General features: G+C 36.7%; 2 protein-coding genes across 4 annotated transcripts in view; both read left to right on the forward strand.

Moving 5' to 3' along the window:
- Positions 1–7788, forward strand: part of HAUS3 (HAUS augmin like complex subunit 3) — an 8738-nt gene extending 950 nt beyond the window's left edge. Inside the window, exons 2-6 of one of the 3 annotated variants that reach the window (XM_058838766.1) lie at positions 318–368; positions 796–1830; positions 2875–3311; positions 4939–5167; positions 6457–7788. In XM_058838766.1, coding sequence (XP_058694749.1) covers positions 916–1830; positions 2875–3311; positions 4939–5167; positions 6457–6723 — 1848 coding nt within the window. In that variant the 5' untranslated portion in view covers positions 318–368; positions 796–915 and the 3' untranslated portion in view covers positions 6724–7788. Of the gene's footprint in view, positions 1–317; positions 1831–2874; positions 3312–4938; positions 5168–6456 lie in introns of all 3 variants that reach the window. The other 2 variants (XM_058838764.1, XM_058838765.1) reach the window with 2 other exon arrangements.
- Positions 7789–8818: 1030 nt separating this feature from the next.
- POLN (DNA polymerase nu) lies at positions 8819–97866 on the forward strand. Its single transcript, XM_058838850.1, has 25 exons — positions 8819–8834; positions 9301–9435; positions 12413–12474; positions 15607–16098; positions 16458–16645; positions 18449–18561; positions 20290–20447; positions 22979–23047; positions 24447–24507; positions 24717–24781; positions 25559–25642; positions 26045–26134; positions 28119–28175; positions 29010–29063; positions 29286–29351; positions 44120–44177; positions 45644–45721; positions 46146–46260; positions 63653–63735; positions 67900–68031; positions 70902–71012; positions 74704–74782; positions 85438–85505; positions 94264–94325; positions 97220–97866. The coding sequence occupies exons 1-25, from the start codon at positions 8819–8821 to the stop codon at positions 97286–97288; spliced, it is 2565 nt and encodes an 854-aa protein (XP_058694833.1). The 3' UTR covers positions 97289–97866.
- Positions 97867–115935: the final 18069 nt, after the last annotated feature.

Here is a 115935-nt window from a genome sequence, read left to right on the forward strand (position 1 = left end):
CATGTTTTAGAAACAAAGTATTAAGTAATATCAAACTAAAAAAAGTCCCTATTATCAGAGTATTGCAGACAAGGCCTCCTGACTGTTGATTAGTTATCCTATATCCTTCGCTGTCTGTTACATGTGCCTTAGGATCCCAAAGCTGATTATTTGTCTGCTAGGAAACAAAAAAGCCTCAAACTGCCTCTTCTAAGTTGTGACCATTTTCACAAGAGTATTTTTACACTGATCTTAATTTTAATTTTTTTTCGATCAAAAAACCTGCAGTTTTCTGTTGAGGTAGTCATATGTTAAAGTATTTATTGTTCCATTTTCAGAGGAAACTTTAAAACAGAGGTTTAGAAGACAAGATTCTGCTTGCTGTTGAGGTAAAAAAAACTCTTGTAGCCAAGATCTTGAAGTGCAGTGTAACATCACTATAGTTTTGTTTTTAGAACAGACTGAAATCCCTGATCATTTCCGAAGAGTTAAAATAATTATGGGTGTTTTTTTAAAAGAATGTGCAGAAAACTGTGTAAGTAAAATCACTTTTGGAGGACAATGAATTGCTCAATATTAACACCTGTTGCTTTTAAATTAATGATACTGTTTTCATAATAAGTTAATGTGGATTAAGGCAAAACAAGTGCTTGCAATGATATGGGATATAATTGATATGTCCTGATTTGATCAACAAAATATATTAAGATATCTGAAATTAAAATTGGTTTCTAGTCTTGAATAGCCACTTTAATCCAAAACAGCATTCCAGGTTTCTTTTTTTTTGTGATCTGACACTTCCTTTTTCCTGTACAGACTCTTTTTATTAAAATACTGAATATTCATTATAAATGGCAAAAAAAATAAAGCTGGAATAATACCCCAGATTTTTTCCATGTATTTGGATTTTTTTCTGCTTACAAAAATATTTTCGTCATGAGCTGTGGAAAGGATTTTGTGGAAACTCTTAAAAAAATTGGATATCCAAAGGCTGATGAGCTTAATGGAGAAGATTTTGACTGGATGTTTGAGTCTTCAGAAGACAAATCATTTTTGGAGTGGTTTTGTGGAAACATAAATGAGCAGCATGTGCTATCTGAAGAAGAACAGCAAGATTATCAAAATCTTCTTGAGTGTGGTAAGCCTGTTTTGGAAGGAAATGCACTGGATGAAGTCCTTAAAACCTTGGAGCCCATGGGTTCAATGAACAGTAGCCAAGAGGAGGACAGGGAAGAAGTGAAGAAATTAGAGGATGAACTTCAAACTCTTGAGAAGCTAAAAAACCTTCAAATTCATCGGCATAATAAGCTTCAACTGTTGGTTACTAGAAACAGCCACGTGTTGCAAACATTCCAAAGCAAAGAGGAAGAAGCACGTAAGAGTTGGAAAGAAGGTCTGGAAATATTTACTGCAGCAAATAATAAGCTTGACAATGAACTGCAGTCTCTTATAGCTGCAGTGAAGAAATTTGCCTCTTTCTTCACTGCTTCAGATTCAGAACAAGGGTCGGATACACATCCAGTGTTTTTTTCCCAACTTCCTTTGGATAAATATTTGTCTGTGGAAGAACAAAGCACTGCAGCAGTTGCATCACACATAAAAAAGCATTTTTGTAAAGGTATGTCTGAATGTGCTGAAAATTCACGTGAAGGCAGCTTTCAGCTTGAAGATTTAATCAAGCAAGTCCCTTTAGATGAGGCTGATGAAGTTTGTGAAGAGAGGCAAGAGATAGCCAGACTCCAGGCAGCGTATATTTGTGGTCAGAACCAGCTAATTCAGCTGCGAGCTGAAGAGGAGGGCATGAATTCAGCTATCAAGTGTGCGGAGAGCCTGCTGCAATCCTCGGACAAGGTAAGGTACAAAAGGTGATGGAAGGTACTGGAGTTTTAAACAGACAAGTTCCATTTGATCTAGTAAAAGGAGTTGCTGAGTTATTGTTATTTCAAATATTTTTATGTAGTGCAGTTGCACTTTGAAGAAGTTTTAGTCTTACTTACAAAACTACTTTTGTGAAATATCTTCAGTCTCCATGGTTAGGAATTCTTCAGTGTGCTACAGTTCCTTTAATTCTGCATTTCCAGTATTACTACCTTTAAAATCTTAGAATTTATGGTACCTTTCTAGTTTAGTTTAACTTTGAATTTTCAAATTAGAACTGGTTCTTTGTAGAATAAACATAATCTTAGCTTTGGTTGCAATTCTGTGGTATCAAGGAGCCAAAATGATAAATGTATTTCTGTTTATATTGCGTAGCATAAGCTTAAAAAGTTTCTGTTCACTGATTCTGGAAACTCAAGTATTTGTACCAAATAAATGAATCTGATAGTTGAAGCCCCAGAAGTCTCTCAACAAGTGAGTGACAGGCAAATGTGGCTAGTGGAATTTGTGAGGAAATCATAATGAAAGGAAAGGTATTTGCTTATGCCAGTCATGGAATAACTTGAGGCATCATGTCAGTTTGTATATTTTCATTTTTGGATGATTAGTATATAGGACTTGATTGATTAAGGTAATTTGAAAAAGATTGATTCTGCCAGCAGTGTTGATCATCCAACTGAATATAAAAAATTATGTTTGCTTGTGAGATTTCAGTTAGACATACTTGAAATAGGTGCTTGGTAACATGTAGCTCTTTTATTTTGAACACAATAAACTGTTTCCTGACCCTGTGATAGAATGAAATTATTTTTTTACTGAAATATATCTGCTATCTACTTTGTTCATCTCTATTTGCATTATTTTGTAAAATTCTGTAAAACTACTTGTAGGGTTTTTAATTTAATTTTGGAGCTAAATGTAACACAAATACATGAATGTTATATGAACTGAAGAAATGTTTGGGTGGTGGCTTGGTGGGAGCCATGAAGAAATTCACAAGTATTTTGTTTTATGCAGGATTTTGGACAACAGGAAAATATTGATGCTAAAATATCTAGTTTAAATGCTGAAATTTCAGCAATTAAGCAAGATATAGCTCAGATAAATAATGAAGAGCTGCTTCCCCTTCTTAAGAAGAATGCACAACTTTTGACTGCACCAGTGGTGAAAGAATATTTAGATCACCAAATTGCTCGGCAGGACTATTATGCTGCAATTCAAGAAAAAATAGGCAGGCATTTGATAAGACAGAAAACCTCATTTGAACTTATTCAGCTGGCCTGTGAAATGGAGATGAGGAAACACCAGGAGATCAGCTGCCAACTTGAGAATTTGGTAGACTCTCTGAAACAAAGCACTGATGAGTTGCAGCAGAGACTACAGGTGATAGCTGAACGAACTGAACAGGCAAAGCCAAGGAGCACTATTACTTCAGAGGATGGTTTCTCTTGCAGGTAAGTATTATATTCAGTGTTGAACTTGTATTTCCTTTGGAATAATATTGGGGACATGAAGGCTCAGGCAAGATAAGCCTTGCCTGCTTCCAAGTTCTTGTTTACTTGCTGTAGCTAGTTAGAATTTTGAATTTTCAAGAGCTGAAGCATTCAAGATATGAAACTTGTTTCTTCCTTGTCCTTTGAAATTCTCTTTAGGTTTGCCTGAGGAAAAACTGTTCAATTATCAGTCTTAGTAATATTGCTGAAGCATTCCTAATTAGTATCTGTAACATGAAGAATGTTTGAACCCAAGCTTGTTTTATCTAGCACCTCCTGGTACTCTAGAGGCATAGATGTTAATAGCACTGATTTCCCAGGTTGTATGCACGGCCTCATCGGCTGAGCCGGCAAAAACCCCCCGTGTGGTAGGAGAGAGGAATGATTCCTTCGGGCTGTGGAATATGTTTAGTTCATTTTTGCTGCTTGATTTGCCATCTGGTTTGAGTGTCCTGGCACCCATGTAGGAGTCTGGTTTTTCACCATCTAAATAATTAAGTCTCCTTAAAGTTCGGGTGATAAAGTTAAGGATGTGTGCTGTGCTGCTCTTCCATCAAGACTAGATCTTTTAATGAGATATTGTGAGAATTGTATAATTATAGGTGTGTTACTGTCAGACTTTTCCTCCTTCTTTAGAATGGTGCTTTAAGTGTTTGGTTTTTTAATAATTGATAAGTGATAACTGAGTATGGTTTGTCACAGTGAATGACTGGAAGAATTAGAATTAATTTTACTCTATTGTGTGTTTGTGTCAGCTTGTTACATTTTTGTTCAGGCTTATTATGTAGTCTGCAAATCACTGAATGTTTCTGGCTTTTTTTTTTTTTTTTAGAAGAAGGGAAGGGAAGTTGAAAGAATTAAAAATCTTACAGGGTTTGTAAACAGAAGACACTTGAAGGACCTTCAGTTATTTCTGAAATACAGCTCTTGCTCTTAATAAAGCCAGTCTGATTTTGTATTAGGGAGAAGCTCCTGAAGATTTTGTTATGCAGAGGTGGAAGTAACATTTGGACTATGTAATGTTGTCTGTAATTGTATTAGGCCCATTCCTGATACAGTGTAAGGGTACAGTTTGCTATAGTGTGTAATGCTGTCTTTTACATGACTTGTAACTAACTGGAGAATTTCTTACCAGAGTCTTCATAGATAGAAAACAGGAAATACTTCAGTGAGCTTGAAAATGTTACAACGATTGTTCTTATTTCTCATCGACTGTTGAAGTCTGCTTTCATTCAGCACATAAAAAAAAATTCTTATTTTGCAGTCCTTGAAGTATTAGGAAATAGTTGGCAAAAGCAGACTGTCAACTTCTATTTGCATTCATGATCTACTTACTGTTACTTTAGTATTTCATTGCTGCTAATTTGATACTGAAATATTTCAGATTCCTATTAATCACTACTATGTATAGATATATAGATGGAATCCTGAAATCAGTGGGAGATACAGCAGTGTTGTAAAAGTGCCTTTAGCAGCACTTACCTTACTTGTCCTCTGACTTTTCAACACAGACATGTTGTCTTAACTGATGATGATAGAGTGCTTAGGAAAGTTAAAATATTTGTGTGTCTAACTTCACTTGTTACAGGCTGTATCAACTCCTGGAAGGAGGAAGTAAAAAGCAACAGTTGTTTAAAACATACAAAAGCCTGGAGCAGATGGCTCAAAAGTTAAAGCAGGACTGTGCTACAGTACAAGATCAGCTGGCAGCATCTGCTCAAGAGCAGTCTCTCCTTTTGTCCAACCTAGAAAGGGATGTGGATGCCCTTCATGGTGCTCTCTATTGTGGAACAAATCAGATACAGCTCCGGAGTCCGGTAGGCCCTGAATGATTTTTTTCAAATTGCTACATTTTGTGTCATGTTCTTTTACTGATAAAAGTATAGTGTGAAGGCTCTAGACATGCAAACTGTCCCCACTTATCAGCAACAAATTTATTAATGATAATGGATGCTGAACATTTACATTGTTCTTGGCAAATGTTGGATTTTTCTAAATGCTGGCAGGTAATTTTTTTTGTTTCTGAACAAAGTGTTGCATCTAACTGAATTTCTTTCAAGGGCATGTGCAGTCCTTTATTCTGGTAAGCTTGTGATGCGGGAGATCCTTTGTCTGGATAGGGTGTCACTGGAAAACTCCTTTAAGTTGCTCTTCATTTCATACGGACTTTCTCCTTTGTTACCTCTAAGACCCCAGTAGTAGAGTTTCACCCCTTAAAAGCCTGGCCATGGGTGGGTCATTCAGACAAACTAACAGAGTTTTGAAGGACAGTTGTAGTAGGACAATCCTGCTACACCAGGTCTCAGGTGTTATGTTTAAAACATCTTTTAAATGGGAACAGGATTTGTTAAATGCACCTTGTTATGGTTTATAAATCATTGTAGATACCTCAAAAATGCATCAAGGGGAATCTTCTGTTATATAATACTTTCTTGGTTAATTACATAAAAATATATTTAACATTTGTCAAATGAGTTTGCAACATATAGAACAGTTTTAATTTAAAAATGAGACTGTAATTGGAACAGTATGTGTTCAGGGATTGCACATATTTAAATCAAATACCTTACTATTGATTTAAGTTACTTCTTAAAATACGACATCTTGTTCTACTGTTACTGTTTCTCAAAAAAAGAGAAGTAATTCCTTTAATAAGGGAACAATGTGCAAGTAGATGATTAATCTGCTTATACTGAGCTATCATAAGAATGCCAGTTGTGAAACTTGTAGCTGGTATTTAATGATTTAATTGTAAGATTGATTTAACTTTTTTGCTGTGCTTTTTTTTGTTTGTTCCCTTTTAAGATTTGAGAAAATGTCATTCACTCATTTCTCTAGGTCAGGTGCAGATTTGTATGGTCTTAACTGATCTGGTCAACAAGTAAATTACACTTGCATACTACGATATGAGTTCTGTTACATGGAGCTCAAAAGTTGCATCAATTGAATGGAATCCCTTATTATTCTTGTTTCTGGTTTTTTTTGTGATTACTTTTTTGGTTACAAACAAGTGACTTCCTAAAGCAAAAAACCTTTTCTATTTCTAGTTCAACTAGGGTATTAACAATAGAAAAGTAATAATTTTTTGTCTTTTATTTTTTGTTAGGAACTTACGGAGCAGTTTCACCAGCTGAAAGTGGATTTAGGTGAACTAAATCATCTCCTTAAGGATCTGGTTGCTGATCTGAAGTCAAAGAGAAGCTTTTTAGAGTCCAATAGGCTGCAGCAGATGGAAAGAGACTTGTATGTGTATTTTTTCAAAGATGAAGAGCACTTGAAAGAGATGGTGGAGAAGCTTGAGCAGCAGTCTCAGGCTAAAGCCAGTGGTCTGGAAGACAAGAATTTCACAACCAGTGGAGTTCTTAATGGCTAAAAACAGCAGTGTACTCTTAAGAAAGGAAATATTAATGTAAACTGTGTATAACTTTAAGGAGTAATAAGCATTAGCTTAACAAGGCTGACACTTACCTGTCACTGCAGTGAATCTTAACTGCCACTGTTACCAGCTGGGATTGTGTGCTGCTTTATGGCTTCTGCCTGCTGAATTCAATCTTAGTTTTATCAGAACTCTTGGATATGAAGTAATTGTTGGTTATTTGAAAGAAGTATGTTCAGGCTGCTCTTCTGCTGGCCTGTGTGTTTACTTCTGCTGCACACAGCATAGTAGCATCAATAGGAATGTGTCATACCCTTGAGTTAAGTCTTATTGCATGCTAAGAACTTTTGATTGAACTGCAAAATAAATGTGGAGAAGGCATTCCAGATTTTGGAACAAGGCTTCAATGTGCTCATAGTGAAGAGGAGAGTTCTCAAAGGCAGCAGATATTACATGATTGTTTCTCTTACAGTTCTTCTAGGAAGACTTGGTTTTGTTAGAAATGTGTTGGAATATGTACCAGAATGTTTTAACTACCAAGACCATCTGTTTTAAGACCATTCTAATATCTCTTAATTTAACTTATAATCTACCTTCTCCATTGAAACCAGGCTATGCTTATACTGGGCTTGTCAATGAATGAGAATTTTAAATTTCTCTTTTGTACTTCTGAGTTTGCCTTATAATTTATAATGATAGGCATTTCAACTCAGAGCACTGATGCTTTCATGCTTGTGCTTTCATGTGCACTGTTAGCCTGTTTATCAAATTTTTATATAGCTTCCTAATTTACCAATGGAACTAAATAGGCTTTTATAGTACGATAACTTCCAGTCTTTTATATTTTGATGGGATCAGGTGTGCTTGCTTTCAAGCACTGTACATATTGATGAAGGTTAATATATTAGTTGAAATTCAGTAACAGTAGTCTTAAAACTATTTTGATGGCAGACTTTTAACTTCTATGTACTTATAACTTATTTTTTTTTACCTTACTGGTCAGGTGTCTTTATGTCTGGATTTAATGCTGCTTTACTCTTTGTGTTTATTATTAAATGCCAAACTCTATCAATTCAGTTCAGTGTGGTTAATATTTATGGTGAATCTGTGTGGGTTTTTCTAGGCCTGTTCTCAGGCATGGTGTCTTGTTTATTTTTAAGTCTGATGGGTTCTCATTTTGTTCTGCTTCTGGGGCTGCTGCTTCCCAGCCTGAGAAGTCAGGGAGCACTTTAACCCTGTGTAGGAAAGAAGTGTTGCTCTCACTCACAGAAGTTAGGAAGAGTTGAGTGTGGGGAAGGATTGTACTTCTGACTCATGGAATGTTGGGGAAAAGAAAGCCATTCCACCTCTCACCCTTTCCTTCACATGCTTACTAATTAGAGCTAGATAGATACAATGAGTGCTAATGCAGTGTGATGGATGTTCCTCTTTGAATTGTATGCAAATATTTGCAAGTATTAAAAGTTGCAATGTACCTGTGGTCTTCAGCCAAGAAAAATATTTCTGTGTAGGCAGAGGAACTGTTTGCTGATGGTTAAGTTTGACAGTCTGCTCATGCACCAATGGGATCTAGTGGGAGAAGACCAGAGTAAAAGGACTCCAGTTACCCACTTGTATAGGAATAATTGAGTCAACAGCAGGTTTTGGTAGAGTGATTGGTTTGTACAGCTTGGATCCTTTAAACGTTTTTTAAAATGTATATTTCTCTTGTGTTTGTGAAGAACACAAGTTTTACATGTTCTTCTGGCATAACTGTAAAGCAACAAGTCATCAGTGTGGGCACTGTTTCTTGTGATTCTCCAGTGTGTGTTGTACCTAGGGATTCTCCAAGTATTTTGCAGGTATTACAGAATATGGGCACTTCAGCTGGAAAACCAGCTCCTATTCAGAAAAGGATAAATTTACAGCAACAGTAGCTGGGGTCAAAGCTTGTAGAGACTATTGATGTTGCCGACCAGTTTCTTAAATTGACAAGCTATAGTAGTTATTTTAAAGTTCCAATACATAGTAATATTTGAATGCATCAATTATACAAAATTTAAGAAAGCAGAGGTCTTTTATGGTAAGTATTTTCTGAGACAGCACATAACTAATGGCCGGACATTGTGGTAGTAATGCTTGTTTCTTTAATCTTGTGTTGGCTTAATTTTGGCAACTTGCTTGAAAGTTAATTGTGCTTTTCCTGATAAAATCCAAGCACTAGTAACAGTAAATGTAGGTATGTGCTAAGATACAGACTGGTTTAAAGATGCTGGGAGGTGGAAAGTATCTCCGACTTGCATACTTCTTGTTTTGTTTGTCAGATTTTTTTTTTTAGTAGTAAAGTTAGCTGTACTTAGGACTGCTGATTTTTTAATCAGTGTATTAAAAAACAATTTCAAAGTTTGTTTTTATAAATTATTATATTTGTTATTTCCAATACAGTACTGGTAGGCATGTCTGGAGCAAATGCAATTTTCCATTGAGAATGAATGGCTAAACGTGTTCACTATATTTTTGTCTTTAATTTCAACAGAATATAAATGAGGATTACTAATGGCCTTGATTAATTCATAATTTGTGTTCTGTGTTTAGGTTTAATCTTAAAAATGGAGCGTTACATAGGATGTGAGATTTCTAAAGTACCTTTATCTGATATTGCTCAGAGGATTATGACAGCTCTGCAGTCTGTTCCTGTAGAAGCTCAGACTAACAGAGAAAATAACCAGAGTGAGTAAATCTTAGCCTATTTGTGCTTTTCTGCTGAAAAACTGAAACACAGCAATATCAAACCTCTAGTCCCTGTTTTTAAATGGAGGAAAAGAAAAGGTGAGACTTTAGGTTTACAGCTTTAGAAAAGGAATTAAGCTGTAACTGTGACATTTTTTGGGACTTTTCCGATTCAATAATGTTATGTGAGTGCAAGGAATGGTACCACAAATTTAATTTTTCCTTTTTCTGTTCCTGCTATGTGGTACAAAATTATATGGGAATTTCAAACTGTTATCTAAGTACTACAATGTCATAACTTAGATGCATACATTAACTTGACTCTGGACTAGATATTTAAAGATCACTGGAGGTACAAGGAGCTTAACAGGAAATCTGTGAGCTCTCCAGACTCGTGTCTGTCCTTACAACACGTATTCATTAGCAGTGTTCTCCTTGTGAAATTCTAGGGGGAAGAGTGAACAAAAGTCCTGGTGAAAGAACGAATTAGGTAATGTTAAAAGCGCCTCAGCAGATATAGAACATTGTGGATACTGGGGAGATTGTGCAGGGTTTATTCTCAGTTCTGGGTGAGTCACAGCCAAATTGTGGCTCTGGAAAGAAGTAGAAAGTTAGGAGTTTGGCTTAGTTTCAGTTGTCTGTTTTCTCCTGGGAGCTAGGTCCTGGAATATTATCTGATCAGTGGGCTTAAAATGTAACATTTAATCCTGTGTACGTGGTGGTTTTTGCAGCCACTGTTCCGTATTAATTATGGTTCAGGCTCCTCTTTCAGTGAAGTATTGGATCACTGGAGCCTGCTGGTGTAGCAGTGACGAAGATAGTAGTTCATCACTGTGTTTATCAGTGATACACTGATTTAAAGAAATGTGGGATGAGTTAATTTTAAAATATTACATTGGTACATGTGGTACATCTGGGACTAAAATGCAGATGATTTTAAAGAAAATTTGATCTCTCTTTAGCTTAGTTTGATGTTTTACTTCTCTTGCTACCTTGTCATTTCCTGTACATATATATACACACATATAGCTTTAGTGAGGGTCTGTAAAAAAGAAGTTTGCCTCTCTTAAAAAAACAACTGCAAACCTTTGATGTTAGTTGGTCTGTTTCAGACTGCATTGAACTGTATTTTATAGATAGATTTTTAAATTTTTGATTCTACTTAATGGAAAAAATGTTTGTCTTTAGAAGGTAAATATTGTGCTCAAATAGAACAAATATCTGCAATGTTGACCTAGTTGGTGAAATTCTGTGGTTGTCCTGGCAGTGGAGCTCTAATCTTTCCATCAAGCCTTGAGGAGTTGGAAGGCAAGGATGGGTTTCTGCTGCCATCTGGTGATACTTTGTCATAATTCACAAACCGGAAGTTGCAGATCTCTTCAATACTTATCATCCTGTGCTGGAGGAGAGAAATGTAATCCTCATCTTCTCTGGGGGTTGGATTTGTCAAGGAAGTGTCTAGCTGTGAAACAAAAGCACTGAACATAAACGGAGATACTATAATTCTTAATTTATCTCGTTGTAGAAGGTGTTGAGAAAACCAAAGGTAAAATGTTTGAAGCTACAAACACAGCTGTGCAATATTGGCTGTTCTAGCAGCTTAGGTTAGAAGTTTGAGCTGGAGCTAAATGTCTGATTGTACACTTAGAACAATATGCAGAAATAAGCTTATTTTCTTCTGTAGACAAAGGTCTTGATTTGCCCAGACATGTTTTTTTTAAAACAGTGCTAGTAAATTGAAATAGATCACCTTATGCTTTGTTTGACGTTGGTCAACACCATTGTTGTTTCGGAAAGGATCTTGCGGCTGGTAGTGCAGCTTCATAGCTGACAGTGGCAGTTTAGTATGGGTATTTATTTAGTATGAGTAGTACTCAGTATGGGGGGTCAAAATACTTCACCTGTGAGAGGTGTCTTTTGGCTCGGCAGTAAGATAATTGAAGCATAAACAAAGCCAAACTAGTTGTGAACTCTGGGGAAATCTGAAATTCAGGGCAGTTCCTCTTTTTCCCTGTTCCTCTTTCTGTACCCATTGAGATATTTACTGCTAGCCTGTTACCCCTGGCTCCTTCATTCCAGGCTTCACTTGATTCTTCTCTTCTTGGGACTTGTGGACAGCAGAAAAGAACCCGTGTCCTAATGGTTTCACTTGCCACGGTGTGAGTCTGAGGTGCATTTGCAAAGCCCTCTTGGAACAGCAGCAACTGTGCTTTTGGAGCCATGGGCTAAGGGTCACTGGCAGTTCAGTGGGGGCCCAGACTCCCAGCTCTGCTGTGCTCTGTGTCACACCCAGCACTGGTGGCTGGCTAGCTTCTTGTGGAACTGGTGTCACCTTATCTTCCTGTCAGTTTGTCAGGTCTGAAGTATCTTTGATCTCTCTTACCTGGTCTTAAAATGCCTGTTCAAGATGAACAATGTGGAAAAAGTATCCCCTGCAGGTGAAACATGGTCAGTTTGTAAAACATGATATGCTAAATTCAAATACAAATAATGCTTTATAGAACAAAGGTTTTGTGGAATACTGCTGCTGAATTCCAAGAAAACAGTTAAGCTGCATAAAGTTTCTAGAGTTTGGATTTTTCTTTCTTTTTCCTTCATGCTTATACACCCAGCTTTACTATGATCAAAATGAGTTGTGTTTCCTTGAAAGAGGGAAATTCACATAATTATGGAATTATAGTAATTCTTCCTCTGAAAACCTTGGAAAATGTTTTTCTGCTTTGTAGTGAATTTTAAGTTATTTTTTCTTAATGGTGACAGAGCAGTCTTTTGCATATGCATATGCATATTTTGGAACCTCCAGGGCCCTTTTAAGCTTGAATATTAACTTGATACTAACTTGATAAATGAGGGAAATTTTTTTACAATTCTTTCAGGTTTGGTAAAAATATTAGTAATATAACCCTGTATGAAGCCTAAGTTATATGGGCTACTTGCAGATTCATTTGTATTGTAAATTGTTTCTTCTTTTTTAAAGGTGTAGAGAAGACGGAGGAAAATAAACTAGGTGATAAGGATGCACATCTGAGAAATGAAAAGGCAAGCATTTTATAAGATTGAAAACCACTAAAAGCAGTATTTCTGTAGCAGGTTTGAAGTTATAGACTGGTTCTTTTATAACAAGCTTAATCATGCTTTATTTTATACAGTCATAGCTCAGGTAACTTCCTCTGTCTTTTTTTGCACTTGGCCTATGTTTACCTATGAGAGTCTGGTCCCAACTTCTGTTCCCTTTTCACAGGAAGTTGGTCTTCTACGACAGACTGATTAGAAAAGAGATTGCCACATTCAGACAGTCACAAGAGTTTAGAAATGTTCTCAGACTCCTGTCACTGAACAATCATAAAGTGAGCCGATTCATATGAAAAACTGCTTCGTATTAGGAAGCTGAATTTTGGGTTTAATAATTTCTCTGAATTTTATTTGATGTGCATGTGAGTGAGTGCCAGTGTAAGTGTGGGAACAGGTAACTGGCCAGCCCCAGATCAGTGTTTGATTGTAAAATCCATTGAATTGATTGATGAGTTGCAGATGCTGCAGCTAATCCCAGCAGCAAATTTCACAGCCTTCCTTACTCTGACACTGGTGTATGTTGCACAGTTCAATTCCATTCAGGTTGCTCAAGATGCAGAAAACTGATGCCTTGCATGGAAAGACATTGTTTCCTACAAGTTACCCTGGCTCACAGGTGTTCATGCAGCTGTGGGTTCACATGGATAAGAGTGGAATCCCTTTTTCTAATGATGACACTCAAATTTTGACTGTCTGCATCTATTGAGATCTTCCTACATTGACATAAATTATGAAACTACATCCTGGGAATCATTTTCTCTACTTCCAGCCATATCATTATTCCTAAGAGAAGATCAGTTCTTAATGGAAGTTGCTGCTTCTCTGTGTGGTTAATTGTTCCAGCTGTATTATTCTGACTTGATAATTAAGTTGCTTTGTTCATATTTTTTTGAATCTTTGAAAGAATTACTTATTCCTGGTTCTGTAATTACTAGAGTGTCCTAATTTAAATTCTGCTGTGTTAAATGAAAAAACTATTTGCCGTTTGACTGGAGAATACACTTGAGTGAATTAGTTGTCTTCCTATGGCTCTTAAACATTTGGGCCTTCTCTGATACAATTTTTCTCCTTCTGGTAACATTATAGTGCCCACCTTTTAGCATTGCATAGGTCCACTTAATTTGTCTTCATTCAGAACAGCCACTAGTCATTTTGGTAGTAGCAGAAGCTGAATTAGCTTCCTTTTCCTGCTTACTTAGAACCTTGTAATTGTGCTTTTGTGTGGAGTTGATCCTGTGAAGTATGATTTAAAGCAGTCTTAAGCCTTTTTCATCACTTTCTAAGGTTTGGGAATATGGGAACTGGGTTGAGGAATATTGTGAGACCATTAAAAAGTACCAAATTTACTGGCTCTGTCATTCTGGCTTTCTCAATCAATACAGATGTGATGGAGGTAGACAGTAGCCTTTGATCAGTGAAAACTGTCATCCTGGGGACTGGAGGGAGCTCTGCACAGCAGGACCTTGTTCTTTTGAAGTGAGGAGGTCTCGGTTTTTGCAGTGACGATGACAGCAGTTGTACTGAATGAGACTGGGCTAGAAGAGACCAAAATACAATAATTATGAGAGACTTCAGTTACTTTCCGATGGAGTCAATGAATATTAAGCTTATGCATGGTGCTCCAGCTGAAAATTAGGAGACACCTGCTTTGTGGAATAGTTGGAGAACTCACAAGAAAAATTTGTATTTATTTGATTCTGTGTAAGATCAAGTCCAAAATCTTCCCTGCTGACAGGTGCTCTTACAGGGACTATAATGTTTTGGAAGTGTTGAAAGATAGGTAAGACAGTAATGCTTAATTTTCAAAAAGAAAACTATATAAAAATTGAAGAAGCTTTTAAAAGAAATTATATGGAGTTTCCCTCCAAACCCAGAACGTTTTTAGGTAGTATAGGGATTTGTTCAAAGCAGAATATTGAAGATTTGAAATGAATACTAAATTGAGTCTGGAAAAAGTAGTAGGGATGAGAGACAGTATGAAGGAGACTTAAAAAACATTGTCATGCAAAAATGTGAACTTAGCAGAATTTGTATTATTTTATACTTGTCTCATTTGACTAAGTTGAATAAAATGCACCATGGTATTGTTCAAAATAACTTTGAGGAAAAGCTTGCAAATGCATCACTAATACATAATTTTTTCAAATGCCTCAGGAGTAGAAAGCCTGCCAGCTCCTCTAAGGCCTACTGGTGGTTGAGGCATAAAAAGCATTGAGGGAAGTTGCAAATCTGTGTATCTGTAAATTGTTAAACACACATTTACCTTGGGGAATCTTGAAAAGGACAGTGATTGCCATTCCAGGGTCCTTGTTTGTGAAATCAAGGCAGAGGATCTATTTCAGCTGAGGAGTTTGAAGAAGAAACTAGCAAAATAAATAGTAAGAAAGTACTAGGGCTAGTAGCATACCAGGGAAATTTCTGAAGGAAATCAGGATGAAGAAGTAGAATTCAAGCACTACCATGCAGTATCTTGCTTAATGCCCCTTAGTAGCATGCTGCTGTAAAGGGATTCAGGGGATCTGGAGTAGGAAAACTGTTCTGGGTATAGTGGATTAAACGGAATAGAATATAATACTTATTCATACTTTTTCAATGCAACTTTCTTATGTATTTTTGTTATATATTGCAATACTCTAAGGTGCTTGAAGGGATCCAGTTGATTCATGTACTTGAAATTCCAAAGCAGTCATGCCAAAAATTCTGTAACAAATGAAACTGTCATGAAAAGAGCTCTGTAAGTTGAAGATGTAGGGTCTCCTCTCTTCAGACAATATTGACCTTGTCACTATGGAAGACAGGCTACTGGAAGAGATGCATCTTAGAGTTTTTAATTTGCCGTTTTTAGTGTTGAACTAATATTAGGTTAAAAAAAAGTAGTTGTGGGTGTAAACAGTATATGTCAACAAAATCTCTACTGATAAATGCTTGAATTTTGGTTTATGTAATGTGGTCCCCCTAAACTGGTTCTGTTTTTATAGTATCAACATTTTTTCATAGAATTTGAAAACTTGAAAACTTACCTAAATTAACTTTGTGCAATTTTTAGTTTCTCCTAATAAGTAAAATAATTCATTTGCTAAAAATTTCTGATTTTCCCAGGAGGGTTGTGATTCCAGAATTTCCATACTAAAAGCAACTGTCAGCCCTGAAAAAAGAACTGCTGGTCAGATAGTCAGGATAGTGCATATGGATGAAATACTTGGCTGTCAAGATACCAAAATATCTGGCAGCTGTTACCAGGATTCAGGCTTCCCAAAATGGGGATATCGAGAAAGGAATCTTTCAGTAGAAGAAAAAAACCTGAAGGATGGGGAAAAGAAAATAGTTATTCCTCTTAAAAGAAAGCAAAACGTGTCTACATCTCACTCAGAGAAAACAAGAAGGTTGCAGGTAAATACCTGCATGTTCTTACATGGAGGAAGATACAGCTGTACTCCTGGACAGACAAAGTCTTCTGGAAAGTATCCTTGTGATATCAGCAGTTTAGGATGTGAAGAGAAAAGTGAACTGCTTGCAGCTATAGAACAGGCAGCAGCTTTTGTAACTACTATGATATTTCAAGATGGTTCTTCACAGCTCAGCTCGGAGCAGGTTAGTGAAGGATGGGTTTTGTTTAGTCAGCTCTGTGGAACCATTTGATTGTGCATGTAACTGATAATCACAAACCTGTGTTCATTGGCAACACTTTTGTGTATGGCATACCAAAATGTACAGTTAGATTACATTTTATTTTAAACTGCCAAGTAAAACTTAGAGAAAATAAAACCACTCAGATTTTTGTGTCAAGACTGAAACGCATCCTCCTCTACTGTGTCAAAGGTGTTACTAATACATGCTATTATGTATTAGTGTACATAATATGTTTAATATTGTAAAACATTTTGGAATTTTTCTTTATAGGATTGCACAAAATCTGTTAGAGGAAACACTATTGTAATTATGCTTAACAGGCCTCTACCTCATCAGTAAAAGGAGTTGTTGTGCTGGTGAAGAATCAGACTGATCAGCCTTGTCCTCCCAGTCACACTTCAACTGGCTGTGCTTGGAATGCTGATAATGAAAATGATAAATTAATTTATTTGAAAACTGAACAGTCATCTCTTTGGGAACAAGAACAAGCTCACAATAAATTTTCTTGGTGAGAATATGTAGGAAAAAATACTGTTTTGCTTTACATATGCTTTCAGCAATAATAATGTTGGTTGCTTAGCACAGGCCTAATCTCCTTACGTGTCAGACTCGTTGAATTTCATTTTGGCTGTGTTAGTTCCATATCAAGTCTGGGCTTATAGAAACCAAATAAGAATAGACTATTCCTTTGGGCTCAGCATATCATTGACTTGCAGCCCTTTCAGAATTAGGCTGGGATTCTGGTAGGAGCTGTTTACATTCACCTGAAAATCCTTTATGAGCAGTTAAAGCTGGACAGCACCAAAGAATGTTTTGTCCAGGTTTGTCTTCCTTGTATTTTATTTACCATTTCCTGAACTGTATTTCTTAGCTAGTACATTTTTGATGGACATTGTGATAAACACCCTTTCTGAGCTTTGTTAATACTTTAAATCTTTTTAGCACAGATTTTTTTAATGGCTTTTGACATTCCAAATGAAGTTTTACTAACATTCAGTAATAATACAATATAATTGTGGAAGTAAAAGCTTTATGTTTATGTGTAATACATGGACTAAATTTTTATAAAAAGTTGGACTGTATTTTAAAGTTCCAGTTATTATAACCAAAGTCCATTTTTATTATATTTTATCATATTATTGAAAATCATAGCCCAAAAAGGGAGATATGAGAACTGAATCTGATTCCTAGATGTAGTACTCTAGCATTTTAAAACTCCACCAGAATATTTTATGACTTTCAGTAATAGCTGTCTTATTGTAAACTGCTGAATTTGGATTATTAAATTACAAAACATTAATTTCAAAATGTGGGACTTGGTTCTTAGTTGCATCTCTTCCACTGCTTGAAATAATGGCTTGAAACAAATCATGACTTTGCTTCTTCAATAGTAATGGGGTTACATGACAAGTAGATTAATAACATGTCAGCTTGAGTATAGGTTGTTATGAACTGAGAAGAACATATCAGTAAAGCATGTATGCAAGAACAGTAAAAATTTGATAAGTTGATTATGAGTATTAGCAATTATATGAAACCTATGGGTAATTACTTACTGTAAGAGTAGTGCAATTGTTTAAGAATGAATCTATAATGCATACAGCAACAACTTATGATCTGTGTGATGTCTAGTATGTCTGAACCCTTGGAGCTGTAGTCTCATACCATCAAAAGTGCTTTATAAAAACTATTCCTTTTCTATCTTGCTCAAAATATAACTTATTTTAAAAAGACACATAGTTGGTAAATCTATATACTAATATATATATATAGTTGGTTATATCTATTTAAAATATCATGAATGAAGGAATTATAGATATTTTCAAGAGGTATGGAAATACATGACAAAGATGAAGCACTTTGGATTTAAACAGCATTTTAACACTGTTATGGTAGTTCAGGCTGTCTAGTAAGTTTTAAATTGGTGTTTTATAATGCTACATCAGTATAATCTCTGTGATCTTATTTAGATATACTGAAGTATTACAGGTATGCCAGTTTGGGTTTTGGATTAAGGTTGCACTTCAGGAGTTAAACAAGGATTTGTTTTCTTTATATGATACGTGATTTTTATGATATTTATATGTGATAAAGCATATCTGCCAGGATGTTTTAATTTGTTATACAATATCACTTTGAGTATTACTGAACTGAGAATTTAATATTCAAATGCAATAGTCTGTTCTTATAGGAATAAGGAAATGTCTTGGGTTAACTGTTTAGTATTAGGTGCTAATTAAAAGAACAAAGTAAATAGATTGACTAAATAGAGGAGCAGTATAGTGTGTGTTAATGAGCTACTTCTGTGCAGGCAAGTGTTGTTTCAAATGCTACAGAGCAAAGTTCCAATAATTTGCTTCAATGCAAAAGATTTCCTGAGGACTCTACTTCAAGTTTATAGTAATGAAATCAGCTGGAAACAAGGCAAGTATTCAATGTATGATCTCATCCTGAAATCTCTGTGCTATTGGTGTTTCTGTTAAAATCGCTAAGTATAGAAATAACTAAATTGCTGGTTAAGTAATATATAGAAAAGTAGAGTTTAGTACCATGAAAAAGAACACCCTTCCTGGGGGAGGTTGTGACCAGAGGCTTGGCATGGCAAGATAATGTATTTCTTCTCAGAGTAGGAATCAAATCATTGAGTAACCTAAGGACACCTTCCAGCAGAAACGAAAGCTCTCAACACGGTCCTGACTGTAGCTAAAAAGGTCAAACTACTTCATGTTTCATATTCCCTAGGGAAAAAAAACTTCCTCTGCTCAAAGGAAGGGCTAAAATAAATCCCAGGGACGCTCATAATTGTCAGAATTAGGAATCACTTGAAAGGGCCCATGTTCTTTTGATAGAAACAAGACTCTTCTCTATAGGTTAAAAAGCAACTACAAACAATGGGAATAAGATGTAAATATAATGTCTTTTTTTTTTTTCATTTTTTGGGGGGATTCTTTTTGGTGCTATGTATCAAATTACTGCTCAGTGAGTTACAAAAGTGCACGTGACCTTTCAGGAGGGGCTCCTGCTATGGAGAATCATGTTGTGTTCAGCATCTGAAAAGTTCCAGTAAATCACAATAAACTGATGATAATTTAAAATCTGGTGTGAAGATCTGTACAAAACCAGCACTGGGAATTTCTTTTTTTTCCCACCAATGGGTGGGAAAAGAAATGCCATAATGGAACTGGCAATAACGACTTTTATAACTTCGAAGTACTTCATAGGTAATATCCCACCTGATCCACGGGATTTGAATCTGAAGATTCTAGTAAATGGAAGAATTCTTGTCTAGGCTTTTAGAGTAGCTGTAACTTGCATTATGGACATTAGAATTTGCTCCTGGATAGCTGAGTGTGCAAAGTTGTGTAGCATGGAGTACACTATAAATGTGACCTGTAGGTCATCGTTTGAACTTAGGGGTTACTGAAGAGGATACTTAGGTTTATCTTTGAATATATCACAAAGCAGTTTAATTATTAGTTTTTCCTGTTCTTTGTAGAACTGCAGGACACATGTAGAGATTGTAGTTCAAAGGAAAGTAAAAGAGCACTGGGTTTAGCCCACCCTATCCATCTAAGTGAACATGAGGCTGCAGTGTAAGCACATACGATGCTAAAGGACAAAAGGTTCTGAGTTTTGGAAACAATGCACTGTGTGCCCATGTGTAAATTCATATATACATTAATAATCTTGGTCTGATTGCTAGAAAGTAAATACCTTCCTAATCCCCAATAGCAATTTTGTGGCTATCAGTCAAGTTAACAACAAAAATAAGAAAACTGTACCAGAGGGAGACTCTCATAAAAAAAAAAAAAACACTTCAGCTTGAAGTTTTTCAGTTCTAGGAAAGGGAGGTTTTTACAGTAAATCTAAGGAGCCAGAAGTTTACTTATATTTAAAAATTTGGAAAGATCAACCAACCAAAAAAATCCACCCCAACCTCACAAAATAACACTCTTCAAAAATATGCAATACTGAACTTCCTCCTGTGTAGTCATGACCATGTGTTAGAGCTGTGAATTTGATGTTTAATATTTTTGTAGAGTAAATATTTGTCCTTTTATGATGTGTGCATGCAGGAAAGATGGACAAAACTTCAGAGCTGTTTTTCAGTATGGGAGTTAATTTAAGTATTTTGAATAACTTGTTTTGTAGTTGCCAATACTGTCGTGCTAGATCCAAGGATTGCAGCATGGCTGATAAACCCCAGCGACACAGTTCCTTCCTTTGAGTGTTTAATACAGAAGTATTTTGAAAAACCTTTTTTAAAGGGAGAAGAAAATACAGATATAGGCACTTTGATAAATGTATCTGTAAGTAGCTTGTTTTCAATTGTTTGTGGTTGGGTTAAAAAGGGAAGGAAATGATAACAAAATTGCTTTTGCTTAGAAAATATTACAAAAGAAGATAGATAAAGCTTTTATAATGGAATAAAATGATTCTGTAAATGCTACATGTTGGATATCTAAAGAAAGGGGAGAAGTGGAGGTTTTACTGCATCTACCGAGATGGGACCTCATTCTCTGGGAACAGCTGTAAAATTTTCTTTTGAAACTGTAGAGCTCAGTAACAATATTAATTACTATGCAATTTTCTCTTTTCTTCTCTTCACCTTCCTGCAAAATGATTTCCAGCTCTCCTTTCCAAAATGTCTGATGCTGTGTTCCCCAGTTCCTGTGCAATTGTAGCCTGTATTTAGTTGATTGTTATTAACCATTTTGCTAAATTTCACAGCTGGTAAAAATGCCACATCATAGGCTGAGAAACAGCAGGGAGTGAAATGTGAACCTTCAAGCATATGTATGAAAAAATCTGTGAATTTTAATTCTCAGTGTGAGAGAATGCATGATGAACTTTTTGAGATGTTATCCCCTGCACTATGGAAAGTTCTTCCTGTATCATATCAAATGTCTTCTGTATTTCTCTTGAAATTCATCTCCTGAACTTTATAAAATATTTGTATCTGTTTTGGGCTGTGGTGATCTACTGTGGGCACATTAGCTTTCAGAGGTTGTTTGATGGATAAGAAGATGTAGAGAAACCTACATAATGGGTTTTTTTGATGCCATTCACTTTTCAGAGGCCTTGCTCATTCAGGCCATCATGTATTGCACCATGATTATAGGACCTGTAGGATACAAATCCACAGATGTCAATGGTGCTTAGAGCATAGACAGAGATTGGTTGTATTGGCACCTACCCATCAGTGTCGACTCTTCTGAGAAAACCAGAGGCAGTTACTTGAAAACATTGGCTGTAAACTGCAGTTGTTCAGAAGCTACTTCATTAATTAAATTATTAGTGTAGGGAATAGACAAGCAGACAAAACTTACCTATCATTATTTCTATATGGGATGGCTTTGCTGTGAGTCAGCATCCTTAATCTTGTCTCTTCCCTTAGCTTGACTCAGTCTTTTGTTCTTCAGATAGCACATCTGTTCTTAGTCACTTTTCAACTTTGTCATCCTGATTCCCAGCTCTGAGTTAAATATTGAAATTTTATTTCCTTTCTGTCTTACTTCAGGTCTAGTTTGCTTCCTTGCCCCAGCCATCTCCAGTGTCTTTATGCTGACTTGTTCACTCAGTGCCCAGCTAATGCCTCCATGTAACATCCTGTGATTATTTCTCCCCCTTTCCTTATTTCTTAATTTGTCACCTGCACTCTCACACTTCCTTTTTGGCTTTTCTCTTTGCTCAGTGAATCCCAGTTCTTCCTGTGTCTCCTGGCTCTCTGCCAGGATTATCTCTTCAATTTTCTTGCTGTTTTTACTGGTAGCTTCCTAACAGTTGTCTATACTGCCAGAGGGATCTGTGGTAAGTGATAAATCATCTTGTGCCTCACTACTTAAGTGAAGCTCCCTGTCTTGTGCTAGTCTTGTCCACCCACCACAGTACTTGGGATGACTGCTGGTTTATTCTGTAGCCCACAACTCACCCACACACCTCTAGCACAAAGATGTGCTGCTTGCTGCTTGTCTGTATATTTGGTGCTGTGCCAAAGTGGTCATGGTCCATACTCCCAGCAACATTTGCTGGAACAGATGCTAAACATTATGCTGGTCATGTCATTGCTGCATTTACTGATGAGGAATTTTGGTATTAGTTAGAGCCTGTCACTGGGCTCTCTTTCACCTCCAGTAAGGGATCAAACAAACTGTCTGTATTTCACAGGCAGGTCATTTGTTTCAGAACAAGTTGGTATGGACAAGGTTTCTTGGAGACAGGTTGGTGACATTTCACTGCAGTATGGACTAGACTGTTTTAGAACAAGGATCATCAGCAGTGGATCTGCATATTTCAGTTTTGAAGAGAGCTCTCTGCACCCTACCTTCCAGGGCCTGCTGTTTCTCAGTCTTTATTTTTAATGGTCATGTTCTTGGAGCAAACAATCATTCTCAGTATTTGTATACATTTCAAAATGGTATTCTGGCCAATTGAAGGAGGTGACCTGATGCTGCGTGGAACACCTCTGGAACAAAAGGGAGGAAATTAACAGTTCTGACACTAAAGTGGCAGTACTTACACGAGAAAAAGAATGCAAGGAATTTTTCCTCATCTTACAAGTAGTAAGGGAACTCTGACTTCACTGTCAAAGGCGGTTTATCAATACTATGTTTCTCCATACTTGATACAAAATGTAAATATAACAACAGGCAAAATCTGGAATGTTCATAATCTAGTTCTGTGTTAATGATGTGGGTTGGACAGAGATCTAACAACGTTTCTAAAATATTAAGGTATACAGAAAAGCACATTTTTACAATTTATACCTTCCTAAAAAGGTAATTCTCTAAATATTTTTATGATAGCAATAAAGTTATTGATTTTTTTTTATTTATATCAGTATCAAAACTTAGGTGTGAACTTGGAGAAGCTTTATAATGTAATGATGGACCTTGCTCATGGCTTAAAGGTAAGACAAAAAGAATTTGCTCAGGAATAACTATGTAAGTATTGAATTAAAGAGAGTTAATGATTTATTTCTCATTTGAATTAGAATAAAAGAATGCTTCAGACCTTAGTGGTTTACCTTGGCAGTCAACACTTAAAATAAATTGCCCATCAAATTTTCCATTTTTTCTAGAAGGAAATGGTGTCAAGGCTAATCTTTAGGAGGAACTTTTCCTCTCTTCATTTAACTAAATGAAGATTCTGAGAACAGGAAAAGTTCAGGATATTGACTTTTCTTTTAGCGTTTAAATCTATGTATTACTGTCTAAAAAGTGTTAAAAGAATATAGTATAGCTATTTTTTTCTATGTATTCCTTGCTTATGAAAACTGTCAGCATGTCTTGTGTTCTAGGCTGTGTTAACCAAGCACTGATCACATGCTGGGACAGGCTGCCCAGAGAGGTGGTTGAAAGCCCAGGCCTGACAGTGTTTAAGGGGCAGCTGGACAGTGCCCTTAACCATATGCTTTGAATTTTAGTCAGCCCTGAATTGACCAGGCAGTGGGTCTAGTTAGTTCACTTGGAAGGGACCTACAATGACTATTTCATTCTATTTTACCCCTTATTTCAGTTCAGAATGCACCTCAAGAAATCTGTTGGGGTATGTGTGTTTGTTTTCTGCCTGTGATCATATAACTGGAAAAGTGCCAGAATTTAGGGATACACCCAGGTTGTGGTGCAAGAGGCATCATAGATTCCCAGGGACTGTCTTTGAAGTTTCTGGTAGCGGATGTAGGGCTTAGACCATGAGGTGGTGGAGCCATATTAATGTGGATATCCAAGTGGCCCAGCAGTATGATGAGCAATCCGTGAAGGGAGGCAGCAGGGAAACACCAAAGGCACAGAAACACAGAGATCCAGCCCACAAGAGATTTTAGACACATCAGATTGCTTCAGTGGTTAGAGAAAAAACAGACTTTCTGTTCTCTGTAAGTAATTTGGGGACATAAACATTTCAACTCTTATTTTCTCCCTAATGAAAACGAAGTTCTGGATTATGAATGGTTGGTGAATCGTTCAAGTGAACAAAGGAAAAGAGATAACTATGTGCCATATTATAATGAAGCTTGCTTTAAAAATAAACTGTTTAGAAAAAAAATATATATATTGTTAGCATTCTTGTACAAAGTGGTTACTGTTGCAAAATTCCTATTCACCACAAAAAGGAAGTGACAACATTGAGATACTATAATTTACACTAAGTAGTATTTCATGCCACTAACAGTGTTGTCATATAAAAAGGGAATATACATTAAGTGAAATACTGCTCACTGGAAAATATGTTCACCAAATGACACCACTATATGTTTTGAGATCAAAATTAGCTGGTACTGAAGAATGTATTTATATCTTACTTTACAGGCTCAAGGTTTGTGGAACTTATTTTGCGCATTAGAGCTTCCACTTATCAAAATTCTGGCAGGTATGAAAGTTCAGGTCAAAATACGAATCTTCACTATTTTCACATAACTGCTGACTATGCTCAAGTGGAATGTAATTCCTCAGAATATGAAATCTTATCATAGCCTCATAACAGCTGTGTGAGTTTGAGTTTCCATTTTACAGTCTAAGAAGAATGTAAAATTGGAATTGTAAATTATAAGTGTTCATAACCTAAAATTGTATTTACAGTGATGGAAACACACAAAATATATGTGAACAAACAAGAACTGAAAAAAACCTCAGAGATTCTAGGGGTAAATTTTGTATTAATTTTTTTTCTTGAAAATTGTATAATATCTTTGTGCTTTTACTGAGGATAACTGATTAGAAAGAGAAGAAACTTCTGTCACATTTAATGTAATAGTGTGGTGTTTTTATTATATGGTTATAAATATAACTAATTATATTTGTTATTTTAGGATACTTCCCTGTTTATTTACACAAGTTAAAAAAAGAGGTATTTGCTTCATCAGCCTTTCCCCAATACTGAAATTGTATTGCAAAATGTGCAGGTCTTTTGGGTTATGTGTTGCAGAGTAAAAATGGTAATTTTTACTTTCTGAACATACAGTTTTCAGTAACCATCTTCCTGAGAAGCGATAGACTTCTCTCCCTCTTTTGTGAACAATACACTCTTTAGATGACTGTTCTTTGATAAAAATAGCTACAAGAGAATCCCATTTTGTAACATAAAATTTGACTAGATAATCACTGGTCTGACAGATTACTAATTTATCTGAATAATTTGCATAGCTATGTTTCTCACAGATCTCTAAAGCTTCAGTAACCTAAATTCTTTAACCACAAATGTTGGTACTTCTTACTACAATAAATTCCCTTTCCAGATCATGAAGCAATATAAATTGAGTATATAAGCAATCTACTCAACCAAATGTTGATGGCCAGCAATTACATAATATCAAGTACTCCATTCTTAAATAAAGGTTCAATATTTGCATTAACCTTGGAAGTAGCAGATACTGAAGAAACTAATAATGTGAACAGAATAATTTTGATGTCCTGATACATAGTTGCGGCTCAAAGAGCTTGAACAGGAGGCTCATGAGGTTGCTGGAGAACGATTCCTTTTGACCAGCAGTTGTCAACTCCGAGAGGTATTACTTGTATTACTGTTTCTACTTAAGGTGTACATTCTGTGGATTTATTGATACAGAAGAACTGTAAAGCATATAAATCCTTACTGCTTCTTATTTTCTTCTATATTAATTTTCTTATTTTCTGATTTTAATGAAAGACATATCAGTTTTTCATAAATACAACAATGTTGAATAATCTGTATTTGATTGTATGTACATAAATTAAGCTTTTTTTTTAAGTAACTATGTTACTGCTTCAGTAGCTCAAAAATAAAGATTTTAGTTTTGTTAGTTCTTTGCTACAGTATGCTGTATTTACCTTGAAACCTCTTTTCTGTTTAAGTTCAAGCACCCAGTACTTTTCCTTTCTATTTCAACTCTTGAAACACTGAAAGATTTATTATCTTTTTCTTACATTAGGTACTATTTGATAAGTTAAAGCTGCATACGCTGTGTGAGAAACTTCACAGAACTGAAATACAACAGCTTGTATCCACCTCAGAAGTTGTGGTGAGACAAGGGAAGGGTTTTAAAACCAGCTGCATGATTTGACAAAACTTCTAAGTTATATTCCAGTGAAATTGTGGTTTGTCTAAAGTTTTTTTAATTATCTTGGTTTATTTTTGTATTGTACTATTTGTGCTGCAGTTACTTGTGCCAGAAAAGAAAGTTGCACTCCGTGGTGGGGGAAAACAAATCAGCTACTGAAGGTCTCCCCTGAGCCTCCTTTTCTCCAGGCTAAACATCCCCAGCTCCCACAGTTGTTCCTCATCAGACTTGTGCTCCAGACCCTTTTCCAGCTCTGTTGCCCTTCACTGGACTCTCTCCAGCACCTCAATGTTCTTTTTGAAATGAAGGGTCCAAAGCAGAACACAGTACTCAGTGCTGAGTGTAGGGTGACAGTCACTGCACTGCTCCTGCTGCCCACACTGACTGGTGTGCCCAGCTGACCCAGGCCAGGAGCCATTGGCCTTCTTGGCCACCTGGGCACACCTGGCTCGTGTTCAGCCACTCTCAATCAGCACCCCCAACTCCTTTTCCACCGGGCCCTTTCCAGCCACTCTGCCCCAGCCTGTAGCACTGCAGGGGTTGTTGTGACCCGGGGGCAGGACCTGGCACTTGGCCTTGCTGTACCTCAGACCCCTGGGCCCACTGATCCAGCCTGTCCAGATTCCTCAGTGGAACCTTCCTACCCTTCACCAGATCAGCTCTTCCATCCAATTTGGTGTCATCTGCAAACTGACTGAGGGTGCTCTTGATCCCCTTGTCAGATCATTAAAAAATCATTTTGTGAAGATAATAATAGTAATGGAGATTCTTTTTAGAAGAGAAGAAGCTTCTTTACAGCTGCACCTGTTTCAGATTTGGTGCTACAATTGAATTGCTCTAGTTTATATAGGAGTTAAAGTGCACAACTCACTGCTGAACATGAACATCTTTGGAGAAGTTAGAAGGGTAATATTTATTTCTTAAGGAGGAAATTCCACTTTTCAGTCAAGTGTCTAAACTACCAAGTATGATCTCCAGTAACCTCAACAGTATAACCATAAAACCCACACACTACTCAAGGAGAAGGAGATTTCATAGATCAAACATATAATATTGGAGAGTGACAGAGAGCCTTGGGAAATGGGAGGGATCAGTGAAATAGAATTCATGTCACCTTTTTGTGGGAATATAAGATTTGTTGCTATAATCAAAGCAATGCTTTTATGTAGTTCAGTATTCTCTTTCCAATAACTGCTGAGACTTGGTTTTTTAGAGAAAGGTAGGATGAAACCTTCCAGGAGATAAATAGTAGGCAATTAATCTTAAAATGTTTCTCCCTGGTAGCAAGAAAAAAACCTTATGTCTTAAAATATACATTCTAGTACAGTTGCATCTGTTTTTCATCCTGGACTATTGCAGTTCCAGATATTTTTTGTGGTACTTATAAATATCCAATATCTATTTTAATAATTTAATTCTTTAGCTCAACAGAATTTTTGGCAGTTTCCAATCAAAGTAATCAGAAATATACTTTATTTTATTGATTTTTAATTTGACAATTTCAGTTTCTCTTGAAGTTTTGCTGGAACTTTTATTAAGACATGAACAGGAGAAATTATTCTCTTGGATTGTGTGGGTACTTCCATCGTGTTCTCTCTTGCGTTTATGCTGTATAGCACAAAAAACAAAGGGCCATAAAAAACAGGCACATCACACCCCTGTGTTTTCAAAGTTGCTGTGGAAAAGTTTTGATGTCTATGTGTCTTTTTGTCCTGTCTGGGACAGTAGTGAAAATGAAATGGGAAGGAGTAATCTCCAGCCTTCCTAATGAAGGCTTCTTTGGGGCTGGAGAGGGACTGCTTGAAGGACATCATCCTTCAGCCAGTATTTTGTCCATTCAGCTTGTCAAGAAAATTTCTTCCTCCAAAATGTATTCTGTTCAGGTTTGTTTAATAATATAACTTCAAGAAAAGTGTGTCATTAATTCACATTCTTGATTTTGCAGCTAAATAAATTGCAAGATCTTCATCCTTTGCCTAAGATAATTTTAGAATACCGCCAGGTGAGCTGATATTTTTTCACAGAATGTAGTTGTATTGAAGAAAAATTTGGCAAGACAGATAACATATTCATAGTTAAATAAATAAATAAGTTGGCTCTAGTGAAAGTTCATTCAAATACTAATTTGAAGTCAGTGTTCTTAAGACTTTTTAAATTTTAATGCTTATAGTTGTTTTGCTCTATATTAGGTTATAGCCAGCAAACAACTTGTGCAACGTTGCAAAATCAATTGGAAAACTTCATTGCTAAATTTGTGTAGTGCTATAAAGCATACTTAGGGCAAAACCTCTATTTTTTTGAGTTATGAAGAAATGCTTTGTGTAAAGTGAAGGAGATAACTGCTTATGGGGAATTTTGGGGTGACAAGCCTCCTGAAAATCCAAAACTATCTAGTTAGTCTGCTCCCACACTTAATCATTAAGTTTTCAGTGAATAACCTTCCAAGAATTTAAAAAAATAAAGCAAAGTAAAAAATGTGGGGTTATGTTTGGTTTTGATTTTTTTTTTTTAAATTTGTGTGTGTTTTTTGCATGTGTGTGGGGGGTTCTCATGTAATTTATTGACCTGGGGATATAAGATGTAAAATAATAAATTCAAGTAGTTCATTTAATAGTATCTGCAAAGCCCTGTCTTTAGGTTATAACCAAGCACTTCCCTAACTTATGTGAATAGGTTAAACTATCAGCGAGTATAAATCCATTATTTACTTGGATAAAACTGTCTTTAAGAAATAAAAGTCTACAAACAGGATGCTTTTGGAAATTAGGATCTTTAATTTGAAAATAATCCTTTCTTTTTGTAAGTAAACATTTATCTTAAATTTTATGCATTCTAGGTTCATAAGATGAAATCAACTTATGTGGATGGACTGAAAACATACATGAAAAAGGTAGAAATTTATAAAGTAGCTTGTAAAATCCTAAAAATATGTGAAATGATTGCAGTGTTTACAGTTTAAGAACTTCTATACATGGAAAATTTAAAAGTATTTATTTTATATTTTCTTGTTTTGATTGCAGTGAATTTTTCTTACTGATACCTGTATTAAATAAAACATAGCTGTGTGTCCTTTTTTTGTTGTTTTTTTGTTTTTTGCTTTACTTGATTTCAGGGATTTATTTCCTCTACTTGGAATCAAACTGGAACTGTGACTGGCAGACTTTCAGCCAAACATCCTGTAAGTGAGCTTATTGGAAGATTTGCATTTTAATTGAAACAAAATATTAATATTGTACAAAATATGTAGTATTTTTAACACAGGAAATGTTAGTTTTCATGCTTGTCTAGTGGTTACTGTATTGTATCTCAATGATGGACAGAAAAAGCTTATTAAATGGGTATATTACTGTAGGTCATCTGTACTTAGGCATATTTTATGTTATCTGTGATCAGAATTAACATTATTACCTGAAGTAGAGGAGTACTGTTGTAAGCCATGCATGTACCTTTAATATTTCCTTATCATGAATTCCTGGTGTTCATGAAGCACTCCTTGTAAAGGATCAGTGAGCCCTGGAAGGTGGGCATTACAGAAAAAAAGGAAGCTCTCTTCTGGAATTTGGCTTCAGGCCTCATAGCAGTAAAGGGCTCAGCTTGGCAGTGCTGGTGCTCTGGAAGTCTTGCTTATATGCTTGTGACACTTGGGCTCTTTGTGCTTCCTCTCTTGTCTATAATGATCTCCATGTACATGCTGGTGCCTGAAACATGTTTTATTTGACTTTCTGGACTGCTAAAGGCTTGGGTTATCTTTTTTTTTTTTTTTTTTCCTATAAAGTGGCCTTTCAAGGGCTTACTTGAATGTATTCTATGATCCCATTTCTCTTGGTGTTTATGACACCCACTGACCTTTGGCTGTACAGACTGGTGAGGCCTTTATGCTCCCCTCTGTCACAGCCCATGGCTGCATGGACAAGAGTGCAGGACCTGTTTTGGGACGAGATGGGGCTGCAGAGCTCCAGGGCCTCAAGACATAAGTGAGAACAGCAGAAAAAAACTAGTGACTGTTGATCAGGGGAAAGTTTCTGTTTGGTTTAACCATGGCCTTTTCTAGCAAAGACCTGGCCTATAGCCCTGTGGATGACTGGGAACAGATGCAAAGATGGGACTTGTCTCATAAAGGCTCAAGGGGATCTGTGAGGCTGTTGTCCTTTTAACTTGTGCCCCAAAGTGTTGTCAGTTTCTATCCATGCAGATTTGGGTACTGCTTATCTCTGTGCAGGACCCAACCTTAAGCTTCATGGGTACAAATGGGAGCTTTCTACAGTCCTGGAGAAAGTCCATGGTCTTCCACAGCTCTGTGGGAACAGAGATATAAACCTTAACAGTCGTGACCACTTTGCATGGATGGGCTCGTGTGGTTCCTGGCAAGTCCTGCCTGGAATGGTGACTTTGGAGTTCTGACAGAAACCTGTCCTGGGAGGTTCTCACCCTCACCATACTGGTGACTTTCTTAGCTCTTCTTTCACATGTCTTCACAGTTCATGTTTCGTTTGCATCTTCCTACCCTTGTGATACATATTTCCATAAAATTTGTCATCAAACAATTTATAGGAAGTGTTTATGCTTTTTGCTGAGTAAAAATCAGTGTTTAGGATTCTGAATTAACAATGGAATGGGGAAGTGTTACTGCTGCTCTCGTTTCTCATGTATCCAGATAGGAGAAAGTGAGAAGAAAAGATGATCATGAAGGTCACAGTTTGCTGAATTTTCTGATGTGATGCACAGGCATTTCCAAGTCAGAGCTGAACAGTCAGCTGTCTTGAAAAACTGCATACAACACAAAGTGACCTTTGGCCCATCATAGTAAAAAGGACATGAAATCTAGTTTCCTTAAAAGTTGTTTTTCTTCAAAATAATGCTGCTAAAGCTAGCATCCAGGGTTGCCTGAGGCTGTCTTTTCCTTCTAAGGAGAAACATTGGCATGGCTTTTTTTGTTTGAAATGTTTATGGAACTTATACCATCTGTTTCTGAATCATTTATTGATATAGAAGATACACTGCAGTTCCCAGTCACTTTGCTAAGTGTTAAAGATTGGGAAGATTCTTGCCAAAAATCATAAATATTTGAGATATTTTTGCAGTTACTATGATATTATGTCAAATTTTAGCTGCATTTTTGCAGAGGTAGTTTATTTTTAACTGTTTTAAAATATTTTAACAAGTGATTAAAGCAAAAGATAAGTGTGAATCAGATTCTGTGAGAATTCAAATGGAAAAACATCCCATATTCTGCAGTGCTTCTGAGAGATGAGATTCCAAACAAAGGTTTCTTCATCTTTCTTTTGTTTTGTAAAGGTAATGGATATATCTGTCCTCTGTCCTTTAAGGCATTTAATGGAGTTCAGGAGGGATTTACTTAGAGGTTTGCGGGGAAATGACTCGACATTAGATATAGAGCAGAATTTCTTTTTCAGATAAACTGTCATCCTCTTTCCGACAGTTCCACATTTGATATATGGATGATATATATTTTTGGCTTTATGTGGGTTTTTCTCAATAGATAAGTTTATTCACATGAATTTTTATGACTTTTGTGTTGTAGCAACTTAGAGGGGGTTTCTTAGCAGCAATTTACTTCCGTGGTTCTCCACGTGTTCATCTATTTTAGTTTAACTGTGCACTTCATTTCTTCTCATTTGGTTTCCTCCTCTACAATACGTGTGCAGTATAAATCATGTGTTTTTCACAAATAACAGTGCTAATGTATTATTGCTAAACAGGGACACATTTGATCTTGCAGTCTCCTGTTATTGCATTTTAGGCATCTATTTGCTACTTTTGGAGAACCTGAGTATCTGACACCTAAAAGTAAATACAAACCCCAAAATTATTTTATAATGTATATATGCTAGTTTTGGGTTTTTTTCTCTCTGATGGATTGCTTATGACTATTAGGGGAATTTAATTAGTTGTATTATTTGAATATGTTATTTTCAAATAGTTTTTTGTATAAATGTATTAGTCTTGTCTAAATTAGGGTGCCCTTTGATTATATTGTTCATAGATAACTCTTCTATTAGATATATTTATGACATTCATGAAAGCTTGTTTATGTTCTCCAAACCTACCTGGAAATATCTCTTTTCAGGCTCTCATGTTTTAAAGCAGAAATAAGTCAAGACACAAGTAGAAAAGCATAAACCAAATTAAGCTCAAGCCCCTTTCAGAATGAAAAGAGAGAAATCCTAACTTGAGATATAAAGATTGCATAAAATTAGATGCTGTAATTTGGTTTAAGATGTAAATTTCAGTGCTAGAATCAGATACTCTGTATTAAGTTTTCTTTCCTCCAGGCTTCTGCAGCAGAGAGAACTAAAATGCTGCTAATGAGTTTATTATGCTTCTCTACTTCAGAAGATGTTTGTATCATTAAACTGAAAAGCATACTGTAGTGGGCTTCAGGGAGCATTTCCTTCCTTTTAGTAACAAAAAGTTATGGTGAAGATAAATAAAAAAATTTCACCTTCTTGGAGCAAGTGGAAAAAAATAAAAAAGCATTCCTGTTTTTCCTCAGGAAAAATGCTTTTACAACTCATCCAAAAAGGCAAAGAAATAAAATAATTTCATCTATCAGTCAAATAAATGTTTTCCTGTAATTTGGAAATCAGGAATGCCATTTGAAAGGGAAACTAATTAGGGCATATTGAATGTTAACATGCTTGAGGAAGGATCATCAAGGACTTGATAGATTGCATATATCTCAATCTCTTCAACAGACATAAGATTTTCTGGTTGTGAATGCACAATGGAGAATTGCATGCTTGTTTATTAGAAAATGAGTGCTGCAAGTAGTGTTTGGAATATGAATAATGAATTTACCCATCTGGTTTTCATTCTAAGGGGAGAGACAATCCCTTGAAGTAGAGGCCCCTCTGAGCAATTGCCATCCAAAATGAGTCTGTTCTCTCAATTAACTTAGCAAACCAGTATTTCTGATTATGCATACTGTATCCGTGTTATTTCCCCTCTGGGCTGTTTTTTTGGAGTGAAAAATTTTCTAATTTTCTCTGAGATAAAATGGAAGTGTGGTTTTGGCATAGTTTTGGGATTGTTTTTGGACAGTGTGGATGGGATGCTGCTTGTCTCCCTTTTCTAGCAGAATCCCAACAGGATTTGCATCTTGGCATCCCCACATGTGCACTCCTAGCAGGGTGGTCTGACAGAATCCAAATTGTGACAGCTCCAAATTTCAGGCATTTTGTCCAAGGCCTCGTTAGGGCTGCAGGCTGATTTGTGGTACTACAAATATTCCTTCTGAAAGTTTGAAGTCTATGGTTACAATTGGATCCCAGCAGAAACAGGATGTTCTGCAAGGTGCTCCAGTAGTGATGAGATTCTGCACTGTCTTGTTTTTGCCTTCCCCCTTTCTTTCACAGCTTCTAGAAGGTTTAGCAGAGGCAAATGTGAGGAGTCAGAAATCAAGTCTGGGAGCAGGGATACACTTGCATTTTGCATTTTTTTAATCCCCCTCCCCAGAAATAAGCCTAAGTCTTGGCTGCTTTTGAAACTGCACATCTGATAGGAGTAAGATTTTTGTAAACTTGTTTTCATACACTGCCCAGTTGAGAAGAGTATTTACTTAAAATGGACAAATGGTGTGGGCCTTACATTTTCATTTTTCTTGGAGTGTGTTTTCCATTTTTTTAAAAAAGTATGTTTATTGGAAAGCACTGGGGGTAGAGACATATCAGGCACATTACAGGTTCATGTAAAACATCTTTTCTAAAGTCTTCTATAGTATCATCTAGGCTAACAAAATCATTTTTAGGTAAGTATTCCCTAATGTAGGCTTTGCTTATAACAAGGGTGATAAGGATACGAGAGTGTGTCTATGCTTTCTTGGGCCTTTGAATTAAAGCAATTTAATGTTGTATTTTCTAATCATTGCAAGCCCCTATCACTCAGATGAGCTGATGTGCTGTTTGAGAAAGCCAGAGTGTGCTTACTGATTGTTGTGGTTGATTGGTGTTCTCTGGGCATCTTTTGCATTCAGAACATATTTTCGTGCTGTATTTCTTTTCAGTATGTTTATTATAATACTCTTGAGTCATATGGTGATTATAACTGCACTAATAGCACTAAAATATTATCTCATTTTATGAGTAGAGTTATGATGTTTTTATAGTCTCTTTTGTTGCTTAGTTTTTTTAAAAGTAATCTTAATGGAGGCTTCTAGAAACCATATTTATAGTGTTGGAGACAGAAGTTCTCTATTTCCTCTTCCTCACTCATCAGAGTTGAAGTTTTATGACAGGAAAATTGTACTTAAAAATGAGTGAATGGGTATGTTGACAAGACTTTGGTCTTACATTTTCAGGATGAAATTTTACACTACCGTAACATTCCAGTAGGAGGTTCTTAGGTATTAGTGTGACAACTGAAGTGTGGAAAATTACTGTTGGTCATAACATAACACTCATATCTGATGCTTCAGAACACTGTGTTGATTTATTACCCAAATGAAGAATCAAGGTTTCTTCATTATAGACCTTAGTTCTTTCAGCATCTGGACTACAATGTCCTTTTCTATGATATATGCACATTTGGGATTCTCTGTCGTAATGTTCTTCATTTGTATAGATTCATGTATCTCATGGTGAGTGGGTGTATCCAGTATGTGGACAACATTTTATAGCATAATTTGGCTCAGTAAAGCTTCTAGCATCATCTGGGCTGCAATTCTTTAAAATAAGCAGTTCAATCCTGCCCTCTTCTCTTCTTTTTGGTATTATCTTTATATGTATAATTGTTCTGTGTATTATTTAAAGAAAGGTAATGTGCAGCCAGTATAAATCTGCTTCCTTGCAGTAATAGCATAAAAAAATACTTGCATTTTATTTATGTAGGATAAGGTAGTCTGTCATTATTTCTTCTACAAGATAAACATATAGCACAGAAATAAACAGAGCAATTAAAATTGACAGCTCAAAAATGAAAGATTCTATACAACTTGGAAAAATATCAGCCAGCGTATTTTTAGCACATTATGAAATATTGACTATGGAGGCTGAAATCCTCCTTCACTGTCCTTTAGTTTCTGGCAAAATAAATTCTCAGAGAAGCTTAGATTTGTATAAATGGGGGAAAAAAAAAGTTCCTCTAAAATCTTCCTATTCTAGAGAGATGACAGTACTACATACTTCCACTTGTTTATTTTAAAATTAGAAAATAATTTATTTCAATCCAGTATGTATAAATTAAATTGTCTGTACTTGAGCATTTACTGCTATTTAAGTATTGTTAAGGCATTGTTAAGTATTGTTAAGGGCATTGTTAAAGTTGTTGATTATATGCTGATTCATTTTATCCTTTAAATAGCCTTTGCCAGCGATCTTTTGGGAATGCTCCAGGTAAAAGCCAAAGCTACAATCATGTTTTAGAAAATAATCTTGGACTAAAACTATTGTTACTGCCAGATTATTTTTCTCTATGATATGAATGTGATTGGAGCACAGAGCTAACAAGAATCAAAATTAGAATCATCCTTGCTAAAAAACTTGTTTTGATTAATGTAGCTTTCACTACATTACAAATTCAAAGGTGTTTTAAAATGAAGTAATTATAGTATTATCTATTACTTGAAGTATTCTGTTACATAAATTAATCTACACACTTTGTTAAGTTTCTTGATATTTTATTAAGTCTGATTCCATGTAATCTGAGAATAGTTTAAGAACAATATTAGCATGGAGTTTAACTTGGAAGAAACAATTAGTGGCATTCACTCATTGTCGTAGTCATTGTTCTGCTACTGTTTATCCATCTGCATTTCATCTCCTGGCTGGGCACATTTCTTATGCCTGAGGCTGGCATATGCAGCATCCCCTGATGTCTCTGCTGGTCACAGTCACTGTACCTCTGTCAGCTCTGAGGAGTTTCATGGACCCCATGTTCTGCTGAGGTAATTTTTACTGTCCTCATCCATAAGACAGTTGCTCAGACTGAATCTTCAGCAATGTGCACAAATACATATGTGATCCTTATATTAAATATATATGTCTATTTGTTATTAAGTTTTCTGTTGGAACTTCTTGTGAATTGATTAAGATTTTAGAAATTCTACCTGATGTTTTTTTTGGTTTTCATTTGAAGCACTTCATTAGAGGGAGTTTTAGATATACACTTTAGGAACTACTCAGAGCTTGGAGACTTACGTTCTGACATTACATTTAAAATAAAAATCTCAGACACACAAATTATATCTTGTCTTACAAACTCTCAAAAGGGGAAGTGTTACTATATTTATCTGATGGCTGAATTCCTGTTTGAAAGGACAAAATTTAGTCTTAATCTCAGCATAGATTTCATTATGTTTTAATATAGCAAAAGTATTTAAATAGTTTATTTTGCTATGTAGTGTTCTTCTACAGTACAACCTTCTTCCAATTTGTATCTAAGAAAAAATTAAAAGATCTGAGAGGTCTTGCAAGATCAGAAATGAAGAATGATAAAAATTGGTTTATAGGGGAAGATCAAAAGCTAGGTGGATTGAAAGAGACTTCTTGTCTATTGGATGTCTTGTCTCGTCTTGGATGGACCAGTTTTCACACAGTAATGATTTTCCAAAGCTTTGTTTTTGGAATTGGCATTCCAAAGAAATTCAGGAAAATTATCTCAGTAGCACTACATTCCTATTATATTCATCTTTCTCTGCTGACAATTATTTTTATTTCTGTGTCAGTAACTAGAAAATTTGCCAATTCTTTATTTCTTCAGCAACCTTCCATAAAGCGTCAGGAAACTTTGTGCAGTTGTGGAGATGGATGTGCTCTCTCAAGTTGGGAGCAACAGTGGAAAAAAAAATAGTGGTTTATATAAAGGTTGCTGAAGATGGATAGAATAGGACACAAGTCATCTTGCTGACACCTATGTGGCCTTGCTGTCCATAATTCTCCTGTCACAGCATGATCATCCACTGGCTCTGACTCTTGAGAACTTACAGTTAAGGACCACTTCTGTAAAGTCATGAACTGTCCTTTCCTCATTGGGAGCAAAGAGATGTTACTTATTTAGGTTTCCTTTAACTCCTTCAACCAGCCTCCTGTTCACAGCTTTTTAAGAGGAATTCCCTGCTAACATATGCTCAGTTAATTCCTCAATATGTGGAACAATCTTGTTTGAGATGCTAAATTTTGCCCTTTTCATAAAACAACTGTTACATCTTTTCTCTTAAAAGTAAATCTCTCCAGCCTGGAAATCTTGTAAATTTTTGTGTGGTTGGAGGTCTGGTACTTGTACCTTTGGACAATATTCCCTTGATACTGTTTACTTTGAACTTATAGTGTGCAGCTAATCTACAACTATACAATATTTACTATCTCAAGCTGCCATTCAAAGGGTTGTTATCTCTATGCCTTAGCAGTGGTTTTTTTTCACCAAAACTAAGTCATATCTCCTTGGAGTTCATCCCAGAGTTTAAACATCCCATATTAATGAATATTAGTGTAGCAGAGCTAGTATTTTGTGTATAATTTTCTTTCAGGAAAATGAAATTAAATAAATGATAAAATGGAGTCAATTTATATATGGGAAACAAAAGCAGTCTTTTTGTCTTGAAGGATGAAAGAGATGTGTATACAAACTTCCTTGCTTGCTGTGCAAAAGTGAGTAATCTGTCAGTATGTAGCCAAGAATCTGAGCTGAACCTTTGATTTGACAAAATAATTTGTCACAGAACACAGATTTTAATCAAATCTGTGAGTAAATTATTTTTTTTTATTTTAAAAATCCGTCATCAAAACTTTTTTCATGTGCCCCTAAACCTTTTTTATGGCACGTGACCATTGTGATCATTGCCAGGTCTAAATTTCAGAGAATGTGGCAGAAAGAGAATTAGTTGTAGAAAAGCAAACACACTGTTCTTAGGGCCTACTCTCTGAAGTAAGGAGTCACTAATTTTTTGTTGCCCTTTTTTCTTTCCTTGTGTTCACATCTTTCAAAGCTGATTAAGCTTGTGGGAATAGGATGAAAAACTTTTAAGTTTCCCACTTCTCTGATGTCTAAAACCTTGATAATTCTTTGCTGCTGGGTAAGGCAAGAGGGGAGTGCTTTACCTTTGATTAATTGTTCTCTGCTGAAAAGTGGAAACTAGTACCAAAAATGAAGGAATCCTTCTCCAGAAGTCTTATAATTCTGTGGTTTTTGACAAGGAAAATAGATATCCTTAATTTTCCACAAGCCACTAGATGGCAATTGCAGACAAGTCAAGATTTGCTAAGGAATGCATCTACACATCCATACCAGACTGGCATTGCTATGGTGACCTTGTTAGTTTTCCTATATGCTGTGTTTATTGAGATGCATGCCATATTTTAAAATTTAGATCTTCAGACTGTCTTGAAATTGAGTTTCATATAAAAGTCACAGAAAATAGCTGTTTATTCCTTTAGAACTATAAACTAATGCCGCTGTGGACAATAATTAAATGTGGCAAATTTCCAAAAAGTTTTTAAAACTTATTTTTGCTGTGTAATTTCTCATTACAGTTGCCTCCAACTTTGGAGGTGCCAGATGAATTGAGTGGGTTTGATGTTGTGAGTGCCCCCAGGACTCAGTCTTCTCATTTTGCATTGCAAAGATGCTCTTCTGGGCTGGGTATGGTTTTCCTTGCTAGTTCTCCAATAGCTTTGGCCTTTAACAACGGAGCAAGTGAAGTATTGATGGTTAAGGAAGCAGCTCACTGAACCTATGGTCACATTTCTTCTCAAACTGATTAAATTGGATGTGAGGGCACAGTTTATCACTAGGTGGGGTCCCATGTAGAGCAAGAAAAGACAAGTGAAAGAGGAGGAAAATGAGTGAGAAAATTTTGAAGAAGCAGATAAACCAGAGGGATCAGTAAAGAATAACAAGAATTAAAAGAAAAAAAAAAAAAAGAAGTAATTAGAAATTAAAAAAAAAATGCAATTAGAAATGCAATTAGAAATTTGGAATATAAAGCTTAAAGGAGTTGCCATCCACCTATCTTATTAGCATTGTAATGAAGTCTGGTCTTACAGACCAGTCTTACTTCTGCTGTAAAAGTATTACAGTGCAAGTCATCAAACAGATGCTGTGGATTTAAAAGCTTACTTTGTGTTTCTTTGTGTAGAGCTGAGTTCATGTTCAAAGAGAATAGTAGTGGCTTAATTATTCTAATAAACTTTCTGGAGAAGAAGTTGCTAAGAGAAACTGCAGAAACGTTAGACTTAAAATGTTTCAGTTTTGCTGGAGTGTTACATTTCATGAGCAAAACTGGAATTTTGCGGCTCTGAACTTTGATTCAAATGGAAAAGAAAATCTGTGTATTTCTCAAGTATGAGGAAATAATTGGTTTCCTGAAGTAACAACTCTTAGAGCAATTAAATCTAAGAAGATCACAGTCTCAGTAAATTTTATTGCTTACAAAAAATGCAACTAGCTTTTGCTGTTTGTTGGCACTGGTAGCCACTGTTAAACAATAATTAATGGCTTTATTTTGCCCTAGTGTTTGGAACTGTGCCTCATTAACAGCTGGTAGATTGGTTACCATATCAAAGGATATGTATATGATGACTTTACCTGGTCTCACTCCTCCCTTCTAGCTGTATGGTCTAACTCCCCCTGGTGACACATACATTTATGAATGGATACTGTTAACTTAGTAGTATTGTCTCTGTTCTTATTTTTAAGTAAGGTCTTAGAAGAGTGGGGGAATTAGTCAGAATCAAATGCCCACAGAATAGTCAGCAGCCACCTCTGTGCATTCGTGTTCATTTCAGTAACTATCTGTTACATTGCTTTGTTCCCCTCCCTGTAGTTTGTAGGTTTTCAGAATTACATATTTCATAGAGGTTTAAAAATGCAGATCTGGGTAGTTATAGATTAATGAGCCATTTTCTAGTAAAAACAGTGCTTATAACTATTGATGCCTTTGTATGCAGACGTGGATGTCTATTCTGAGATAACTGGGGTTGTCTGAGGTTACTTTTTCAAAATAACAATTTAGGCTACTGAAAATGTAAATGGAGAGAAAGAGAGATGTAGGGGTTAGCTGAATATATAAAAAACTGGAAAGGGAATCAGAATGTAGGAAATATGATCAACAACCCTACCTGATGTAGAGTAAGAAATAATTAAAATGAACCACCAGCCTCTGTGATAAGGTGAAATCTAACTACACTGACTTCAAATGTAGTTTATCCAATATATGTCTATATACTGTAGTCCTTGGAAATAACTGAAATAACATACTGGTTTTAATCTAGGAAGGAATAAAAAAAATCAGTGGCAAATGAAGATGTAGAATTTTGAATACCAAAAGTAGGAAGCTCAACAAAGTTTAACTGACTGAGAAGAAACTCATAGAACTGGGAAACTGTCTATTTGATTGATTTTGATTAGGTATTGTTTTATTATCACTGATAATTCTACTCTCCTTGCATATAGTGAGTTTTCTTATGGATTTGAGCATCGTTTTTTCAAGTCTTGAAGCTGTGTTTGTGAGGCTTTAAGAGAGACATCCAGAGTCCGTCAGTTCTGAGCCTCCTTGCCAGGACTGCTGGAGATTCTTTTGAGAGTTTGAGTATCTCCAAGGCTAGAGGTTTCAGAACTTCTCTGGGCAGCCTGTTCCAGTGTTTGACCACTGACACAGCAAAAATGTTTTTCTAAGATTCAAATGGAACATCCTGTAATGGTTTCTGATTGTCACCTGGGCATCAGTGAGAAGAACCTGGCTCCATCTTCTTTATGTGCTCCCGTCAGGCGTCCTGAGTAGAGGACAAGGATCAGCCTCTTGGCCTGCTGGTGCTGCTCTTCCTGATGCAGCCCAGGATGCTGTTGGTCTTCCTGAGTACAAAGGCACATTGCTGGCTCATGTTCAGCTTGTTCTTCACCACAATCCACATGTTGTTTTCTGCAGAGCTTCTTTCCAGACTGTGAACTCTGTGGGACCCTGACAGCCTGTCTCCAGCCTGAGGTCCCTCTGAATCACTCATCTGACATGTCAAGCACTCCTCAGGGTTTTAGGTTGCCTGCCATCTTGCTGAGCTTGCATCAGTCCTGTTATCCAGGTCATAGATGGAGCTGTTGGGCCTTATTTGCCCCTGGGCTGCTCCAGTAGTGACTGACCTCCAGCTGGTCTTTGTGCCACTCACCAAAGCCCTTTGGACCTGCAGTTCAGCTGGGTTTCAGTCCATCTCACTGTCCACTTATCTAAGTTGTACTTCATCAGCTTCTCTGAGGCTTTTATGAGTAAGTGTTTTGAAAGCCTTGCTGGAGTCAAGGTAAACAACATCTGCTGCTCTCCCTGGATCCACAGAGCTGGTTATTGCATTGCACAAGGCTGTCATTGGTTAAACATGATTTCCCCATTCTAAATCCATGGTGACTACCCCAGATCATCTTCTTGACTTTAATATGTTTGCAGATGTTTTCTAGGATTATTTGTGCCATCATCCTGGGAACTGGGGAGAAGCTCATCGGTCTGTAGTTTTCTGCATCTTCCTTCTTGTGCTTGTGGAAGATAGGAATGACAGTTGCTTTCTTCAGAAATCACCCCTGATCATCACAGCCTTTCAGACATATCGAAGCTGGGATTTTGGTTTCATCTATCCTATCAGTTGGAACCTCTGGAAGTTAATTTTGGATTATGATGTTGTTTTTATACGTTTTTAATTTTTTTTAATAATGCTAGGATTTTCTTGTTAATCATCTACTAGAATAGCTTAACCTTTTTTTTCACCCTCACTCAGAAACAATGAAGAGAAGTATTACAATAGTTAACTTCCACAACCAGCTTTTCTACCACTGTTTCAAATATTTTTTCTTGTCTGTTGGAACATGGTTTTTTCAGAGAGAGCAATTTTGTTTCTCTGTAACTTCTAACAAGATGTGGATACCCTTTTCTAACAATAAGGGCTAACATTCACATCTCAGATTGGATCTGTGAAGGTTTTGCAGGCATACTTGAAATGTACACATAAAAGCAAAAATACAGGCTGTATGATGTAGCCCAAAGTGGTGATAATTAATTAAATTTAAAAAAAAAATCTAAAATTAGATGAGAGGGATGTGCTAAACTATTCCAGTAGTTTAAAGATGAGCATTGCAGCTCTCCTGTTTCTTGAGTTACCTCTTTTCTGAAGATCTAGTCAAATTGAGTTAACTAATTTACAAGTGAAAAGACATTTTGCACTTGTAATTACTTACTGGTGTTTTCCAGAATTATTAGTAACACTTAAAATTGCGTTGACTTTGAACATACACTCTCAATGAAAACAAGATAGCAATGTATCTTGCTTTGTTTTTTTCTACAAACAAGATTTTTATATTGTTGATAGATTCTGAAATACTTTTATTTAAAATTCACTTTGTTCAGGATTTTGAAGCTAATGAGACAAGGAAAAATATCAGTCAGAGTAACTATAAGAAATTTTAACCTGCGCTGGAAATTACCTAAGTGCATGTCACAATACCATTGTAGAGCCAAACGAAAAGCTCCTCTACATCCTCTGTTAGAATGGTTCTAGAAGTCAGAATTTAAATGTTTCTTTAATGTGTGTAAAATTAGGCTCCACATTCATTCATGTCCAGGTACATAATAAGGGGCTAAATTTTCTGAATTTCTGAAGATCTACTAGATTCTGTGGCCGCTTAGACTGCATATTATTCCTATGAATGAGCACTAGTTCTTCCCAGCTTGTTATTGGTGGAAATCAATAGTTGTCAATAGGAGTCTTAGTTTTGTGGACAGATTAAATAACCACTTGCTTCAAAAAGTTATTTTAAAATATTCATTACCATAAGCATTGCCACAACTGTGTTTTTAAATGTTTCTAGATGCTAAAGAATAAAATATTCCAGTTGGTAAGTGTTTCTTCTGGATATTGAGAGCAGTGTTGCTAGTTCTTACCCATGCTGTGAAAATATTCTGTATGTTATGTGGTACTTTCCTATTTCTCCCTGTAGGGTACTGTGGCAGGTGCTCAACTTTAATACATTTAATTGTACATCTTTAAGGGTGGTACTAAGACTAGGAATGGTACTGTTGTGGTTTGGGGGTTTTGTTCATTTGCTTCTGCTTTAAATTTCAATAGCTTTTGCTGTCTGATTACATCCCTCTCAAGTTTAAAATAACAATTTTTGAGTTGAAAATTGCATAGAAAATGATCATTCTGATTTGGAAATTATATAGCAGTATTCCCACTCTCTGAACTTCCAGTATTACATAATATTAGTATGATCATCTAATTCCTGAACTTCTTGAGAATTAATTATATGGAATGACAAAATCAAAGCTTGATACACATTCTCTTGTCATATGTTACTTTTCTAGATAAAGAGGCATAATGACACAAAATAACAGAAAGGAATTGTCATGTGCATCTTTGACACTTTACTGGAGGTGTATGAACCCAGATATTGAAAAAAAATCTTCTGCTGATCCTAGTTCTATATATTGGTTGATAAAATTAGCTCTAGTTTTTAACTAGACCAATTTGCTGTAGACAGTAAAGAGTTCCTTATTTATTTTATCATGCATTTCAAAAACATAGGAATAGATCCTGGAAAAAAAATCCAAGAGGCTGAAGAATATTCAGTTCCTTTGCCCTGCAGGCAAGATTCATGTGTATTCTTTTCTCAGAAGTAATGCACAATATATAAAAGACACCAGTTAAAACAAGAAGAAAATTATTTTTCTTCGATTATAGATTATTTTCTATGGTGCATCCAGAGATTAGGTTTTGGAAAGGCTGCAAGTGAGTAATTGTTCTTAGAAGCTTCCAATTTTCATGGAAGAGCAAATATTCAAAAGTGACTGCAGATGCAGAGTGTGAAGATTCCTTTGGAAAGCAAAGTGGTTAATCTTTCTTAATATATGGGAAAAACTTCTTGTCACTTATATCGCTAATGCTCGTAATAAACTGTTCCTAAACATATTTTCATAAACTTGCACTTACTAAGTGTTTTTATTCTTCCTGTTTGTAGAATATTCAAGGTATCTCTAAACATCCAGTTACAATTGCAAAGAAACAGTACATAAAAGGTAAAATGTGTTTTTATTAAGATGAAAAGGCAGTTTCATCTAATTATTTTACTGAGTGGTATTATATTTTGAAACAGACTGATAGGTCCAGCGTTAAATATCAGATGACTGATGCTTTCTTATACATTAGCATTTAAATCAATTACTTTTTTGGTTGTTCCTGAAAAAATATTTGGTGTTTCAGCACTGATTTAAATAGTTAAAAGCTTTTAAGGTTTTTTTTTGTTTCCCTCACTTTTTCCAAATGAAATTATGAATCTTAAATACCTTAAATATCCTGGGGATGATTTTGTGGGTTATAAAACTGTCCTGAGTCAATGTTTAAGCTGGGTCATTTTAATCACACTCACAACTAAACACCAGTTAGTTTGTCAAATGTGTTGTTTTTGATAACAGAAGTGGATTTAAGGCAGGTGGTTCAGAGAGAATCAAAGTGAAGTATAAAATAGCATGAGCCAAATGATAAAGAGAGAAACAGTAACAGACTCAAATATAAGAGAGAGATTTTGGAACACACATCCTCCTCCTTAAATCCCTGTAGCCACAGCTGGGCAGTGGTGCTTGGTTCTCTGCTGAGGGCAAGCTTTCCCTTTTCACAGCTGTTCACTCCCTGTGTTGGAAATTATACAGGTCATTAAACAGGAGGCTATGGAAGATAATGTAAAATTTTGACAGTAGTTTTATTTTATCTATATGAGTCATTTTTATAAGTATATTTTTAAAGTTGCTATAAAAAACTGTGTCAGCAGGGGCAGCATAAACCTGAGGCGCTGGACATAACTGTAGCACATGAAACTTTCTAGGTATTTTTTAATGATCTTATGTGCTTCTCAAAAATATATTTCTAAGTTTTTCCTGTATCAAGACACATTTTTTTCTATTTTCTTCACTTTTATGCTGACCAGATTCTGTTGCATTTCAAACCACCATCCCTACCTACACTATGTCAAATGATATTCCCTGGATGCACTCAGTTTCTTGAACCTTGTGTTAGTGTTTTATGATATTATGAGGATTTCTGTCATTACAATTTGGATGCCTATGGCATCTGTATATTCTCAGTATTATGTTTCCCTGCTATCTGTAACTCAGAATTTGGTTATTAACACATTGCTGCAGCATGTTCAAAGATAAAAAAATAACGTAATTTTATAGACCTTTCTTTATGAATGTATCCTTTATTAAGTGATCTGTGAATAATGTTAGTTATTGTATATATTTGATAGCTTGTGGTTAGAGAAGGGTTTGAGAAAGGAAGTAAACAATACTGCAAGGATGGCGGAGGTAAAGTTGTACATGACTGATAGAGTGAAATTATTGTGATGCTGGCAGTTGATGCTCTGCTATTTTGCATACACTGCCATTTCTGTGGTGTTAGCCATGCATTTGGTATAAAACCTCCTATGGTTTGCAGCATAGTATTTTTTAATTGGTGTTTGGGATTTAAATGTGTATCTCCTCTCTAGGAAAAGAAGAGGACATAATAATTATTTCCCCACGAACATTGTTTGTTTCAAAAAAAGGATGTACATTTTTAGCGGCAGGTAAGAGACAGTGAATTATTATTCTCATACATATTAATATTCATAGTTCTGTCATGTCTTTTTCCCCCTCTCCTTTGGATGACATATTTTACAAGGCTGTCAAATCCCTTAGTAACAATTAATATTGTTATATGATGTGTATTCCTTATTAGGCTTTGGAAGTGGATGATGTTTAAGCCTTGTGAGTAGAGTTAATAAGATTTATTGACACCTGAAGATAATGAAGGATTGAGGCACTTTGTGATCCATAGCTGGAATATAACATCTTTAGCTTTATGCCAGCTTTTTACAGGCATCTGTCTTTTTTGAGCATGAAGAAGTGATTGAATACTCCAGGCTTACATTTTAATTTGTGATAGTCTGGTTAAAATGCAGGTATGTTTTTATTTTAGAGCAATAGATGCATTTTAACACTGTTTTCTAGACTTTTCCCATATTGAGTTAAGGATCCTTGCTGACTTATCATCTGAACCAGAACTTCTGAAACTGTTCCAAGAACCTGAAATCACTGATATCTTTGCTACACTGGCTTCTCAGTGGTAAGATTAAATGTTGCATATTTTAGTAGTAATTAGATAAAATATTAAGAATAACCTAAGCTATTGCATTACTGCATAATGATAACAAAATAGAGTATTTTGTTACAATATATGTTATTCATACTATTTTAACAGCCTGAATTCCCTTCTGTCTTTCTGAGCCTTTTCTTCTCTGCTGTGGTTAATTACCACATATCAAAGTGCTGCTATCCAACTGGGCTGCATGACCCTTGTGGCTAAAGTTGATGCCATGATGTACTGTGAACTGTGGTTGCTGGTAACTTTCTCCTTGTATTATTTTTAACCAATTATTTTTAAAAATCCAGAGCAGCAGTTAGAGAGTTTATCTATCTGAAAAACTGCAGAACAGCTTTTCCCAGTAAAAGTTTTTTTTCTCAATAAATTTTTGAAATTTACTTAGCTACCCAATAGAAGTATTGGAATCAAATTACATATATTTAAGAAACAGAGGCTAGAGCTTATGGGATGTCTTTTGAACTAAAAGGGTTTAGTGCTTCCATATTATGGAATGACTTGGAAAAAGTGTTACCCCAATAATTTTTAAAAAGGTAGGTTTTTTTTAATCTCCGTATCTATATAATTATTTACTGATCTCTTCAGTATGCTGATTAAAAGATTAACTATCAAAAAAAGATGGAATATTAGTCACTTAGCTGTTGAAGATATTTTGTATTGTTCTTGTGTCATGGTGATGCCTAAAAATCTCACTTGAGACCAGGACTCCCTTGTACTCAAAAGTGCATGAGCATTCATTAAGTGACAGGATAGATGTCAAGAAACTTGCGGCTTCAACAAATAGGTCAGAAAAGATTGAATAAAATGCTGTAGCATAAAGCTGTTTAAACAGACTGAAGTTCATGTAAATACTATGTAATTTGCTTATTTTCTCTTTGTCTCACCCTCTGTTTTATCTATTTTAGTTGAAAGATTGTTAACTGAAAATTAAAGCAAAAATACCTATGATTGACTGAGCTCGGTTCTCATCCTACAGTTTCTAAATTTTTGCAGGCATAGTCTTCCTAAACATGATATTTCCTACACACTTCTGTAGTTTACAGAATCTTAGAATCCTAGAATGGTTTGGGTTGGAAGGGACCTTAAAGACCATCAGGTTCCAGTCCCCCTTTCACAGGCAAGGACACCTTCCTCAAGCCAAGGTCTCTCCAAACCCCATCCTACCTGGCCTTGAGCACATCCAGGGCTGGGGTGTATTTGTTAATATGCTCTGAAGTCGTACAAAGAAACAAAATGGAGCTCACAATATAATTATCCTGCTGCCAACAACTGAACCAGTGCTCCAGGCATGTGCATTCTGGGAGAACAAAAATAAAGGCCACAAACATTCCATCAAATATATCTTCAGAAAGATCGCCTTTCTTCTAGAGTTTCTTAGCTTCTCTTGATACTGTAATAAATTCTTAGCTCTAACATGGTATCGCTAGAACCTCATGATGGAGTTAAATCCTTATTTTAGTTTGATGGTTTATTGGAAATGTATGCATGAGGATGAGTCAAATTTTGTCTCAGCTCTGGGCACGGCTCCAGCAATACCATTCTATTCAGCAATCTCATGGCTCTTGGCAGCCGTCAACCTCTTGCAGTTGCTACACGGTAACTTTAAATTTAATGAAATATTACAGGCAAATATTTTTATCAGACAGAATTGTCATGGTGTGTCTACAAAATCATTACATAATGATTCTGCTGACTCTTAAGCTTCAGTAAAGCTAATGCTTGGAAGAAACTTTCTATTGAATCTATTAGATGACTTATGAGTCACAGAAACACAAAGGGCATGTTTAATCTCATCTAAACTTGGACATCTGTCATGTACTTGGAGAGATTCATTTGGCTGACTGCTGATATGCCCTGTGTAATAAGATCAATCGCACAATAAAAGTGTTGACTTCTCACCATTGAGAACAAAGTAGGTCTGGGATGGCCAGCTTAAATGTAGACATCTGTATTTGTTCTGACAAATTGAATTCCTCCTGTAGGGTCAGCTCCTACTGAACTCATCTTGGATTTTTGAAAGTTGTCCTTAATTTCTTTGGCACCAAAGAGAAGGTAAAAAATTACAGGCTTCACAAATATTTTCTCATTTTGGATATTTATTCATCTCTCATGGTCTGCTATTGATAAATAAAATCTTCAGGGCCAAAAATTAGTCAATTGACTTAACTGTAGTTGATTCTGATCACTGGTATTAGAATGAGTTATGAGAAGAACAAAATAAACAACAAAACTTTTATCTCTTCTTGGTCGTCCAGTTTTCTCTGGGTCTTAATCCTTTAAAATCTGTGCAACTGATACACCAATGGGCTTGGCAAATGTTTTGTTCTGTTTGAAGGAATTGCATGTTGCTACTATTTGTAAATCTTTCCTGACGTATTTTGTACAATTGGAAAAACCTTTACAAAAAAAGATTTTTTCTCTAAGAGATCTAAAAATAATGGATTTGTTTCTGAAGCTCCCTCTTCAAAGACAAAAAATTAAGTTAGTGTTAGTATCTAGTAGCATATCAGCTTCTGAATGCATGTCAGGTGGTGTCTTTTAGCAGGTTTTTTATATCTAAAAATCCTTAGTCTGATTAATATTAAATCATAAATAGAAAAGGATACATTATTGGATAGAAATCTGAGAATCTGAATCCATACTCCAGAGTCCAGCCAAGTTTTATATCGTTTTGTTCACTTATTTTTTCTAAACTTCATGGCTTCTTCACTGAAACATAACTCCTTTCCTTAGCTGCCCTTCAGACTAAACCCTTCTATCTGAAATACAACCTTTTTAAAAACTTTCACAGACATTTCATAGCATTTGGCAGGAAATACACATGGGTGGGAAGCTTCTGCAAAGAAGTGAACCCTATGAATTTCTGATTAAATTAAGTTCTCTTATGTATAAAAGCTTTCCTTTCATAATTTGTTTAGGTATTCTGTGACTCAGCCTATCTCTGGTGCCTTAGAGATGCATCTCTCTTGGAACCCTGTTGGATCCATGTTTCTGTTAAACATTGTTCATATGGAATATTTACCCTGGTCAGAAGAGCAGATGGAGATGCGTAGGTGTGTGTCAGCCCCCACTGTCTGTACATGGTAGTAAAGGGCTGAGTGGAGGTATTAACTTCCATGCCAAAATTCAGTCATGAGCAGCACACTGCCCAAACCACCAACCCCAGTGAGAGGTAACGCTCCTGGCCAGGCTGGGCTGGGATCTTGTGCTGCTCTGGTGAGCTTGCAGGGACAACTTATTTCAGGAGTAACTCAGCTCCTCCACTCTGTGCTCAGCTGTTTGCTGGAGACACAGCTTGCTGTAGAGAGTTTTTGAAGTATTCTGTATTCTCTTTGGCAGAACTGGCTATTCAGCTGAAACCATCAAAAGCTGCAGTTAACTACCACAGAAGCACAGAATGGTTTGTGTTGGGTGGGGCCATTAAAGATCATCTAGTCCATCCCCTTGCAATGGCAGGGATATCTTCCACTAGACTAGCTTGCTCATCCCTGTCTCGTACAGCCAATATATTTTCTGGTCATCTAACATAGTTGCCCCAGCTAGATCTAAGATGGATAGAGATTTTGATGTTTACTTTTATATGCTTATTGCTCTTCCTCCTGTTCTCCTGTGATGATGATGGTAAGGTATTACCAGAATTATATTACAGTGAGTGCTCTGTTATGTCCTACAAAGAAAAAGCCTTAAAGACAGGTCAACACCTGCTATTACGACACCAAGAGTGCATTACATTGATGACACACTGAACACATAGCGAAGTTTCAAGGCATGCCTAAAGTTTTGAAAATTCATGATAAAATGGTTTCTAGCTACCTGCAAGTTCACCTTGTGCTATGTTGCCTTGATGCCCTCTGACAGTCATAATCCTTTTAAATCCAAATCATCATCCTGGCACTGAAGGTGATGAGAGCTGTCCTGGCAGCTGTCTGACCAGCCAAGAGACCTAACTGCCATTAGACATCCAAATGACAAACCTCAATGTGAACTTTCACTTCTTTAGCTTTTATAAAATAAATGAAAAATAGATAATTGTACTTAAAATGCTGTTGATGTGCATATGTTAAAATCACTTCCAAAAATAGATGCTGAGAAATAAGTTTAGTCTTTTAGGTAGTCTGTACTTTCTTCGCAGAATTTCTTAATTTGAGGTGTAATGATTACCAATCTCTTCCATACTGTTCTTTTGTCATCCTTCTCAGTAGGTTGTTCTTCCTCCATCATAGTATATACTCACATATTGACCACACTGAGTCAAAAACCAGGAAAAGTATCTTGATTTAGCTAAGCACTCAAACACACCATAATGTGGGGTTTCATCCAATCTGACTTCTGCCTACTTTCCTGCCTGAGTGCTTTTTTGAATGGGGATAGTACTGCTTCAGAGTTCCTATGATTGGAGCATTAATCCATACTTAAAATATTTGGGTTCTTTAATTTCTTTCTTTAGAATCTATCTCAGACAACTGGAGATTCCAGCAGTTACAAGTTCAGCTGCATCCAGCAGAGCACAATGGTGCCCTCCCTCCATCAAGGGTCCTGAGGGCAGCCTGGCCATACAAATGCAGCTCTGTTATTTTTGGCTCTGAACAAGCTTAGTCAATTTAAGCTTGAAGATGTAGTCAATGTGATCCAGTATTTGCTACAGATACTCCTAATATCTGCAAATGATATTTATGTTCTATGTTTTATGTTCTCAAGCCTGAAATAGAACATTGATGTATCTGTCATAAATGGCCTAGCAGATTTATGAGACCATTTTGCCCTTTCTAAATTATAACTATGAACTAAGATGGTAAAACATGTAGACTATATCTTCATAAACCAAGAGGTTCAGAGGAAAAGACCCTGTAAGTAGATTTGTTGCAAATGGGTTGAAGTGAAAGTCCAATACTCTTATATCCAGAAATTTAGGAAAGGGAATACCCAGGTGATTTATAGTCTCTAGGGGTAATACTAGCATATGAAACAACATTGTCTTGACCACATTACTTCTCTGAGATTTAATAATATTTCTAGATTGTTTGTATTGATTTACTGTTACCTTCTCATGGTAAATACACCTCTTCTTTAGATGATATTTGCTATTTGAGAAGGGGAGAAATTAAGAAAGATATTTAGTAAATTGCTTACATTATGATCTATTTGCAAACATGAATTTATAACTACTATAAAGTGTGTATTTTCAATTATGTGAGAGCAGAAAGATAATTGTCCCTGTGCACAAACTTTTCCATGCAGTAATAAATTACCTGGATATTTTCTGTCATATATTCTGTGTTATGGATAGTCTGTAGATCCATTGTAATGATACCCAAGTTGGTCTATGCTTCAGAAAAATGCTTTTAATAAATAGCATGGTGAGAGAGTTGTACTCTAATTATTTTCAGTATGGAAATCAGAGTATGAATCAGAGAACATACAAAAAGTTTGCCTGTATGCAATGAGTTTTCCTTAAATTCTAAAAGCTAAAAGAATGGGAGAGTAGAGAAATTTAAATAATCTGTATTAAAAATACTTGTGTAGTACTATGTAGTAGAGGAATAGCTCTAATACTGTTCAATATACAGATGTGTTGTGTATTAAAAGGCATAATAATTTGAATAAACTGACAGCTGCTGCCATTCCAGTATGGAAACAGGCATTCCCTTTAAAGTATCAATTTCTAGCTCTGAACTGTAATTTAACCTGTACACATTAACTACTGATGGTGAATTAAAGTAACAAGGTAATTAGTGGATTCTCTTTAAGGGTGATCTTTACTCTAATTATACCAATGAAAGGACAGTTTGTGGCAGTTGTGTGCAATGCTTACAGTCATGGCAGTGTTTGAAAGAAGGCTGGAGAATTTGATAGTGGTCTACCTGCTCCAGTTTCACATTGAGGTCTGAGTTTTGTAAATCCAAACCAGAACATACTCCCTTCTCTCTCATCTGTCATCTGTTTCCTCATATTCATGCTATTAGTTATTTCTTTTCTGTGGTGGTGGAGAACAGCATGAATACCTGTGCTTCTTCCAGGTATTGAATGTACCTTCCAGTAAGTACTGGACATAATAATTGTTCATCTTAGTCTGGGTGGCTTTCAGAGAGTTAAAAAAATTGACTGCAGATAAGAGGATATACCTCATTATGTCTTTGTAGCCATGGCATTTTATATCTAAAATAAAAAGGTGTGTAATTATCCCATAATTATATAATCCAAGGGGTTTATAAATGCTTTACCACTAATCATTTTGAAAAACATTTCTTTCTGTTTTTATAGCACAGGCTTGGTTGGCTGATGCTTTTAAGACGTGGAAGGGTCTTTAGCTTATACTGTCCTTGCCACAATCAGAGGAACTTGAACACTTAATTTCCAATAACCTTGGGAACTGCAGACTGTTTATAAAATGTTGTGAACACAGAAGTTCATCTCGCTTCAGCTGGTATTGCTGGGATCATGATAATATCTGTTCTGAACTGTTTTGTTAGAGACTGACATTCTGATTTTGGAAATTACTTAAGAAAAAGCCTAGAGAGAAGGAAAGCACAGAGCTACTTGGAATTAGCTTGTTGAAAGGAGAAAAGGCTTTTTGTTATGTTTTTGGGTTGTCTTTTTTTAAAAAAAATAAGTTCAGCCATCCTTGAATAAAAAGACAATGGTGCAGAAAGGTTTGGTTTGTTCTTTCGCAGAATGTCTTCCTGCAGGAAGTGAAATTTTATTTCTTTTACCACCTGCCAAGCAGGGAATTCACGGAGCTGATTATATCCAGTGATGGCCAGGTGAGCCAACTGTTGCATACTGGCAGTTGGTCTGGTAGGAACTGTGTCAAAATAGGAACTCTTGTTTTTCCAGCCTCTTGGCAATTCAGGTTATTTCCTGACAATAGCTCTACCTGCTGATATCCTGCTGAGTTCTGAAGAACACAGGAAATAAGCAGAGATATTTTGGATATTCCTGAAATTAATCAAAATGAGTCCTCATGGGCTGAATTAATACAGAAAGATAACTGGGTCTGTTTCAAAAAGATAAGGTCAAGTATTAACAAATGCTTGGTGGTAGGCTGACTAAATATATATACACCTGCCCAAATCCATTTCATACAACTTTGTTTCAAATACATTCTTTGTATTAAATAGATTAAAGATTAATCCTCCGCAAAATATTATTTTTTCAGGTTAATTCGTATAACTGTATGGTATAGCAGATATGAAATTCAGTTAGACTGCCTACTCAAATAGCAAGAGCAAAGGCCAGTTAATCAAGGATAAGATAAATAGATTTCTGAGAAGTGAACACCATATCTGTAGCTGAATGGTTTTTAAACAGATATGAATATTTGTCCTTCTGTATTAATTTTATGAAAATAATATCAACAAACTTGAATAGAGTCATTTTTAATCAAGAGATGTCACCTGTGTGTTTGTTAGGTGATTAAGGAATAATTAAATAATCATGCTTATCCAGGTGGATTTTTACTAAGGAAACAGGAAAAGTTTTAGCTCTCCTCCTGTCCCGGGTAGCAGATATACAGTTCCCTCTCCCCCAGGCAGAGCTTTCTCAGTTTTGTTCTTTGTCTAAATAATGAGCTATACCGGTGTACGGTTCTTAGAGCCCCATATTTGTTTAAAGATTTTTTAGATAATCCAGGCTATTTCATACACTTCTAATCTTCTAGGACATGTGGTCCCTTGGGTTCATTAATTTCTCCCCTTTTTATGAACTAAATGTTAAGTTTGAAGTGAATTTGAGTTAATTCATTTCACTTCATCCATTTCAAAAAGGCAAAATCTTTGGTTTTGGAGTTGCAATGAAGAAGAGACATTCCATGCCACTGAGCACATAGAAAATGTGAAACTTTTGCAGTACTAAGACAAGTTACAATCATGTCTACTCTTCCCTGGAGAATAATTAGTGTTACTTCTAGAATTCTTTGATGAGAATGGAAAGAAGTTTTCCTGTGTATTGCATGTCAGCCCCATTAAATAAGTGTAGCTGAGCATCTCTGCTGAAGTCTCTGTTTAGAAGTGTGTGACTATGTTGTGATCCTTCAGCTCTGAAGTGTGGTTCTGTACCTCAGTCTGTATTGATTCACTGTAAATCAGGAAATCCTAAGCTCAGTGCTGCCTGCTAGGACACTCACTAAGGGTTAATATAACATTTCTTTCATTATCATTTATTCAGCTGGTTTTATAATCCTGTTAAAATTTTTAGTTGGTTTCAAGGCTTCTACTTACTTTCCTTTGGTGAAGTAGATTCTGAAGAAGATTTTTTTGTTATATATATATAATTTAAATTCTGATCAATATCTAAAATATCTCTCATCTTGTACCTTTATTTAGAATGATACTGATAAAAAGTGTGGAATCAGTAATTTGTTTCTTACATGCAGTTGAGATACAATTTCAGTTTGAATGGGAAAGCATGCTCTTTCAAGTCAAGTCATTCAGGGACAGGTACTATATACAGGTACTACTCATTATAAATCTGGTATTTAATAACTTGTTTGGTAAAAAAGTTGTGAGTGAGGCTGTGTCACTTGCAGCTCCTGCAGCTTCTGTGTGTAGTAAAAGGGGAAGATGTTCAGTTTGCCTTCTCAGAATCAGAGTTTTAAAATGTTTTAAGCTCCAACTTCAACGCCTCATGGATGTTGGTGTGGAATATATCAACAGTGTTACTTTTGCATCGAAGAGATTTCTATGTGTTTTGAAGCTCATTTGCAATAGTTGATATTAATGAAATATCAAAGGCACTTGTCTTACTTAGTGCTCTGACAATCTATATGGCAACCTGTGGAAATTTCACCTTGCACTGCCTTGTAGAAGTGCAGCTGTGCCTTTAGTTTAGACTGGCAGAAAAAGCAGAGGGAATAAAGTCTTCAGGAAGCATAATGGCTTTTGTTTCAGAAGCTTTAAATAAACCAGGCAGTTAACTAGAAGTTTAAGCAGACAGCTTAATTTTATGTCACACTGGAAGCTTATTATTATTGCACATTAAATGCTTTCTTATCTTTCTAGAGTAACTAAAAAATAAAGTTTTACAATTGCCACCACCACAATGAGCACAGAAACTAGAGAGCTAGTAATCTCTGAGTAGGCTGGATAGTCCGCAGTGTTTTGTGGTGTCTGATAACTTTTGGCATTGCTAATTTCATAGAAAGGTTTTGTTGTGTATGAAACTCTTATCTCCAAACAGTCATGTCCTTCTAGAGTGACTTTGGATAAAATGCTCTGTTTTATGAGTGCACTCCAGAGCTCAATAAAATATTTCTGTTTATTCCATTTAACTTAACTTCAACTCTAGTGGCAAGCTAAATTTTGATGAAATCAAGAATGTCACAGCAATTCGTTCTTCGTGTTTACTTTTGCCTTTAGTTCAGTGTTGACCCAAGGCATGGTAGAAATTTAAGCTGAAAGAAGTGTTTATAGAGAAGATTGAAAAAGATGTCCTTCTCAGCAGAATTTGTTCAAGACCCTTATATATAGAATGACTGATTTCTTCCTTTTTTGATTGCTCATCCAAGATATTTCAAAGTCTGTCTCTTATTTTTTTTCCTGTGTCATGTGGATGTAATTTGATGCAGTGTGTTATCTCCTCTCTTCCCCTGCCTGTTTTTCCTGAGCAAACTATACATTGTTGTAACAATATGATAGCTCCATGTTTTGTTCTGTGTAGTATATGATATGGCATTACATCAGCTTTTGATTATATGCTAAGAACTCTGTTCTTTCTGTTTCACTTTCCTGGTATTTATCTAAAGGCTGCTCTGAAGGTCCCTCTATTTCTTTATGAGACTTTTGACAGGTCCAAGATGTGTAATTATTTGATGCTCTGCTGCAGCTGCCTGTGTCATCTCCCAAATGGACTGCTGTTCTGTTTTAACTATTTGAAGCTGCTTGAAGAAAACCTTTGACAGTATTTGTGATAAGTAAAGAAAGAACTCCAAGGGCATTAATTTGCATTTGATCCCTGTTGTTTTATACAAATGGCCTCTGAGAAATTTTATGCCATCCCGGTTTGCATAGAGCCCTTAATCCATTAACAATTATTAGTTCTTTCTGTGATGGTGCCCATCACTGTCGATACTCACACTGGCAACTGACAGGAGGAGTTAGTTACCCTGACTTCCTTCTCTTCTGTAGTCATAGACCCAGAGACCCTAAGATAAGACTGCCCTTGTGACTCAGAAATGAAAAGTCTATGGGTATGTGTGGTGAAAGCCTTTTTTTTTTTTTCCCTATAGGGGTGAAGGAGAGGCAAGGTGAAGGGTAAGGTGTTCTCTTTCAAGAGCCTATGTCAGTGTCAGGGACTTTCTGTTCCAGCTGACATATGTCCAGAATTGTGCATTTTTACAGAAAAATCTTCTGAGTGGCCTTTTTCTAATGAAGAGCACTGAAAAATAAATGCCATCTAATTAATCTCTTCAGTATCTCATACCTGAAACAGCAACATGCCAGTAAATATCTTAATAAAGATAATGGATCACTTCAATCCTAAATTAATCTCTCAGCAAATTGTTACTGATGATAGCTATAATTTATGACATAACCTTGTTGCAATTGCTTTATCTGGTTCCCTGCTACTTTAAAATGTAACAACAGAAGACTTTTGACCCCCATAGAAAACTGCAAAGGCATGTCTTCTTTAAAATGCATGAAAGTTAGATACCATGCTTTTTAAAAGGAGGTTGAGGACTAATGAAATAAATCTTCATGCAGTGGATTATAGAGGCTCCTCAGACAAAATAAATTATTTTATGATTAACTACTGGAAGTTTTAAAATAGTAAAGTGCTTCTGGATTTTTGCAGAAGTATTTTATAGGGGTTATAAAGATTTTCCTGGTGCTAAATAGATATAAAATAAATTAAACCACATTTGGTAGGGTGGCATACCCAAGGGGAATAGAGACACAATGACAAAAATGTTTTAGAGTTGGCTGTAGTCTGGGAAGAATGACATCAAGCTGACAGCTGTTGTCTTTCATTCGAATATGTTGAGCACAAATAAAAACTTCAAAAAAACCTCTTAACTAAATAAAACACAATGTTAAACTCCTGAATCATATGTTGTGACTCTCTTCCCTCTGAGTTTAAGTACATGACCCATGTATTTATGTGGGAGATTCATGCCAGAGATCCTCCAGCATGTGCAGTGGCTACTGGAAGACAGCTCTGCTTCTCCTAATGCCAGGGGTGTATATGTATATACATATGTAGGTATATATATATGTAATGCTATGTATTGCCCTTCAGGTACGGAGAAAGAGCTGTGATCTGGTGTCCTATGGTGTGAAAAGTTTCTCTGTGTTATTCTGTAACCTTTTAGCTCACACAAACCAGGTCATGATAAATTTTCAAATACAGTCATTTGACATAACCTCTGAATCAGACATGAGAAGTGTTTAGAGGTGACATAGATTAAAAAAATACAACAAAAAACTAATATATACTTAGGTTGCATCAGAAAGGTTTATTACTTTTAACATGCTGTTTCCCTTCTGGCAAGATGTTAGTCTTTATTTTAGTCTTTGTAGATGCTTTTTTTCATAGAATCCTAGAATCCTACAATGGTTTGTGTTGAAAAGGACCTTAAAGATTATGTAGTTCCAATTCCCTACCATAGGCAGGGGACATCTTGACTGGGCCAGGTTACTCAGAGCCCATCCAGCCTGGCTGTGAACACCTGCAGAAATTTGGAGTCCACAGGTTATATGTGGAGAGGTTTCTTTCCTATTTTCAGGAAAGTATCTTAACTGTATTTCCACTCTTCTGGGCAGTCTAGAAAAATTTCATTTTTCTATTTTCCTTTTCATCCTGCTGTCTCCATGTGCTGTCTTATGTGAAAAATCTCATTACTTTTTGTTTTGAACATAGTTGTGTAAATGTCTCGTAGTTATAGAAAGCATAGACATCATACCTTTTACATTTCTATATGAAAAAAGATGGGCTAATTGTATGTATCTTATATCTGGCTCTTGATGGATAAAAGACAAAAGTAGTGATATATTTTGATATGATAGTGTTTTCAAGGAGACTGTTTCCCAACATCTTCCTTTTCTCTATTTTGTAACGGAAGTTAGCCAGGCAAAAGTAATTCCAAGTTCGCTTCTGCGTAATACCTTACAAATGTCTGGGACAAAGTATGCCTGAGCCATGTCAGCATTTTCCATGAGTCATGGAATAGCAGCTTTCAAAAAAATTGTTTATTTTTGCTCATTACATTAGCAGTGAGTTAACTGAGTTACAGGTAGACAATTTTTTTTTGTATGTCTTGGATACTCACATGCATTGTTATAGATATTCTGCTTGCCTCAAATATAAGATCTGCTATACTGAAAAAGTGGACTTTCAGAATTTACCTCCTACATGATTTACCCAATAGTGATGCTGCTGTAAAACTGGGCTTTTCTAATCTTACTGATTACATAAATTGTCTATACCTGTTTCATATCCCAACACAGAGTTCAAGGCATAAACTTACAGAATATAAAACCCTCATCTGTTACTAAAAAGCAGCAGGTGATTGAAAATGAGATTTATATAGTTCACTGATGAAAATAAAAAAAGCTGTAAGAGCTGACAGATGAGCAAATGTGTATTCACTCATACATTCATTCATTTATTGGACATCAATGGCCGCATATAAAATGACTTTAATGCCACTCTATCTCATTTCCCACATCAACAATTCACAGCTTGGATTAATTGGCAGATGCAAGAGAACAGCCGAAGGTTTATGGCTATTATGACAGAGCTTAGTTTGGCTGGAGTGTAATGCAGATCAAGGCAATGCATTCCTGCCAGATATTGTGTTTGAGGAGTTTGTTCTGCCTTTTCCTGTGCATAAAAAGTTGACTTCCGTCACCACACAACATTTCCCAGAAATTCTGGAATGTCTTATCGCATTCTTTTAAGACTGATTTCCTCCTATTTCTACCTGTTCTCAAGGTTTTATTTTGCCATTACTCATATGTTATGCCTTGTGGCTTCTTTAATCTTATTTTTTTTAATGTGTTTATTTTGTGTGAGCTCATTTCTGTATACTAAAATTCATGTTAGTTTTTTTTTTTTTAGTATTCTGTACAGGTAAAAATTAATCCATTGGGATGTGTACTCTGTATTAATTATGTTATTCCTGTTTACAGTTAAACTTTGTTAAAATTGCAGATATGATTGCTATATTTTTCTTGGGTATAAAGAAACTAGGTGCTCATATGTGTTAAAGACTTAAGGCAATTAAGTAGAAAGGCTTTGAGATGTCCATTAGACCCCATGAATAAATGAAAATGTATAGTGAATTTTGGAAAATTTTGATAATATTCAAAGTATTTTCTCTGAAGAAGCAAAAAATTATATATTCTTCCTTTTGTTTCATATCTGCACTTTGTTTCATAATCATAATTTCATGTTATCCTTTTTCACTGTTTGCTAGAAAATTTTTTCTCCCTGTTTTTTACTCTCAAAAGTAGGCAGCTATTCCCTATTAGGCACACAGCTCCGTTCTTGGTAGAGCCATCTTTTTAAAGAATTTGTGTATCTCTACTCTCACTGTGTTTGTTAGATATTCTGCAATTTTTGGCTGCAAGTAGTTTGCTGCCCTCACAGACCTTTCCAAGATTGTTTAGCTCTGCTAACTCCTTCCCAGGACACTGAGATTTGCCAACTTGAACATGTCTTCCAGCACTGAGGGCTGTTTTTTATGCTACCTTAGAGATGTCTATCAAATGAAGTACTATAAGGCAAAGTACTTGCGAATCAGTGCTAAACAAAGTAAAGGACAAACAAATCAGAGATGTGGAAATTGCCTGAGACAAGTATGTAGGCAAGTATACAGCAATGTAGGAGGTGAAATACTGCACATTTGGAGATTTGAAGATGGGGGAAATACTGATTATGAACTTGAACTTTTCCCAGCATATTTGAGAGAGTAATGAGAAGGATGTAATAAAATGGGAAAATATGTTTCATGCTAGAACTAGTAACTGCATATTTATTTCCTGCAGGACTTCAGGAATCTTGCTGTTTCCACCAAAAATTCTGCAGCAAATTCTTTTTCCTCCTGAGCTTTTTTCCTGCATCAATTTCTATAACATTGCATTAACAGTCTTCTTCTTACTCCAGCGGTACAGACAGTGCTGGGTGAGCTGGAGTCACAGCCTCAGTGTCACTGCCCAGCAGCTAAGACCACTTTATGCCCATTCACCTTCCTTTTTCAGATTCACATTTGTTCAAAAAAATGCATTTCCACTAAAGATCTATATTATATGCTACTGCACTTCAGCACTGAGTATTTTCATGCACTGGACCGCTTGCTAAAAATTCCTTATGCTAGTATGCAGATAACAATGTCTTTTTATCAATATCATGGTGTTCTATGATGAGTCCAAAGGTAAAATAAAGGTTTTATCTTGAAATAGGTTCTCACAGTACCCATTAATACAAATCAATTATCACAAATGTAAACTAGTTTGCAAATGAAACAGGATAAAGCAGAAAGCCCACTGGGGATTTCTAACATGGCTACTGCAGTTCTGAGTAACTGCACACCTCCTCTTTAATTTTATTATTCAAATGAATAAACACCCTTCACCTCAAACTGCAGGAATGCCTCTCTTTATTATCGAAGGAATCAAAAACTCTAGTAGAAGCCAATCATTGTCAATACAAAGAGAAAAAAAGCGTTTATTAGGAAAGAAAAAGAGTAGTTGCAATTAATGACTTCTGTTTGCTCAAGCAGTTTTGGTTTATGTAGCAATTTCGTACCTTATAATTACATATTCTTTTCTGTGGTACATAAATTTGCAGATACTCAGAGTGGTAGATGTAGTGCCTCTCTGTCTAGTGCTCACATTTCTCACTGAGACACTCAGAGGTGTTGACTGACCATTTTGGTTGTAACATTATATTGAAAGAAATATTTGAGCTAAAGCTCTGAAATTTTAATTTTTTCTGTGTGTTTCATGACCAGCCCCAGACCATGAAATGCAAAGTGACTTTGAATTGCCAGAATTACATGTACATGATGCATGTACATCTGAACAAATAACTGTTAGGCAAGGTTTTATTGTGCTTGTTGACTGCCAGCCATGATTCTAGCAATAAGACAATTTCTGTTTTTTCCAGTCAGTCCTCCAAGCTGAAGCTTGGATAATACAAAATCATAATCAAACCAGCAAAATCAAATAACCAGCAGACAATCCAGTTCTAGTGTCTTCTTTCACTGCTAAAACTTCTCTAGAACCACCAGTTTGTCCCAGCAAGTGTCTCCCTCAGTACCATGGTCTGATAAATATGTATGTTCCTCTTACAGGTCACCACAATTCTTACCCCCTGTCTCCTTTCTCTTGTGGCCCTTCTTTTCCAGAGCAGTGAGCAGCTGATGTGCCCACTGCCTCTCAGTGGTCTCTAGCCTCTGACTTCAGTAAATCTGCAAGTAAATTCTGCTGCTGTTCTCCCATTTCTTTCCTTGTCCAATCCTCTAATTCAAATTATGCAGTATTAGGAAAGCAGGATTACATTTTCTAGGGTTTCCCCAGTTTCAGCATTCCCCAGTTTTAGTTTTGCATGTCAGAAAGCTCCTCAGATGACATGTGCTCTCTTAGCAGATTCTATTTTCCCTTGGGATCGACGCTTTCTCAAGTGTCTGTATAGTTCTCTGCCAGGTTCTTCAGGAAATTCCTGCAGTCTTTCTGCTGGAGATTGTTTCAGGAAATCCTTAATGATGTCAAGTTTCCTAATTCTGCACTTATTAGCTCCTATTGGCACTTTGTCTTTATATTCAGGTACAACTAGGAATCTCAACCTACTGTATTCAAAAGATGCATGAACTTTTGACCTGCCACAGCTAAGAAAGTAAATTATAAGAGTCTCAAACTAGCAGAATGATTAAGTGGGAACAGTCTTCATTATAGGTGGAAACACTATTAAATTATTCTTGTTTCTCAACTAAACTGAGCAGTGAAGTTTTGTTTAATCTTTGAGCAGTTAGTGGTATTCAGAGGAACAATGTGAACTTCTGCAAAACCAAAGACTTTTTGTCCAGTGAAGGCTAGAAATTATATTCAGTTTTATTTTTCCTCTTCAAAAAATCTGTCCTGCCATAAAGACTTGCTTAAATCTGATTTCATTCAGGGTCTGCTGTTTATCATTCCGAATGCCTAACTATATCAGCACTGAGCATAGGCTTGGCTGAAATCGGTGTATGAGGTAAGCAAGCAAAAATTGGTAGCTGTGCTGATTTTCTAGGAGTTTGAATATCTTAATAGTGGTGAAAAACATTCCTTGAAGAAGATACAGAGAAATACACCATTTTCGCAAAGCTCCTCACCTAAAACCTTTGCAACAAATCGTCTTTCATGACAAAGAAACTTTCATAGCAAACCATAGAAAACTTTGCTTTTAAAAATGTGGATTTATGAAAAAAAATTACAGTCTCATGGGGAGACTTTTTCCCAAATGGTGCAGATGTAATCAAGTATCTCTGATATCAGTTAATCTCCATGTTTCAAATACAGTTTTTGTCGGTATTTGTTTTCAGGGAATGAGTATATGGTTTCCCCCAACACCCTTCCATTTAAACCAAATGATCAGTATTTTTCGGTGCTTTCAGCTGTTAATAGTGTCAGTGTTCTTTCAGAAGGTACATTTTGATAAGGAAAACTATAGGTGGCACATACTTGATGATTGCAGAGTCATAGCTTTTAATTTCTCACATTGCTAAATCCATTAGCATTTTTGTAGGACTGTGTTATGTCAGTTGGTGAGAGAATGGGAACTGGGAAGGAGGACACTTGGTTGGGAGTAATCTGGATGCACTTTTGAGTTCAGAATCAGCCACTGCTGCTGTTTTATGGAGCCTTGCTCTATTGTGGAGCTCTGTAGGGCATATGGAGCAAGCAGTGCTTGCTTTGATCAGTCATTTCTTGAAAGAAGGCCAGATATTTCTGTTAGTGAAGCCCTGATAATAATCTTATTTAAACAAGCTTTAGGTCAGACTTTATGCTTTGAGTCTCTAGACCCTCACATCTTGAAGAAATGCTGTTGCTGGAAATAATTAATTTTTCTCATGAACCACTATTAAATCCTCCTCAATCTGAAAAACTAGAAATATTGTAGTAGGATTTTTCCTAACCAAGAATTTAATTGAAAAGGAAAGGAGAATATTAAAATTAAAATGAAGAATTTAATTTACTATGGACTATCTCTATGAAAATTTTTAAAGAAGTGCGTTCCTGGTTGACAACAAAATCCCTTAAGTGCATCTATTCATATCTTACAATTTTGTAGTTATTAAATGATTATTGACTTTAAATAAGTTTTCTGTGGGGATAACACCTTAGTTTTAATTGAAAATGTGTGATTTTTTTTGTTTGTTCAGGAAAGGGATTCCAAGTGAACAAGTGAAACATGCTGATAGAGAGCAAGCCAAGCGTATAGTTTACTCAGTGGTTTATGGAGCAGGTAGGCATTTTTAGAAAAAAAACCCCAGCTACTATAAATTTATACTTTATTCATAATTTATATAAGTAGACTGAATTTCTAAAGGTGAGTAAAAGTTTGTCAAAGTATTACATTTATATTTTTATCCAGGATTATTAAATTATCTACTCAGGATAAAAAGGATGAAATTAATGTAGTTACATTGCCATATACGAAGATTATCTGGTTTTGTATTTATTTACTGCTGCTATAACTGAAGCATGTATCTAATTTTGAGTGGACTTTTGTATCGTCTCAATATATAAACAGAGATGAGAATAACTGCAGTGAAATTAAAAAAACTCCAATATTGTTTTAAAACACATTTATAGAATCAGAGAATGGCAGGGATTGGAAGGGACCTCTGGAGGTCATCAGATCCAGCCCCCTGTTCAAGCAGGGACACCTTGAGCTGTTTGCTCAGAACTGTGTCTAGATTTTCAATGTCTTCAAGGCTGGAGGAAGGGCTCTTCAAGGCTCCACATCCTCCCTGGGCAATCTGTGCCAGTGCTCTCTCACCCTCACAGTGTAAAAGTGTTCCCTTCCTTTGAGTCATAACATTTGCTGCCATTTCTTCACAACTGCAGAAAACTTGCAAAAATCCATTGTTACCTGTTCTGCTTAAGTCCTAACCAGGTCCTAGAAAAGTCAAGATGTTTTCCATACTTTCCAAAACTGCCTACTATTTCTTAAATGATGCCCAACTCTCCTTATGCTTCATACATGCTTAGGAGTTACCTTTTCTGGGGAGATAGATGCATGTATGTCATCAGCCTAGAAGCTCCTGCAAATTGGTTTCAGTGAACAGCTGACTAACTTTCTCTATAGAGGATGAGTTCTTGAAAAAATCATTTAGGAAATGAGAGCCCTGGGCTGCAGACTTTAGAAACACTTAATGCTACAACTTGGGTTCCTGGCTGTGCTTTCTAAGCCATCTTTTGCACTGAGTCCTTGAGCCAAAGGCAGAATCAAACAGGGTATTCCATTTATCATTTATGGCATACAGTTGGGAAGAAATGCATCAAATTTAGCTCTCCAGAATATCTATTTTGTGTTTAAGGGTGTGTGTAGTTTATATACATGCCCATAAGGATGGATAGATAGATAGATAGATAGATAGATAGATAGATAGATAGATAGACAGATAGATAGATAGATAGACACCTCCATTTTTTCATTAAGCTGTATTGCATTTGAAACCTCTGTGTCTAAAATCTAGATCAAAAAAGCCCAGCACTAGTACCCTACACTGTAAATTTAGACCTGCCTGTGCTGAGACTGGAATCAAATCTTCAATTTTCCGCCTGAATGGTTTCATCACTAGATTATTTCAAAAAATGCCAGCATTATCACCTCTGCCCCTTGGTCCATGCAAATGCTACACATTTCCTATCTCTTCCCTTCACTGTGGGTGGAATGGGCAGATACCATATGTAATCAGATGAATCACCACCAGTTGAATGCCCTGTAGTTCTGTATATAGTTAGAAATGCCTCAGTTCCCGGGGCTCAGTGGAGCCTATGTCTGTCCCCTCATCTGTAGAGAACTTTCATGTTTGCATTTAAGCACAGTATTGGCACTCCCTCACTTCCTTTGAACCAGACACTAAAGATTTCAATGCAGCAGTGTTTGATATAAGTGTCTCCATTTACTTGTTTGCTTTGTGTCCCTCTCTCTCAAACAAGGGCAGTTGAAGCACCTCAGAGATAATAAGAAGTTTCCAGTTCATTAGAAGTGTGATCAGATCCTAATTAAGACATGAAATAATATCATTAAACTACTTAATGGAAACTGGGCTGACAAAAAGTAATTGTTAGATACCCGAAGCTGATGGACTGAATTCCACCCACACTTTGTCTCCCTTCAAAAGACAGCTCACTTTTCATTAAGAAGACATTTTGATACAACTGAAGAGTGTGAATAGTACTTCTGTCAAGATTGAAAACTACAAAAACACTCCCTGAGGAGGTTGCCTGCATTAGGCTTACAGGAGTTAATAAAAACCTTTCATGTAGTAAATAGTATTTTTTTTTCTTTTTGTTTTCTTAGCTTTAGGTTACACTTGATTCATGTTTTCCAGGTCTTTTCTTTAATTCTGAAGGATAATAAAGGAAGAGACAGACGTTTTCACCCAGAGAGGTGGCTGGGCATTGGAACAGGCTTCCCGGGGCAATGGTCACAGCCCCAAGCCTGACAAGAGTTCAAGAAGCATTTAGACAACACTCTCAGGCACATGGTGTGACTCTTAGGGAGTCCTGTGCATGGCCAGGAATGGATCCTTGTGGGTCCCCTCCAGCTCAGGACATTCTATAAATGTTTTTAGTTGGTTTGGAGCAGTTCAATTCACCTGTTTCTGCCTTAGTCATCTTGTAGAACTGAAACACAGGTGACTTAAACATCTGTAAAATAAGGAATTCAATGGCAGTATGTTCAAGCCCTGAACTGACACAGAGGGCTATCACAGTGTTTAAATGAAAACTAATGCTGTTCTCATTTTTGAAAGATGATACTGTAGAATGGAGAACACTGAAACTCATAGGCTGCTGCTAATAATTCTCCTGGCACAGATAACTCAAGGAAGAGTGCTCAGAGAAGGTTTAGTCCACTCCTGGGCTTTGCCGTGCATGGGCTGTACTCCTCCATTGTGGAGCATGATCTGACACAATTACATAGCTGTTTATTCCCCTCTTTTTGCTTCCTGGGAACTTCATTTCCCTGAGACCTTTCAGATGTCCTTGCTAATATTATGCTTTGATTTTCCTAGTATTCTATGCAATTGTTCTGTATATTAATAGTTCTTTAAATGGATAACATGGACAAACTTAGATGTTACAGTTCTCTAAGGAAGCTACAGTAGTCTCCTAGCTGTTAGCAATGTGTGCTTTATCAGATAGATTTGTCATTTGCTGACCCAGGAAGAAAACCCAAATTAATTAGATGTCAAAAAAAAAAAGAGTACAGATCTATAATAGCTCAGCAAATGACATCCTAGATGTCTGTGTGAATTTCTTTCTCTAGCACCTTGTCCAGACTGGTGTTCTTGCAGCTCAGTGCAGATCCTGGCGTGACTGAGAACAAAATGCTACAAGAATTGTTCTGAAATGCACATCAGCCTGACAGTGATGGCATTTAGGTGGCTGAAATCTTCTCTCTTTTAAAAGTGCTAGACAATTTTTCTTGACAGTGTTACCGTGACAATGACTATTCTGTGCCTTTGGTGCCTTGAGATGTCTCCTCTCAGCTTATGTTCTTTGCAGACGCGGTGCTGGTTCTCTGTCGCTGTGCAACTGATGGAAATATATGTCTTTCAAACTTCATATGACTAATGTTGATGTATGTTTTCTTTTTACTGGAACTGTTTGATTTATAAGTGGGTTTAAACGGTAGCTCTTAGTTTATATTTTCGCACTCTGGAATATTTTCAGGTTTTTTTCACCTTTTCTTATAAATGGTCTTAGATCCAGCTTAACAGATATTGTGCACCTATATCCTGTCCAAAAGCTATTATTCCTTTCTCTCTCTGTTGAAACACTTTTTCTGTTTTTTCTTTTTCCATGTTTTTTTTTTTTCCAACCCTTTTATCTCAAAACTTGGACCTAAATTTCTGCTGACATTGAGGAGCCTAAGACTGTTTGAAATCTATGGGACTCAGACTCCAAACATCCTTTCTAAATTCAGGCTAAACCCTAAAGCTTCTAGCTAAACTCAACCTCAAATATCTCCATCCTTTTGTACACCTTCATTATATTTGTGTTTGCTTGAAGTTAATTTCAAATCTTTATCTGCTCTTCAAAGTTTGGAGATTTCAACACTGACTAATAGAATGATACTTAAAGCAACAGCATTCCCTGTGAACAAAAGAGATTTCATTCATATTATAGATATAAATTATAATTAGGAATGTCTTAATTGGATACTTGTTATATACTTATTAATTATATACTTAATCCAGTAACATCAGTAAAACATTCACGCTCAGGGTTAAACATTTATTTTGTTGCAATATGATTTTAGTGTATCAGATGCATCTTCTTTCATAGAGATAAGTTAACTAATTCCACTAACTGTGCATGAAACAGTGCTATTATAGGTAGTGCTTTTGTGTTTTGCTTTATTGCATAATAATGAGAATTTCTGTACCACCAGGTAAGGAACGTCTTGCTGACTGCTTGGGAATAACTCCTCTTCAAGCCGGTCAATTTATAGAGAGTTTTATGCAAAAATACAAGAAAGTATATGAATTTACAAAGAAAACCATTGAACAGTGCCGAGATAAAGGTAATCCAAAGTCTGTGACCATATTTTGTTTACTGATCTGCAATCTGTGACAGTGGTGAAGACAGAGATTCATCTTGACCCAAATTCAGATAGTTACAAAAATAGATGGAATATCCTTTCTTGGTGAATCAGGTTTGGGTTTTTTTCTTTCTTTTTTATCCCTAAAAGGAGCTGGTTCAGTCTGCCTTTTCTCAGAAGATACTAACAGAATAAGACATCTGTTCTCAGAATGAACCCCACTTAATGTCAAGTTACAGTGCATCATTTTGACATATAATGTACTCCAACAGAAAAAGAAGCCCAAGGAATCTTCTGCCTAATAAATTGGGTACATGGCTGCTGGACCGTGGAAGTTCAGTCAATTTACACAGCCAATTTTTTTAAACTTACTTTTTCTTTACATCAGTCAGAATTTATGTTCTTAAAGTTCAGGTGGTAGCTGTAGTGACAGATGTGTGCTGAGTGCTTCTGCAGCCAGCAGCTGCAAACTCTTCTTGCATCAAATTTGTTTTTAGTCTACATATTCATTTATATTTAGTGAATCCTAGGAGTGCAGTAATTTGGGAAGAGAAAACATAACTGCTTGAAATATTGTCTTTTAAAAGCTTATTAGCAGAACTATCAAAATTGAGTTATTTTGTTTCTTATTCAGGCATGCAGTACTAAGACATTTTTTAGAAATTAAATAGTAAATTTGCAGTATAATACCCATCACTGTATGGATGAGCGTCATGACAGAAACATATAATTCACTTCTAGTTATGAAAATGGCTACCCTTCATTTTTTATACTTTGTAGGGCCACAGAACGTACTGGAAGTATGAACTGTCATTGTGTCACGCATTTGCATTTATTTTTTAATTAGAATTGCTCAAAAAAAGTGAAGTTACCAAACATCCATTTTTAGCTGTAATCAAGCCAAACATAACACTAGTAAAATATTACACATTTATAATATAATTATGATATATTTAAAATAAATTAGCATTCTTTTCTTGAAAGTGAATGGATTTCAATAAACAGACTTGCTTGCAAGAGAATCTGGTTTATGAGTACAGTAGAAAGGAATGTCATGACTAATGTTCTAAAGTCATCAAAGCATGCTTGTCTAATTACTTCTTACTCCTTACACTCCTGCCTGTCAAGCATTTTTAACTACTAATGGTTGAAGTGCAATCTGTTTAGGTTGTACAGGCATTAGAAATCTTCAGCAGATCAATAGTATTTTATATTTTTCTTGTTAACCACCTTGGATTTAAAAAAAACCAAAAACATTCCAACTTATTGAGCTCATTAGAAGGTATTTTTCTTAACTTATTTGCAGTTCAAAGGTGAGCAGCACCCCCCTGACTAATATTATTTAAAAGTTATGAATGTCTGATACTCCATGTAGACATGATAAGCATATACATAATTCTTTTATCAGTAAGATATTTGTTATTATATATATTACTGTAGTGCTGCTGTTTTTTATGAAATTATTGACATATTGAAAAGACTACATTAAGACCTCATTCAGGCAGGCATTTGCAGATTAGTCACTGACACCAGGCACCTTCTCTGCCACTATTACACAAATGATGGTGTTTGTCTGGGGATGCTGCTCAGTTATGAGGAGTCACACCTCACAGGAATAAGAATATTACAGCAAATCTAATTTTACCTAAGAATACAATGTTTCAAGAATCCCATCTTTAAATACTGTTCTTCATGGAAAATGTTAGTTAAATTGGGAAGACTTGTTTGCCAAAAAATACCCCAACTTCAAGATAGTGCCTATTCTAAAAAGCCAACTTCTAAAGTTCTGTTCCTTGTTTCAAAACTGGTACTTTTGGTATCAGTGCTCCTGGAAATGCACTAATTCACGGAAAGCTGAAATAATTCATCCTCTGCACACAAGCCTGGGTATGTGCTGTCCATTATAAGGTGATAACTTTTTGTTTGAAGAGATCTCCTCACCACTTATTCTTGCACAGCAGAGGAGATGAAACTGTGTCAGTCTGAATTTCCATGGTATCTAACAACAATTCATGGGTAGTCAAGGTGATCAGAAATATAAAGAAAATTTTTTTCAATGTATTTTTAACATGGATGATTTTTCATTTTTCTTAAAATAAGAATAGAAGTTTATTTTTGAAGATAAGCTAAGTTTTGTGTATGTTATTTTGACAGGAGAATCCTCACATTTCTTTTCCTCTCTCAACTCCTCTCACTTGCCCTCCAAATAGGGTTTTTTTAGAAAAATACGTCATTACACCCAACATAAAGCTTTAACTGTGTTTTTATGCTTCTTTTAATCTAAATATCCCACCACACTAGAGTTAAGGAAGTTTGGCTGTGAAAGCAACACAGAAATACTACATAAAGAAAATGGAAAAAAAATATAACTGTTTTTTTCCCCAAAAAACCCTATTTTATATTTTTGGGAAATATTCATTACTGATTTAATTACTCTACAAATTGATTTTTCTTTACTATTCCCAAGTAAACTATTCATTGTGTCAAAAGCTCTAATTAAGGCTACTAATAGATAGCTAATTCTGTTAGGTATTTATAGTTTCATCTCCCACAGAGAGTTTGCTGGTTTATCAGTAGACATTACCAATAAAAATTTAACAGCCTTAAAGAACAAAAGTTTTCCTTCTATGACATGTACCAATTCCTTGAATGAAATAATTCTTTAACCAAAAATACAATAAGCATTGAAGGTTTAAATAAGCTTTGACTATTTTCAGAGAACAAAATATTAAATTGACTCAGGCAGCGCATAATTACGAATATTTGTATTGTCTTCAAAAAGAATTTTTGAAATTTAATTTTAATCACTCTGTATTGCATAATAATAATAATTTTTATTTACATCCTGCAAGGTTACGTGGTTTCCATAATGGGACGCAGAAGGCCCCTGGCCAATATCAATGCACAGGATTACAAGCTCCGCACTCAAGCAGAGAGGCAGGCTGTCAATTTTGTTGTTCAAGGTAAAGTTCTGCCTCCCGACCTTCCTTTCTCCCCACCTGTCTCTATCCCTGCCTGGCTTTAGTGGGCAATAACTCTGGTAATTTCAGAGGAATGAATATTCCAGTAGTCTACTAGAGTAGGCGTGAGTTTTACTGTGAAAAAATAAGTTAAAATTATATATTCCATCTACCTTGGAAATTGCCAATAAACAGAATACTATAATAATAATGATAATATCAGCAACAGTATAAATGTTCTAATACACTAGAGTGCTCTGTGATAGTTAAATGTAGGTATTGATACAAACTATGTATAGACAGAATATCTAGAATTCCCTTCTTCAGATGCATTGTTTCCTTAAACATTTTCCAGTTTTTATAGTGTGTTACTGCAGAAGGGTTTCTGTGATTATGTTTCTTATAGATTCCAGCTTTTATTTTGCCAGAGAGTTTTAGTTTCAGAAATATAAAATGTTACAGTAATTGTGCATTGTTATTATTTGTTTTGAAGTCCAGCTCATTCTTTGCAGAAACTTTCAAACTTAAATCTGTGTAAGGCAAGAAAAAAATTGTTTTTTTTCCACAGAAAAATACTTAACATATAGATTGGAAATGTAAAAGTCAGCATTCTGTGCTCACATTAGTTAATCTAATGCAATAACATACTCTGTTTAAGTAACTTGGGCCTCAGGTGTGTACAGAATTTAGCCACCCAAAGGAAAAAAAAATCTGAGCTGTCAGCCAAGACTGAGATCCCTCCTACCAAGCTGTCCATTAGAAGAATTATTTTTTTAATTGGATGATGCTGACAGGGTTTTCTTTAAGTTATCCTGGAAGTGTACAATTTACAGGCAAGGAAAAAGTGCTTTCTAGACATGGTGATGGCATGCTCCTTCTAAAGTTGTTTGAATTTTGAAAGTATCACTTTCCTCTCCAAACATTATTGATTTTAATGTTTCATTTTTAAAATGCCTTAAGTATTTATTTCATGTTTGACAGTCCTTAAGTACTGTCTCTGCAAAGACAGCTACAGATCTCAAATTCTAATTCTCATTCTGTGAGTCCTGCAGAGCACACAGCGTAGCACTGATAAAGAGACATGGCCCTCTGAGCAGCATTTGCTACGTCCATCTGTCCCAAGAGCTGGAGCAAGGCTGTCTCAGGAATGTCTATGGAACACTCACTGCTATGTACCTACAATCAAGATTGTCAGATTTCTTTGTCAGTTCAAGTGAAACTGGAGGACAAATCAATGCAAAATAATGCAATTGTTACTCAGAATGTAATATTAGAAGGTGTGGTGGAGCAAGGATTAAAAACTCTAAAATATTCAGTATTCCCAAATTTTATAAAAAAAATTATTCTAGACTACCATGATGTTATTTCAGCTATAAGATAATGTTTGACGACTATAAAAACTTTCTAAATTATGATAAAAATTTTTATCACATTTAGTGCACTAAACTGCATTTAATATGTGCTTTATAGTTAAACCTAATTGTCTAATTAATTTAAGTAATTTACATTTTGATTATGGTCACAGTGACTCAGAACACTTCAGATGCATGACAATATTGAAAAGAATGTAGAATTGTAGCTTTGAATTATTACAGTAGGATTTCTCATACTTTTTTCATAGTGTTTGTTCTCTTTTTGAATATTTCCCAGTTCAGTAGTTTCCCAGTTCAACGTGCAGCATGTTATTCTTCAGTTATTATTCAGTTGTACCTATCCCCCTACAGCAAAAAAAAAAACCAAAAACCCAGTTTGTTTTATCTTTAATTATTTATTTATAATTATTTTATTTTTTAAAAGTTTAAAATAGGATACCTCTAAAAATAATATTTCAGTAAAAAATTATTTTGAGAAGTTTTTCAAAATTTATTACTCTATGTTTCGTAAAGAATGCATCTAGAACATTTCTTTTGTGATGGACTAAATGCTCAGTGTAGTTTTATTCTCACAATCACTGAGAAGATATTTACCTGACCTTTACTGAAACATCCTTTCTTACTTTTTATATCAGCTGTCCCTTTTTGTTGTGTGTTGAATAATTTGACACATGCTTTGGACAGGAAAACAAGATGGATATTTGAGGCTAAACCCGCAGTCAGACATCACCATCTCCATCATCAGCTGAGACTCTGCGCTTGGTACAGTTAATGAGCAAGACAGAGTCTCAAGAGGAGACAGTTTGTCATAGATGACTGTGGAGAAAGAAGAGATGTTAAGCCTTTGTCCCCATTCTCTTAGATGTTCTTCCCAAGCCAGAAGGGCCCACTGTATCCTGGGGGACATCAGGCACAGCCTCACTGGCCAGTCATGGTCCCACTCTGCTCTGCACTGGTGTGGGCCCACCTCACATCCTGTGTGCAGTTTTGGGTGCCTCAATATAAGAAGGACATCAAACTGTCAGAGTGTGTCCAGAGGAGAGTCAGCATGATAGTGAAAGGTCTTGAGGACCTTGTAAGTGAGAGACTTACAAGGAGCAGCTGAGGTTTCTTGTGTTGTTCTGCCTGGAGAAGAGAAGGCTGTGGGGTGACCTCATCACAGTCTATGGGTGCCTCAAGGGGCCAGTGGAGGGGGAGGTGCTGAGCTCCTTTCTCTAGTGACAGCTGTAGGACCTGAAGGAGTGGCCTGAAGCTGTGTCAGGGGAGGTTTAGGTTGGATGTTAGGAAAAGGCTCTTCACCCAGAAGGTGGCTGTGCACTGGAACAGGTTCCCCAGAATGTGGTTACAGTCCCAAGCCTGACAGAGTTCAAGGAATGTTTGGACAATGCTCTCAGTAATATGGTTCAGATTTAGAGTCCTGCAAGCAGCAGGGAGTTGGGGAGTTGGACTTGATGATCTCTATGGGTCCCTTCCCATTTGGAGCTATTCTGCAATTCTCTGATTATTTCTCAGCAGTGTACCCTTGTGATTTGGCTACCTGGCTGTTCTCTGCCCCTATTCTGAAAGCTGAATCATTTGGAGGAAAAAATTCAGAATTTATTGAGTTACAGGGTTGTAAAAAGGACCATGATCTAGGACATTTAGGATGTTTAATGAGACAAGGAGGATTATGGCTTCCACTCTTTACTCAAAAGATTGTTTCTATGTTTTATCAGATAAATCTTTTGTGTAAAATGCTTGGATCAGAGCAAAGCCCTTCACCAAACTGCAGACCTGGAGAATTATTTTGTCTCTTGACGACCAGAGATGTGTCATCTGTTCTGTGACATGACACTGTTTTATGCACCACTGCTCTTAACACTGTAATGTGATGAATATACATTACATACACATGGAAATATTAAAAAGTGCAAAATTAAGGCTCCAAATTGAAATGCAGCACTGAAACAATGTTCTGACCTTTTATGACATTAAATTTTAATTGATTAATAGGGAAATTTTAATTAAAGCTTATAGATAATTTCATACCTTTTTTTATAGAAAGCAATTTTTCAACGTATAGTCCTGAATGACAAATTCACCTTTAATTAACACATAATTTCATATTGTTATTTTCTAGTTTTAATTGACATGTAATTACTTCCTCTGTTATTTATTAATCTTATAATCTGTTCCACATATTACATTAATTGGATCTGCTATTTTTGAAAATTATTATAATTCAGAATCTTCTGATGTTTTTTGTTCCTATGCCATAGTTCCAAGAAGAGCATTTTCCTTTTGCATGCTTTAAATTAAAAACAGATCACTTTCTTTCATAGGCTCTGCAGCTGATCTTTGTAAAATGGCTATGGTGAAGATTTTTGCCTCTGTTGTCATTTCTCCAACTTTAACAGCCAGGTTAGTAATGAATGACTGCAAAACTGGTTTTAAAACAAAATTAGTTGAAATGAATGTACTTCTGGTGTTTTAAGCAGCTCTAGAACTACCATGTGTACCTCTGAATCTTTCAACAAGCAAGGACATGTGGAATGGTTACATGAGTAACATTTAAAGTTATATCTTTGTGCTTAAATGGTTGGATCTGTAAATGCATCCATAGCGTTGAAGTGCCCCAGGGTCATTTAAACTTGGTCAGATCTAATTCAGTGGTAGTTCTGCACCTTTGGAATCAAGCCCACTGATCATATCCTTCCTGTATTTGAGTATATTGTACAGTGGGAGTTGAACATTCAATGGGCTGGGAAAAAAACAGGAATCAGGAAACCAGTGCTCAAGCAAAATAAATGAACATTTTTTTATTCTTGTATAAATGGCTTTTCTTTAAAGAAAAGCTCAGTCATGATAATTCTCTTCTGTTGTGACTGCTCAGAGTTGGGTGGGAGATCAGATAATGTCCTCAAAGTGTTTTATGCCAGTAGCAGAAATAATGAAGTCTACTTTTCCTGTGGAGAAGTTGGTCTAGCGAGCCAGTGAGCATTATTATTTGCTGCAATAAAAAGAGACTTTGAAGTCAAACATGTAGAAAAGACCCCAAAGAACTGATTTCTCATCTTTGGTAATGCAAAGGTTTTGTAGCAAACAATCCAGTAGAACATGAATTGGTGCAGTAGAAGTTCAGAGAAAAGCAGAGCAGAGCATCGATGTTTCTGTTGTTATCTAGAAAGGATGATAACAGCTGTAGCAATCATGCATTGAGGACTTCTGTGGGTGTTTAGCTCGGTACAAAGAAATAGGGTTTGTCCTTCCAAACATACTTGGCAATTATGGGTATTATCTAACCCTGTAAGTGATTTGTGTGCATTAGTGTGTTTCAGTTATACACAGCGGTGTTGTCTTATTTGATCAATGCTTGAAAATACAATTTCTAATTACAAATAAAAGTTCAATTTGTTGAATTCAAAGTAGTTGGACTCATTCCTATGCTAAAAATAAATTAGCTTCTGAATGATTCTTAAGCGTTCTTGCAACTTTTTAAGCAAAATACCATTGAGCTATTAAAAAAAAAAAAAAAAAAGAGCAAGTGGCCTGCTAGTACAAATCTGAAAAGGGAAATTGTTCTTTGATGGAGATCCTGCCTGCACTCAGACAATGATACATTTTTGTATTAAATGTTGGATGATGCACTATCACATATTGCATTGTACACTTTCAGGCAGATTGTCTGCACTAATTGTTATTCATTTTGCTACCTGAGTTGAATGAAGAGCCCAGAATCTGTCAGCTGTGGCATGGATAAAAATTTCTGCAGCAGTAGCAGGCATAACTGAGTTAGATGAGTGATAGAGGAACAGCCAACAGCCTTTAGTGGAGGAGGCAAGTGGAGGTGGTGCGAGGGCAAAGAACATTGTACATTCTGTAGTTCCTGCCTGGCACACAGATCTTTAGGTTCAGCAACTGACTCTTTGTTGTAATTCTGGAAAAGCCAATGTTTTTTGCTACTAATACCATGTCTGATTAAGCTTAAGAATGATTCTTCTTTCAACAGAAGATTTTACTTGGGATTTTCTTTCCCAAAACTATTTATTTTAAAGAAGTAATGTCACCAAATGGCTAAGGAGGTAACAGACATGGGGAAGTATTGGAGCTGTCCATGTTAAAATTCATGGTGTTGTGAAAGCATAGGGAAATGGCTACACTGGCCATAAAACGGATAACAAAAATATCACTGCCTATCCTGGTTGTTCCTATCATAAATGTCACAGCTCGGAAAGACCAACACTGCAAGGGCATTTAAAAAGGATAGACTGTTTTAAACAGGAGTTTTCAACTTCTGCCAGCCATTAACAACTGGATGGCTTTGCTAGAGAAGTGTTTTAGTAGTCAATAATAGCTCCTTGCTGTAATATTTAGTAGGTACTTACAGGCTTGTCAGAAAAGCACAATCAATGCCTTTGTAAATTCTGTGAACACGTCCCTGCTTGGACATTTGAAAACATCAGAAGGATCTTGCCAAAAGAATATGGGACTGAAACTTGAAATGTGATTCTGCTTGTCTGCCAGGTGACATTCAGTTATTTTTTCAGTGGTCTGTTTCTTGATTTTCTTATCAGTCAGGTCAGGATAATGATCCTAACATCCTTTATAAAGCCTTTTGAAAAATATTGTTGAAAGGAGGCGTGGACATAATTGGTGCTATTGTAACAATGGGAATATACAGTAGCTCTTCCAAAATGAGAAATATAATCAATCTCCTATTATCACCCCATCAGATCATATTCATTCCAAAGAAAGCACACTACTATCTTTTCTGCTATCTTCATCCCCTTATAAGTATCTTTATTTCCCTGTTAGAATTTCTAATTTTGGAAACAGGATTTTCACTTTGAAGAGAATATCAAAGAGAAATATAATTTTCACATGCTTTAGAAGTGATTATGAACATGTACATTGGGAGACAGTATCCAATTAAGCATTGCTGGGTGCTGGCTAATGTTCAACATTTTGTCTTCCTTACCTTAGAAATAAAGAAAAAATAATTCTAAATAAGGGCTTATAGTTTTTAGTGTGAGTTTGCAGGTATGTTTGCAGTCTTCACTCACTACACTGCATTCATTGTTCCTGTGCTGAAGGCTGTCCAGCAGTGAGCAAGCTCTGACCCAATAGTGTGAAGCTTCATTTTTGTATCGCTAGTAGATTTCCAGGTATTGTTTGCACATATGATACTGTATGTGGAAGTCAGGAAAGGTGATCAAGTTGCATTTTCATGATGCTTCATCAGAGAGAAGTTCTTGATGAAACAGTGTATTCCTCTGTGACTGATCTATTTTGTCAACTAGCAGTCTCATTTTTCTCTTTGTTTTTTAATTCAAATACCAGCCTAGCAGCTTATGCAGTTGACAATAAAAAGTCCATCAATTACTTGGAAACAATTAATTACAGAAATCAGGAGAAGTAGTATTAAATGTAATGTATATGCTACAGATCTAATATTAGTGTAGGTGGACTACTGGCATCAGTGTTAATATCTCTTCATTTTTTGCATGGTGCAAGTAATCAAATTTTTCAGACTTCTTCCATATTACCTAGATCTTTCTTAAGATGTGCTGCTGCTGCTGGCCAAGTTGCTAGCTGAAAATGTGCTGCTAACATAAATTATTGAAGTGCCAGCTTTTACCTGTCTGATGCAATCCACAGAACCTCCACACGATGTTTCCTGCAGGCAGATGATAGCAGAGAAACTTCTGAAATGAGATCAAGACATACAGTAGCAGCTGAAAGAAAGATTTATGGAATTGATGAGCAAAGGTGAACTTGGTGAACTCAGGTGGACAGTTGTAGTTCTTTTTGGTGTTTAAAACATCACTGCAGTGACAGTCACATGGAAACTTCATGAGAAAAAAGGATGCTGGTGAATTGTGGAAAAATTGCTGCCTATAGTATTGTTTGTTCATATTATCATTTTGTAAGCTGAAGAAGCACTGATGTTACCCAAAGTCTACTTGGTATTACATGGACTTCTCAGTATCTTAACAACATGTACATGAATTTTAACAAGTCTGCAGAACTATTGATTAATTTGGTGTGAATCCACCGATTCTGCTTTTGCATGAAATTATTGTTATTTCACCACTGGACTTGTGCCACAAACACACAGCTTTACTTCTCATCATGTCTGGAACTTAGTTAAAGAGACAAGCTCAACCACAGGCCAAATATAAATGAGTAATCTGAAAAGGAGAAACCACTAGCAAATAAAAGCAAAAGGTTTATTTTCTTGGTTGGTCCCTGCTGTTTTTCAGTAGCAGTGGATGTTGGAGTTTTTCTATGTCTTCCTCAAGGAAGGAATGCCTTAATCAACCTACTGATTTTCTGTGCTGGTGAGCTGTAAATGCAACACACTTCTACAGAGAGCTAAATTAGTAAGGAACAACTCTTATTGTCCCAGCAACAAGTATTGTTTTTTGTGACCTGGATTTTTTTCAGATACAAGTCATGATAAATCACAAATAATTTATTTCTTGAAAGTGGCTTCAGTTTTAGTACAATTCAAGAATCTAGAGGCATTTTTATAAGGTCTGTAAGATTCAATAATTATTTCTTTTTAAACTGCTTATAATCTCTCAGATTCATACAAGAGGGCATATTCATAAACCCATCTTGCTGATTACATCATGGTTTCAAAACAAATACATTAAGTAAAATTCTTAGTGCTGCTGCTATGTGTGTTGATCTTTAATTCTGGTCATAAATCTTACATCCCTTTATCTGTTTCTTCAGGAGTTAAGAAGCTGGTTTTACTCATGTTTCTTCTCAAGCAATTAACCAGGATTTTCAAATAAATTATTTTTGCTCTGGTATTCTGCCCACAATTTCCACTCAATATATGCCCAAACATCCTTAATGTATTAACTTTGGCAAGATGGTTAACTTTCATCCTTAGCCTAATACTAGAGAAATTGAACCACAAGGAAAAGATAAATTTTGGATACTGCTTGAGAGGAGAATAAGATTATTGTTTCACAGACAAATGCTTTTGTTTCTGTAGTAGAAGGAAACTTCCGAGATCATATTGCACTCTCCATAGCTGTTGTCCAATATGTAGCTCTTTGCCTCCCAAAGTAGACAAATAACATTTCTATGCAAGCTGTAACTTAGAAAAATCATCACTTTCCTCAAGCAATCAAAGCAGTATTTTGCATGTATCCACAAGATGGTGAGCTGTTACCTGAACACTTCATGCTCAGTGAGCCAGAGCAAGTCAGAGTAATTTATTCTTCATAGAAAGAGCCAAGTATATTTAATATGCTGAAATATCAGAGCCAAAAAGGACATGCATGATGGAGCAGGTTTTTCACTATTCCTTTATGGAAGGCACAAATAAATATATTTCATTTATAACCCTTTTGTAGGTCACCTTTTAGATTGGTATGTTTTCAAACATTTTGGATACATGCAAAAATTCTATTATCTTTAATTAGCCATCTGTTCAGTTTCCCACTCTTCATGATGTAGCAGCTGAGAAAACCCATTTCACAGGCTAGCTGGAATTTTATGGTTAAAATGTTAAAATAATTTGTTTTTTTCATGAAAACACTGAAAGAGGTAGCTTGAAGTTAATGCAAGTAACATATATTCAAGCTATATGAGCATATATGAGCTATAACTTTTATATTACAAGATTAGAAATCCACATAGGTGCAGCTTCAACAAAAACTTTTAAAAAGGGAAAATTCTACAAAATATTACAAAATTCTAATATTCTTGTTCCTTACTTACATGGCAATAGGCATTCTGCCCACTGGAATCTGTGGGCTTTTGTGGGGGAATTGTGGCACAATTAAACAACAGGTAGTATTAGTAGTATCAGAAAATAAATGAATAGTGTTTCAGTAGAGGGAACATAGATATTTCTAAGAGGAATTGGATCCAGGTTCCATCTGGTCCATTATCACTGAATGTGGCCAGTAGCAGATGCTTCAGGAGGGAGGTGTAAGATTTGTAGTAGAGTAGCCTGTCTGTCTGGGGGTTTTCATCTTCCTCTGCTTATGGGGTTGAGTCTAAGTTCTGAAACTCAAGATTTAAAAGTCTTCCCACAAAATCATTGTATGTCATCATTTCTAAATATCCTTGAAATCTATGCAAGTGTTCATTAGATGAATAGCCATTCTGGCTTTTTATGGCAAAGTGTTTCATCATCTTTTAGATCAATATTTTATTAAATATTAACGTATTAAGAGTGAATGTGTCAATTTTTCAAGTGATTAATTTTTTTTTCAATTTAAAAAACATGAAACTTTTTTTTTTGGTGTTTTGAGGGCTTGGGTTTTGTTTATTTTTAATATTCTTCCATTTGTCTGATTTTAAAATACTTACTGTTTTTATCTTTTTTCTTTTTTTTTTTCCTAACTACTTTACAGTTTTTATGCAATTTGGGTTTATTTTTAAACTTTATGTACAAAGTTTTTTACTGTGTATTCCCATATCTGCGAAGTCTTCCATTAGACGTTTGTTGGTTTCAAATTCAAAACAAAAAAAATGTGGTGTTACTCGTTGGATTATTATTTTATTGATTGATTTGATTATATCAAAAAAGGGGAATAACACTGAATGAAATACAAGGATATTAATATTTGGGATATAAAATCTGACACCTTCATTTCAGTGGTCAGAGACATAGTGCTTTTTTAAATAAGATGAAAACCTAGTGGGAATAGAAAATGAGAAATATTTTTAAAATATTGTAGTAAATATTTTAGAGAATATTTTTAGAAAGTACTTCAAAGTTTATTATTCTACCAAGTGACAATTAATGCCCTATTTTAAGTGATGTACTTGTAGTAACTCTTTAATGTTTATTTTTTTTCTTCTATATAAATACTTAACTATTAACATTGTTTTAAATTCTCAAGATGTATTATAGGGTTTTCCCACTAGAATTTTTACTCAAACCATTAAGTTATGATGTATTTCAAATAATTCATCTTCTTTGCTCCTTCTCCAAAGACAATCCTTTTGCTTTAGGAGATCTCTTCAGATACGATTTAATTCTCAGTATATCTTCAAGTTCGAAATAAAATATGTAATTTGTTGAGGAAATTTTATACTGGAGCGCTCTAGTTCAGAATCAGACCTGTGACCTTGTCCTGCACCATTTTTTTCCTGAAGATGTAGGAGTGACCAACAGGAACCATCTCAAACTTTAGTCTGGGCTCTCAGCCTGGCTCTTGGTCAGAATAAGGTCCTTGATTCCTTACAGAATTATAGTATCAGTAAGGCTGGAAAAGACCTTTAAGATCATTGAGTCCTGCCATGTTATGCATGATGATCAAACCCTCTTTCTTAAAGCTTTTCCAGTTCCCTGGTTTTAAACCTCATTTTAATTTAATTTCTATTCAAATTCTTAAAAAAGACAACTCAATGTAATAGAGAATCATAGAATCAGTTTGGTTGGAAAATATCTCTAAGGTCATTGAGTCCAGCTGTTATCCTGGCACTGCCAAGTCCACCACTAAACTGTTGGTGTTTTATATTTTATATTATCTTCCTACAGATCACTCTGGAAAGCTAAACCATGTTATGCTTTGGATGTGTTGTTAGCAGCAGTAAAAATTTCCCTGGTGATTCAAAAAATATATCACAAAAAGGTACAGAGGGTTAATCTCTGTCTAACTCCAGGTAGCTGTTTTGGGAAGTGGCACCCCCACAAAGTCAATAGACAGCAGGGGTGTTCCAAGTGTGAGTTCAGAACATCTAGGTCAGAATCAGCCTTAGTCCCTTGTCTGTAGAAATATGAATTTAATTAGTTTGAGCATCTCTTGGCACATTCTAACTTCCTGAAGCACTGCATGTTGCTGTTAAAACATCCTTCTGATGAAGACTACTATGACAGTCTAGTCTTTTTTTCCCCCTCTCCTACACTGGCCTCCTCTAGTGAATATACCTACACTGGAGTTTGCAGCATGTAATGCCACAGTGCTCTTTTTTTGAGTTTAGACAGAAGGTGGTTTCATTTAATGATTTAATGATAAGAAAAATACAGTTGCTCACTAATAAGGTAACAGCTGTTTTGTTAAGGTCAGTTCAATAGTGTAATTATTTCTAGGTGTTTGAAGTAGTCATGGAAAACCTTGCAATTCTGTACTTTAAAACAGAGGAGTCCAGACCTGGAATGTATTGATTTCCAGTAACAAACAAAATCCTCATTAATTCTTTTATTAGACAACTGGCCTGGTACTAGACAAAAGCATGCTCTATCAATAAGGCTTCATAAATAGAATACTACGAAAAAAAATATTTTGAGAACAGTTTCATAAGTTTTGGCATATATATTTAATTAATATGATTATAATATAGTAGTAATAGCAGGGAAAATCCATTGGAGGCCTGAGAATTTAGTTTTTGTGTTGCTTTATAGGAAACGGGAAGACTCATCAATGTAGTATTAAGAAAATGAAAAATATTTTCTTTTAAAAATTCTATAGTGCAGCACAATAGTTTAAGATATTGTATGGCCATTGTATGCTGGGCACCCTAAAGTGGTGTCAAAAGCCATGTGGGAATCCAGAAGTCACTGGGAGTCACAGAAATATTTCTGCATTTGAAGGGTCAGGCTGTAGCACTATTTCTAGTTCCACACCACTGGCATATTCAGATGCAAGTCATGTTTCTCAGTGAAGGAAACACACTCAAGAAGTGTACTCATTAAAAGCGATGCCTAGTTTTCCATCAGGCAAAAACATAGTTAATAAAATACTAGTTTCTAAGTCAAAGGCATTCTTATAATCTGTAGAATTAAAAACATACTAGTCTCTGCCTGGTTTGCAGTTTCTAATCCAGTTGGCCATACCTTTTAGCACAAGATAATGAGAGGAGCTTGCTACTGCAATATTCCTTCAAAGTGAAGAGGATTCAATTACACTATTAAGCAAAAGTATAGAGGCTTTTTCAAATTTCTTTCACTCAGAGTATGCAATGGCTGTGTGGGTGCATGCAGGGGAATGGTGAAAGCTGTAAATTTTGAATGTACAAATCGCTTTGATTTTTTTCTTTCATCTTTATTGATGTAAAATTGAATGTTTCCTTCTGTGGAACAGCATATTTCATGCAAGTGTTATTACTTAAGCAAGCCTGAAAAAATATAGGTGGCCTTGTACTGTAAGACCAGAACTGATTAATTGCTGTGAAACGCGTAAGAAAAAAAGATAAAACATCATCAAAAAATATCTATCTTGTTTGATGAACATTAAGGAGGAAACAGTGTGTACTATTTCACTTCTTGCCATCAGTCTAGGAAATCATGTTTAGTGTTAATTAAATCTTCTGTAATATCTTCCATTTGAAAATAGAAGTGTATTAAAGTACTGATTTCTTAGATCTCAGAAATATTATTCCCATTTTCCAACTGAAGGCATTAGTTAGGAGCTTAGCAGAGCTAGACAGAGAATCAGCAATGCCAACTTCTAGTTCTGTATTTAGCAGACAGAACATGGTCCTGAACTTCAGATTAACCACTAGATGTGTAAGATGGGGCAGATGTAACTGTGCAGCTCTGTGCAGGTCCTGAGTTAACTTGGCAATGCAACTGAGCTGATGGGCTGTGCTGTTCAGGAAGACGTGAATGAGAAACAGGATCCTTTAGCCATGATGGAGAGCAAAGCTAAAGGAGCTGCATTCAGTAGGTGAACTGGAACATGTAGAGTTGTATCAAGTCTATTTTGCTTCTCAGAGAGAAAATTTTGGTTAATTTACATTGCTTCCACAGGTTTTCAGACATACATAAGGTAGCACTTAATTCTGGTCCAACCCTACTCCTCCTGTTTTACTTTTAGTGTGGAGATGAGGTGATCTGTTGTTACAATGCTGAGAGGTTTTGAAAATCCTATTCTTTCATTCATTTCATAAATCCTGATAAATTTATGATGAAGTTCTTATGTCTATTGTAAGTTCTTCTAAGAGAAGGCATTTCCTTACCAAATATTCAGGATATATGATGCTCTAATCCTGACTGAAGGCATGAGACACTACTCTGGAGCAAACAATAATCAGTCTATCATGTTTTAATTGCATTGGTTTAATAAATTGAATTATTTTCACTTACTCCATTAACTGACTGTTTATTCATCTTTAATATTCACTGTTCTGATTTATACCTTTTGCATGTCATTTCAATGGTTATGAGGACACTCTCGCTTTAATTAATTTACTTGAATTGGAAATTACAACTTTTCATGTAACTGTATTCTCTTGCTATAGATGATCCTGGTCTTTTAATCTATTTCTTTTTTGTGTCCTGTGTCCTAATTTCCTATTAGAAATATGTTAATCTGTTTCACTCTGCTTCTGACTGTGTTGTAAGTGACTAATAATTTAAGATCTATTATTAGAGCTCACCACACTGTTAGTCAATGTCACATTGTAATTTAAGGCAGCGTGAAACTATCTTAAGAAGCTGTGAAAAGTTATAAGTCATAACCATATTGGTGTTTCAGCCATTTGTAAAGAATTGTTTACTTGAATAACCGCTATTATTAAAAAAAGGTATTAAGAAAAGTCTACAAGTGATATTTAATTTAAATCATGGAATCACAGAATGGTTTGGGTTGGAAGGGACTGTAAGGACCACCTTGTTCAACCCCCTGCCATGGGCAGGGACACCTCCCACTAGACCAGGTTGCTCCAAGCTCCATCCAACCTGGCTTTGAACACTGCCAAGGATGGGGTATCCACAACTTCTCTGGGCAACCAGTTCTAGTGCCTCACCACCCTCATGAGGGAGAATTTCTTTTTTATATCCAATTCAGAAAAAAAAGCTATATTAACAAAAACATAGTCTGTCACCGTAATTTCTTGCATTTTCCTACAAATTATGTTGGTTTTAAGTAATACTTTGTCACGTCATCAAATCCCTGAATGACGTTTATAGACTGGCAACCACAATTTGGGTTTACATCCATGGCCTTTATATTTCCAGAATATAGGGAGAGACAATTCTTAAGTCCATTAATGATTTTTCAATTTCCTTTGGATGTTTACTTTCACTTTAACTTATCCATGAATGGAAAGCACTGTTAAAATTTTTGCTTATGTTATCTGATGTCTTTGGAATTTTTCAGGTTAATTGCCCAGATACATGATGAATTGTTGTTTGAAGTAGAAGATTCTCAAATCCAGGAATTCTCAGGTAAATACAATCTCTCTTGCTCTTTTCCTCCCCAGCCCGTTTTTACTCTCTATATCCTGTGATTTCTCAGAGAATAAAGAACTGATATAGTGAGAAGAAGCACATTTCTCACAGATTCTCACAATTAAGAAAATGTACACTAAGCAGATTTTTCTGAATGTTTTCACCACTGACTCTTATGTAGATAAAACGTGATATACTCATTTGGAATTTATTATCATGATTATTTGTATTTGGTTTCTTTGTCAAGATTTCATCATTCACTGTGTGAATCCTGTAAAAGTAAATATTTCCTCTGAGGTTTTAGAAGGAAATAAACCAGTTTGAAGTACTTTAGATTAGAAGCTGTTACATAAAGAACTATTCAATTCCTCATGTAAGATTATACCATACTGTAATTTCTAAGTTAGTTTACTGCTTTTTTATGTTAAGAAACCTTTATGATGGCATTCTCAAGGTTAAGGTTAGTAAAAGTTCATGCCTATGTTTCTATCCTCCTATCTGGATTACTTCCAGACATTATTCCCTAAGCCAGAGTTTGTCTCAGCATCTGCTACAAATTTAGCAAGCGAGGGCACATAGCAGACTGTTGGGTCTCTTCTCCAGTAAGTAGTGGATTTATTCATGTAGGCACCAAGTGTTTATTCACAAAATTTTGTCTAGTTTGAAGCTCAGCAATATGTTTACCTAAACCAATTAGGGTAATGTCACAAATATTTTAAATGAACCAATACAAGAAATATCTTCCATTATAACACAAGCATTTAATAAAAAATTAATTTCACCTTCCTATGCTGCATTCATCTGAACAGTGCAATTTGCTATATTAATCTCATTTCATCACTGATCTCTCTTGTGAGTATTAGTTCAAAATGAGAGCATGGAAATTCTATCTAATCTAAACAAACTACCTGGGAAATATTTCAGCTCAATATATTCAGGGCATTGTAATGAATTAAGTTAATATATTAACATTTGACCTCTAAATACAGGAGTTAGAATCTGATTTAAATTTTAAAAACCATGATACAGTTTATTGGAGATTGCAATATCTGTTCAGAAAAGGCAATGTCTAAAAGTGACATAGTTTCAGAGTTAGGAAGCGTAGTGTATTGAAAGACATCTGTAGGACAGCATAGAAGGATTTTTATTATCTTATTTTGCATCAATTTGCATAAAGTATAGAGCTAATATTATACCCAAAAGATTAAAATGATTCATGATTGATTATACATACAGAAAAACATAGATTCTGCCCTCACTGGGTAAAATTCAGATCTTCATTACTACTCTGAATTTGTAGCAAATTTGGAAATATCAATACTTTTCAAGTATAACAGAAAAAACCTCTAGCTATTAAATGAATAATAGTAATACATTATCCCTCTATGGAAACATGATGACTGGAGGCTTTTTTCTGAAAATGCAAGAAAAATGTAGTTCAAATACTCAAGTTTAGAGTATGCAGTGCGCAGTAATTAGTTTGCTGATCTCCAGGTCTAGCTGCAGGGTGCAGAACAAATATACCTGTAAATTCTTTGTTATGCTTCAAAGTTATCACCCTATAATTGAAGTTGCTAAGATGACCTTTAGAAAATGGACCTGGGCAGCCTAGAGGTCTGAGATACCTTGGAAATTATCATTGCACTTAGCATAGGCTGCCAAACTTGAGTGTTCAAGATGGAAGTTCGTTTCATTCTGCTGATTGACGATTGAGTTTTCAATTTGTCTCTACTTTGCCCTAAGAGTCAAAGAAAAAGAAAATTCTGCATGACAGGAACTTTCAGATACTCTCCAAAGAACAGAAGAGTGATAACTTGTCTTGTTCTTAACACAAAAGACCAGTCTGAGACACTGATTTCCTTCCTCTTTATTCATCACTGGGTGAGCCTTACTTGGAGTAATGCATCTGGTTCTGGGCTCCCCAGTACAAGAGTAAAGCAAGTGCAACAAAGGGTGACAAAGATGATGAAGGGACTGGAGCATCTGTTCTATGAAGGCAGGTTGAGAGACCTGGGACTGTTCAGCCTGGAGAAGAGAAGGCTCAGAGGATCCTACTCATATATGTATCTTGAGGGAGTGGGCATAGAGGAAGTGGTGATGCCCAGAGTACCAGAGACAATGGGCACAAACTGAAACATAGAAGGTTCCCTCTGAAGATCACTAAACAGGAACACTGTTTTACTCTGAGAGTGAGCACTGGCACAAGTTGCCCTGAGAGGTTGTGGAATCTCCATCCTTGGAGATGTAAAAAAGCCATCTGGACAAGGTCCTGGGCAACCAGCTCGAGGTGGCCCCTCTGAGCAGCAGGGCTGGACCAGGTAGCCTCCAAAGGTTCCTTTCAACCTCCCTGACTCTGTTTTTTTGCAAATAGTTCTGCTATTGGTAGAAGAACTAATCTATGGTGTCTTAGAAGAGTCCAAAGCAAGCGATTCTTCCGGTCATTAATGAGGATTTTGTTTGATCTGAATAGGCAGAAAAAGGGTGTATCTGCACTGGCATCTCACTTCCAGTCAGAAGTAAGTGCTGAAGCAGATATCCCTATTGTCCCAGTCCATGGTGTGAACGGTTTCAGTTCACATCACAGAGCAGCCTGAGAACAGTTGACCTAGATTCCTTTCAGATGAAACTAAACAGGAACACTCTTTTCTCCTAATCTTTTCCAATTATTTCAGAAGCTGCTAAGTGAGGTAACAGATTAGATGTCTGAGCATTAAACCAAAGAATTGTCAGTAGGATTCATGCTCCTAATTCACTGAAGCACTTTGAAAGTCCAAATATGGTTTTCATCTCTTTACCTAAAGTTCTTTCACCCTTTTAAAAAATCCTTACTCTTCTTACTTTTATTTGCCAATATTCTTTAGCTGTCAGCTTTGTCTTTACATATCTAATGAGCTTTTGTCCATTCAGAAACTTTAAATTACAGAATCTGCTGACTTGCAGTTTCCAGCCTAGAGTTTAATGATCCAGAGAGAAATCTCAGTTGTACAGTCACAAAGCTCAGTAAAGGGAAAGACGTGGACTTGAAGCTAAAGGGCAGTGTTTGAGGGTTTTAATGGATTACACTTCAGTGCTGTGTTATTCTCCTGCACTTAATGTGTCCAAGAAGTACTGGCCTACTATTCAGCATGTTTGCATTCTGATTCCAGTCATGTTTCTTATCTACTTTTCCAGGAAAGCAACAACAAATATATGTCTCCTTTTTCTTGTTTGTAGAATGGAATTGAAACTTAAAATATTTTTAAGATTTATAAATGAAGAACATAAAGGTAAATAGTATTATTTCAGTAGGTCATAGTGCAGAATATAAGCCTTCTCAGCACTGTTTCCCTAATGGGAGAGTCTCTTTTGAATTGCTTCATGACACTAAAACGTCTTTTTGCTTCTAAGACTCTCCTGAATGGCAGCTAAAAATTGCCACAAGGAATCGTAATACTGGAACTTTCTTTAGTCTTGTTTAGGACTTCATATGTTCCAATAAGAATTTTCAGGACTTTTGAATATATAGAAATCCCAATTATAGTGCATCTAATAGTGCACAGATTATTTGGAATCTTTTGAATTTAATAAACAAGAGGCAAGCAAAGAAGTGGTTTTTTTTTTTAGATCTACTTCTGCACAAAGTACTGCATGAGGTACAAGCTCTTATCTGCATTTTGGAAGAATACCTTCTTCAAAAGGAATCCATTGCCTACAGTTCTGTAGTACACATATGGCTCACTCTGAATGGACAAGGCAGAACATCATTTATTTATAACAAGGTTTTGACTGCCCAAGCTTTGACATACTTTGAAATACAATGAAGCACATACTACTCTGAATGGTGTAATTTTCATCAAAGATATGGCATACTATTTCCCTTAATTCTCTGTTTAGGGCAAGAACATGACAGCAAAAGAGCTTTTTAAAATCCTAATTTCCTATTAGAGGGTGCTTGGGAAGTTAAAATCAAAACATTTGGCAGAAATTGGTTTGGCTTGGGCAGAAGGCTCTCAGCTTTACCATCAATAATCTGCCTGGTTTCTGGCCAGCTTGCCTGTCTGGCTTCCTCACATCTTGAGCTCTCCAACAGCCCAGGAAGCAGAAAGGCAGATGATACTATGGGGATGCCAAAATCTGGGTTCTTGGATCCAAGAAGGCTCAGCATCTCTGAGTCCTCAAGTCTGTGTAATCAGGTAGACAGTCTGTCCCCAGATCAGACTGGGAGTCTGTAGAGACTCTGGAAGAATATTTAGGAATGGCAGAACCCAATTTTTCATTTTGTGGGGCCTGTTTCTGACACTGGTACTGCATGTTATGTTTGAAATACCTCTTTGCCCTTGAATGATGCTGAATGCATTACAGCTAAAAGGGGGAATACACTTCGTGGTGAAGAAATGCAAATTTTTTTTTTTTTTTTACAGTACAGGGATACCTGTAGTTACAGCTGTAGAATCTGGTTTCTAATGTGTGTTCCATAAATAGCTGGTGGGTTTGAAAGGTGAACTTTGCCAGTGGCAATTACTGTGGATTCTTCCATGCCTTTCTGTCTGCTTGATTGCTTCCATTAGTGATAATTAAATGAAAGATACTCGGTACTTGAAATAATATCTTTTTGTAGAAATATATGTATTGCAGTGCTTTGTGTTCAATATCACAGTGCATTAGAGTAATTTTTAAAGGTTTTTTTTAGAACTCATTTATAATTATTCAGTACTGATAGAATTAAAGAATTTCTGCATCTGTTCTTATTTTTAGTACATGTACAATGTAGAGTTTGAAGCAATTTTTCTAATATTTTACCAGGTGTAAAGTATTTCAGATGAAGTACTTACCTTAAATTTAAGAAAACTGAAATGACCAGTCAAAACAAACTAACAAAAAAAACCACAAAAAAACTGCCCACCTCACAAAAAAAACACACACACACACAAAAACAACCCCAAAAACAAACAAACAAAAATACCACAAAAAACCAAACAGTCAATATAAATGAAACCTATTTATGTTGGTATTAAGATCACTTCCTAACTAAAGAACAGTATCTTAGACTTTTTTTTAGCATCTGCCACTACACATTTTTGGCTCACATACAAATTGCATGAAATTTCACTTTATTCTGCTACAATTTTATGCTTACTGGGTACTGAGGCAGCTGCATAAAAATGTGGATATATTCAAAAGGGGGCTGCAGTAACAGAAGAACAAAAGAATGGACTGGTCATCACAAGTTAGTGACATTTTCTGTCCTCTGAGCTTCTGTTTTCTAACTTGAAAAACACTGGTGCATAAACTAAAGATGCCTCTAGATAGCTTTCAATTTGCAAAAATCCCTGTTCCATAGATCATATGTCTGGCCAGCTTTGACATGTTTCTGGAGTCATAATTTCATAGGTGAGTGCACTTGAAAAATGTCTGCAGTTCGATAGGGACAAATAAGCTTTTGTTCCACAGCAGGCATGCGTGTCTTATCTTTGTTCCCATTCACAGCCCTTTCAATAAGCATAGTTATTCTGGTCAGTGTCAAGAAAATCTAATATATGTTAAAACATATGTTAAAATTTCATTTTTTGTATAATCTTTTCATTTTGCTGTCACCATTTTTTATGCATAATATTTTTTTGTGCATGCTTAGCACTTGTAAGTATTTCAAGATGAGTATAATCAAGCACTCTGCTAATTGCTGACTATGGGTTTTGAGAAATAACTTTGAGAAAAAAGATTGGGAGAACAGCATTTTACAGATGCCATTGCAGTATATGGCTGTAAAGGAACATCTTAAAATTAATAATTTATGTGCCCCAGATATACTGGATTCTTGACTGAGCAGAAATAATCATTATCCCCAAAGTCTCCAGTCTAAATCTTAGAAAAGAAGAAAAAAAAAAAAAAAAAAAAAAAAAAGAATGATAGAGACATCTATTTAAATTTTGTAGTTCTGCTTTTTACTGACTGCACCCTAAAATACATATGAGATAAAAAAGACATAATTGAGTATGTCTGATTATTTATTCTGAGCCTTGAGAAAGAGGGAAATTTTCAAGGTGATTTAAGAAAATAGTGAGAGAATTGGATATTATGTACATGGGACTAAAGGGGACCTCTTCTGTGGTTACATACTCCCATGCCATATTGTCTCTTTTATAAAGTATCATCTTCATATGAAAAATTATTCCCACAGTCCTTAACTATTCCAGAATTTTGTCTCCAAAATCTAGAGCTTTAAATTTCCAGCCTAAGTGTATTCAGCCACTATACTTATTTATTTTTGTGCAAAAACTGTAATGTAGTTTAAATGCTTCCTTATTCACTGTTTACAGTCTTAGCAGACCACTGAACAGGAATGGCAGTCCAGCTGCTTTTTCTTGATATTTGCAAAGGAGTGGTTTCAAAAGGCTGAAATGCAGGCACAACAACTTCAGATTGCTTGAAATGAATGGCTTTACTAAACTCTGGGTAGAGAGGAAGTCAGTGTGACATGAGAAAGAGAACAGGGAGCTGAACTGACAGGAAAAAAAAGGAAGAAAATGAAGCAAACACATGGAAGGTTTTTAATGGTTGTTAAAGTGAATGAGGAACTATTGGGTTTGTTCACTGATGTGGCCACTTTAATCTGTACATTTTAAAATTAAGAGTATTTAAGAATGCAGTAGAATTCTGATTGTGCCAGATGCCTTAGAGCAAAAAGTGTGTGAACCAACAGAGAAAGCTGTTGCAATCATTGCTGCCATCATGAATCCCCTTTTAGGGATACCAGCTAAATGGGACAGAACTAGTCAAATTCAGAGATCTAGACAACTTGGGGGAAACAGGTCTAACTCAGTGCACAGGTAGGCAGCAGCCTTTGTTGTATCACTCACATATTTCAGCCCAGGAAGTGATTCTGCTGACTCATGGTCCATCTTTTATTGTCTGTTGGAGCTTATTTTGTCAAGAAGACCTATTACTCTCTTTGCCCAAATGCTCTATTGCTGTTTACTTATCTAACAACACAAAAAATGTTAAACTGGACAGACATGAGTGTGCCCTTCATAAGCGTCTGGTGGAACATACAGAGCTGAGTGATTCTGTATGAGAAGTACTGAATTCAAGTGTTATCCTGTCAAAAGTTTTGTGTAGTCATAGCTTGGAAAAAATGTTTACCCAGGACTGACTGGCAATGCACTGAGCCTTCTGAAGGCATCCCACCTGGCTGGGGTGCCCCAGCATCTGCTGCATTGCTGGCCTCCTGGAGCTGACAGCTTGTTGAAATTCAGAGTGGGTTTCTCAAGACAGAGGCAGTCCAACACTTCTCTATTAATAGCCATGTTGACTTGGACTGGATTACAAATGAGTAATTATTTAGGCCAGCACTTCTCCTTTCACAATCTGTGGATTGCAATGTTTGTTTCTACACTCCAAAAATGTTGCTCTGTCCCACACTGGACCATGAACTACCTCAAATCTGACATGAACCAAGTCTACAGGTGTAGCTGTATGTTGATGTGTCAACAAATGTCTTGGTTTCCTCAGCTCTGGCACTTGATCTGCTGATACTTTGAGTTACTGCATAATTTGGACTTCATGGAAAAGCTAATGACAGCTCATTAGTGCACAAATCTGAGTGAGCCAGCACGGTCTGAGCACTGTTCAGGCAGAAGCTGGCTATCCTCATCATTATCAGGACAACCTCAGTGTCAGTGACATGGCACCAAACATTACAGACTGCTCTTCATTGCTGGCATCATTAGAAAAGGTTTTGGCAGCAGCCACAGCAACAACATCCACACCTTGGTAGAGTTTTTGTCACTCCTTTGCCTCTAACCTCAGCTGCCAAAGAGCTGTGATGTGCAGCAAGGGATAACTTCAAAGGAAGCTGCTCAGTAATCATGTGGGTTTCGCTCTAGCAGTTACCAGCTCATATCACAGACCCTGCTCTTTCTCAGGTCTGTGAGGCACATGACAACATACATTATTTAGTCATCCATCCTGTCAGAGCACTTCAGGTTCTGGGGCCACCTGGTATTCCTGCTTCACTTTCACTAGCCAAAAATGTCTTCCTTTTTAAAATATGTTGATCCATTGAATCCCTCTTTGATTTTTATTAGAACAGTTTGTGTTGAAGCAGCAATCTTTGTCAAGCAAAACACTAATTAGCAGGGCCAGTGATAGCAAATCAGATTGATTTTGAATAATTATAGATGCATTTGCACTGTAATAGTGAGCAAAGTGTTACAGCATGATGAGTTGTTAAGTTACATGAATTATACTGAATTGTTTAGAGTCCTGATAGCTCCACTATCCCACAGGGATGATTTTTTAAAAAAATTTAGCTCTGGTCTTTGTACTTTGAAGAATAAAATATTTTTAAAAGTTTAGATTCTTGTGGGCTTTTTTTTTAGCTTCTTTTTTTTTAAGTGAGTTTTATGACTGCATAATAAAATTAAAATATATAAAATATCATCAAACAGTTATGAGTAGTGAAGTTGAAAACTGAGCACTCACACATGCTTTATATACCTTTATATGAAATGTAGTTGTGCTGTACTTCTTTATTTATGGGATATATAAATTAAATAATTCTGCAAATTTTACCCTAAAATTCAATTTTAAGAAAGAAACTGTTCACAAGAGATAAAATATCTCTTTAAAGTAATCTGAGAAAGTTGTAAATAGTAATTTTTTTATGCAGAAATGCAGCTATTATGTAGCAGAATATAAAAACCGATTTTATATTTATATATATAAAACAATTCTAGCATGGAAAATAAAGCTGTGGGTTTTCAAATTTACCTTACAGCATTGGTAAAAAGAACAATGGAGTCCCTGCAGCAAACCACAGCCTTGGAAGTACCATTGAAGGTAGGGACAATTTTGAATTTCCATTTCTTTCTCAGGCATACTTAGCTTTGTACATCATTATTGTCATTATATTAGGAATCTAGAAACAACTATTTTGCTTTTCACTTCAATCATTTCATGTTCATATTTGTGGTAATTGCTTTTTCAAATTACTATAAAAGTTCCTAAGGAAAATAACTGAAAGAAGTATACTCCCTTTTGGAAAGTGAGATTGCCGTAGCAATGCATATGCCTTAGCAATGCAAATTCAAAAATCTATTTCATTCATTGCCACAAAACTTCTGTTAGGTGTGGTAGAGTGAGAAATATGTCCCTTTAATAGACTTTCTAGATATGCCTGGCATTTGTTACTGCTGAAAAATATTGCAAAAGGTCTTTCTTCAGTAATTTTCACTTAGAAAATGGGTCTATTTAACATTTCTGTGTGGAAGCCTAACACACAAAACAGACAAAATCACTGGTCCTTGCTAAAGGTAGAGGACATAATCTACCACACCAACATCTGTAAAAAGTGAGTAAATAACTACACAGCAATCTATGTATTGGATCTAATTGTAATTATGTTATAAAATAATTATGTTTTTCTCTCTACAAACCTGGTATCTATCACTGTAGCTGACTGCTCAGCTTTTGTTGCTTGGTAAAAGACTAAAACTCCTGGGAATCCCTAAACTTCAGTGAGCAAAAGCCCAAGAGTTTCCACTTTCCTGACAAATGGAGTACTTGGTGTTGCCAGGCCACTCTCTCAACAGTAGTACTCAACAAGATTCAGGGACAGAAACAGCTTTATTCTAATTATTTCAGAAATGGTTGCAACATACAGACTTGCACTAATGGAAGCAGCTGAAAAAGAAAACTATTTGAAAATTTGTCTTGTATTCCTTTCTCCAGATCTTCTATATCTATTGCAGCATTCCAGCCACTTTGTGAGGCTTTCTCTGGAGGTCTTGCAGTTACAAGACCATTTATGGGTCCTTAGGGACCCCATCCATCCTGCAAGAATTGAGAAAGGATAATGAAGGGTACCCAAGATCTAAATTACTCCTTCTGCTTCCCATACTGATTTCCCTTCTCACTGTTCACTTAACCCTGTAAGCTTTTGCATTCCTGTTTACTAAATATGGTCCAGTGAAACTTTTTGGCCACACTGGGATTATAAATTTCTTGGACTGATACTCCCAAGCTTTGCATACCACATTTCTGTAGATTGCTTACATTGTACACCTGTGTTTGCCTTTCTTCTTTTGTTACAAATTCCTTGGGAAAAAAAAAGAAAAGAAGAAGCCAGAGTGTTTTTCAAGGTATATTACCTTTAAATATTTTTAATTACTGTATTAGGTACCTGGCATTCATGCTGCTATAAGGTTCTTAAAATAATCAAATATGGTATTATTGGTGGCATATAAAGTGAATAGCAACACTATAGTACTTTCTGGATAGTTTGAGGAGATTATTTGTTGGCTTTTTTAGAGGTAACAATGGTCATGCTTTGTCTGAGGAAGTCATGGTCATGAAATAAATATGAGCACTGTAATAGGTTTCTAAGAAAGACAAATGTTTACATGGTTACTGAGATTGTTCATAGTTACAGGGGTGGAATATCATTTTAGTGTTACATTTATCAGACTAACCTTAAGTGGCAGAAGGTTTCAATGTCCTGTGGACAAATGGGACATTCCTTGTTATTCACCTCTGTCTAAGGTGTTTTACTGTCACACACTGAAATCCATCCCAGTGCTTTATACAGATGGATTCAATATGTCATTCCCATGAGAACAGTAATTCTCCATATAAACACCAACTATGCCTTAATAGGTGAAAAGAAACACATACTTGGACAACAAGGAGCTCTCTGGGGCTTTCAAGGATTAGGACTTTTTAGAAGACAGTAGAAGTATTTGGAGATACACATTTCATTACCCTTGTTTGGGCTTTTTTTCCTAAGCAAATTACTGTAGGAGTCCTGACATACTTTTGGTCGTGCAGCACGTTAGACTACATCCATCATGAAGATACTTCACCTTCCTCTGAAGCCTCAAAAAGAGATCAATGACAGAGGCCAGATAGAAAACACAAAGTTTGATCTCAGAGAATAAATTGAGAGTGATCTTTAAAAATAAAGTCTGCTTTTTTGTTCATGTTGTTTACCCTTCTATACAGTAGGAAAATGTCTTTTAGGATTAGAGATGTTGAAGATGAAAAGATTTTTGTGAAATGCTCCTGCTCTCCTTCAGCAGACTTATTTCAGCTAAATATGTATTATGTGCTCTGTTAATATGAATATTATTTTTTAATATGGAGACAAAATGTCACTAAAGTAGAGCACACATATAGTCTTAATGTCGAGAGATTTCTTTTTCTTCTTTGAGGTAAAGGGTGCTTTATCTTTGAAGTAGCTTTTTTTTTTCAAAATATAGTCCATGCTAATGAGGCAGCTTTCATGTCAACAAATCTACTGTGTACAAGAGCACCAGGAACTGCAAAACAAACTGAAATCTAACTAAAGCAACAATAAAAATACCCCAGAATTTGAAAAACAGAGGGGTAAAAAAAACCCTAGTATCTTTATGCATTGCTGACAAAGTTGCTGAGATAAACATCAAAATCATAATTTGTAGCTCTTTTAAAAGCATAAGATGAATTTTGCTATAGTGTATTCCTTGCAATTCAGTAACATGTATTTGCAATTTGAAAACTAAAGGTTAGTTTAAATTGTTAAGGTATTTTTATCAGAATTGTAGCAATAATTGAATATTAGTAGAAATGAAGAACATTTCACATTGGATAGGCGTGTAATCTAGAGCAGTATCACATCCAAAAGGAAAAGCAAAAATAGTAATCTTGCTGTATGTGATGTGTTTATTTGTTTAAATTTTTATTTTTTTTCCTGACAGGTTCCCTTGAAAGTGATTCTCACCACTGGGAAATCATGGGGGTGTATGACAGAATTGCAGGAGATGTAAAGCAGTCATTGGGGATGTTATTCAGTACCCAAACACCTCATTGGCCTGTGCTGATTCCTCGCTGAATCACTAGGCAACAGCGCTGCTGGATCTTTCATAAGCACCTAATACTCTGCATGTGAATTTTTTTACTTCATTTTGTCTGTAGCCCTAGGCAACAGCAGTGAGATAAAACTGGTTTTTACCAGTTCATTGTGTTCCCTTTAGCCAAGGTATCCAGCGGGGAGCTGCTTTTGTTCACAGCTAAATTACTACATGTACGAAATGAAACAAGACAGTATTAACCCTTTGGGAGCATCACAAATATATTTGAGTTACACGGATGTTTAGACTTTAATGTTAAATATTTTGTGAAGTGCTTGTGTAAAAATACTTATGAGCTGCCAGTATTTGAACTGTCTGAGATGCTTAACTGTTGTGTGCAGCTTATTTTGTATTATGTGAGTAGAATATAGCTGCTTGGTGTTCATCACATATAAAATGTCCCATTCCTCAGACTTAGAAATAGAGTTAATGAACTTAATTTTTATCTAGAATTTTGGAGCAAAACAATTAAACAAAACTTTAAGCCTAAATATATTAAAAATAAGGAGATTGTTGTCCATTCAATTAATTTCCAACTGAGTTTGTGCCATGGCCTTAGCATACTTTAGATAAAGTATTACAGTTTCCCTAATTTATTATTTTTACTACTGATACAATGATAAATATTGTTTAGATAAATTTTAGGATGCAGCCTTATCCTTTTTAAGATTCAGGCTTTTACTTCAATGTTTGGATTTTTTTATAAATAATTTGTTTTTCTGTAGAATTTATTCTTCAAATGAAATTTGTTTTGTAACATTACTGTTTTACACATTCTGTCTCTGAGCTTGTGGAATATGAAATTGTCCTTGAAGTCTACTGATTATTCAGAAGTTGAAGTCATGCACAAAACTTTTAAGAGTTGTTCAGTATGTTTCAGCATTAGACATCAAATTATCACAGTAATACAATTTAAATTCTAGAACTGTATGATTGTAAAGGCTTTCCAGCATTTTTAATTTGTATAATTAAATAATTTTACTTTGCACTTAAAGCCATTAAACTATTAAACATTGTTTTCTTATGTTGCTCATTAATCATACATAACCTGTCAGCTGACGTGAGTCAGTAGTTTCTAAAAATTGATTCTTATAAAACTGGCATTGATCATGTAAGCAATGTCAGAACATTTTGCTTATTAATTGGGGTCTGCTTTTTGGTGGGGGGATCCAACCTGCATGGCTGTGACACCATGCCAGGTCCTGTGAGCAGGGGCCCTGATCCCACCTCTCCAGCAGAGAGGAAGTTGCACAAGTTTTCTTCTGCTTTTTGCTATTTTCAAGCCCTCTGTGTTTGCAATGACATTGAATAAGTGTGAAATGTTCTACTGTCTCATCTCTTTCACTCCTCTTGAAGATCTGCTGGTTTTGGGAGCCCTCTACTAACTAAACCCTGTTTCTCTAAGGCTACATTGCTAACCTTCCTACTATATGGAGGAAATAATTTTTTAGTTACATTCCCAGCTGATTTCCACCTTGTGTGGTTTTTTTTAGGCTGCATACTTTACAAATAAATGGATGGTGTATTTTTTCAAGCCCAAACAGCACTAGGAATACCCTTCAGCCTAACAAAAAACAAAAACATGCATAAGAACAAAAAGAACCTCAATCCACTTGTGTGAATTGACATCTGCTCAAATGTGAAGCTACAGAAATGCAGAGGTTACCATACAAATTTTCAAACACGGCCCTTCACAAGAGATTGTCAGTTGTAGTTCCCCAGATGTGCACTCTGTGTAGGTTGTCATACAAGCAGGCAAAGTTAATATTTTATTCTCCTTGTGTCACAGTTTCTTTGGGGTTTTAAATTCCCAAGTAATCAGCTAACAGAAGGAAGAAGGCCAAGCAATAAAACACCACTTTATCACACATGTCCAAGGACTAATTCTGTGTATGAGGGCAAAAGGCAAACTGGCATAATTTTGGAGGATTGTTGCTGACCAAGTCTTGAGACTTGGTGAAGTTTGTGTCCCCTCAACTTGCAGGATACATACAATGAACTTGGGATATCACCCCTGTGCTCCAGATTCTCCAGTAAAAAAACTGAGAAGCTTTCTCCACTTGAGAAAGAGTAGCGTTTGCAATTCATTTCCCAACGAGATTCTCTGGACAAGGCATCAGTTTTACCACGCTTGTGTGCTGATCTATGTATAATCATAAAATCTGAGCAGCACAGTTTTCCCAAACTGTATTCAAGGTCTGAATCTAAAGAGCCATTATAGGAAGCAGGCCAGTCCTGACCACAGATTTCCTTCCAAATAAATATAGGTGAAAATATTCAGGATTTGATGACTGCCTTGAATTCCTTTGGGTGGCACAATAATTTCACACCAGAGAACTGAAGACCCTTATTTTAATAAATAACCACCTTGTCAGGTTATTTTGGTTCTGCGTGGAAGAGACTTTAAAACATGATTAGGCTTGAGCAGGAACAATCATAGGAGCACTTTTCCATCCTTAAAGCTCTCAATCTCTAAAATGATTCCCTTTTCCTCACAAGCTAAAAAGAGGTACTGGGAGGGCAACAAACAAAATCTTTTGTTTGAATTGCAGAACCCTACAAAAGTACTGATCAATGAGCATGGGAAATCACAGAATAGATGGGCAGAGGGAAATGGCTGGTTGTACTTTGTTCCAGATATCCTTTGTGAGCAGGAGTTTCATTAATTGATTCTCTGAGCCCAGTAATAACACCCTTTTGAACTTATTTGTGTCTGGGTTTAATTTCAGACATGTCTTTGATGGCCTGAATCTTCCTTTACATCATCTGTAAATCTCTTTGTTTGCCATGTGAAGTAGTGAGGAAAGAGCACTATTTCAAAATACTTCAGCTCAGTGTCTGTGGGAAATGGAACAGCTCGGCTATTTGCTGGTGTTTGCATGGGATGGTGTGATCAATTCTTCCCTGCTTGCAAATCTTGTAATGTCCATGTACAACTGTGGGATGGCAGGACTTTAATTTTCATTGCTGGTCCAACTTGATAATAACCACAGCTCAAACACTAGCCTCAGATTTTATGTGAGTAATACATTTTAAACATGAGGAGGGAAATAAAGTGTGAGTTTTTGAAAAGTAAGAGTAGATTAAGAGATTGAATCTACTAGATTACCCAGGACATAGTTTTGTTCATGTTAATGATTAAGAAAAAGACCCTTATAATAAACTAATTTCACTTTTGGGAGTCAACAAAACCTGTTCCTCTCATTTCTTGTTTAATCAGATTTAAAAAGGAGGCCAAAGAACATGTTCAAGGTTCTATTACAGTTTCTTGATACATATCCTCAGTGGCCTGAAACATCTTTTCTTGCTTCACCATTTTAAGACCAGACTGGACAAATCTCTGAGTAATCTCTTTTTGACCTCATAGCTCACCCTACTTTGAGCAGGTGGTCGGACTGGAGACCTCCTGAGGTCCCATCCAACCTGAATTTTGGCCCAATGTCATTCCTCAGTTGGACAACAGCAATCGCCTGGGTGGAAGACGAACCAGAAATTCCCTTCAAACATTCTGCTGCAGCACATTAAGGATATAGTGCCATTCCAGAAGAAGCCCCAAAATGTTATGGGATTTGCCTTCCCACCTGTGTTGCCTCATTCTGTGCCAGCATTTACTATATTCCCTGGCTCACAGGCTCACTTTTGGCTGGCATACTTCCTTTTGGTATTAACACATTGTCAGAAACATTCAGGGAGTGGAAAGGAATCATTTTTTCTGCCATTCTGCAATGGTTTTAGTAGAGAGTGGATCTCTGGGTTTAAAATAACTTTCAATTGTGCCTCATCTTTGCCTTGCTGGGAAACATTCCCAGCCTAATAATCAGCTTGTCCCTTCTGGAGACAACAGTCAGACTGTTGTACTGGTCAGCTGCTTCTCTTGAGACATTTGAAATACAGTTCTACCTCTTGTTTCTGGAAGTCCCTTTTTTGTTACCAAGCATGTTGTTACTGTCTACTCCAAGTCCAGGCAATTTTACTCTGTCTGCTTGTGTTCTGAATTGTGGAGGTCCAGCTTCCAGCCAATATTGGCACATTTTTTGTGCGCTTTTCCATGTTCCCTTCTCTATTCAAGGTTAATTAGTTGGACAATTTTTAGCTTCTTTCTTACTCAACTTTTTCTTCACACTGACAATTTTCCACTGCTAACCTTTCCTCTCACTTCATAGATACTGTTATTATTTCTAGTAAAAATCGCACTATTAGTTGTCCACAAGTTAAAAAAAAAATTGCTTCTATGTTTACCTCTAATCTTTGTGCCCTCAGTTCATTCCTCTCTGCCATTTGGCATGACATTTATGCATTTATGGCATTTTGAAGACTATTCTGTGGCTAACTGTATTTTTACTGTAGTTGTTCATTTCATGATCAGTTTTTCCAGGCTATAGAAAACTAACTGTAGAAATCCTCTCTGGTTTTCCCCCCCCCACCCCCCTTACATTTTTGGCAGCTTCATCTGCTGTGCACACTGAATTTCTCACATCTAATTATTCAAAAGTGTCATGCATCAGATTACAGTCCCATTTTCCAATTTGTGTGTTAAGCAGAGTACTGTAGTTAGAGGCTCCTGAGAATCAACCTCCATCCTCCCCACGAGTGGCTGCTGCCTGCTACACTGCCTTTCTCTACAGAATTGGCTGAGAAAAAATTAAATATCTCCCTGGGTTACTTGGCCTCTTTGCACTGATCCATTAGTCCACATCCAGCTGAGTCGAGAAATTAGTTAATTGCTGATTTATCCTAAATGTTTTATTGGTATCTGTTTAGGTGAAGAAGACAAGTGTCCTAAGGACTTCTGCCAGAATAATTTTTCCCCTCTCTTTTTAACTCTAAGCTATGCCCCAGAGCTGGTTCAGGCTGATGATTGACTCCAAACTGCATGTGAAAGACACCTATAACAACTTCATTTCTTCACAATGAATAAATTCTGCAGCAGTTTGAAAGCTGAGCCACCCTACTCGCCTGCCAGCAATCCCCATCTCTGTTTATCTTCCCATCCATTCACTTGAACCATGATGTTAAATTAAATAAGCTTCCCAGGGAGGTTTTCCTTTAAATATAATGAGCTTTTGTAACACATGAGCTGGGAGAAGTCAACATCTTCCCTTGGGGCCTCTGTGGGTCTCAGATGAGGTTAAAAAAGGGTTGCAAATGTTGGGCTGTAGTCAAGCTCTCTGGCTGCTTCTGATACTATGGCTTGTGATATATTTGCTTTTTCTTCTGGAGCTGAATTTTTTTTAGTCCTCTCACTTCTTCTCATACTTGACCTAAAATTTAACCTTCTCCTGGCATTATCCATATCCTTTAACACCTTACATTCCCTGGAAATCAGGTTAATAAAAACCTCTTTAATTCATCCTACACCTCCAGTCTGGGCAGACATTTATCATTGCACAACAAACCAAATATTTTTCTGAGAATGAATCATATATTTCTTTTCTGGGAAGGTCTGTTTATATTGCTTTTAGAATTTAAAACTTGGTTTAAATCCTTCTGGCCAACAGGTTTATAATTCAAAAGGATTTTAACACAATGGAATAATAGTATAAGATGAATATAAAGAAGTGAGGATAAATGCAAAGCTTCACTCAAAAGTAAAACCAGTTAGTTACCCAAATGTAGGCAACATATTTCCTAAAATGTAGGGAACAGCTAGTTAGGTATCAATTTCAGGGAAGGACCTGGGGATCTGAAGGTGTTTGTAGAATGATTTAAAGTGGTATAACCAATCCCTCCACTCACTTCAGCCCCAGTAAGGTCTCAGTTGAATGCCTTGCCCAATTTTCAGAAGTGCGTTTCAGAAAATAGATGGAGCAGCAGGGCTCCATAGGAGACCAACAAGAGTGATCAGAGCTATAAACAATATCACCTCTGAGGAAAGGCTGCAAGACTTTTAGGTTATTTAACCTTGGGAAGACAGGAGAAATCTAAAAGGATACATCCAGTATGAGATGTCATAAAGGTGGCAATGAACTGCTCCATAGGTCCCCTGGAGACAGAATGAGAAGAGAGGGGCTTGAATTTCAGCAGGGTATAACTAGGGAAGATGTTAAGAAAATCTTTAAAAAGAATGCTAGTGATAATTGAACATTTGGATGGACTTGAACAGAGCTTTCAGGTATTTATTACTATGCATTTCTAGAACAGGATTGACAAATACACATCACAATATACTTATGCTTCTTTGATCCTTCTTCAGTCCAGGGGCAGAGACTGAGCAGCACATTGGGATCCTTTCCAACCCTACTTCTGCCTTCAGAGAATGTACATACAGCAACAGAAAAGGTGTCATTGGCTCTGCAATGACACCAGCAAATCAGACCCTCAGTTTACATCCCCAATGCTAAATGAGGGTGCTTCTAGTACAATGTGTTACTAGTTCTGGGCTGACTCTGTACAGTGTAAGAGAAAATAAAGCTCCCTGTCATTCCTCTCTTTGAAGTTGGCCCCTGGGGACAGGAGTAGAAGGAACCAGCAGAGATCCTTACCAACCTCAATTATTCTGTGAGTGTATACCAGTAGCCGAGGTGAAGCATCCTGCTTTTTTGCTGGGTCATTCCCATCTAGAATCCCACATGGTCCAGCTCTGCAGTCTGCCTGGATGTCAGTGCAGTTCTTAATTGCCTCAGAAAAGGAGTCCATAATGGTGCTTCTTATCACTGGAGTTTTACTGGTGTGGAGAAAACTGGGATTTTCTGATGAAGTCTGTCTCAACTAGTGCAGATGGATTTTTCTTCATACTGAAATGAAATAGTTAAATTCTGACCTGCCCTTCATCTTTAAAGGATCTTGATCTTTTGATCAAGCAAAAAAATAGTAGTATTCAAACTCTCTAGACTTTGTTGTTTTGCTGTCTCCCCACACATCTTCCTACTTGCCAGTGACTGTTCATTGCGAATTCCTTATGGACAGCATGTTACAGGAACTACAGCATCGATGTGTTTCTGAGCAAACTTTATTAGGACCTTGCTGAGGACTGGAGACAGGACCCCTCTCCATAATTCTTAAGGAGGCACCTTCAGCTGCATGAATTGAAACTTGATACAACTTTTATCTGTATCTTTGGAGGTAACTTGCTGCTCAGCTGGTCGAGGTTTTTACACATTTCCTTACCCAGTGTCACCCATATGAATATATATGTATATAGCATATACATAAATCTATGGTTGTTTAAACACAGCAATGTACAAATTAGGATCTTTTCTCTGAAACAACATACAAAATCATTAAGTCATAAGACAGGAAACACTATTCCCAGGTTGATTTGCATACAGCTCCTTAAGACTGGCCAAAGTTTGTATTCATCTGTCTTCCATCAGAAATTACTGGACTTCTTTCAGTGTTGAGCAACATCTGAATTTCTTAAAATATTATTTCCACGTATCCTAATATATTTAAGGTGCACAGTTCTGACTTCAGAGGTGATTTTTCCCTCTGCTTCAATTTTGAGAAAGACATGCCTCTGTAACCTGCAAGCTCAAATCACAAAATGGGCATGAAGGCTCATAGTCCCAAATACTCCTTCTGGTGCATTTAGTAGAGCTCATCACTGTGAGGCATCTACACCATGACTTTATCTGACTGGATATTCTCTTCAGGACTATTGCCATCAGTTCATTTGGGAGCTTGAAAATAGCAAGACTGCACATCTGTGGCTTACTGAAAGGTAAGTGTGAGCATGTATCCTTTGAAAGCCTCAGCATTAGACAGGCACAATCAGGAATGTGTTGGCTTTTGTGTAAGAAATGCACCTTACCCTTGAGGCTGGCCAAAAGCGTGTTTGTGTATCCCAGCCCACCCCAGCCCACCCTCCATTTCCTGCTCACATTCTTGGTGTGTCCATCCTTGCCATGCAGGGAGCAGTGACCTGCTGAGCTGGGCACTTTATCTTGGCTTATCTGAAAGTCCAGCTTGGGTCAGATGAACTTCTGACCCTTCTTTTCATCAGCTGCTAGCATGAGGATTACTCAGCCGGACAGGAGTAGCAGGAGCTGGCAGACTGTTGGTGTCACACAGCATTTTTAGGAGCAGGTATACACATAGCTCTCCACAAAATGCCTGTCCCTTGTTTGCCAGTCCTCTGAATATCCAAGTAGCCTGCCCAAAACCCATGCACAGGGAAGTGATTGATTCTGCCCCTCTGGAGTTTAAGTGCCAGCTTCTGGGATTCACTTCCTCGTGACTGATATCCATGGCTTTTTAACACTGAGAAGGCTGTTCCTTCCTTCAAAAGGCACTCAGAACAATGGACACTGCAGCTGCTCCTGTCCTCTTACCTACAAAGTGTAGGAAGCCTTTCTCCCTGAAAGGCTTTCAACACCCAGCACCCACAGGAATACACAAATCACCAGATTACAGAATGTTCTGCTGAGGAGCTTTCTGTGCCCTCTTGGGGCTGCCCACTGCATTTGATCAATATTCGCTCTGAGAGAGAGAGAGATTAAAAAAATATATAAAGAAAAATGCATGACTCTCCAACCTCCAAGTTACTGCATCCCAGAGAAAAGCCTGGCCTCTGTCTCCAGTCTTCAATCCAGGTAATGCTTCATGTTTCTAAACATATCTTTGCCCATAGCTACACCCCAGTGAAATCCCTGTCTTTTGGGCTTTTTGCCCAGCCTTAGGCTGGAAGACTTTCCACTTTTTTCATCACTCCTGAATTATGGATCCTCCATGTCCTTCATGCTCCACACTGGTGGTACAGAGCCAGGAATGTGGTTTCTTGTCCCTGTTTCCTCTCCATCATCTTCTGACTCAAGGGTGGGCATTTAAGCTATTTTTATGTGATGTCTTAGCCTTAAAACTCATTTCTAGATTCCTCACATTTCAGTTATATCAATAAATTATCTTAGGAGCAGGTGTTTTTCACTCCCCATCCCACTCTACCTCCTGCTTTTTTAGCTCATTGATACCTTTGTATCTAACAGTTGCCAATAACATTTTTTTTTACTCCTTACTCCAAGGACAATCATCCTCAGCAAAAGCAAAGTCTCTTTTTTTCACTTGTGGGTTTGGTTTTTTTATTTCCAAATTTGCCAGCTTAAACCATTGTCCTGTTTGTGGTTCATTTAAACACATAAGTCATAGGGAGGAAACTCGGGAATTGAAATCCTTTTACTGCCAGCATGAACCTCACATTGTAGGCTAAGTGTTTAATCTTCAGATATTTCCTTTTCCTGCCTTGGAGAAATGGAGAAGTAAGCCATCAAATTGCCTGGTTCATAAAGCCATTGGACTAAAACTCAATTTTGGAAATACTTCTTGATATGCAGTTGAAAAAAAAGTGAGCTCTCTTCCCCAAAAGGGAATATGACAGAATTCAGCAGGTGAAACTGAACCTAAAAGAAACTTGCATGGAAAAGACTCTATTCAGAAAGTATGGAGATGCTCTGAAGTAGTCTCTATCTTTCTGCTTCCCACAATTAAGGAATGGGAAAGTTTTGAATCCTTTGGTACTGATAACTGAACTCTGACATCACTGCAGGGACCCAGGATCTCAAGCCTGCTTTGTAATTTTAGCGTCTGCAAGAGGTTAAGAGAAGAACCACAGTTTAGACCAGCCCTCCCAGTGTGTACCTTTAAGTGAATCATGATTTCTTGCCTCAGGTTCTTTGAAATTTCATCTGAGCCATCTGTCCACCACTATTCTTCCAGACAACTTAGTGCTTACTGGCCAAGGCATTCCTTCTCACAGTGTGTGCTGGGATAGATCTCAATTTTTGCTTACAGAGAAACAAGGTTTTCAAATCAATTCCTTTTGGAATGGTCAGTGGTGCTCTTATTCCATAAGGCTATAGCACAGGACTGTGAAAATGCAGCCTCTGGCAATGCTACCAGTCAGGACACAAGCATGAAACCATTACCATGGCAGGCTGTATCAAACATTTTTTGGGAAGTGGTCTTATATGTCTATTTATTTCTGTTTTCCTTAGACTCTGACATGCCTTGTCTGTAAAGACTGATCTTGAGTCATCTGCACAGAACGTGGCCTTTGACAATCCACCACAAAAGACTCCAGTTCCAGAGCCACACAGATTCTTCCTCTCTTTGTAAACTAAATCAAACCAGCCCCTTTGAAGTCCTGGGCCTGTAATAATTGGGGTGGTTTGTGTGTAGAAGTCATAAATAGGTTTTATTAGGCTAAGCAGGAAAGACAAAATGCTTGGCATTTACAACTTAAATGTTTAATTCTGGTAGCACTCCCAGAAATAATAATTAAGTAGGAATTAAATTACTTTCTTTAATTAAAAATTTTGCCAGGAAAATAACACTGATAGGTACTTCACTTCCAAGAACTTCATGTCCCAATAAACTGACCAAGGATTACTATATTGAATTTCAGCAAATGCCTCCACACCCATGACAGGAGCTCACTCTCAGTGCAGTTTGGGTGGCTCAGTGATGGTGGAACAGCAGCGTGGGCTGCAGGAGTCACTTGGGAAGGTGGCTGCTCCAGAGAAGGTCCTGTGGGGAGCTCTGCACTGTTACTGCCCTGCTGTAACACCTCCTATGGACTAAGGAATTCCTTTAAAGTCCCACTCTGTGGGTATTCCTGAAGTAAAGAGGGGAAGGGGGGCAAAGATAGTGTGGCCCATTCTTAAAATTATGCAACTGGCAGAGGTAACCCCAGCATATGTTTGGGAGCTGCCTGCTGAGGACGCTTTACAGCTGCAGCCACGCTGGTTTAGAGCATCTTGTTCAGAGCAAGAGCCACCAGTGAAAGTGGCTTGAACTTGTAAGCTCTGCAGCATGAGAATCAGACAACCTTTATCAAACTCATTAGCTGCAGAATGAATGTAAAAAGATTTGTGTAACATTCTCTAATTTAGTGGAAAAAGAACAAAGAAACAAGCTTAAACATTGTTCCTTACCTCGACCTGGTGTTTCACCTAACAGATTTTCCACAATAGCAGACATCACAGCAAGCAAAGCTCTCTGGGCAGCCACCTGAGTGCTTGAAGAATGAGCTCTACAGCCTCCAATTCTGTGTAGCTGTTAACACACAGAGAGTAAGAGGCTATTGCACATCGATGGTAAAATAATTCTTCAGTTTAAACACACAACTCTTAAAAATATTTTTCTGAGAATGAGTTTTTGAGTACAGGACACACTTAGATACATTTTTCTACACCGGCATGCTCCAAGTGTATTAAGCTCACAGCTCTAACCCATCTGACACGGCCTTTTGTAGGGCCTGCACTTCTGTGCTGTTTTCCCTTAAGACTTCTTTACATATGCAAAAAATACTGAAAATCTGTATGGAAGCTCTGGTGACAAATCCTTTGAGACTATGACATGACGAAGGAACAAGCCATCTCAATGAATAATTTTGCAGTTTATTAGCATAGTGAAGTGTTTTGATTACTTTTGCTTAAGTGAATGACAAAGGAACCCTTTTATCATGTACCCTGCTCATTTCACTATTATTTGTCCTATTGAAAGCTATCTCTTTTTTTTTTTCAATTAGGCATAGGCATAGCACATTCTTAGGACCAGAGGTGTTATGACACTGATATTAATTAAAAGGCTACTATAGAAATAATAGATAATCATGTGATTGAACTGTGTGTCTCAGATGTTCAGTCTAGGAAAACAAACAATCCCAGAGGGGGAAAGGATATTTATAATTTAGCCTTCATAACTTGCAAGTGCTCAAGGTATCTGTGTGATTTGTTCACGTTTGCCATGCAAACAGAGCATGTAATAAACCTTAATGACTCAGCATGAGAGTAAGGGAGAAGACAATATTTCTTACCCCTCCAGCTGGTTAACTCTCCCAAAGCACTGCTCACAGCCTGGCTGAGCTCACTTCAGACCATCTAAACACAGGCTGTCTCAAATGATAGTAGATCCTTATGTTTAGCCAGCTGAATCATGTCCTTTGGGTTTCTAGAGGGCATTGCTGTTCATATCAAAATCTATTGTGTTTCTGTTAGAAGGAGTGTGAAAAAAACCAGCATCTGCCTTCACTAAATGCACTATTTCTGCAAGTCACAGGGAGGGAATCTCGCCAGGCTGCCCAAAATACTGGTTTTAAACACTGCAATAGAGCTGAAGCATGAACAGGAATTGCAGTTCTCCTCCCCACAGCCTGACTGAAGAAGATGGTTTGTGATAATCCTAGGTGTATTAATTGACATTTAGGAGACTAATACTGCAATGATAAAAAGTTCAGATCTAGCATCAGTGAGAAACATCTCAGCCTTGTGAAAATTTAATAGGCTATCTTGGATATTTTCTGCAGTTTAATGTACCCAAGTGCCAGCCATACAAATTTTTCCTGTCTGGGAACCAAACTGGAAAGTTTTCACACTATTGTATTTGTAGAAACTAGCTATCAGTTTGATTTTTTTTTCTCTTTTCCGTTTTTTCCCCTGTTCTTTTTAGTTTTTATTTGCTCACTCTTTTTCCAGTTCCCCACTTTTCCCAGGACACTGACATCCCATCTAACACTATCTGCAACAGAATCTGATGAACAGAGGTACCTTTTTGCTTCTGTGTGTTAACCCCTACAAAACTTCATGGGAATGAAGGTAAGGCTAGGTCAGTATAATTTTCCCTGTCATTTGAATTCCATTCACCACACTTAGTAATGCAAAATGAGGATCTCCAGTTGGGTTCTTTCTTACAGTGGACTCAGTGGGAGAGCTGGGTGTACAATATACATTCTTAAGAGAAAAAAAAAGTATTTTCATTATAGAAATATATATATATATTTGAATTTTTAAATGAATTGACATGCATACAGGCTAATAATGATGTTTTAGACATCATTTTTGCATTAGAGAATATTTTGAGCAGAATGCTAATCTCTGCAATGTGAGACAGAATCGTGGTGTGCATTTTTCCCTGTGGCTAACCTTGAAGTTATTTTAGGTGTTTTTCTGGGTATGCTGCACTGAAATGAAAGGAAGAACTGCTTCTCTGTCATGCCCTTGTGTCTGTGTATATCCACGAGGGGATGTGCCCACGGTGGTTGCTGCAGAGCGGTGCAGACAGAGCCCTGCTCCTGCACACCTCTGTGTTCAGCATTCAGAGGCATGGTAAAAAGTCTCCTGGATTTGGAGCCTCTCACCCACCTGCTGGGCTTGAGTAAAAATTCATCTCTTTGTGCAGGTTTGACATTCAGCATGAGGTCATTATTCAAGGCACAGGGCTTTTGTCAGACCAAAGCAATCCAAACCCTACAAACACCTCTTGGATAGCTCAGCTCCTCTATCCATGGAAAAATAAAAAAATAAAATCTGTATGTGAAGAGAGCATCCAATCCTAAATTCATTTCCTGGGGTGATCTTTGTGGGTTTGAAGGCTTGACCTTCCCCTTCTAATGACTCTCTAACAGGTTTAAGACCTCGTGCTTTAAGAGCAGGAGGAGTCTGTCACTGTGGGACTGGAGGGTTCTCTACCTTCCATGCTTGGCAAAGGCCAAGAACAGCATTTGTAACCATTTAGTCATCCTTCTCTCAAACATTCTTTGATGTTTTGACAATTCCCAAGATGGGGGAAAGATCCATCCTTCCCACTTGGTGGATCCTGGTCCAGTACTGAATCCTCTTCCCCTTGATCCTCTGCCCAAATATCTTTTTACTGCACATTACTTGGAGATTTTTTTAATTGTCCATTGATTTCTACCATTTCTTTCTCTTCCTTAAAGTATTTCTAAAAAAGTAAAATCCTGTAAGACTTAAACATTTACTTTTTTGTCTTTCTTTCATTACATTTCCACAAAGGAAAAGGCACAAAAAATTCATCTTGGAAGCCAATCTCATCATACAGATCAGTCTCTCCTGTTGAGAAACAAGGTCTCTTTGGCTTAGGATGTAGGAGCTTCTGTTTTACAAGTCCAGCAGCTGTAAAACAAAGTGGCCTCTCAACAATTGAATTGAAAAACTGATGCTGATTTTTAGTGGCTAATATCCAGGGTTGCTGCAGAATAAAATATGGGTGACAACATAAAACAAATAAAGAGGAGTGAAAGGCAATTCAGTTTGCTGTAGTGTTCTTTTCTTCCATAGCACTTCTCTCTCTGCAGAGAAACACAAAGCAGCTCTTTATTTTCATATTCTATCAGTTTTTTCCTGTCTAGGTTAAAAAAATCTAGGTAATTAGACAATAATATCAATACTGGTGGTGAGCAATTGATTTTCACACTTCTCACTAGTAGATGGAACCACAGTGCAGACAGCCAGTGCAGCTGGATCACACTAATGATCACCTGACTTTTTACAAGTAATTTGTCTACCGCAGCATCAAACCTTTGATTTTTTAACAACCAGGAACATATTTCCCTGTTACGTCTTTAAGCTTTGGTTACTGAATGCAACCATTTACCTTTAAAGCCCCAATAAATATCTGTTGAAAAAATGATAGTTTGTCCTTCTTCCCTGAGTTCTCAGGTGCAATTAAGCTTCTCTACAGAGGCATCATGTTAGAATTTATCTCACGTCAGGTGTTTCTAGGATGGACATTTACTGCTGGGTAGTCTAGACATGTCTTGGACTGGTCATTGATGGAGAGAAATGAGTACTTTTTGAAGCATGATTCAACTGACCCTGCCTTTGATGTCCAGATGAGAAGATTCATCTTTCTACAATGTTCATTCCTCTTCTGTTATAACAGACATCAGGTGCTGAATTTACTTTATTGACTTTGCAAATGCAATCAAGCATGGAAAAGAATGAAAAACTACCATGAAGAAATAATTAGGCTGATTTCCTGACAAAACTGGCCAGTAGTCTTGTAAAATAGGTGCAATAAAAATAATCTTTGGGAAGGACACCCTCACCTTCACCCGCATGAGGATTTCCTATTTATTAAAATGGAAGGGGTGGTAACTGTGGTACTTACATTTGTGTAACAGAGGCTGGTGGGGGTGTTGTGATCCAGGGACATGCTTAAGGGAGTCAAGAGGGAAATGTCACAGAAGGCTCCGTGAAAGACTTGGGAGATGAAGGAAACTTCAAGCTGACTCCTGCACACCCTCAGGAGCTCTCCAAGCAGACTCTGGACACAGCTGAGCAGATGTGTCTCTTGGCAAAAGGGCCAGCATGGATGGATGGAGGGACAGATGTAGATAGCTGGATAGATAAATAGACAGATGGAATATTTTGCAGCTGTTTGGCCAAGATAAAAGCAGTTTTGTGGGCTGCATGTTCTCAGCTGGTAGACCTGGGGTCCTCCCTGTCTGATTCCAGCCTCAGCCTTCTTTTCTCTGGGAGACCACCAAGGCCCTGATGGGAGGCAATGCTTATGGCAGAGGGGACAGCCTGGAGTGGGCCCGTGCTGCTGCTTTGCTTTGGCTCTTTAGGAGGCATTAAGGTGTGTGCTGATGGTCGGTGTGCTGGGAGCAACAGGGAAAGGGATCACTAGGTCCTGTCTCATCCAGGGCACAAAATACCTGCCTGGGAACACAGGGCATGGAGGCTGAGTCCTTGTCTCCATGAATTCGAATTTTTTTATCTGAAGCAATTCACCGTGAAGGATGAAAGAGGCCAGGATATGGATGTGTGTCCGGTTAGTAGAGAGTTTGAGCCCAATTCGCACTTAATTGAGGTGCTTTAAGGCACAGAGCACACCCATACTGCAGCAGCTTCTAAAACCAACTTGGCTTTCGTTGCCATTTCTCTGTTATTTCACTAGAGCAGTTTTAAGAGTGGAGTTGTTTGGTTTTTTTTGTTAGCTCTGATATAAAATAAAGCTTGTGCATATGCATGACTTTGCAGCTGTTCTCCCCGCGGGCCGAATCCCAGAACACATTGCTATCAGTCCCAGGTGTTTTGTGTTCATCTCCTCTGAGTGAGACACTGCTATCAGGATCTGCACCTCTGGAAACGGCAGGGAAGGGGCAGGGACCAGCTCTACAGGGCAAAGGCATTAACTTTATGCTCCACATCGCTGCCTGACCGCTCAGCCAGACAGCCCTGCACATCCCACAGCCTCAGCCCGCACTGCTGGGGGGATGCCGGCCCTGGGGGATCCAGAGCCAGCTTGCCAGGGGATGTTGCTGGGTAGGTGTCCCTCAGCTGCTGGCTGGCAGGGCACTCCTGAAGCATTTATAAGCACCACCAGAAACTGGTTTTCAGGAACAGACATCCCCAGAGGCCGTTTCATCAGCAATCAGTTTATTTCAAATGTATCTAATTGTGACTGGAGGCTGGAGCCCCGTTTGCCCTCCCCAAACGGGAGGTCACCTCCCAGAGGTGCTCCAGAGATGGTCCTCATGCAGGTTTCACAAACAAACAGCAGGGAACAGCCCTTTAATGCTGGTTTTTACCAAAGGTAATGCACAGGTGTAGGGAAGAAAAAGGGGCCTGTGTGGCTTGGGGAGCCCAAGATGCACCCGTACCATGAAAGTATCCTCCTCAATAATGCTCACTCCATCACCTTATGGCCTTGATGGCAGAGAGTAGACTCTGTGTGGTTTTGTTTTGTCCTCTGCCCCAGTGGTACATTCATCAGGGCTGCCTCTGATCTCAAGGGAGGATCTGGGGTGAGTGCTCAACCAGGCAGGTGGCCAGGTGCCATGGCTGGGCTGTCTCCACAGTTACTGTGTGCAGCTTCTGGACAGGGCAGTATAAGCTGGAATAGCATGGAAATACAATCTAAGGATGAGGCACAAAAAGATATCCCTGTTATCAACAGAAGCAGGAATGAGTGGTGTCTGCCTGTGCTGGAGCTGGGGAGCTGGAAAAGATGCAGGCACCATGTGCACATCAGTAACTTGACAGCAATACAGTTTAGGAAAAAACTGACATAAGTTTTGGATTTTATTCATTCGTACATTATTTACAGCAGTTGCTTTCATATTACAATTCTCTTTCATCTTTTCAGTTTTCACTTATAAAAAATTAACCAAATAAACCTTATATAACCAAATTTATCACAGCAGGTCTGGTTAATTTTCACAGTTACAGCGGCCATCAGGAACAGAACTTAAGTACCTACAAGTCATTTGTCCAGAGCACCTCGCCTGCCCCTGCCTGAGGACACCCTGCTGTCCCTCGAGAGCTGGCTGGCTCCCGGGGCTCTGTGCATGGAGAGACCTCGCTGCAGCGGGGTCACGCTTTGGAGGCTGGGGCTCAAAAGCCTAAAGCACACCAAGGGATAACTCACACACATCTTAACACCCTGCCACGCCAGGGGAACGGTTTGCAATGCTACCTTGTTGGTATGCAAACAGCTTTCCAACAGAGCTGACTCCTGCTTCCCTCCACAGAAAATTAGTGTAATTGATTCTGCTTTCTGCCATTGCTGAGCCCCAGAAGTGCACTAGCAGAGTATGCTGGGTTACAAGACTGCAGCAATAAGTGTTTACCTTCCTCTGTGTGACTCTGACAGCTCTTCCTTATGTCTGTCTCTCCCACCAGGAATGGTATTTTCAATAACTCACCACCTTTAACTGTGGTGAAAAACCTGCACTGCCTAAGGGCTCACAATGGCTCAGCTCTAGGGACCCCACACAGGCAGGTTCTCTGCCAAGGTGACATCCAGTTCCAGAGACTGATGGCCTTCCCTAGTACTTAATCCTGCTCCCCAGGTGCAACAGCACCCCTTAGGAACACGCTGCTGCCAGCGTGCTCCTAACAGCATCACCTGCATTCACTATCTCCCTGGGCTCTCCCCCACATGCTCTTTTGCTTTACAGTGATAATTATTGCTGTTTTAGAATATGTTCGTTTTTCTTTGAGGACTTGTAGCCACTTCCCGTTACAAAGTACAGTACATACTATGCTGAACATAGAAAACACAAGACTCATTTCACATTGGTCTTGTACAATGGTGAGGAGATGCAGAGTAAAAGGCTGTTTGGGGGAATCCAAGTTTCTATTTAGGCATGAGTGAGTAAGCCACTGCCTTAAACATGAGCAGTTCTGGGAAGCAATTTAGCCTGTTTGTTGTTTTGTTTTTTTTTTTAAACTGACATTGGACATTTTCCAAATGCATACCACACATCTGCTTAACACTACCAAAAATATTATTTTTTTCCTTTACTGCATTTGTCTCAAGAAGACTTTTGCTTTAATAAAATAACACAAGCACACAAACTGCTTAAAGCTAACGGCCCAGCACAATCATAAGTACAACTCACAAAGCAACTGATGCTTTGTTAAACCTAATTACATTAAAAAAAAAATCAAATATACATATTACAAGGCAAAAGGATTAAGCTTTGGAGGAAAAGAAATTGGAAACAATATTAGCTGTAAGTTCATTATGTTTTCATCGCAGTAGCTTCTGCATTCAAATGTGTTACTTGTAAATAAATTTACAGTTACATTTATATATTTGTTATGTTCTTGGTCTCACTAGGTCTGTCTTCTACTATTTAGATGTTAAAAGCATGTTCTCTCCCACAGGTGGCCATTGTGCAATACAAAGACAGCACTGAACAGCAATTTTAACTCTGATCAAACTCCAAATTCTGACTTGGAGCTTGTTATTTTAAACAATACTGTGTTTTGACTAAACTCTCAGTTGTTCACATTAATCTCCTGATTATTTTCTATTAAAGGTACTCCCAAGCACCATGCAGGTAGCAGGTTTTGGTGGGAAATAAGCATAAGCTCTGT

Source organism: Poecile atricapillus, chromosome 4, assembly GCF_030490865.1.
Source record: "Poecile atricapillus isolate bPoeAtr1 chromosome 4, bPoeAtr1.hap1, whole genome shotgun sequence".
In the NCBI taxonomy this organism is placed as follows: domain Eukaryota; kingdom Metazoa; phylum Chordata; class Aves; order Passeriformes; family Paridae; genus Poecile; species Poecile atricapillus.

Excerpts from the sequence above, each read along its gene's own strand:
- POLN (XM_058838850.1), top strand. Across the intron at positions 44,178-45,643 it reads AAAGAAACAGTACATAAAAG|GAAAAGAAGAGGACATAATA; the intron begins GTAAAATGTGTT and ends TCTCCTCTCTAG. Across the intron at positions 94,326-97,219 it reads CCTTGGAAGTACCATTGAAG|GTTCCCTTGAAAGTGATTCT; the intron begins GTAGGGACAATT and ends TTTTCCTGACAG.